The following is a 144,179-nucleotide window of genomic DNA, read 5'->3' as shown; positions in this document are numbered from 1 at the left end:
GAGAGAGAGAGAGAGAGAGAGAGAGAGAGAGAGAGAGAGAGAGAGAGAGCCCGCATCGATTCGATCACATCACTGACGCGCTTACCAGCCCATTCAGGTATATGAATCTCTCCCTCTACTCCCCTAGATAGGATCTAGAAGTGCATGGCCATTGTGCTTGCTTGAATCTTGAGAATCGATCAAATTTGTGTTTGCTCTGTTTGCATGCGCCGCATTCGGCCCGTCCGTGTGGACTTTCCTGGGCCGAGCCCCAGAATCGGCCATCGGTCCCTGTCACTCGGCGCACTCGGCCCAAACCCTAGTCGGCCCTCGGACCCGTCCGAGGCAAACCATCCGAGTCAACCCATTCGGCCGTTTGAGTCAAAATTTTCGGCCATGTGGCACATTCGGCCTCCGTCCGAGTCTCAAATTCGGCCCTTGGCCACTTTCCACATTCGGCCCTCAGCCCATCCGAGTCACCTTGTCCGAATTTGCCATTCGGCCCATTTGAATCAAAACCATCCGAGTCTAAACCCTGAAATTTGGCCCTCGGCTCTGTGCCTCGGCCCGTCCGAGTGACCTACTCGGATCCTGCAATTCGGACCAGTTGGTCCGAGTGCAACTTTTTATCAAAATTTTCAAAAATTTGACCTGACCCGGCAAATACACAGCAGTGCAAACTGTCGAAACCCTTTGGGCGCTCATAACTTGATTCTGGCACACGTAATAGGAAAAAATTGTAGCACGCAGCCGCTTAGCGGCTAGAAGTAGGCAGTTGCGAGACCCAAGGACTTAGACGCGAACCGCTGAGCTGTAAAACCTGATTGACTGAAAAAGAACAAGATGACATATGAGAAAAACCCTAAACCCTGACAAAACGGCTAGAAAATTGATCTACAAGCCTATCAAGCCCGAAACAAGCAAGAGTGCGTAAGACGCTGAGGAATTGCTTGCTGCACTCACATTGAATTTTCGTACTTGAAGTACACTTAAGAAAGCTGAAAGCCTGATTGAGCACAAGTGCACGAGAATCGACACACACACTGAGTGATCATAAACTGAGGTTTGTATTCAATAACTAAAGGAACTCACTCAGATAAACCACTCAAGGAACCCACCAATAGGAGAGGACCCAAGACATTGACAAACCATCAAAGCGCAGATTAGGACCAAGCAAGGAGCGCCAACGACGGGGATTTAACAAGTCTACTGAACCTGATCGACAGCTTGGTGGAGCAAGACAATTCGACAATGGCAGAGGAAAGCTCAGACCGCTGGTCTAATGAGGAACTCGATTTGAACGTCTTCCCAGATGCTATTCAGCCTGGTAAGCAGTTATGATGCACATGCCTGGTATGAGCACCACGATAGGACAACAGATGCTATCATCGCAGATCTAGAAGAGGAGAGAAAGCTAGCCCGCAAAGCATTGCAAGGCATAGCTGAATACAATAGGGATCAACAGGCTAGAAGCCAAAGGCAAAGTACGGAATTGCACGAGGTGCAGTGAGTGTTGAACTTAGCAGGTAGGAACCAAATAGATCACGAGAGAGCCCTAGAGGGGGACTTGACATTGAGCGAGCTTCTTATGACACGGCTAGATAACACGGCTGCAGAACAAAGTGTCGCGGCACTAGCTGCATCACTGCTTGCAGGACTAGGGCGAACCAAGGCTCAAAGAGCCAGTCCCAAATACCTATCGTTGCCAAGAAACTCAACAAGTACCAACCCCATGATGACCCATACAACTTTGTTGAGCAGTTTGAGCAAGTCTGCGAAGCCAACGGCCTCAACGACCTAACTCAATGCTTGCAAGCGTTCGGGCTTTGCCTATGCGGCAAGGGTAGGATGTGGTATACGAGCCTAGATGCTATAGAGCGAGCCAACTTCAATGGCCTCAAGGATCTCTTCATCAGGAGATTCGCCGAGCCCAGATACTCCGATAACCTACTAGTACTCTTGATGAGCGTCAAGCAGAAAGAGAAGGAGGACATCCGCGACTACGTAACCCATGTGAGGAGTCTCTTCAAGAGAATTCCTCTGGGTGAGCGATCGACCGAAAGAGCAGTTTCGATTGTATTCATTAGCGGAATTCGAGATGAGGAGTTATATAAGGCTTTGGCAGGCAATTCAAGCTTGCAGCGAGATGCGGTAACTAGAGTGTTTGAGGAAGCCATCAGAGTCGATGATCAGCTGAAAGAGCGGAGCTCCAGGAGCTCAAACGTAGAGGAGACCAACTCGCGAGGTTCAGAGAGAGCATCAACCTCTAGTGAGTGATCAATCCCATCATCCCAAGATAAGGGGAAGGCCACCAAGATAGACCAAGGCTTGGTTGATGTCAAGATGGAATTAGCCAAGTTGCAAGACATGTTGAAATGACCAACGCACCCGCACGTCCAATGCGTGTACTGTGGCGGAAACCACTTACCGACTGAGTGTCAAGACCCTAGGTCAAGACCTTGTGCTAACTGCGGTAGGTTTGGCCATGACGTCGTGCATTGTAGATTACCAAGAAGATTTCCGTACTCGCAACCCTACGGCCAGCCTTACCTAGCAAATAGGCCGCAGCCATTCTTTGGAAGGGGAGCCCCATTGGCCCTTCCCGTGCCTAACGATATGAAGCCAATTGTTCCTAAGATGGAAATAAATCCTACGGGCATCCCTAGACCTCCTGGTCCTTACATGACCCATCCACCGAGCGATGCTCCAGTCCACTACGTGGAAGAGCCAAGTGAGGAAGAAGCTTATATATACCCTTACGTCTCGCATGACGATGAGGGCAACGATGTCCTCATGGACTATCGACCCGTGCCAGTGATGGCATTAGGAAGAGGATGAGGTAAAGGCCTAGGATGGCAAACGCAGGATCCAATCATCTGTTGGACTTGTGGTCACCCCGGTCATGTCTCATCACGCTGCCCTGAAAGAGAGCAGCAAAACAGAGACAAGGCTGACCAAAGGTGCGCAGAGTGCGGAATCACCCATCTCTTCGTAGACTGCCCAAAGCAAAAGTCATCTTCTAGCTTAGCCAACATACCATCTGTCCCATTGGGGTTGTTTGGTATCGAGAACCTCGATGGGGAGGCCACGCCTATCCCATTGCGGGTCATGACCCGAGCCCAAACGAAGCAGTTCGGCATCTCTCTGCTAGGACCTTGCAATCTTGATGCAGCCTCGATAGGGAAGAAAAGCCGAAGGCGGAAAAAGAAGAGATCGAAAGCTAAAGTAGCACTAAAAATTGAGAGTGCTACGACTCTGCCTGCTGGAAAGAAGGTTTCAGACGCAGAGGCAGAGACTTCAGCCCCTAAGACAGCCGAAAAGGGAAGCGATAAGGTAGGGGAATACCCACATCCAAAGCGACAGTTAGAGGCCATAGAAAAGGTGAAGGAATGGGTGAAGGAGGCTCAGGAGCATCTCAAGGACGCTGAGCCCATCATAGAGGACGAGATCGATGATCTCTCTAGTGTAAGCATGCCAATATCACCGCCTCAACGTAAGTCGGCAGAAGCAACCGCACCACAAGCAGTGCCGCTAAGACCAAGCCATGATGCTACAGAGCCGGAAATCAGTCTCACGACCATTGGCCAGGACAATCTAGGTTAAGGGAGAGACGAGTATCCAACGATCTCCTGACCATGCTAGTGACTACCCCTGTAACACTTAGCCTAGGAGATCTGCTTAGGCAGCATCCTACCCTATGGCAAGATCTTAAGCAGTGGGTCAAAGGGTCACGAGAGCAGGTCATGGCAGATCCTCAAGACCATGACACAGAAATGCAAATACCGAGTTTGACGCTGCACGCTGTGCCTAAATCCTTGCACGTCAATGCCTTCTGGGAAGGTTCTGAGATGCACGCAGTCTTACCGGTCCTAGCCCTAGGCGACACAACAAGAAAGGAAATCGTAGACATGGGACCTAGGGTTAGTGTGCTTAGCCATGTAGTGCTTCAGACTTGGGGAAACCCACCTGTCAAAACTGCTAGGTTTAATGCCACACTAGCAAATGGTATGAGAGTAAAGCCATTCGAGGTACTTAAGAACTGGCCAGTGAAGATTGCAGGCATCCAATTCTCTGTTGACTTTATAGTCATGAAGGGAGTGGACTACGATATCCTATTAGGCCGACCCTGGATGCGCAACGCTAGAGTCATCGAAGACTGGGGTAACGGCTTGATCTTCCTTGGCAATAGAACGGATGCCGTAAGGATAGAGATGGATACTTGGAAGACCTCACCAGTCGACCTAGACGCCATCTCTGCTATGCTCAAGGGTAACACTCAGGTCAAGGAGTCCTACGGGCCCTTGATCAAGTATATCCCATGCCCAGAGGATGAGAGGGATTGGATGCACGTTCTTGCTACAATCGACCTTCCATTCTCAGACCATGAGGCGTATGAACAAACCATGAAAACGATCGGCAAGCCCAGCAACACTCTCTCCATACCAGTCTACATGATGGTAGGAACCCTTCGGGGAAAGCCTAAGCCTGTCAACTTCCAAGTCCCAACGAACAAAAGGGAACTCCAGGAGATGCTAGAATACTTGACAGACAAGCTAGCTGGCAATTCAGCTGCAAACTTCAAACCACTATAGGATATCTTAGGTGAATCCAAGTGGCAATGGACTAGAGTGCATGACTTAAACCTCATGTATAACTGGGCCCTACTCCCTGACCAACGACAAGAGGTGTACCAAGCCCTAGGACATGACAAGCAGTCTGATGAAGGGGATTCTAACGACGAATATGAAGACTGTCAATCCTTCAGTGATGGAACTGAGGGTGAAGTAGATACCGTAGAATATGACACTGAAGGACAAGAAATAGAGAAAATATGAGCAGACTCCAAGCCGAAGAAAAGAAATATCTTTAGGATAGAGCGAGGGGTCATGCACAAGGAATGTGACCGCGCCTGGTTGGAACACGTAGGAGCCATAGACCTTGAACAAGTAGGCTTAGCCCAGCCAGGGACGACACCAGTCCTTAGGACAGAATCACCATCTGAAGTACGTCCACCAAGGGAGACTACCTCTTCTAGCGAAGATGGAAGGTTTGACTCTGAGTTCGAGGTTAGTTTGGACAGTGATCCAGAAATCCCTAGGCCACCCACGATTAGACGCACGAAGGGGGACCTACCCATCCACTTGAGGCGCATACAGATAAGGCAGGAAAAGGTAAAACAACCTAGGGGTACAGAATGAAAGAACAGCGAAAACCATAGGACCTCCCTAAGCGCTTCACAAAATTCAAAAAAGGGGATAGGGTAGTGGTTCTGTTAGGTGCCAAACATCAAGGACAAACCAACGAACCAATCGAGGGACCAGCCAAGGTCAAGGAGGTGAATCTAGCCTAGGAAGGGGAAACACCCCGACTAGTCTTCATTGCCGACGACTTGACTGAGGAAGAAGAAACTAGTCTTGTCGCTCTCTTGCGAGAGTACATAGATGTATTCACCTGGTCCTTGGAAGAGCTTAAGGGGGTAGACCCGAGTGTCGTGACTCACAACATACCCATGATGCCAGACGCGACCCCGGTCAAGCAGCGACCATACCCTATGAATCCAAAACATGCTCATGCTGTCAAAGAGGAAATTGACAAGCTGATGAGAGTGGGATTCATTTACGAAATTGAGCACATAGACTGGGTATCACCCATAGTCATCGTGATGAAAAAGAATGGAAAAATCCGAGTGTGTGTCAATTACAAGAAGGTGAACGCTGCTACAAAGAGGGACAACTATCCATTGCCGTACACCAAGCACATGCTTGAGAGGGTGGCAGGCAAGGAAGCCTACAGTTTTCTGGATGGCTTCTCAAGGTACAACCAGGTGCAAGTGCATCCTACGGATGACTGCCTTCGCCACTGAGTGGGGCGTCTTTGCTTACATAGTCATGCCCTTCGGGTTGACTAACGCCCCTGCCACTTTCCAATGCCTCATGTGCACCATCTTTAAGGACATGCTTCATAAGGAGTTAGAATTCTTTGTCGACGACCTGTGTGTCCATTCGACCTGGATCAAACACTTAGACAAACTTGGCGCAGTCTTTGAACGGTGTCGCTTATATTGTCTCTCCTTGAACCCCTTAAAGTGCCAGTTTTGGGTAAAGCACGGATGCATCTTAGGGCATGTGGTGTCTTAAGAACGGCATTGCCACTGATTTCTCAAAAGTCAGGGTTATTGTTGACCTTCCACCCCCAATTAATTACAAGGGAGTTCAATGCTTCTTAGGCCATACGGGGTACTATCGACGATTTGTATTGAACTATGCGTTGATCGCCAAACCATTGTACAAGCTGCTGATTGTCTTCGAGTGGACCTAGGCATGCCAACGAGCGTATGAAGAGTTAAAAAAGGCTCTAACCACGTCATCTTTTTGAGACCTCAAAATTTTCCTAATGTACATACTAATGTATACTAATATATCAAGGCAAGAATGGTGCAAAATAGCTTACATTGACATTTCTTCTTCTTTTTGTAAGTTCACATACCTAGTATTGCACTTCACAAGCTCAACATTGGGATTGACGGACACACTCCTATTGTTTCAAGAGCTTCAAACTATGAAGTTCTTGAGCTAGGTCTCACCTAGCCACTCACATGATTGATAAACTCAAAGATTCACTTGTAGTGAGATTGCTACTATGTAATGGCCACAAACTCCACAATCCAAGTGTGCACCCCTTTGCTTCTTGTCTCTTCTTGCTCTATATGCATGAGAGAAGGCATATGAGAATATTAGAGAGCTCCAAGAGAAATTGAAGGATCTTCACTTGCCATGGTTCCTCACACACATACTCTCTCTCTCACACACACACACACACACACACACACACACACACACACACACACACACACACACACACACACACACACACACACACACACACACTCTCTCTCTCTCTCTCTCTCTCTCTCTCTCTCTCTCTCTCTCTCTCTCTCTCTCTCTCTCTCTCTCTCTCTCTCTCTCTCTCTCTCTCTCTCTCTCTCTCTCTCTCTCTCTCTCTCTCTTTCAAGATGCAAAAACAAGAGCAAGAAAGCAAGAATAAAAATTTTTCATATACAAGAATAGCTTGTTCTATTCTTTTTCATCCTTTAAATACATTAAATATAGGGTTAGGGTTTTTCCCTCCCCTTTGGGCATCTTGGCCCCTTTATGGTCCTTCTAGTTGGTGATGAATCTTTTTACATGCTTCTAGATCTCATTCCATGATTGAAAACTTGAAAACTTCAAAGTATTAGCTAGTTATTACAAGTAGGAGCTTGGATCTCATAAAAATAATAGCATTAAATGCTCCAAAAGTTGTTCCCTTGTCAAAAATTTACTAGGCTCTCTTCTTCTTGCAATTATCTTTCTCTCCTTCTTGCTGTTAACATTATCCCCCTTTCTAAATGAGTGCTAGTTCCATGGCACTTACACCAAAGGTATGGTGTTTCTACTAGTGAGAGACTCTCGAATGTCTAATGAGGAATCTGGCAGGGAAGGATGGTTTGGTGTTGTAGAAGAGGTAGGTTGGATGTAAGGTAATGGTGCTCAAAAACTCTAAGAAGGTTTGGTTGGCTTGAATAGGAAAGGATTTGTGATGAAAATATTGGAGAGATCATGATGATAGTAGGCCACTCATGTTGATGGGTCTTAACGAGCTCCATTATATGTGTTAAGTCTCTCGTACTCTTCCTAGAAGGTATGTCTATCTTACTTGTGTAGTGGTTTCATGCTTATGTATGCACAACTCAAAGATGGGTCAAATTCCAAGTAAATTTGTAGTCTTATCCCATAATTGAGGACCAGAGTGGTCAGAGATTATGATGTAGTGCTATTCTCAAGGTGACACATCTCTTCGGAGCAAGCCCAAGATGTCATATCCTTGATGTATTGTAAGATTGTGATGGAAAAGGAGCTAGGATATTGCTCTAGGTGTAGTGAATTTGCATGTGCCTTTTCCTTTTCTTATTTTTTTCTTTTATTTTTTTTCTTTTTTTCAAGTAAATGTAATATATGACAAGGTACGTGTGATGAAAGAAATGAAACAATGCACTCATAGAGTGGTTTGAGTGTGCATTGAAGACAATCTTTGTTAAGAATATTTTATTAGACGCGCTCATTCAACTATAGTAAGGCATTCATGTAAAAAGGATATGTAACATAGTAAATTTTCTATCCACCATATCCTCCAGTAATTAGGTATGAAAATTTGGCAATAGTAGGGTGCAGAGATGAAGGCAAATCATCACCAGATCGATTCCAACATTGACAAAAAAAAGAGTAGAGGAAACCCATCTTCATAAGGTATTACTCGTTGTTGGAGGAGCTTGATGAAGCGTCAAAGATACTTGTATATAGTGATGAGGGAAGAGGGCAATTGTGAATTCTCTTACAAAATGGGTAAAGGAAGGGACTAGGTCAATGGGCTGAAATAAGTAGGTTATTGTTGACGTGGATCACTTTGATATTAGAGATCTTTGAGAAGTTGTACCTACATGCTCTTTTTCTTGATACTCCTAACTATGCCTTCTTGGGTAGATAAAAAAGAGTGGATTTGGGTGCTCTTCCTTTGGAGAGTAGAGGAAGGCTTTCCACACCCTCTTGTTTCCTTCTAGAATGGGATAGCACCATTTTGATAGATCTAGACATACATTACTAGGCTCTACTTTTTCAAGTAAATTCCCTTGCTGCCTTGGATTTTACATGACTTTTGATAGGCTTCAGTGGGTCTGACTACTTCATTATAATATTCTCAACTATTTGTGTGAGAAGTCATATTGTGCATAGTGGAATTGTCTTTTTGAATCTACTCTCCTCATTGATTTTGAAATCAAACTTCAGAGAAGGGATCATCTCTTAATTCTCTTGGTATTACTGCATAATTTCCTCTACTAGATTTTCTTCCTCTTCCTATGGTAGGAGCTCATCAAGGGAATGGGGTTCTCTATTACTTTCTATGAATTGAGATTTGAAAGTTTGAATAATAATTGTGTAAGTCTATTTTTGTTCTGAGTTTTCTAATTCTTTGGTTGAGCACTCTTCTAACTCCCCTGTGTCAAATTCTAGTAGCTCTAGTATATCCATAGGGGGTATCATGATTGTGGGTAGCTCCAAGAGGATAGGAGAGGTTGGATGGGGTGTGATGGTGACCCTTTTGGCATCAGACTGATCTCTTGAAAAATTCCCATGCTTTCCAAATAGTAGAGATTAACACTAGCATCTTAAGTTCATCTAGATCTTCAATTTGAGACATATGGGCCAACATTTTAGCTTCCTTGAACAACTCCGATTGCTTAACCATGACAAATTTATAGGCCTCTAATTGAATTATGTGTTCACTTTCACTATATAAGGCTACTAGATAATTAGAGAGCTTCATCAAGATTGTCTCATATAGTCTAGACTATGTTTTATTTTCTACCATCATGCTTGTAGTCCCTATCAAGTTAGTGAATATGGTTTCCTATTGGACTTGCATACGAGGCTTTCCATTGGCCCTATATCTATGGATGCTCTAGGTTCTATCTTTCGTGTAGACTTGTTTTTGCCTTCTCTTGTCCCACTTTGGCTACAATAAGTGTGAGTTGGTGATTGTTTTTGTTAGTTGTGTACTCAATTTGGCAGCTTCTACTCTTTGAGAAGGAACCCTTTCTCCTCAAGTTTATCTTGAAGCTCATTCATTGTGGTCTCTTACTCCTTAATCTAATCTTAGAGCTTCTTACCTAATGATTCATACTTCTTTAATTGAATTTGAAGCTCTTGCATATTCTTTTCTTAAATATCCTTGACTACCATGTCACGCTACTTCTGTTGGTTTTGGAGATCCTTGAGTTCCAAGTTGTGCTCTTTTAGTTTATTCTAGAGCTCATGCACTTGGCTCTTTTGAAGTGTCTTAAGCATCTTTTCATGTTCCTTCAATTAAACTTGCAGCTCCCTATTTACATAAGAAGATCGAGCAAGATAAAGAAAAGCAAGATGTATAAAATTTTGGAATATATCAGTCACCTTTGTGTAAATCTTGGATGAGATCAGTTGTTTTGTAGCACTTTGTGCCATTATTTCATGAGAGTTGGGCTCCCTCATGAAAATCGTACTTGGCAAGCTACCATCCAATTTATTCATTCGACAAGGCAAGAGCATACTTACATGTAATAAAGGTCATGACAGTTGGGAAAGGCCATAAAAAGGGAAAGATTCCCAAGGGGAATGGGAAAATTCTAACCCTAACCTTTGTGTATTCAAAGGTTGAAAATAAATAGAAAATTTCCTTCATATGTGTGCAAAATTATTGTTCGTAGTTTCTTTCTTTTGCCATTGAGAGTGAGGGAGTGAGAGAGAGGTTGAGATTGAGAGCAAGCGAGTGAGAGTGAGAGTATAAGGGACCAAGTGGTGAAGCCTCCTTTCTTATCTCTAGCAGTCACTCTTGCATATGCCCATGCTTTTTTCTTGCATGTGAAAGCCATAGAGGGTTTGAGAACTAAGGGAGTGCATCAAGGATCGTGTGGCTTGCAAAGTGCATCCTTCATGCTTGAGGGAAGGCTATGTATACTCAATACAAATTGATTGTAGCATTTGTGATGTGCGAAAGGCTAGGTGAGAGATAGCCATTGTGCTTAATGGTCAAAGCTACTATTGTTTAACACCGAGTATGTGTTGCCCAACATTTTGGTTCATTGTTGGGATTGGCAAGGCCATCAATTAGAAAGCTTAATTTGCATATTGAAAAAATCCTAGCAAATAAAATAACATTCAAACCCATGAAGACCTATATTACATTATAGACAATTAAATCAACTAAACGTCTTACCATGCAAACTAGAGTAATTAACATACCATTGTCTTTAAATGAACATGTAGTTAAAGTGTTTATCATGTGTGCATTAGGTTAAATCCTTGCAAAGATAAGCCAATAATTAGAGCTTTAACATTTGTCCATAAAATGGGACAACGTATATATATATCACAAAGTCACTTGCATGGTTCTTGTTTTGTAATAGGAAGGATAAACATGTAGCAATTTTGAGTGGATTGTTGTTATGGAGACAAAATAAGGATTAGAGAGATACAAGAGGCACATGCTAACAATTGGGACAATTTCAAGAAGGCGCTCAAGGACAAATACTTTATGTAAGATCTAGAGTAGGTAACCCAGAGGACTTTCTTGGAGTGGGTTGCTAAACCCAATAAAGGGTTATCGCCTACAAAATTGCTACAAGAGTTTGATAATAAATATTCTCAATTATCAAATGGGGAATAATAATCTCTTGAGGTTGAAAAGTCTAAACTTTTCATGTAGGTTGTTGATCCTACACTTCAAAGAAGTCTTGAAGCACTTTTGGAAGATAAGGATAGAATAGGATTCATATGTGATCATGTCAAGATTGACAAGTCGTAGGTGTAAAACGTTCAAGACAATATTTTCTTTTATTTTAGGACATTGAGACTAGAGCATGGACATCATTGAAGCTTGAGTACATGAAAGAACACACACACACACACACACACACACACACACACACACACACACACACACACACACACACACACACACACACACGCACGCACGCACGCACGCACGCACGCACGCACGCACGCACGCACGCACGCACGCACGCACGCACGCACGCACGCACGCACGCATACAATGAGCTATAGCTCGTCTCATGCTTTGCAAGTGTTAGGCAAAATGGATCTCTCAATCCGATCGAGGTTGGAAAGTAAAGGAGAGAATTCGTGAATATGGTTGGGTTGTACAATGCACCTTCATACATGCACGAGGACTTGAGCCATTCCGAGAGTGCTAACGATAGAGAGGTAGCATTTCTATTGATTTTTTAAAATATTAATTTACTTTATTTTATGTATTTGTGAAAAAAGCACATGATGTGATTTTGGTGGGGAGGAACCTTTGGGCTAATTTAGCCCCCCACATCTTTGTAGCCAAATGCCGACTACATCACATTGGCAACCACAAGGAGCTTTTGATGAATGTCTAGATAGGGGAAAAAAGAGATTTCCTACCTAATTTACAAGACAAAAATACACACATCTAGGGATTTTTCAAACTAGGGAAAAGGAAACTTTTCCTATATAAGTTAGATAGGAAATTTTTCATTATATAGGCATTTTTTTATTATGTCCCAAAAAAATTCCTAAATGGGTAATATTTTCCTATACATGCCTTTTTTTCCTATGTCAAGCAAAAGTGCCTACATAGGTAATATTTTCCTATATAGGCTTTTATTTCCTATGTTGAGAAAAAGCTCTTAGATAGATAATGTTATCTTATATAGGGATTTCACCATATAGATATATATCACTATATATATACATATACATATACATACATACACATACATACATACATACATGCATATATATATATATATATATATATATATATAATACTTTTTCTATATAGGCAAAATTTTGCTATATGGAGATCTAACTATGTAGACGTAAATTTTCAATATTTACAAAATCTTACTAGAAAGGTAAATGAGTGTGAATACCTAAAAACACAACCAAATCATGCTATCAACTATTTGGATTATTATAATATTGAAAGAATAAACTTATTAAAAAATCTTACTTTTTGCAAAGGAGTGAGAGTCTTTTCGTCACCTTCATGACATATATCATCAAGAGCCTTTTGAAAAAGTAAAAGTCAATATTTCATGAAGCTATTTATTTTAATTTAAAAATATAATTATTATTTTTTATAAAAAAATCTTCAAAGCATACCTTGAACTTCTTTACTTTTTGATTTGTAGAAGTTGATTGTAATAAACACTACTGCATCTTTATAATAAACACTACTGCATCTTTACAGTCATCTAAAATGTCTTTTGTCTTATTATGCATATCAAATATATTTTACTATTAATATTAAAAATGAGATACTTACTTTGCATGGTTGATTGTTCTTTTTTAGACTCATCATCTATATTGACTCCAATCTTTGAGGTTGCACAAACCTAAGATACAAAATAATATTGTGTATGAAAATTTTTAAATTAAACAAACCTAATTTATTTTTATAGAAATAGGTATAAAATAAAAAATAAACTTACATTTGAACAATGTGTATTTGTCTTATGAAGACAATCCGGATGCACCTTACTATTTTTTCCAACCTCCAAAATATATCAAATCATCATCTTAAGCGTATTAACTATTTTACTTAATAATGACACCTTAAGATGCATGTATCGATATAAACTTGATAAAAAATAGTTATATTCAATTCTATTATGTTATTTTCACTCTTTGATAGGATTTCCCTTACAAAACTTGCATACATTGTATATGCATCATTCTCCTAAAGTTCAGCGGTTGCAACACAAGTAACTCAAGTGCAATGACTATTAGATGCTAAATAAATATGATTATTTCTAGAAAATCCAAATACAAAAAAGAGAGATGAAGCTAACTCTCTACATATAGAATATAAATACCTCATTATTATCATATGAAATTGGTTCATGTATGTAAACCGCTAATTTTGCATCCTAAGAATACAAGAATATATTGTCAATAGTTTTTCAAGATACAACTATTGTAATAGTTATCTTAGAATGATATTTACTTGTATATCATTACACACTTTCATTAGTGATTGAAGAGAAAAAGCATCCACATCACATTCCTATACCAAAACAAAAAAGCAAGTAATTTCTATGAAGGTATGAACAAAAAATAAATCTTTTTAGTCTAAAATATTACCTCATCTTGCTCATGCATATTCCCCTCTTGATGTTGAACCTAATTGGTTATAGAAAAACACAATGATTGTCATCTAAACTGCTTAGTTAAAACTATAATATGAAGTATTAGTTAAAAGAAAAAAAATGATTACCTATTCTTGATAACCTTTTGGGTCTGTATGTTCCTTGCATTGTAAAGAAAAATTAGTTGCAATGTCAATTAGTCTCGAGCAAATAATGTAAAATTTTTAGTACCATTTGACATTAAATAATAAAATTAAGATATAAAGTTAAGATTTACTCCTTACCGTATTTGAGAGACTTGAGGTTGATATGGTACATTTCTCCTTCTTTGCAAGGTGCTTTCTTTTTCCTTGAGCAGACCCCATGTACTCATTATAAATATCATCCTGAGTCCATATCAATGTTATGGCTCCAAAAAAGAGAGGTTTTATCTCATTATACTGCTCATTCATAATTGATCTAACCCTTTCTTGTGCTTCCTTATTGTGTAGTAAGAGTTCTTTCACATTTCTATCCCTAAACCAACTATTAACTGTACAATAGTTGGTATTCAAGACAAGCTTTTGATCTGCAAAGAAACTTTTCAAAAATGACCCACCATACTTTTTATTTTTGTCACATCTAATTAGTGGAGGTGGACAAAAAACTAGATGATATGAAGGAGTCTCTCCAAGTGTTGGCTTTGCTCCTTTAATATGTAGGGCGACGATCACTCGACACTCTTTGTGTTGCAAATCTGCAAGGCTTGGACCCTCCTCTTTAGAGCTTAATATGGATCCTGATGAGAAACCATATTCACAAGATATTATATTGGCATCCTCATTGACAAAATCCTTCACTTTTTTCATTACCTCTAGACCTTTCTTCATCATAACCTCATAAAAACGATATAGTTCATGGAGAATTTGGGGATCCATACTATGCCCAAGGAAAATTTTAAGATCTTGGTAATGATACAAGATCAACTCATTAACAAAAAATTGAGATTCCAAAGACAAAAGATACTATGTAATGGAAAGTAAAAACAAAATCCAAGACATACACTTCTTTTATACTTACTTGCTATAAAAAACTTGGATGACTCAATACTTATGGATGTATAAAGTATTTATGTAGCTTGTCCACTAGTATCATCCAGGACACGTCTTAGCAGTCGATCGGAAAGGATGTCTAGAAAGCTCCGCCCGGCACTCCTATGGAATGTCACGGGGTTTGCGATCTAGGGCTTTCCTCGTCTGCCACGTAGCGGAAGTATTCCGGCCGTTCCCACTTAGGATCGACCTGAATTAGGGTTTTCTTGATTGGACATTTCCTAACAGCAACTAGCGTTGGACCCAAGCGAACTACTTTACGCAGAAACGCCAAGTCCGAAGCGGATTCACGCTGCACTTGGTTTAAGGAGAATGGGAAACAAGAGGGATGCAAAGCTCAACCTCTCTGCCATAAGGCATAGTCCCATTCCGTTCCCCTAAAATAGCCTAAATCGGGTTTAATCATAACTCTAGGTCAACGCTTTTGTTGTTCATGTTCTTTGACGATCCTCCTGCTGTCCATCGTGATTTGAGAAAAGTTCCCGGCCAACCGGGACCACCCATCCATAGGACGGACCTATGGCCCATCCTCTGCACTTTCCTCGGATTGTTTTAGTTATTTAATTACCTAACACATTAGTTGGACATGTATCAACCAGCTTCTTTAATTAACCCGTTAGGCATTGGTTCCTTCACATAATCTTATCACTTGACATAGAAAAACAATGTCAGACAAGTTCCTTATTAACAGGTTATCATATTTATCTTTGAAATACAAAGAGTCTAGCCCATTGTGTATCCGCCGCCCGAAGGCTATCCAGCAATCCACAGGGATCACTAATCCAAGTTTTCGCCCGTAGACTAGTATGCGGGCCTCGAGATCCAATCCTGAGTCACGTTAGCCTCTTGTGCAGGACCCGGAAGGCGAGGGATTTACGGCGAGAGCCCCCCTGGCACCCAAGCATCCTCCTGCTCCAAGTAGCGCTCAACGGAGAGACCTCTCACGGCGGGTTCCGTCCACGTTCACGGTGCGGTCAACAACCCCCTTAGTTAGGGTCAGGCAGGAAGTTGGGGGTAACTAAAGCTGCCTCTCCCTTCAGGCCTTCAACCTGAAGTATAGATATCCATTTATCTTTTAATTCATTGATCAAACAAAGCCAAACAGTGCTCTAAAATCTATAGCAAGCACAAACATTTCCATTGATCGTTTTTGTTGTTGGCAAACTGCTAAGGAATGAATCCTTCCTTTCGAATGCATCCATCACTCGATCCGGGATAACTTGCAACTTGGCAAAATCCCCTATATCCTGGGTTAGGGCGTACCCTATTAACCCGACTTGGTCAAACCCTAAGTTTATCGGTTGGTCTTTAGTTTCCAAACAATCTTCCTTACTCAAGAAGGATACTAAATTAGGATGATTATTCATCCTCTTGCAAGATAACTTGAATAAGGACATGCCAACTTCATTGCAAGAACTTGGCCATTCCCTTGTGATCCAATCACAAGATCATATAACTCCGCACATGTTGCGCAAGTGCTGCATCGAACTATGAGACTATGGAGTCACAAAACAGTCTGTTTGAGGTTCTTTAAGCTGATGTCGTTAGACCTAGGGTTTCCAAGCTTCATCTTTGTAAGATTCTCAGGGACAAACCCTAGTTCCTTTTACGATTACAATTCATTGTCCCTACATTGAGGGAATGAGGGAAAGTATTTAAGGTATAGGCGTTTCTTGGAATTTAACTCATTCCCAACGAGTATTTCGCAGCATAGGTGTTTTAAGTTTATATCAATTTGGTTAACTCTAGAAGATAATTTCGAGATTACTTCCACATGATTCGACAACTAATCTTCCCTTTTCTTTGAGAACAAAATGCATGCTAAATAAGCAACATTTTTCTTGCTAATTTATGCAATTGACAACAATAATTTCATAAAGTTTATGCATCGTAAAAGTCATTTCATGCTCTGCACTTTCCATGATGATTCATTGCGATATGGGTTAATAGTGCGAGATGCAGTTTATACTTCTAGGCTTAACCAAAGTATACTATTTTAATGGATAATAATCTAGCTTATAATTCATTTCGATGCATAAGCTATTCGCTAGAAATGCATTTATACTTTCTTAATTTGCATGTTTCATTTAAAAGTATTGATGTCTAAGTTCCTTTGTCGTGAACAACTAGGACGAAAATATAGCCTATTTCTAATAATTAACCTTGCATGTTTGAATTACAACAATATCAAATAAAAATTAAGAAGGAAAACCTGGGTTTGGGGTGAGATGTCCACATGGATACCGGGAGATGACCCTCCCACAGCTGCGCCTTGGACTTTCTTAGGAGGCATCACAATTGTAGTCTTTCGGACGTGGAAGCAGCTTTACACTCCTCTTTGGAATTCCATCGTTGCTCCCTTGCACCATCCATCAAAGTAATTTTAGAAGGCTCCCTCCTTGAAGTGGGGAATTCGAAAGGGGTGTTTCAAAATCCTTCATGACTAAGACCCATTGAAGCCATGGGGAAGGCTTAATGGCCTTTGAAAACTCTCACAAATCGAGAATGGAAACGAACAAGGTGTGGGGGGGGAGGGGGAGAAGATCCAAGGGGTTATTCTTGCATGGCCAAGGAAAGGGCTAATGTAAAATTCTCTTGGGGAAAATGGGCCCTATAGAATCTTAAGGGAGGATCTCCAAGTGAAAAAGTAGCCTTAAATGCCATTGAAAAAAAAAGGAGGCCTAAGAAGGCCTTAGGAGAAGATATAAGGGCGGTAGTTCCGAAGGTTATAATGAACAAGGGCCCTAAGGAGGAAATAAAAACACGAGGGGGGGTAATAAGACCTTTAAGGTCTTAGTTCTTTTGGGAAGGAAAGGCTTACAAAGCCCAAGGAAAAGGGCCTATAGGGGTTTACACACGGGGGGAAAAAAAGAGTTTCAAAGCCCATAACAAAGGGGCTTAAAGGTCAAATCACAGGGGGGGTAACAAGCCCAAAAGAAAGGGGCTTAAGTGTTAAATACAGGGAAAAAGGGGTTTAAATCACGGGGTTCCAACACCCATGGGAGAGGGGGCTTAAAACACGGGGGGGGGGGGGGGGGGTTTAATAAAAAGGGGCTTCATACGGCACAAGAAGGGGGTGAAAGGCCCTTAAAAGGATTAAAACCGGGGGGGTTAATAAAAAGGTATAGGAAGGGGGGTTAAGGAGGCCCCCCCCTTGGAAGCTTTTGAGCTTCCAGACTTTCCACCGGGGGGGGGGGGGGGGTGAGTAAGGCAGTCAGTCGTCGATGGCGGCTTTAATGGAGGCGGCTCCTCCCTCATTCCCTTCTGTAACAAGACGGCGCAATCAGATGGCAACGGCCGTTAGTCAGACGACTTCCCCCCCCCCCCCCCCCTTGCCTTACGGTAGCACGGCGTCTTGAATCTCTGCTTCCCTCATGGCAGCAGCACGACACGACTTTATGGCGGCAGTTACTCTCCTTTTGTCCCCATGGCAGCAGCCACCCCTTGGTTTAAATAGGGGAGGGGAGGGGGATCCCCCCTCCCTTCGTGTCCTCACGCATGAGCCTATCCCTCTGCGAGCTCCACCGAGGAGCATCCGCCTGGTTTCTATTCCTCCCCCTCCAGTATGACTGTCGGCTGGGGGGAATAAGGAAAAAAAATTTGTATTTATCGTAAAAAAATTAATAAAATTTGCCTTATCATTATCCCCCTTTCCTATAAGGGGTAGTTCACACGAGGAAGGAGATTTAGAACTTTACATTCTCTCCCCCTTAGAGGAATTGAGATGTCCTCATCTCGAGTTGAATTGGGGATATTGATGGTTGAGAGTGCCTTCATCTACCCAAGTGGCATCCTCTTCGGGATAGTCTTTCCACTGGACGAGGCATTCTCTCAAGGTTCTGGATCTTAATTGTCTCTCCCTAACATTTAAGATCCTGTCAGGCCTTAGTTCAAGGACTCCTTGACTAGGCATTACAACTTGTTGATCGTCAAGTACATGATTAGGGTTAGGTATATATTTCTTCAATAGGCTGATATGGAATACATTGTGAACCTTTAGGTTCTCAGGAAGTTGCAATTTATAAGCATTAGGTCCTAGGCATTTGAGGATCTTGTATGGCCCACAATACCTTGGACTTAGCTTCTTGCAATCTCCTAAGGATAGGGAACTCTTTTTAGGGCATACCTGAATGAAGACCATGTCTCCTTCTTTGAAGAATCTATCTTGACGTTTCAAATCTGTGTATGCCTTCTGTCTATCCTTGGGCGCTTGGATGTCCTGTCTTATTGACTTTATTTGGTCATCTATCTCTTCCAACATCTGCCTGTTGAGATGGCAAGCTCAACACATGTGGACATGGATGATGGACCGCCTAGTTAGATGGGTCCACACGTCTACACTTAGCACGTCGATGGTCATTATGACTCTCACATGGCTACTAACTCATTACTTATTATATTCAGGTTGTTACACCTATTTACAGCTGGCATAGTTATAGCGCCAGCCGACTAGTGTAGTCGGTTATGCATTGTTTGACTTAGTAGGCCACTTTTCTTTTATGTTGTATCTTATCTATACTTTGAGTACATTGTAAAGTGTGTGGAAGAAGAAGAAGAAATCAGCAAGAAAACGTTTTGGCCTCCATCTCTCTTCTTGTCTCTTGAGTGAGCTTCTTGTGCATTCTGTGTGTGTTCGGCGCAGCATCTTGAGCAACCCCCTCCACCACGCGATTCTTGACATGGTATCAGAGCCGCGCCACTGAGAGAGGCTGATTTCGAAGGCTGAAGTGAAGGAGAAGAAGCAAGGTTCGAGCAAGCAAGCTACGGGTAAGAATCTCTCCCATTCTTCCACTCCTTCTCTTGGATAGTGCCTGTGGAGGCACCGGAAGCAAGGCAGAGCAAAAATCTCAGATTGCAGTGAGATTTGGTGTGCGCGAAGAGCACTGTATATTCTGCAGATCAGCCCTTTAGGACTGTCCCGCAGTTATTTTGGGCATTTGAGGCCGTTTCAGGGCCCGTTTTAGAGCCGCAAGGTTGCGGACAGCAGTTTCGGGGTACACTGTGACTTCGACTGTATTAACCGAACGTGGGTGTGCAGGTTACAGATTTCAGATCTGTAAGTTCAAAGGTATTTACCAGTGAGTAAACACAAGATTTATCTGCAAACTAGTTGCAGATTGCATGTATTGTTGAGCAGACAGTGAAAAAGGCTGTCTGGTGTATTGCTGTGCACTACAGGTCAAGGGTTGCAGAAGATTTGCTTGCTGTTTGGTATTAGTTTTGTGATAATGGCAGAGAACAGTGGAAGCCCCATCATTGAGAAGCTCGACAAGAACAACTACCCATCATGGAAGTTTCGTGTCACGAACTTCCTTATTGGAAAAGGCCTCTACGAGTTCGTTTCAGGTGAAGAAAAGGAGCCGGAGGTGAGTGATCCTCCAACTGCAGAAGAGACAAAGGCACGAAAGGAATGGAATGCAAAAGACAAAAAGGTCATGTATTGGTTGTCTACAGTAATTGACAATAATATGCTGGGACACATTAGAAATACAGAGAATGCATATGCATCTTGGACCATACTTGAAAGTATGTTTTCTGTAAATACAAAGGCACGAAAGATTCAACTCAAGCAAGAGTTGAATACATTGAAGAAAGGGAAGATGTCTATCAATGAGTATGCACTGAAAGTAAGAAGCATTGCAGATGCATTGGCAGCGATTGATGCAATGCCCGATGATGATGATTTGGTGTCATCTACCTTGGGTGGACTTAACAATGAAAAGGCTTAGAAGTCTTTTGTAACTTCCGTATATGTCAGAAAGCCATTTCCAGATTTTGATGAATTGGTCTCCCTTATGATCACTGAAGAGATCAACATGCAGAGTGAGACATTTGAAAGAAGTGGTGAACAGGTCCAAGCTTTCTACTCCAGTTCTGGAAGGGGACGTGGCAGGTTCTCTTCAAGAGGCCATGGTACAGGACGTGATAGTGACAACCAACAAAACAGATTGAATCAGCAATTTGGCGATATGCAGGTTTCAGGAGGTCGTGGTAACTTTAGAGGCAGGGGGAGCTTTACAGGAAGAGGTGGATGGCAGAACAGAGGTTCTAACAACTTTGGTATTGTGTGCCACTACTGTGGCAAAACAGGTCATATTGCAGCCCAATGTTATGCTAAGAAAGATGATATCCGCAGTGGTAAGTTGCAGCAAGGAAACTATGCATCGTCTTCACGACAGAATGAAGACAAAAATGAACGTTTGTTCGTTATGCAGCATATGCTGAATGCTGTTACAGGAAACGGAACACATGAAGATGTTTGGTATGTTGATTCAGGTGCATCCAATCATATGACCAGCCATGCAGAATGGTTTGGAGAGATGCATGATTTACAGAATGCAGGTTATGTGCAGACGGGTGATGACTCATGCCACCCAATTTCACATATTGGAAAAGTTCCCTTGTCCTTGCATGATGGTAAGACAAAGAGTCTTTCAGATGTATTGCATGTGCCATCTATTACAAAGAACTTGGTGTCAGTCGGTCAAATGGTAGAGCAAGGGCTGCAAGTCAGATTTAATGCAAAGGGCTGCTTTGTAGAAGACTTCAATGACAAGTGCAGGTTGGTAGCAAAGGGAAGTAGAGTTGGACGTATGTTCACTCTAGATGCTGTAATTCCTACTATGAATGCTACTATGTATGCCAAAGGAAAAGGTGTTGTTGCAGACATTGAAATTTGGCACAAAGGCATTGGACATGCAAATGTACAAAGGCTGAAATTAATGCAGTCCAAAGGGTTGGTTACAGGTTTGCCTACATTTAGAGTTGCAGAATTTCAGAAGGTATGTGAAGCATGTCAGTTTGGTAAGCAGGCAAGACAACCCTTTTCACATGATAGAGATGTAAGCAGAAATATCCTTGATGTTGTGCATACAGACATTTGGGGGCCTACACAGAATGTATCTCTTGGAGGCAGTTCATACTTTGTCACATTCATTGATGATTGTTTTGGGAAGCTGTGGGTATATTTCATGAAGGAAAAGAGTGAAGCTTTTGAGCAGTTTAGAACTTTCAAGGCTGTAGTTGAAAGAGAAACATGCTTGAAAGTAAAGTGCTTGAGGTCAGATGGAGGGGGAGAGTACCTCTCCAATGAGTTTAGTGATTTTCTGAGGTCTCATGGGATAAAGAGACAGTTTACATGCAGGTATACCCCACAGCAAAATGGGGTTGCAGAAAGGAAAAACAGGCATATTGCAGAAGTTGCACGCACCTTGATGGCTGAAAAGAATATGCCTAAGAATTTTTGGTCTGAGGCTGTTCATACTGCTATTTATATTATGAACAGAACTCCCACAGCTGTAGTTCATGGTATGACCCCTGAAGAATGTTTTACAGGTAAGAAGCCTGATGTTTCACACTTGAAAGTATTTGGCTGCATTGCGTATGTTCATGTGCCAGATGAGTTGAGGAAGAAACTGGATCCAAAGGCTGAAAAGTGTGTCTTTATTGGATACTCTTTAGAGCAGAAAGGGTATCGCTGTTACAACCCTGTCACATGTAAGTTCAGAGTGAGCAGGGATGTCATCTTTGATGAAATGAGCAGTTGGTATGCATCTAGTGGTGATGCATTGGATGATGATGATGATCATGACACTCATGTGCAGGCTGAAAAGCAAGAATCACGGACTCTTAGTGGACCAGAGACATCATCTGGTAGTCCTTGGTCTGGGAGACTAAGGAGTACCTCTACATCTTCGGGTGCATCTAGTAGCACTACAGGTAAAGACAAAGGAAAGAATAAGGTGTCAGAAGGCATTGATGCAGTTCTTGATGGAGACTCCAGTGGCTCAGAGAGCTTGGATGATGAGCTTGGCATTCCTTCAGTGAGGACTCCAGGTGTGCAGAGAGCACGCGTTAATGCAAAGACTCCATTGAGTGATCCAGTGGTACGCAGGTCTAGCAGGGTGAGATACCCTGTTAAAAGATTTGGTTTTGAAGGTTATGCAACTCACCATTATGCTTATATGGTGAAACTAGTTGAGGATGTTGAGCCCACATGTTTTGAGGAGGCTGTTGGTCATGCTCATTGGGATGCAGCAATGGATGAGGAGATGGCTGCATTAGAGGCCAATAAGACTTGGGATCTAGTATCATTGCCGAAGGGAAAGAAATCTATTGGATGTAAGTGGGTTTATAAGATTAAGCACAATGCAGATGGTTCTATTAGCAGGTACAAAGCTAGGCTGGTTGCAAAAGGCTATGCCCAGACATATGGTATAGATTATGATGAAACCTTCAATCCAGTTGCTAGGATGGCAACTGTCAGATGTGTGATTGCTTTGGCAGCAGCCAAAGGTTGGAGGTTGCAGCAAATGGATGTAAAGAATGCCTTCTTGCATGGTGATTTGCAGGAAGAAGTGTATATGGATCAGCCAGCAGGTTATGAAGATTTAGAGCATCCCACGTATGTGTGCAGGTTGAAGAAGGCACTCTATGGGCTCAAGCAAGCACCTAGAGCATGGTCTGACAAGATCAGAGAGTATCTTGTCAATATTGGCTTTTATGTTTCTGATGCTGATCACTCACTTTATGTGAGAAAGGGAGATGCAGGTTTGGTCATCATAGTCATCTATGTGGATGACTTGATTATTACAGGTGACAGTGATAGTGGGATTGCTGAAGTCAAGGACTTTTTGAAGAAAAAGTTTGAGATGAAGGATTTAGGTGAGCTAAAATACTTCCTTGGCATTGAGGTGATCAGATGTGATGATGGTATATGGCTGTCCCAAAGACAATATGGCTTGGATATGTTGTCCAAGTATGGTATGACAGCATGCAAACCACTTTCAGTCCCGTTGGAGCAAAATGTAAAGTTGAGTGCTGATGTTGGGGATGAGATAGAAGACTCTACTATGTTCAGGAGGATAGTGGGGAGTTTGATCTACATGACTTGAGCTACGTTGTTGGTCTTGTGAGTCAGTTTATGCAAGTACCTAGAAAGCCACACTTGGATGCAGTGAGACGCATATTGAGATATGTGAAGTCCACATTACATTATGGGCTTTTCTATGAGGCAGGTACAGATGTACAGGTGTTTGGACACACAGATGCAGATTGGGCTGGTAGTATGTCTAATAGACGATCTACCAGCGGATACATGTTCTCTCTTGGTAGTCCAGCAGTTGCTTGGAGCAGCAAAAAGCAATCTACAGTTGCTTTGTCGAGTACAGAGGCTGAGTATAGAGGTGCTGCTGTTGCAGCATGTGAGGTAGTATGGCTGCAAAAGTTACTGGCTGATTTGGATGTGCAGGTGGAAGGTCCAGTTGTCATTTATTGTGACAACATGAGCAGTATACAGTTGGCTAGGAACCCTGTGTTCCATGCCAGGACAAAACATATTGAGGTACACTACCACTTTGTGAGAGAGAAGGTACTAGCAGGTGAGATTGACTTGGTGTATGTCAGCACACAGGATCAGATAGCTGATATCTTCACGAAGGCATTGGGTACAGAGAAGCTTCAAAAGTTTCGAAGCTTACTTGGAGTTGCAGAGATGCAGTTGAGCTTGAGGGGGAGTGTTGAGATGGCAAGCTCAACACATGTGGACATGGATGATGGACCGCCTGGTTAGATGGGTCCACACGTCTACACTTAGCATGTCGATGGTCATTATGACTCTCACATGGCCACTGACTCATTACTTATTATATTCAGGTTGTTACACCTATTTACAGCTGGCATAGTTATAGCGCCAGTCGACTAGTGTAGTCGGTTATGCATTGTTTGACTTAGTAGGCCACTTTCCTTTTATGTTGTATCTTATCTATACTTTGAGTACATTGTAAAGTGTGTGGAAGAAGAAGAAGAAATCAGCAAGAAAACGTTTTGGCCTCCATCTCTCTTCTTGTCTCTTGAGTGAGCTTCTCCTTGTGCATTATGTGTGTGTTCGGCGCAACATCTTGAGCAACCCCCTCCACCACGCGATTCTTGACACTGCCTTGAAGCTTCAACCCTTAAGGTTGGATCTGAAAAGTTTAGGGGACTTCGATAGTCATGACCATACAATGCTTGGAAAGGGGTCATCTGAATGCTTTATTGGTAAGAAGCATTGTAGGCAAATTCAACCAAAGGCAAGTATTGAATCCACCTCTTCGGCTCACGACAACAGTATGCCCTTAGCATATCCTCCATGACTTGATTTGCTCGCTTTGTTTGGCCATCCGTGTGGGGATGGTAAGCAGTGCGAAAACAGAGTTGAGTCCCAATAGCTTCAAAGATAGCTCTCCAGAAGTGTGATGTGAAGAGAGAGTCACGATCACTAATGATTCTTCTGGGAAAACCATGTAGCTTGAATATCTCCTTGATAAACAATCTTGCAATGTCTGAGGCTTTATAGTTTGTCTTTACTGGAATAAGGTGTGCAACCTTAGTAAGCATGTCAACCACAACCATGATGGAGTTGTATCCTCCCTGGACTTGGGGTAGGCCTACAACAAAATCCATACTGATGAATTCCCATTTCATTTGGGGAATGTCAAGCGGTTGCAGTTTCCCTGGCATCATGACATGTTCGGCTTTGATACGTTGGCAAGACAAATACTCGGTGATATATTTGAGAATGCCACCTTTGAGCCTCTCCCAATGGTAGCTCTTCCTAACTGCGTTAAGATTCTTGGCATAGCTAGGATGTCCTGCGAAAGGGGAGTCATGAGCTTCCCACAATATCTTCTGCTTAAGTGACTGGCTTGCTGGTATACACAGCCTTGTTCTATAGTAGAGAAATCCACTATTGATAGAAAATTCATGATACTTAGCCTGCAACTTTTGATTCTGATCTTTGATAGAGATCTCCCTTAGCATTGATTGGTAGGCTGGATCATGGCATGCATCCTCTCTAGCTAACTCAAGTATTGGATTGTTTGGCATAGATACTTTTGTAGCTAGAGATCTAGCTGTTGATGGGTTCTCCAAGATTAGGGAATTAAGGAATGCCTTGCGACTAAGTGCATCGGCAACTACATTCTCTTTTCCTGGTCGGTACTTAATTTCAAAGTCATATTTCTCCAACACTTCAATCCACCAACGTTGCCTCATGTTGAGCTCGTTCTAGGTAAAGATCCATTTGAGACTCTTACGGTCAGTTACTAGAGCAAACTTGTTACCCAACAGGTAGTGTCTCCAAAGCTTTAGAGCATGGATGACAGCTAACAATTCCAGATCATGCGTAGCATAATTCTTTTCATGACTCTTCAATTTCCTTGAAGAGTATGCTACTGGATGACCTTCCTGCATGAGTACACATCCCAAGGCAAGTATGCTAGCATCAGTTACTACCTCAAACTCTTTATTGAGGTCTGGAAGTTTTAAAATAGATGCTGATATCAAACTTTGCTTCAATCTGTCGAAGCTATTTTGTTCGGGAGTTGACCATGCAATGGAAGTTTGCCTCTTCAATAAGTCCGTCAGGGGTGCTGCAATCAAAGCATAGTTTTTTATGAAGACCCTATACCATCCTGTCAATCCAATAAAGCTGCGTATCTCTTTGACAGATGTTGGTATTGGCCATTCTAGCACATCTCTGACCTTGGCTAGGTCCACTGAGATTCCTTCCACTAATACTATGAATCCCATATATTCAATCTGGCATTTGAAGAATGCACACTTCTTCATCTTAGCATATAGCTTATGTGACCTCATTGTCTCAAGGACAATCCGAAGTTGGGGTTCATGATCTTCTTCCTATTTAGAATAGACTAGAGTGTCGTCGAAGAAGACGAGCACGAAATCATCAAGATATGGCCTAAAGATATCCTGCATTAACTTGTTGAAGGTGGCAGGTGCATTCGTAAGCCCAAATGACATAACTAGGAACTCAAAGTGCCCATATCTTGTATTGAAGGCTATTTTTGGGATATCTTCTTCCTTGATCCTTATTTGATAATAACCTGACCTGAGATCAATTTTGGAGAAGATCTTTGCACCCTGAAGACGATCAAGAAGCTCATCTATTCTAGGGATAGGGTACTTGTTCTTGACCGTTGATTGATTCAATCCTCGGTAATCAATACATAGTCAAAGTGTCCCATCTTTCTTTTTTTGAAATAGTACTGGAGCTCCCTACGGTGAACTGCTAGGACGGATGTAGCCCTGATCTAGCAGTTGCTTGCATTGTTCTTTCAGCTCAATTGCTTCTGGTATGGACATTCTATAAGGTCTCTTTGCAATTGGTGCAGCTCCTGGTACTAACTTAATCTCATGATCCACTTCTCTTTGAGGCAGGAGTTCTGTCAACTCTTCAGGGAATACGTCCGCGTGTTCCTTTAGCCAAGAAGGTCCTTTATTAGACTCTTGTTTCTGATCTAACTTGTTGAGTTTGATCAAGTAGACAAGTAATTCTTTCTTGACTCCTTTTATGATCCGAGATACTTTGGCCAATTGGATTCTTGGTACTCCAGCCTCACCTTGAGTTGTGACTAATTCCCTTTCAGAGTTTTGAAAGGAAACTTGACCCTTTCCACAATGAATGTGGGCATCATTAGGCTTAAGCCAATCCATTCTGAGTAAACACTCATGGATACCTAAATTCATGACTCTGAATTTGACCGAAGTCTTCTTTCCTCCCAGAAAGAATTCCACCTTAGTAGTTTGCCTGGTACAAGTAACCTCACGACCATTTGCCAATTCCACAAGCAGGGTAGGTGCTTCTACTGTGGCTATTCCTAATCTTTTTGCACATGACGGTGAGATAAAGGAATGTGTACTGCCACAATCAATCAAGGTCTTGAAACTTTTACCTTGATAGTCCCATGGTGTTTGAATCACCGAGAACTGGCAATTCGGGCCTTTCTTGTGTAGAGCGGCATGGACTGTCGCTTTTTCAAACTCTGCTTCCATAGTCGGATCTTCTTCTTCTTCTTCTTCTTCTTCTTCGCACATTTGCCTATTGGAAACGCAGGCGGTTCTTCCTCTACCTCGGGTAGCAGCTCCTTGACCACGGCTTGTTCCTTGGAAAGGCGCTTGGCGATGTCCTCCACCAAGCTCGAGACATTCCCTCTTGAAGTGACCGGGTTCATTGCAGTGGAAACAACGGAGGTTTCGGCCATTACTTTGAGTAGGAACAAAGTTGTTGATGTTATCCGTCCTTGCTTTCTTTCTTTGTTCCTGATTATGACCTTGAACTCTCTTTATCTGAGGTCTGAATGCTCCTTTGTTCGGGTCACTATAAGACCAAGTTTTGTTACCCCTTGGTCTAGCCTGTACCTCCTGAATTATAGGTGCCACTCGAATGAGTGCATCCTAAAGATCTGATGGATGCATAGATTCGAGACGGGTATTGACTGGTGGATTTAAACCCGCACAAAATTTAGACACCTGTTGTGTCATGTCCATCTGCAGTGCATACTTAAGAAGTGAGACAAATTTAGAATAGTATGCATCAAGCGTGAGCCCCAGCTATTTTAGCTCGTAGAACTCATTCATCTTTTGCGTGCGATATGTAGGTGGCAAGTATCTTCCCTGCACGGCTTTCTTCAGCTTCTCCCAGGTAACGGATCCCTCCGCGATCCCTTGATCCCTGCACCATTGCTTCCACCAAAGCCTGGCTTCACCGGTGAGCTTTAGCTTGGTGAGCATAGCCTGATTGGTGGGTGCAGTACCGGCTGCTTCGAAGTAATCCTCCATGGATTCAATCCAAAATTCAGCATCAGCTTGGACGAATCTGCCTCTCCCGTCAAACTCGGGTGGCTTAATCTGCTTGAGAATGAACTTCTTCTCCTGGAATACAGTAGTACTTGATGTAGGAGGCGAATTGGAAACCTGTACCTGGGGTTGTGCCTGGATAAAGGTTTCTTAACGTTATTATACGATAATCATTATTGATTTATATTACATCTTTAATTCAGCTATCACGTAAACAATGTAGCTACTTAACTTTTTATCAACTCTTATGCACAATCAGACATTGATAAAAAGAAGTCTTTATTTGTATTTATATGGCCATAGCCCTTTTGAATACAACATTTCTTGCGATGATAAGCCAACTGTAACATTTAGTTTGGGAAGAACAACGTTGTATTACATTTATCTACAGGAACTGTATAATAGTATGGTTTTGGGTCATGGATCTTCAGGAATCGGTAAGTCATTGGAAGTTCAGGATATCCTTTCCGTTGGAATCCATACTTCTCATGGTGGCCCAACACTTTAATCCTGTCGGCGGGGATTACACGGGTTACTTCCTCATATACATATGAGTTCATCTCAACCCTTCGACCTCAAATATGTAAAGTTGAGTTTACGTGAGCTTCCACAAAAATGAATAGCTTCACGATTTTCAGGTCTTCCAACCACTTGATCCTCTTTAGGTTGGTTTGTAGATAAGCAAACCAGTGGGCAGCTATATAGTAGATTCTTTAAGCACCCGTCCATCTTCGTTCCATGTACAAAGGTGATGGATTATAGATTTGCTCCAGGATGTTCATCATTCCAACCCTTTGTCGGTAATGCAGAGAACGCATTGCAGTCAGAAACATGATTCGAAATACTAAGAACTTGTTCCACACTTCGTAATTCTGCAAGACATCATTGAAGGTAAGGAAATGTTTGGACACCAACGTTTGCTTTACTTCATCTTATTAAGATTTCATAAAAACAATTCTGTTGTTGGTCGGCTTTGATACCAACTGTAACGTGTCCACTAGTATCATCCAAGACACATCTTAGTAGTCCATCGGAAAGGATGTCTAGAAAGCTCCGCCCAACACTCCCATGGAATGTTACGGGGTTTGGGATCTAGGGCTTTCCGCATCTGCCACGTAGCAGAAGTATTCCGGCCGTTCCCACTTAGGATCGACCTGAATACTTCCACTACGTGGCAGACGCGGAAAGCCCTAAATCGCAAACCCCGTAACATTCCATGGAAGTGCCGGGCGGAGCTTTCTAGACATCCTTTCCGATGGACTGCTAAGAGGTGTCCTGGATGATACTAATGGACACATTACAATTTAGCTCGGGGGGTCACTCGTGAATATATGTATATATAACATGAGTTCAAAATAAGGGGTTTTCAAAACACCATTTTTATACATTTTTTACATACAGAAGGGTGTCATATAAAGGGGTTACTTACAGATTGAATAGAAACGGGTTGTATTTTATTTAAGAAAAAATCACAAATTAGGGTATTTATAAATAGGCCATGAACGCACGTTATATAGAAGATATATATATAGTGAACCCCCCAAGAGTATTTAGTCAATCACTTTGCCACACCATTTGTAATAGCTTTGACACACCATTAATGATCACATTTCTTCTCTTTATTACTATCCAAGGTTCTAGATCTTTGAAAAAAGAATCCCAAGGATAAAGACAATTATCCTCATTATCTATCTTTCATTTTTTTTCATGCCCACCATAAGCACATAACCATCCAGCTTGAACACTTTTTTGTTCATGATCTACCTTGCGTACCATAGCATGTGAAAAATTGCTATTTATTGAGTCACTTGAAGTTTGTGGACCTCTTAGTAATATTATATCTGTTGAGATGGCAAGCTCAACACGTGCGGACATTGATGATGGACCGCCTAGCTAGATGGGTCCGCACGTCTACACTTAGGACATTGGTGGTCATTATGATATTCACATGGCCACTGACTTATCACTTATTATATTTACTTTGTTACACCTACCTACAGTTGGCAAAGACATAGCGCCAGTCGATTAGTGTAGTTGCTTATGCATTGTTTGACTTAGTAGGTCACTTTCCTTTATGTTGTATCTGATCTATACTTTGTGTACATTGTATAGTGTGTGAAAGAAGAAGAAGAAACCAGCAAGAAAAATTTTTGGCCTCCATCTCTCTTCTTGTGTTCTTGAGTGAGCTTCCTCTTGTGTATACAATGTCTGTTTGGCGTCGCATCTCAAGCAAGTCCCCCCACCACACGATTCTTGACATGATATCAGAGCCGTGCCACTGAGAGAGGCTGATTTCGAAGGCTGAAGTGAAGGAGAAGAAGCAAGATTTGAGCAAGCAAGCCACGGGTAAGAAGCTCTCCCATTCTTCCACTCTCTCTCTTGGATAGTGCCTGTGGAGGCACGGGAAGCAGGGTCGAGCAAAAATCTCAGATTGCTATGAGATTTGGTGTTCGAGAAGATCACTATATATTCTGCAGATAATCCCTTAAGGGCTTGCCTGCAGTTATTTTGGGTATCTTTCAGGTCCCGTTTTAGAGCCACAAGATTGCGGATAATAGTTTCAGGGTACACTGTGATTTCAGCTGTATTGACTGAAAGTGGGTGCACAGGTTACAGATTGCGAATCTGTAATTTTTGAGGTATTTGCAGGAAGAAAACATAAGGTTTATGTGCAAACAAGTTGCAGATTACATATACTATTGAGCAATCAGTGAAAAAGGTTGCTTGGTATATTACTGTGCACGTGTTGTGGAAGTTTGCAGAAGACTGGCTTGCTGTGTTATATCCTTGTTTGTGATAATGGCAGAGAACAGTGGAAATCCCATTATTGAGAAGCTCGACAAGAACAACTACCCTTCATGGAAGTTCTGTGTGACGAACTTCCTCATTGGAAAGGGCCTTCATGAGTTTGTCTCAGGTGAAGAAAAGGAGCCAGAGCTGGGTATCCCTCCGACTACAGATGAGTTAAAAGCATGGAAAGAGTGGAATGCAAAAGACAAAAAGGTGATGTACTCGCTATCTGCAGTAATTGATAATACTATGTTGGGACATATCAAGAATGCAGAAACTTCACATGCAGCTTGGACAATTTTTGAGAGCATGTTTTAGGCATGAAATATTCAACTCAAGTAAGAGTTGAATGCCTTGAAGAAAGGAAAAATGTATGTCAATGAGTATGTGTTAAAGGTGAGGAGCATTGCAGATACTTTAGCAACGATTGATACAATGCCGGATGATGATGATTTGGTTTCATCCACTCTAACTGGCCTTAACAATGAGAAGGCATGGAAATCATTTGTTACTTTAGTATATGTACGGAAGCCATTTCCAGATTTTGATGAGCTAATCTCTCTCATGATTACTAAAGAGATCAATATGCAGGGTGATTCGTTTGAAAGAAATGGTGAATAGGTCCAAGAATTTTACTCGAGTTCAGGAAGGGGACGTGGTAGATCCTCTTCGAGAGGCCGTGGTATGGGACGTGCTGGCTATAACCAACAAAACATGTTTAATCAACAGTTTGGTGAAATGCAGGTTTCTACAGGCAGAGGAAACTTTAGAGGTAGGGGAAGCTCTAGAGGAAGAGGTGGATGGCAGAATAGAGGTTCTGGAAATTATGCTATTGTTTGCCATTATTGTGACAAAATAGGCAATATTGCAGCCCATTGCTATGCAAAGAAGGATGATATTCACAGTGGCAAATTGCAACAAGGAAACTATGCATCGTCTTCATGATAGAATGAAGACAAAAATGAGCGTTTGTTTGTTATGCAGCATATGATGAATTCAATTACAGGAAAGGGGACACATGTTGATGTATGGTATGTCGATTCAGGTGCATCTAATCATATGACCAGTCATGTTGAATGGTTTGGAGAGATGCAAGACTTACAAAATCCAAGTTATGTGCAGACGGGTGATGATTTATGCCACCCAATTTCACACATTGGAAAGGTTCCCTTGTCCTTGTATGATGGCCAAACAAAGAGTCTGACAAATGTATTACATGTGCCATCAATTACAAAGAATCTAGTATCTGTTGGCCAAATGGTAGAGTAGGGATTGCATGTCTGATTCAATGCAAAAGGTTGTTTTGTAGAAGACTTTAATGATAAGTGCAGGTTGGTCGCAAAAGGAAGTAGAGTTGGCCGAATGTTCACTTTAGATGCTGGAATTCCTACAATGGATGCTGCTATGTATGGTAAAGGAAAAGGAGTAGTTGCAGATATTGAAATATGGCATAAACATATTGGACACGCAAATGTGCAAAGGCTGAAATTAATGCAGTCCAGAGGATTGGTTACAGGGTTGCCTTCATTTAGAGTTGTAGAATTGCATAAAGTTTGTGAAGCATGCTAGTTTGGTAAGCAGGCAAGACAACCCTTCACGCATGACAGAGAAGTGAGTAGAAAAATACTTGATGTAGTGCATACAAATTTTTGGGGGCCTACACAGAATGTATCTCTTGGTGGCAGCAAATACTTTGTCACATTTATTGATGATTGTTCAAGGAAGTTATGGGTATACTTTATGAAGGAAAAAAGTGATGTTTTTGAGCACTTTACATCTTTTAAGGGAGCTGTTGAAATAGAAACAAGCTTAAAAGTAAAGTGCTTGAGATCAGATGGAGGGGGAGAGTACCTCTATAATGAGTTCAGTGGCTTCTTGAGGACTCATGGGATAAAGAGGCAATTTACTTGTAGGTATACCCCACAACAAAATGGTGTTGCAGAAAGAAAAAACATTTTTGGTCTGAGGCTGTCCATACTGCTGTTTACATTATGAACATAACTCCCACAACTATAGTTCATGGGATGACTCTTGAAGAATGCTTTACTAGCAAGAAGCCTGATGTATTACACTTGAAGGTATTTGGCTATGTTGCATACGTTCATGTGCTAGATGAGCTATGGAAGAAGCTTGATCCAAAGGTAGAAAAATATGTTTTTATTGGATACTCTTTAGAGCAAAAAGGGTATCGCTATTATAACCCTGTCACGCAGGTGAGTTCAGAGTGAGCAGAGATGTTATCTTTGATGAGATGGGAAGTTGGTATACACCTGCTGGTGATGTTTTGGATTATGATAATGATCAGGGTAGCTATGTGCAGAAAGATAAACAAGAATCACGGAGTCTTAGTGGACCAGAAACATCATCTGGTACTACACCCACAGTGAGCCCTTGGTCTGGGAGACTAAGGAATAGCCCCACACCTTCAGGTGGGTCTATAGGTGTTGCAGGAAAGGACAAATGAAAGAAGAAAGTGCTGGATGGTAATGATGCATCTACCAATCATTTGGGATTGGATGGAGATTCTAGTGGTTCGGAGAGCTTGGATGATGAGCTTGGTATTCCTTCAGTCACGACACTAGGTGTACAGAGAGGTCATAGTAATGTAAAGGCTCCATTGAGTGATCCGGTGGTATGCAGATCTAGCAGGGTCAGATACCTTGTTAAAAGATTTGGTTTTGAAGGTTATGCAACTCACCATTATGCTTATATGGTGAAACTAGTTGAGGATGTTGAGCCCACTTGTTTTGAGAATGTTGTTGGTCATGCTCATTGGGATGCAGCAATGGATGAGGAGATGGCTGCAACAGAAGCCAATAAGACAATTTGGTACCCTTGCCTAAGGGTAAGAAAGCTATTGGTTGTAAGTGGGTTTACAAAGTCAAACATAATGCAGATGGTTCAGTTAGCAGGTATAAGGCTAGATTGGTTGCAAAAGGCTATGCTCAAACATATGGCATAGATTATGAAGAGACATTCAGTCCAATCGCTAGGATGGCAACTGTTAGGTGTGTGATTGCCTTGGGAACACCCAAAGGTTGAAGTTTGCAAACTCCAACCTTTGGTAGCAGCCAAAGGTTGGAGTTTGCAGCAAATGGATGTTAAGAATGCCTTCTTGCATGGTGAATTGTAAGAAGAAGTGTATATGGAGCAGCTAGTAGGTTATGAGGATTTAGAGCATCCCACATATGTGTGCAAGTTAAAGAAGGCGCTCTATGGGCTCAAGCAAGCACCTAGATCATGGTCTGACAAGATTGGAGAGTATCTTGTCAATATTGGATTTTGTATTTTTGATGCTGACCACTCACTTTATGTGAGAAAGGGAGATGCAAGGTTGGTCATCATAGTCATCTATGTGGATGACTTGATTATTACAGGTGACAGTGACAATGGGATTGCTGAAGTTAAGGACTTCTTGAAGAAGAAGTTTGAGATGAAAGATTTGGGTGAGCTGAGATACTTTCTTGGTATTGAGGTGATTAGATATGATGATGGTATATGGCTATCCCAAAGGCAGTATGGCTTGGATATGTTATCCAAGTATGGTATGATAGCATGTAAGCCTCTTTTAGTACCATTGGAGCAAAATGTGAAGTTAAGTGCTGACGTTGGAGATGAGATAGAAGACCCTACTATGTTCAGGAGGATAGTAGGGAGTTTGATTTACATGACTATCACAAGGCCAGACTTGAGCTATGCTATTGGCCTTGTCAGTCAATTTATGCAGATGCCTAGAAAGCCTCATTTGGATGCAGTTAGACGTATATTGAGGTATGTGAAGTTCACTTTACATTATGGAATTTTTTATGAGGCAAGTAAGGACATACATGTCTTTGGATACACAGATGCAGATTGGGCTGGTAGCATGTCAGATAAAAGATCTACAAGTGGATTCATCTTTTCCCTTAGTAGTACAGCAGTTACAAGGAGTAGCAAAAAGCAACCTACAGTTGCTTTATCGAGTATAGAGGCTGAGTATAGAGGTGTTGCTATGGCAGCATGTGAGGTGGTATGGCTACAAAAGTTATTAGGTGATTTGGATGTGCAGGGAGATGGTCCAGTTGTCATTCATTGTGACAACATGAGCAGTATTCAGCTAGCTAGGAATCCAATGTTTCATGCTAGGACAAAACACATTGAGGTGCACTACCACTTTGTGAGAGAGAAGGTACTTGTAGGATAGACTGACTTGGTATATGTCAGTACACAGGATTAGATAGCTGACATTTTTAAAAAAGGCATTGGGTGTAGAGAAGCTTCGAAAGTTCCGAAGCTTACTTGGAGTTGCAGAGATAGAGTTGAGCTTGAGGGGGAGTGTTGAGATGGCAAGCTCAACACGTGTGGACATTGATGATGGACCGCCTGGCTAGGTGGGACCGCACATCTACACTTAGGACGTTGGTGGTCATTATGATATTCACATGGCCACTGACTTATCACTTATTATATTTAGTTTGTTACACCTACCTACAGCTGGCAAAGACATAGCGCCAGTTGATTAGTGTAGTCAGTTATGCACTGTTTAACTTAGTAGGCCACTTTCTTTTATGTTGTATCTTATCTATACTTTGTGTAGATTATATAGTGTGTGGAAGAAGAAGAAGAAACCAGCAAGAAAACGTTTTGGCCTCCATCTCTCTTCTTGTGTTCTTGAGTGAGCTTCCTCTTGTGTATACAGGGTGTGTTTGGAGCCGCAGCTCAAGCAAGTCCCCCCACCATGCGATTCTTGACAATATCTCCTTCTTTTACCCATGGGGGAATACATCCTATTGAACCAATTGTGATACACCTCTCCCTAGTAAAAGACTTGTTTATATTCTGTCACTTCTAAAGTTCTCAACCAATCATCTGATAACCTAGAGAAGGTTTGAATATATTGAAGCTCCTTTGAATTTACAGCTCTACATACTCTTTTCTTGGGTGTTATTGCTATGCTATTTTCTATTAAAGTGATATAGTAGGGTGCATTATTTTGAAGGTGTATCATACATTGAGTCCATATCTCCTTAGCCTTGATGATAGAAGATACTTCTAAAAGGCCTTGAGCATGCCAATAATCACATTCATATGATGAATGGGTATCAAAAGTGAATCCATGGGGAGGCCTAATAATTTTGTGAAGATCTCTAAGTGCTCTTTGGTGGGGCAAGTCTCCATCACTATCAATGTGCATTGCACGAAACACATCATTGAAAATTTTTCTTCTATAAAAGTGGACATAAGTAACCTCATTCTTCCGATTGTTTGAAGAGATGTTCACATATTGTGATACATATCTTTCAAATTCATAACACCAAAATATGTCACGTGGACCATGTCTAATGACATCATTCAAAATTTCTCCAAATCCTATGATGAAAAAAAGAAGAGCTTACCTAAGTTACAAGTACTTGTTAATAATATTAGTGGAGTAACATAGAAACATATTGTACTTACAATACTAACTTGCCGCATTCTCTAAAGGAGATGAGTTGGGTTCGAGTACATGTGCTTCGGTATATCCTAAGTGACACAAAGTATATATGGGAGACACCATTGTATAAACTTTTGATTCTCTTCGGCTTTGAAGCTATCATGGTACTTACTTGGTGAATGTGGCCAATGCCCATAGCGAATTGAGGGAGGAGCATGTTTGAATATTGACTGACTACAAGAGTCGATTAACTTTTTTATTTCGGAGCTCGCTTCTCTCATTAAGTTGAATATATACTTGCGGAATACATTTATATGCATTGTATAGTATACCAAATCACATGACAAGTTGAAGCAATATAGATCATGAAGTCTCCATAAGATTGACTCCCTTGATAAACTTGATGTCTTCAAAATAGCTTCTTTCTCACCTTGAGTGAAAGCTATTTTTTCTTGTGAGAGAGCTTCTATCATATCTGATATCCTTCTTTTTTGGGGTGGATATTTGGCTTGGTAACTATTATTGTCATATATGTAACGCCCTTGGAATGATGTATTCCTACAATCTAGCGATGCAATAGGTTTATCTTGACGACAAAAAGATTGTCCTCCATCCTTACATTGTGTAGGGTGATCTCCAGTTACCATCATCAACATGACACGAACCTTACAACATGTGGAGAATCCATGGGGATATCAAATATTTCTTGCAAAGGATAGTTAGACACCAAATCAATCCCATCCACAAACAAGTGCTCCAACTCTTGAACTAATGGTTTTAAAAAGGCTCCAAATACATCTCTACAAATTTTTATTATTCTTTTGCAACTCAATGGCATTAACAAAATAGGTATTACTTTTGATGTCAATTTTCATTTAGAGTTAAGAATGAGAATTTCAACAATATCACAATCTTTTTGAGTAGTTCGTGATGCTTGGAATCCATCCCAATGTAGCAACAAGGCAATATTCATTGGATCTCCCTACAAATCCAATATCACATTTGTTATGTAAAAATTTAATATGAGTTGCCATTTTATAAGACATTTGGAGGTTGAGAAGTTTATACCTTGCATCAAACTTTTGTGCGTTTGATTGGTAAGTGATACTCCTTGCATGAAAAGTGATACTCATTTTGTAGCTCATTCCATCTATCTCGCAAAGCATGAGACCTTGCATTCCTTGGAAATTTTGCATATGTTTTTCCAGATTGTGGATTGTTGCATACCACAAGTAACTCATATGAAGTATTTGGGTTCCAAAAATCTTGTACCTCTCGACATTTAGAACCATCCCAAAACTCAAAAATGTATTTTGACTATTTAGTTTCTTCCTTTCCAAGCCATCTATCTTTGTTGCACCACATCTCAAGTAGTTCATGACAAAATGATCTACTTTTAGTGAGTAGCTCAATTTGATTTTCTACTGGTATGTAGTCAAACTCTCGTCTTGGAGTCTCACATTGAGGACACTTCTCACAACAAAATCCACAATCTCATTGAAGAACCTTCTTTGATTGATTGCCCTCGCATACACAATAAACCATACTTCACACATAGTTATCCTCCTTTGATGGACAAAGTAGGTGAGGTTGATGCATATTTTTGGATGTCCCCATACATAACTTGTAACACTCTGCAAAATCCACAATCTCATTGAAGAACCTTCTTTGATTGATTGCCCTCACATACACAATAAACTATACTTCCCACATAGTTATCCTCCCTTGATGGATGAATAATTTAATTGGTCCCAAATTTTTGGGACCTTAATTCCCAAGATATACACATTCCATGTACTAGGGAGCTGTATTAGGAGCTTTTCAAAACAAGTCCTCTTTTCATTACTCTTTCGATCCCCAATACCACCAAAGAGTATTTCTAACATCTTTTCTTGTACCTTTATTGAGACATTGTGTTCATCCCACAGTGCCTATATTTCAATTATAATCTCCATGATTTGTTTGTCTAATGTTTTCTCTGAAGCACTATCAAAAGTATTATTGGGAAAATTTACATATTCATGTAGTTTTGTATTATCCATGAGGACATCATCCATCTCTATACTATTGGCTTCTACACTTTCAACTTGCAAGTGTTCTTCATCTCCATCTATAATATTGAGACCAAGAGAAATAACAATATTCTCAAATTTCTATTTTAACTTTTTATGTTTGTAAAAGGTTCGAGTAGCTACATATCGTTCCCCTTGACAAAAAGATGCACAATCACACCACATTTTATTTTCTTCATGAGGGGTCCTAGTTGGAGGAGGACAAGCATGCGATATTACCATAGGTGCACACCTTGGCACACATCAAGGATGAATCTCATTTCTCAAGTCATGTTGGTAGTGTTCATAGTAAGCACTTTGGCTAACCATCTGCCAACCCTCCAAAGTATGAGAACACCTATAACTGCATGTGCACTTTCTTAAAGTTGATCTTCCTTCCTTGTCCATTTCCTATAAGTTCCATAGTAAAACATATCAGCTAGGATTTCCTAAGTCATCACAGTTCTAAATTTAGTAGAATCTTTTTTATGATTAACTAACTTAGAGATGTATAAATATAATAGCATGTCTCAATACTTAGAGATGCCAAACCAAACATAGATAGGAAGGTCGTGTCCCTGGGACTTAGTAGTCCATCACAACTATTATCCATTCTGAGTGTGGCTTAACATCTCCTCATATGATGCCCTCAGTTTATTTTCTAAGCAGTCAAACATTAATTATGCAACTATTATTACATCTTAAACTTCTTATGTTGGTAAAAGGTTCAAGTAGCATTAATTACACAACCACCATTACATCCTAAACCACAAATTCAATAAAGTGCATTGCAAGTTAACATATAAATACATAGTCATTATTGAAACCATACGGCTTTAAATAATACAACATCTATGGTGTTTATTGTTTATTTTCACACATCCCCTACACTCGCCTATGCCATCTAGTAGCATGATAGAAAATTCCCTAGAAGTGCAAAAGCTCATTTGAAGAGTGTTGCAATCCTCAAATTTTAGGCTTGTAAAAATTTAAAATTTCAAGAGATTGCATTACTAAGAAATAAATATTGCTTTACATATACAACAGGAAGGTGACTAGTCACTCGTCTCTTCTTTCTAAAGTGTGGAATAAGTCTCTTCTTTTTGGATTTGAACGGCCCGGGATAGGGTAGGAAATTCCTATCTATAGCGATTTTTAAGTCATAGAGAGCCGTTCATGTCATCCACCATACACAACTACTTTGTTTAGATACATATATAGACCCAGATATTAAGTGACAAATGCATGTATACATATGCAAGTGCAATGTGATGTATGATTTTACATACTATTAGTGATCTATATGTCCATTTACTACACTTTAAAAAATGTACTCCATTTGGTGTGTTAAATAACCTTCATCCATTGTGACTAGGTCTCCAAAAGGAAGGTAAGAAAATATTTGAATAAAACATAAATCATAATATTCATAGAGGATATTGATCCCCTTGAAGAGGAGATGTCTCTCATCACGGTGATTGCAAAGTCCAAGTGAAAGTGCACCATATCTTCAATCAAGGCTACATGAAAGTGTAAGCATATGGCACTAGGAGTTAAGGTTCCCAGGTTCAAAATTGAGGATTAAAAAACACCCATGAGATAGGTGCTTCTCATGGCCATAGCCTTTCTTCAGGAATGCCGTAGCTAGCGGCTTGAAGAACACGAAAGGTGTAGTTTCTTAAATGGTGATTACCCTAGCTAGCCAAGTTGCAAGTGCCCCAATAAACAAAGAGGACCTTGTGTGGCAACATATTTCTAAGGCCAAAAATCTTCTTGAATTGGGGCATCCCCCTATGTTTATTTATTCTTGTATACCACTATGCCAAAAAAGGGGGCTAGGACGTTAAAGGAGGTGGCTGCCAGTAGATTACCAGGCACTATAAACTTGGAAACCTCTGATTGCAATGGCTAAGTGTGGGTCTTATTATGGGTGTTTTTTTGTTGCTTGATCTCTCATTTATTTTATTTTTTGGTACAAGGGGATGTCATTATTGATATTACAAATCTTGGAGGAGTTGTAGGATGTCTCATAATGGTGAGGATATGTGCAATAAGAAGGGACAAATTGGTGGTTGATAGATGTACTATAGTAAGAAATAGGATCGTGCTTACAAATTTCATTACATGATTGTCATTGCATGTCATAGACTTTTAGGGAGTATGATTGACAAAAGAGTCCATTTGTGGATATTGTTATAGCATACATGGTACTTTGTAGAAAGTCCAATTCCTCTTTCCTCTTATTATGATGGACTTTTAGTGTTCCATTGAGATTTTGCAACAGTTTCTACAATTTTTGAATTATTTCATCTACATTTGAGATTCACGAGAATCTTATGCACTTCCACTGATACTTTTCTAGGAAACTTCAAAACCTAATCAAAGACAATAGAATTGGTTAATTTTTTTTGGGAGTCATGAGAATATCCAATGGACCTTTCTTCATTTTGGAGCACTAGTTCTTTATAAAAGTAATATACTTCCATCCTTGTAGGGTTATTTTAAGCGTAGCCTTCTTGTTATTTTCATCACCTCATAGTGAACATTGAAGTAACTTTCCATCTATCTCCATATAGAGCTAGCTAGAATAGTTCGCAATCCCTAGAATCCTTGGTATATACATTAGTATTTTAAGATGTGAAGTTTACAAGTTTAGTGCTATTTTCAAAGGTGATATGTATATCATCATAAAGGTGGCAATGCCATTTTGTTCTTTTTCTAGCACATCATTTAAGCAATGCAATTTAGATTTTTATCAAAATGGCTATGAGCTTTGCCTTGGTGGTTTTGTTTTGTCCATGTGCTCTTCCATGACCAATATAGTCATGCATTTGATTATGTGCTTTCCTTTCCAATATGGCTATCTACTTTTCATGATGGTAGATATGACTTTGGGGTTTGCTTGGCTTTAATATAGGACATGCACTTTGAATGTTACACTCATTGCTCATTTGTACCATACTAGGGAATGTTGTGTTAGTTACAAGGTTTCTATTTGATCCATTGAGACAATGCGTTTTTTTCTCATCAATATGATCATGAGCTTGGCAAAGATGAAAGACATGGCCATGATCTTTGCTTGGCCAATGTGGCTATGTGCTTTGGAAAACATTGGTAATGTTGATAGTGAATGCCATGACTCTCTATTTGTTGAGGCCACATGCACAATTTGTGTTAGTCATGTGGATGTCTTTCTCTTAATGTTTTTTTGGTCACCACGATTATCTTGCAACTACTAGGTCTTGTTATTGTGTCAAGTAGGTGTGAAAATCTTAGTTGTAAGTAGGTATTATACAAACATCAATTTATAATAAAAGAGTATTTATTTATTAGCTATACCTTGTAAAATCATAAGTTTCCAAGTTAACTTGGAAGATTATCTATAAATTCCTAGTTAGAGGATAGCAGTTGCTAGATATAACTAGTGAAAACTAAAATATTCTAGTTAGGTTGATATTATTACTAGTTTTACAATAAGTTGCTAGATGACTTTGCTAGATATGACTACCATTTTCTAGATACTAACTAGCAAAAGGGCTTTACTAGTTAAAAGAGACTCGTGATGACAAAATTATCTAGTTATAACTAGAAAATTTTACATTCTTCCTAGGCTTCTTGTTATTCTTCCTAGTTATAGTGTAAACCCGGGGAGTCCACCTATAAGAAAGCATCTATATAATGTGCGTTCAAATGATATGAAGAAATACCCTTTCTTTACATGTTATAAGACCTTAAAATGACCCATTTTACTTTACTAAAGTTACTGATTTTTTTCAAATTGTAATTAAAAACCCCTTTTATAAATATAATCCTATAAATTTTACTAAATATAATACTTTTTCTTTTGAACTCATGTGATATCTTACATATTCTATAAGGTGGACTCCTCAGGAGTGTGAACTTTCTATATAGGAAGTGATTCAAAGTTTGTTGTGTCTTAGCAATGTATGAACTATAAATGTGAAGGTGGAGAATTGATGGAGACCCAAAGCTAGGCACATGAGGGAGATTGTCCTGATGTCCCACCTAGCATTTGTCCCTTCTAGTTGTGCTATTGTCAATAGGCTCTAGCATATGAACACTTCTACCTTCTAGCTAGAAATAATCTTTCTCCATTTGACACTAATTTTGATTAGGTCAAGCTAGGGATTGTTATTTCCTCATACCTAGCTACACAGCTAGTTGTATACAACTCCACATATATCGTCCCCACCCCTCGCTACAACTCCACATATCACCCCCTCCCCCAAATTATCCCTCTATTGTACTCCCAATATCCTTTCATGTATACCACTTTAGCCTCCCTTTGGAATGCATATTGCCATTACTCATCACAGTTTACTATATCACACTTTGATGTTGAGTGATGATCATCATTATACATCATGGTTATGGATGGGTTACTAACTACATTGGATATCTTCTACACAATAGTTTCACTTTGAGGATTATAAGCTAGTTTTGAAATTGTAATGCCAATCTATAACTGGTGAGTTTCCTAATTTATTTATGCCACATTTGTCTTGTTATACCATATGTTATTGGTTGGTTGAGGGGAGAGAGTCATACATAAACCAAATATGTAACATTTGCAAGCAATGAAGCATGTATTTCATGTATCATGCATATTTTCATTGATATAGTGACTAGGCAGCAAGATGCTATGACACTAGGCAATGGCAACGATTTTATGCCTAATCGAGTTCAACAAGAAGCATCCCATAGTTGCTCCATGTTGTGAGGCTTGGTACAGCGCAACCTTTATAGCTATTGCAAAGTTGTGGCTACAGTGTCTTTTGGCAAATCTTGGTGTTAGATTATCACCTCTTGTCATTACCTACAACGATAGCCAAATTTTTCTTTCAATTGTATAGAATCCTATATATTATGCACATACTAAGCATATGGAGGTACATATCAAGGAGATGCTACATGCAAGCATGGGAGATTTCCTTCACTTACAAACCTGCAACATATAACAATGAGAAATATCTTTTTATGGAGGTTCTTCCGAGAAAAGTTTGAAGACTTCTACATGTGTTCAAGCTTTATTCTTGTTAGGGGTTGACCTACTACTTCTTGTATTGTTCAAATCTTGTTTAGATCATTCATTTTAGGGGGGTTTGTCACACCTAGACTATGTCCTTTTTAGTCATTTTGATGCAAACATGCTCTAGAAAATGGACACTTCTCACCTTCTAGTTGGAAATGGTTGTGCTTGTGTAATCGCATTGTTCTTCCAATACAAAATGATATCTAGCTAGTACAACAAATCATCTAAAAATTGTCACCCATACTAAGAGAGTTAATTAGACTCTAGGATACATGTTTAAGATATGAGCAAGGTAAATGTAGACATTTAGGATAATTGTACTTCCATGGAGTTTGAGGAAAATAATGAAAAACATGCAACATTGAAGTCATGCTATTTTTCCTCTAATGTATATGAAGGTCCACTTAGAGTACCTTTAGCAACATGTTTGCAAAATGAGACAGTTCAACATAGACCCTACATTAGCATTTGCAAAAGCTAGTTTTAACATAATGCTATATGCTATATTACCAACCAAACCTTTATTATTTCCATGATATCTAAATCAAATCTTCAATTTTCCAAAATTTCCCTACATAGGAAGTTCTTTGAGAATGTAGGTAAGTCTCTACAAATATCCTTGCCAACATTTACATATAGGAAATTACATTTTCTAGGTATAGATAGGGAATTATAGAATCCTTCCCTACATTTGCACATATGAAATTACATTTCCTAGGTATATATATATGTAATTCTATGATTCCATGTCATCACTTACATTTGCAGTAGCTCTTGAGCTCGTGCCTGCACATAGATGGCACATCATGCTGGGCAACGCGTCCGTCTTCTTCAACCTAGAGCCGATTGCCCATGACCATGATAGCTGGCACTCTCCAAGTGAATGGCTACGAGAGAGATTTCTAGCACCCTGATTATATTTCCTATCTAGTTGCGGCAGTGCTAGCAGTGGTATCATTACTAATGCAAATCATGAGAATATTGGCTTGCGATGCACATGAACAAAGAATTGCAATAACAAGTTGCGAGTTCACAATTGCATCGCCCACTCTAGTGTCGAGCATTACAAGATGAGACAGCCTCCTGAACATAGTCAGATGGCCAATGAAAATCTCAATTTTGTAGTTGATGTGCACTACATGATGGATTTTGATATTGCATTTGGTGCTGGAAGATGTGATTGCCTACATATATAATCTCCAATATATTAGATATTTTTTCCAGTTTAATGATTCATAAAACAAACATTGCAATGATTTCCTCTATCGATAGTTTCAAGTATGCTATCAGGATCAAAATGACAGTAAAAAGGTACCACAATGTGTAAATCTCATCAAGTCAGTCATGGTAATTAGATGAAAGTCATGGTAATTCTAATTTATGTGTTATTCAAGTATTGTCTTACCTTCCTTTTGGAGACCTAGTCACAGTGGATGAAGGTTATTTAACACACCAAATGGAGTACATTTTTTAAAGTGTAGTAAGTGGACATATAGATAACTAATAGTATGTAAAATGACACATCACATTGCACTTGCATATGTATACATGCATTTGTCACTTAATATGTGGGTCTATATATGTATGTAAGCAAAGTAGTTGTGTATGGTGGATGACATGAATGGCTCTCTATGACTTAAAAATCGCTATAGATAGGAATTTTCTATCCTATCCTAGGCCATTCAAATCCAAAAAGAAGAGACTTATTCCACACTTTAGAAAGAAGAGACTAGTCATATTGGTTTCCATCTTGGTTGAGTATGCTTTCCCTCTTGCTTGACTAGTCGCCTTCTTGTTGTATATGTAAAGCAATATTTATTTCTTAGTAATGCAATCTCTTGAAATTTTAAATTTTTACAAGCCTAAAATTTGAGGATTGCAACACTCTTCAAATGAGCTTTTGCACTTCTAGGGAATTTTCTATCATGCTGCTAGATGGCATAGGCGAGTACAGGGGATATGTGAAAATAAACAATAAACACCATAGATGTTGTATTATTTAAAGCCGTAATAGTTTCAATAATGACTATGTATTTATATGTTATCTTGCAATGCACTTTATTGAATTTGTGGTTTAGAATGTCATGGTGGCTGTGTAATTAATGCTACTTGAACCTTTTACAAACATAAGAAGTTTAAGATGTAATAATAGTCGCATAATTAATGTTTGAGTGCTTATAAAATAAAGTGAGGGTATCATATGAGGAGATAAGCCACACTCAGAATGGATAATAGTTGTGATGGACTACTAAGTCCTAGGGACATGACCTTCCTATCTGTGTTTGGTTTGGCATCGCTAGGTATTGAGACATGCTATTATATTTCTCAGGGAAGTTGGTATATGTATGCCCTCTACATCACGTGCATTTAAGGCCTATTTATAAATATCCTTATCTATGAATCTTTCTTGAATAAAACATAACCCTTTTTTATTCAATTTGTAAATAACCCCTCTATATTACACCCTTTTGTATCTAGAAAATGGTATTTTAAAAATACCTTGTTTTGAACGCACGTGATGCACACATGTATTCCTGCGTAACTTACCCAAGTTATATTTATAGATCTCTAAGTTAGCTAATCATAAAAAAAGGTTCTACTAAATTTAGAAGTGTGATGTCTTAGGAAATCCTAGCTGATATGTTTTACATTGGAACTTATAGGAAATGGACAAGGAAGGAAGATGAACTTTAAGAAAGTGCACATGCAATTATAGGCATTCTCGTACTTTGGAGGGTTGGCAGATGGTTAGCCAAATTGCTTACTATGAACACTACCAACATGACTTGAGGAATGAGATTCATCCTTCATGTGTGCCAAGGTGTGCACCTATAGTCGTATTGTATGCTTGTCCTCCTCCAACTAGGAGCCCCCGTGAAGAAAATAAAATGTGTTGTGATTGTGCATCTTTTTGTCAAGGGGGATGATGTGTAGCTACCCAAACCTTTTACAAACATAAGAAGTTAAAAGAGAAATTTGAGAATCTTGCTATTTCTCTTGGTCTCAATGTTATAGATGGAGATGAAGAAGACCTACAAGCTAAAAGTGTAGAAGCCAATACATGTTATGTGCATGTAGAACATGGGGATGAAGACATAGGATTCAATGGTATAGAGGTGGATGATGTCCCCATGGATAATGCAAAAGTGCATGAACATGTAAATTTTCCCAATAATACTTTTGATGGAGCTTTAGAGAAAACATTATAAAAACAAACCATGGAGAGTATAATTGAATTACATGCAATATGGGATGAACACAATGTCTCAATAAAGGTACAAGAAAAGATGTTAGAAATACTCTTTGGTGGTATTGGGGATCAAAGTAGTAATGAGAAGAAGACTTGTCTTGCAAAGCTCCTAATACAGCACCCTAGTACATGTAATGGGTATCTCTTGAGAATTAAGGTCCCAAAAAATTGGGACAAATTAAATTCTTTCTTTAACAGTCTTGGCATGGTTCAAGCAGAGTGTTACATGTTATGTATGGGGACATTCACAAATATGCATCCGCCTCACCTACTTTGTCCATTAAAGGAGGATAACTATGTGGAAAGTATGGTTTATTGTGTATGTGAGGGCAATAAATCAAAGAAGGTTCTTCAACGCGATTGTGGATTTTGTTGTGAGAAGTGTCCTCAATGTGAGACTCCAAGGCGAGAGACAATTGTGTACCAGTAGGAAATCAAATTGAGTTACTCACTAAAAGTAGATCATTTTGTCACGAACTATTTGAGATGTGGCGTAACAAAGATAGATGGCTTGGAAAGGAAGCAACTAAACATCCAAAACACATTTTTGAGTTTTGGGATGGTTCTCAGTGTCGAGAGGTACAAGATTTTTGCAACCCAAATACCTATGGTATGCGACAATCCACAATGTGAAAAAACATATGCAACATTTCCAAGCAATGCAAGGTCTCACGCTTTGCAAGATGGATGGAATGAGCTACAAAATGAGTACCACTTTTCATGCAAGGAGTATCGCTTACCAATCAAATGCACAAAAGTTTGGTGCAAGGTATAAACTTCTCAACCTCCAAATGTCTTTTGAAATGGAAACTCATATTAAATTGTTACATAACAAATATGATATTGGATGTGCAAGGAGATCCAAGGAATATTGCCTTGTTGCTACATTGGGATGGATTCCAGGCATCACAAATTACTCAAAAAGATTGTGGTGCTGTTGAAATCCTCATCCTTAACTTTGGACAAAAATTGACATTAAAAGTAATACCTTTTTTTTTGCCATTGAGTTGCAAAAAAATCATCAAAAATTGTAGATATGTATTTGGAGCCTTTTTAAAACCACTAGTTGAAGAGTTGGAGCACTTGTTTGTGGATAGGATTGATTTGGTATCCTTTGCAAGAAATATTTGATAATCCCCATGGATTCTCCACACGTTGCAAGGTTCGTGTCATGTTGATGATGGTGACTGGAGATCACCCTACACAATGTAAAATAGGAATTTTCAAGGATGGAGGATAATCTTTGTCAAGATAGCAACACATCATTCCAAGGGCGTTACATATATGACAATAATGGGTACCAAGCCAGATATCCACCCCAAAAAAGAAGGATGTCAGAGATGATAGAAGCTCTCTCACAAGCAAAAAGAGCTTTCACTCAAGTTGAGAAAGAGGCTATTTTGAAGACATCAGGTTTATCCGGGGAGTCAATCTTATGGAGACCTCATGACCTATATGGCTTCAACTTGTCATTGTTGAGATATTGGCAATCACACCTAGCTTAGCCTCTTTGTATAGAGCAGTGTGGGCTCAAGATGTAGAATCCCATATGTACAGTGGTGGAAAGTGCAACCTAGTCTATTCCTATAAAGCATTGTACTTGCTCTCTTTTTGAATACAATGGCATAGTACTTTTGTACTTTTAGCAAAGTTTCTGTGTCATTGTCAACACACAAGATTGTGTTTATGAGTCCAAGCTTCCATCTTGGAACCTAATTCACTTGTGTGACATTTGGTCTTGATATCTATTACCTCATGAGTTCACTCTTCCTCTTTCAACCTCCAAAGCCATGCTCTAGATTTGACATTTTTACATGGTATCAGAGCCTAGTCCGGCATGGCTCATATCTATAAATCACTCTTTTAGCTCCACTCAACCTTTGATTAGCTCAGCTTGACATAACCCTTCATCTTCCATCTCCATCTTCACTCTATCTCTCTTGGCTGCCATAGACAACACCTACCTACCTCTATTGGAGCAGCCATATCTCTTCAACCAAGCCATATCTCTTCGATCTTTCTTCTCAAGAGTTGTTCCTTAGGTTAAGCACATCTTTCCAGCTCAAAATTACCTGACATTATGCAACATACAACCCGAGATTATTCAAAAACACAGATCTAGTACAAATTTTTCTACTGTAAACTAGACCTCTTCTCTCTCCCTACTATGAGCATTATTCCACAAGTTATCATTATAGGGAATTTTTTGGCCATATAGGTGGCTTACTTTAGCTAAGAGGGCTTGAGAAAATTCCACTCCAACAGAGAGATATTAGAAGATTACTCAGAGGTGGTACTGTAGGAAGCCATTGCTAGCTTGCTGCTATTCAACTGATGGTGCCATCATCACGCCTCACAATGTTAAGGGCTACCATAGGCCTTTTGAAGTTTATCATACGTATTACTCCTAAAAAATTTTCAACTTAAATGGTCCACTAGATGAGCTGCTATAGCCAAAATATCAAGTTGCTGTCCTGAAATCGTAAGTAGTAGCCATAGCCTTCATCTAGCTCATATTTTTACTTTTTCTCTTCACCAAACTGAAATCAAGCAAGGTTTTGACCTTCAGATCCACTAAGTTACTAAACTCTAGTAAGATCTCAGTATCCAACAAGTAAGTCTTGGAAAAATTTTGAAGATTTGAAGCTTTCACTAAAGGACAAGCATCAAGCATAGTGAAATTTTATACTACCACTGCTTGTGTTTTTCAACGCACTGCAAGTCAACTTGGTTATACTGATCAATCTCAAACAAGTGAAGCCATTTTGAAGCTCAGAGGATTGATGAAAATTTGAAGATATTGAGAACTCATAGCTCAAGCAAACAACATTAAGTCTTACTAACATCTCTTGATACTACATAATGTATTTTTCACAAGTCTACTTTCACTTGTGTTTTTTGACATAAATTCTATGCCAACTATGAAGTATCTTGAGTGGTTATTGCTCATGAAAAGAAACATTATTCTTGTTGCTCATTTGCACTACATGGGAGACTTTTTTGACCCACTTATAGGAAGACATGGAGTTGGCTACATCAAAGAACAATCAATGATCTTATTTAAAGACTCCAAACACATTCCTATTGTCTCAAAGATGATGATATATTTTCTTGAGGGGGGCATGAAGACTAATGCAAGCAAAGTCGATAAAGAAGAAGATCATGAAGAAGAGGACCAAAAGATGAAAGCTGCAAGCAAAGTGGAGAAGAAGAAGAAGAATAAGATCAACCATGAGGACCTTAAAGCTACAAGCAAAGTGAAGGACAAGTACAAGATCAAAAAGTTTTTTATCAAAGTGGACTACATGAAGAAGGACAAGAAGATTCATAACGACATATTTAAAAATGCTAAAAACCACAAGGGCCTGTCGGTGGTCCTTAACCCAAAATTTTACTACACTTTTTTATTGTATTGCCTAGCCCTAATGCTTCTAGCATAAGCTTGTAAACTCCTCATGTAACCTTGTACTACAGTCTCTGTACACTTTGTGGGGCCTTGTTATAGCCTCTGAATGTCCACCATGTCTTTGGTACCCACATTAGCCTTTTTTGTGACACCCTCTAGTGTTTACCATGTTTGTGGTGTGCCCACACTTTTTAGGTGGTTGCTCACTAAAGCCTCTACACATTTTGAACTTCTCTAGTTATGATTGAGGAGGGGTGTTGAGATATTGGCAATCACACTTAGCTTAACCTCTTTGTATCGAGCAATGTGGGATGAGGATGCAAAATCCCATATGCACAGTGGTGGAAAGTGCAACCTAGTCTATTCCTATAAAGCATTGTACTTGCTCTCTTTTTGAATACAATGTTAGTACTTTTTTACTTCCAGCAAAGTGTTTATGTCATTGTCAACACATAAGACTAAGTTTATGAGTCCAAGCTTCCATCTGGGAACCTAATTCACTTGTGTGACATTTGGTCTTGATATTTGTTACCTCATGAGCTCACTCTTCCTCTTTCAACCTCCATAGCCATGCTCTAGATCCGACATTTTTACAGTCATGTGATTTGGTATACGATACAATGCATATACTCAGTCTAAATGTATCAAAAATGAAAAAGTTAATTGACTCTTGTAGTCAGTCAATATTCAAACATACTCATCCCTCAATTCACTATGGGCATTAGCCACATTCACCAAGTAAGTACCATGACAGCTTCAAAGCTGAAGAGAATCAAAATTTTATACAATGGTGTCTCCCATATATACTTTCTGTCACTCAAGATATACCAAAGCACATGTATGAATTGCGTTTTCTATTGATTGACATTGCCCACTTTTTTTATAACTTTACACATGACAATGGTTGGTCTAATGAAAATATCAAAGTCGTTAGGAGTTTATTACTCAGTTGGAGAGTTCGCAAAGAGGAGGCATTGGGACTCAACCCATCCCCTTTAGAGCATGTGGCAGGTCAGTATTGTAAGTACAATATGTTTCTATGTTACTCCACTAATATTATTAAAAAGTACTTGTAACTTAAGTAAGCTTTTCTTTTTTTCATCATAGGATTTGGAGAACATTTATACGATGTCATTAGACATGGTCTACACGACATATTTTGGTGTTATAAATTTGAAAGATATGTATCACAAGATGTGAACATCTCTTCGCACAATCGAAACAATGAGGTTACTTATGTCCACTTTTATAGAAGAAAAATGTTCAATGATGTGTTCCATGCAATGCACATTGATAGTGATGGAGACTTGACCTACCAAAGAGCATTTAGAGATCTTCACAAAATTGTTAGGCCTCCCCACGGATTCACTTTTGATACCCATTCATCATATGAATGTGATTATTGGCATGCTCAAGGCCTTTTAGAATATCTTTTATCATCAAGGTTAAGAAGATATGGACTCAATGTATGATACACCTTCAAAATAATGCACCCTGCAATATCACTTTGGCAAAGCAATAACACCCAATAAAAGAGTATGTAGAGCTGTAACTTCAAAGGAGCTTTAATATATTCAAACCTTCTTTTGGCTATTACATGAATGGTTGAGAACTTTAGAAGTGACTGAATATAAACAAGTCTTTGACAAGGGAGAGGTGTATCATAGCAAAGACTATGCAGTAGTCAAAGATGAATGATGAATATAATTATCTTTATCCATGGGATTTTGTCAAGGCTTTTATTAATGAGGATGCTAGTACAATATCTTGTGAAGATGGTTCCTCATCAGGATCAATATTGAGCTCAAAAGAGGAGGGTCCAAGCCTTCTTGAATTTCAGCTCCAGTGATCATGTCTAGCTTGACATTCTGATCAAGAGGTGTATCCAATGGTTTGCATTCAGCCATGCCATACTTCTTCAGCATTTCCATGGCATAGTGCTTCTGCATCAGTCATAAACTATTTTTAGCTGGAACTACCTCAATGCCCAAGAAATACTTCAGTTCTCCTAGGTCCTTCAAATGCTTTCATAATAGTTGATGAGAAATCCATATAAGCCCTCAATTGACAATGAATCCACTTGAAGACTTCAAATGTTTCAAGAATTCCAATCTTGAACCAACATTCTTTATAATGGTTGAAGAGTAATCCCTAAATGGGCCTCTTCTTGACTAGAACTGCTAAAATATCCAAGAACTTGCCATTTATTCTTCAAATATTCTCCATGAACTCTAGAAATAGTAAAAACTAAATGTAGAGAACCTCGACTAATCATAGTTTAAACTGTACCAAGTCTTGTAACCACATCTTGAACTCCAGTTACTTTGTATGGTGCTAGTAACTAGATCTAAGCTTGAAAATAACCTTGCCAAGGATCAAATACAAGACTTTGATACTATTGAAATAAACTTAGCCTAACTTTAATTAAAATGGAAAGAAATTCAAGAAATAAGAATTGAAATAATCAGCATAACCATGCCATAGTTGAACATGTATTAAAACTACAACACAATGAAGCCATAGCTAGATTGAATTAAAGGTACAATGAGAATCATGGTGAGGCCATTGCAAGAAATCCATCTCTTGCAATGGTGGGCATTGAGTATTCACACTCAATATTGGTGGGGAAGGTAGAAACTCTCAAGCTCCAAGAAATGGAAAAATTTAACAAATGAGTAAAAGATGTTTACATTGGTACTCTCTTGCCTTTATACTCTAACCTAAAGAAAGCTAATTTCCCTAAACTAAAGGGTATGAAATTTGTTTTATTACAGAGGGTTGAGAAAGAGAGAAGAATACAAGATAGTTATGTTGGCACAAAATGAATGGTACCCTTATTCTTTGTTATCTTCACTTATATCTAATTGTACAAGGTGTACATATACAAGGGGTATCTATCTAGCTATTAGCCATCGATGCTTCTTGTGAAGGTTTACCACATACCTACTAATAACTCTCACTATGTGGGAAATATCCGTACATATAGTCCATGGCATAAATCAAGCTACCAAATGCATATGCATAAGGAACCTTGGCCATTTTAACATTTTTCTCATTTGACTTGGGGCTATTCTCGTAGTTAACTTTCAAATATGGAGGCAATGGAACACTAGTAACCTTTCCCCTCTCCATATTGAAATGCTCTAATACCTTCCCAATGTATTCCTTATAAGATAAATAGAGTATCTTTTTGTCTTGATCTTGCATAATACGCATAACAATAATTTCACCAGCATTTCCCAAGTCCTCCATATCAAAGGTTTCATGCAGTTTTTTCTTTAAAGTAACCACATCCATGACTAACTTTCCAACAATCAACATGTCATCCACATAAAGAATCAAGATCATAAGCCTCCCATCCCTATCCTTCCTCATGTATAGATAGTAATCGGTATAGCACTTCTATTCTCAGGGAAGTTACTATATGTATATCCTCTACATCACGTGCATTCAAGGATTATTTACAAATATCCTTATTTGTGATTTTTTTCTAAATAAAAAAACCCTTTTCTATTAAATCTGTAAATAACCCTTTTATATTACATCCTTCTATATGTAAAAAATGTATAAAAATAGTATTTTAAAAATACCTTATTTTGAACCCACGTGATGCACACATATATTCATGAGTAACTTACCCGAGCTTCTATTGTACTCCTATAAAACCACATAAAGGCATTTAACTTATGATGCCATTCCCTTGGAGCCTCTTTTAAACCATATGAGCTCATATGTAGCTTACATGCCAATTGTTTATTACCTTTCACAATAAACCCCTCAAGCTACTCCATACAAATATCCTCATGCAAGTCTCCATGCAAGAAATTGGTATTTACATCCATTTGAACTAACTCCATATCCTCTCTAGAAACCAAAGAAAGGACCACCATACGAAGGGTAGTCATTGACAATCTGTGAGAATATCTCATCAGAGTCAATCCCCTTATTTTTCTTGAATATTTTGGCCACCAATCCTGACCTATACTTAGGTAATGCATCAGATGGAGTTACCTTTAACTTGTAGACCTACTTGCATAGTAGCGTGTGTTTTCCCTTAGGAAAGGAGACTAAATCCCATGTCGCATTCCTTTCCAAAGAATCTATCTCTAACTATATAGCTCTCTTCTACTTATGATTGTCATCCCTAGTCATAAGTAACATAACAAGTAGGAACATCGCCATAATCTACGACTTTAGCATCGTCTAGAGACAAAGTATATCTATCTGACAGTCTATAAACCCTCGTAGACCTACTTTAAAATAGCTCAAAAGGAACCTATGGTTGTTTGACTAGAGCCCCAAGAGAGACACCAAGAAAACAAGGTTTTTATTGTTGCAAGAAAATCTATCTTGTACTATCAACAACCATATTTTTCATATTTGATATGATCTCAACAAAAAAAACAACACCACAAACATGAAATCTTCACACAACTTCATAGAAACAATTCTCCCACTGCTTTAACTTTAACAAAATCCATCATACTCTTCATATTATTCATAAAATTCTTTGATAAACCAAAAAGAAAAATATAATACACCACTTTGAATGGAAAGATATCACATATGATTCATCTTCAGAGTTTCCATAGCTTTCTCTCACAATTTCTCATAGGTAGATATATTGTTTGGCATAGAATTGGCTCTCTCTCTCTCTCTCTCTCTCTCTCTCTCTAAATATTACATCATCTCCTCACTACAATACTCAATAATCACTTACAATAATCCTTCTTTGTTTGTGAATACCCCTCCCAAGAGGTGTGTCTGATATGAAAGGTCAGCAGAGCCACTACAGTGACTCTTCACAGCTCACTACTGTCACTTTACTCTAGTTGGTGCGCAGATCGGACGCTGTACACTTGCGTAGTGAATGCCGGAAGGTCCCCAAGAACAATAGAACTCTACTTTTTGCACAAAATTCAAGGTGAAAAGCATAAACGACATAAACAAGAGACCAATTGGGTGCAATCTCCCCCCATGCCTTGTGTGAGCGCTCCACAAAGCATGTATTTTATGTATTAATCATCTTCAAGCTCAAATAATAGCCCAAATTACAAAATAGCAAGCTTTTAGCTTTTGAGTTTGCTTTAGCACAAAATAGGAATAAAGCTAACGGGCGGTGCCCAAAGAGTCTGGCATGCCCAATACAATGTCCAAGTACAAATAACATAATCGTGCGCCCATGCGCATACAAAATAATAATAAATATCCAACGCCTCAATAAATATGCGCGACAAAATATAGGCGCCATGCCTAAGGTATGCGCCCATCAAAATATAAGTAATAAATCGAATACTCGCTATCCTCCAATGCTTTCCTCCGCCACTGCTACTATCTCTACACATCAACTGAAGCATTCACAATCATTAGTAAAATAATACAATTAAATCGAAAAAAGTGAATACCTAGCAGTCTTCAGCTACATAAATAAATCAACTAGTTAGAAATCAATCCTAACCTTAATTTATTACGAGTGCGCACTCTAAACTCATAAACGTTTATTAATTTAATATGCATTTTGCGGAATCACCCGCTATGGAATCACCCATGTACACACTAAATTAATGAAACGCCCGAAAAGGATAGGCGTCCCCATCAACTTCTCGCACAAAGAATCCACTTTGTGTATGAGCCCCGGTCATCAAAGTTTACGGAATCCACCGTAAAACCTCACAGAATCCACCGTGGCACGGAATCCACCGTGAAATATGCCTCCTGGCATCATACCCCCGGGGTGGGATAGCAATTGACCTCAATTGCTATTAACTCAATGTGGAGCTAACAGAGTGGGGAAAGCATTTAAGTCTTTAGCGTGCATCCATTGTGCTTCTTCTACAGGATGGTTCTTAAATTTGACTAAATATCTAGAATATCTTTGGCCAGTTCTAGTGGTCATAAAATCAGTCTCTATGATAGCTTCAGGTTCAAGTATTTCAGTCTCTTCCTCTAAAAAAGGTGGGTTTTCATAAACAGGGTGTACAGGTAATTGGCCTCTAAATGGTTTTAATAAACTAATGTGAAATGTGTTGTGAATTTTCCAGTGAGGTGGTAATTCTAACTTGAATGCATTATCATTAATTTTGTGAATGATCCTAAATGGTCCATAGAATCTAGGGGCTAATTTAACAACTGGGTGTCTATCTACACTTTGTAGTCTACGTTTTTCTATTCTCAACCAAACATAGTCATCAACTTTGAAATTCATTGCTTGTCTTTTCTTCTTGGCTTGTTTGGTATATGATTGCTGGGCTTTGGCAATCATGTTTTTAACCTCATCAAAAATAGTATTATGCATACTAGCAATATCATCAGCACTCTGAATTCTATTTGATAAAGATGCAACAGGTGTAGACAATCTATAACCATAAATCACTTCAAACGGTGCTTTCTTTGTAGATGTGTGTAGTGTATTGTTATATGCAAACTGTAACAAATGTAAATGTGTATCCCATGTCTGAGGTTTAGAAATAGTATAAGCACGTAAAAGATCTAGAATAGTGCTATTAGTGGCTTCTGTTTGTCCATTAGTTTTAGGATGAAATGCAGATGAGAAATCAATTTTTGTGCCAAGGTTATCAAACAGAGTAATCCAGAAGTTGTTACAAAATCTAGAATCACGATCTGAAATAATAACTTTTGGTAATCCATGGTTAGTGAAAATAGTTTTCAAAAACAATTGTGCTGCCTGTGATGCTGTTAAAGTTTTCTTACATGGAATGAAATATGCTTGTTTACTAAACCTATCTACTACTGTCCAAATCATATCATGATTAGATTTAGTATTAGGTAAACCAGTAATAAAATCCATAGAAATTTGTTCCCATGGTCTTGACGGAATAGACAAAGGCATAAGTAATCCATACTGCTTACCATGATGTCTCTTAACTCTTTGACAAATCAAACTTTCGGAAACAAAGTTAGATACATCAGTGTCCATATGCAGCCAATAAAAATCTTCAGTTAATGTACGTAATGTAGATATGATACCTCTATGACCTTGATATGGAGGACAATGAATCTCATTCAAAACAAAAGATCTGAATGGAACTGTAACACATAATCTCTTTTCATAAAACATAAATCCATCATTATAAGATAATGAATCAATAGGAATCAAGTTATTTTGAACTAATTTATTCCAATCAGCATGAAAAGTAATATCCTGATGATAAGTATCTTTCATAGCAATCAAAGAATCAAAAGATATAACAGAAATATTATAAATGGCAGGTCTTCTACTTAATGCATCAGCCACCACTACATTTTCTTTACCGGGTTGATATTGAATGATAGGATGAAAACTCTGAATAAAGGATGCCCATTTGATATGTCGGTCAGATATTTGAGGTTGGCTAAGTAAATGTCTAATACTTTGCTGATCGGTCTTAATCATAAATTCAGAGCCCACTAAGTAGTGTTTCCACTGTCTTAAGGCTTGTACGACAGCTAATAATTCTTTGTCATATGTGGAATATTTCAGTTCAGAGGGTTTCAGCTTACAACTAGAATAGGCTATAGGATGATTGACCTGCATAAGTACGGCTCCTATTCCTGATCCACTAGCATCGGTCACTACTAAAAAGAATGGTCTATTAAAATCAAGAAACTGTAAGATAGGGGCATGGGTTAATGCATGTTTCAATAAGTCAAAGGATTTCTGTTGATTATCGGACCAATGATAGACAATACCTTTCTTTAGAAGTTTGGTTAATGGTAAAGCAAGTAATGAAAAATTACGCACAAACTTCCTATAGAAACTAGCAAGACCTAGGAATGATCGTAACTCATGCACATTTTTAGGTACAGGCCAATTCAATATTGCATCTATTTTCTTAGGGTCAACCTTAATTCCATCAGATGATACAATATGACCTAAATACTCAATTTCTGTTTTAAAGAATTCACTCTTTTCTGGATTTGCATACAGTTGATTATCTTTTAATAACTGAAAAACCAATGACAAATGCTCATAATGTTCTTTCTCATTTTGACTAAACACCAAAATATCATCAAAGAATACAATAACACAATACTGATATTTTAAAAATATACGATTCATCATTCTACTAAATGTAGCAGGTGCATTAGTCAATCCGAAAGGCATCATTAAAAATTCATAATGGCCAAACTATGTCCTAAATGCAGTCTTGAATATGTCTCACTTATCTAATCTCACCTGATGATAACCAGATTTAAGGTCTATTTTACTAAATATAGCAGAACCTTGCAGTTTATCCATAAGGTCATCGACTCTAGGAATTGGATACCTATTCTTTATAGTGATCTTATTTAAAGCTCGATAGTCAATGCACATACGATAGGTATTATTCTTTTTCTTGACTAATAGAACATGTGCACCAAATGGAGAACTACTAGGTCTAATTAATCCTTTATTTAGCAATTCCTCAACTTGACTTTGAATTTCTTTTTGCTCTATCTGGTTATGCCTATATGGTGCTTTACAAGGTGGTTGGGTACCAGGAATCAAATCTATTTTATGGTCTTCTGGACGTGAAGGAGGTAAACCAGGTGGTAGATCTTCGGCAAAACAGTCTTTAAAGTGTGCAAGAAATTCTTTATGCCTAGGGTGCATATGATTTTCTTTAACTTGCAGTTTATTCACCCAAATGAGATAAGATTTACTACTTTTGCGTAATGCACGTTTAGCTTGAGTATGCGAAAGCAGTGAAAAAACATTAGATGCATGCATACCATACAATGTAATATGTTTTCCTTGAAATTTAATATTAATTGAATGTGTGGAATAATCTATATCAGGGTTATGCTTATGATGCCAAGGCATAACTAAAATAATATCACTAGACTGTAGTGGTACAACTAGAAAATTTCTTCTTTCAGTGTATTGACCAATTTGAATTTCTAAGTCATGCACTTCCTGTGTACCATTATACCTAGTGCCTAAGAATACTGCTTTGATGCGATAATGCGTAGGTACAGTCTGTAACTTCAATTCTTTCACTAGCTTTACAGAAATAAAATCATGAGTACTACCATCATCATGCAAAATAATCTTTTCCTTTCCATGCACTAAACATTTCATTGTCAATAAAGAATGTGGAGTTGGCATACCTGGTAAAGTATCCGAAGGAGTAGTAGTGTCGTCCTCATCTTCCGTGAAATCAGGCATATCTTCATGTTCTTCATCTTCCATTGCTCCAAGGTAGTTGATATGGACAGGTGGCTTCTTTGAATGGCAATTTGCTGCTAGATGTCCAGGCTGGTAGCATTTATAACACACTATAGGCTTGGCTTTGGTTACATTGTTTGCAATGGCAGGAAGTCTAGGGACATTAGGATTTGGCTGTGGAATAGGCTTGGGGTTTTGGTTGGTATTGGATGGTAAAGCAGGTGGTTTTGCCCAATTCTTACGGAAAGATGATGAAGGAAAACGACCTTGATTAAATCTTCTAAAATTTGAGCTGAATTGCTTAGATCCATAGTTACCATTGGCTTGGAATTGCTGTGGACGCTTGTCTCTTCCTCGAAGCTTGTCTTCAGTGTCGTGAGCTAATGAAATTGTGTCTTCAAGAGTTGCAGGCTTGAACATATTAACTTCAGCGTAGTAATGCCCAAGTAGTCCAGACATATACTTGCGCTTGTGTGTCGCTTCAGGTACGTCTTCAAGCATGCGTAACTGGAGTAATGCATTCCAAAAGCGCTCGGTGTAGTGAGGAATAGGCTCACGATCTCGTTGCTGAAGAAGGTCCCATTGCTTTATGGCTTTTTCATGGAATTGTGAAGGAAGGAAATTCTGCATAAACTTCTTCTTGAAATTCTCCCAGGTAGTGGGACAATCTATACTTTTGCGAACCACGGTCCACCAAAGAGATGCTCTATCCACTAAATGATTAGTGACACACTTGGTTTTATTTTTTTTTGCATAGGTTTCCTCATGAAAGTAGTTGTCAAACTGACTAATGAATGCAAGAATAGTTTTTCCCTCTCGAGTGCCATTGAAAGTACGGAATTTGAAATTTCTTTTACTTATCTTTGTTTCCTTTCAGATGGATTGAGCTTCGAGAGTTGCGTCGATGGTACGTCGAATAAGGTCTTCAGATTGAGGTTCCTCTTTGTCGGTAGTCGATCTTTGTAAATTAGCTAATTGAACTTGCAATGCTTGCCTAGCTCATCGTTCTTCATCCAATTGCATCATAATTAAATCCAGCTTTTGCTCCATCATAGGTTCAGGTAGGTCGCCTTCACATTAAATCATCCATATGTGGTTCCGTCATCCTGTAAAACTCAAAAGACCTCTTACTCTCAAAATCAAGTTAGCGGGATGAGCGTAGCTCAAGATCAGGAATACAAGGCTTATATATTTTTGTGTGTGACTTTCACAATCTTCGTCTTTGACTATTGCGGGATTTGTAATTTTTGAGAAACCTGTGTTTTATCCTTCTTCATATGCTGAAAATGCTTCAGCAAACCTGCATATGCGAAGAGTACCTTCCAATGAACAACTTTGCAGTTCGGAGTTTCTGCACAGGAACAGCCCTTCTATGAGTTTTGAACAGAAGTCAGTTTTGACTTCAGATGACTTGTCTGACTTGCAGAGTACCAGACTTATGTGACTTGCAGAGTACCAGACTTGCAGAACTTGGTTGCTTTATGTAACTTGCAAAACTTCGACTTGAGAGACTTGCAGAACTTGCTGAATTTGAGAGCTTATGTGATTTTGAGCTTTGGTAAGTAAGCTTTTAAGCTTACTCAGTAAAAACGTGAAATCGTGGGGGGGGCGTTTTTTTCCAGCGCGACGAAATTTTCGGGCCTCCTCTGATATCTTGCGATGCAATTTTGAAGCTTGAAGCTTCTTTAAGATTATAAGCTTTAGTTTTAAGCTTAATACTAATGAAAGCTTTTAAGCTTTTAAGCTATGGAGTCTTATCTCTGTGTATGAAGACGACTTGATGTAGGAGATATCCACATGGTCCTCCACCTCTGCAAGCTGGTCCTTCGCAGTCTGATGATGGAAACAGAGGTTCTTGATCACCAGGAATCCACCCATATCGACCATTCGCGACGAAATTGACCGTAGAGCTCGATCGTTCCAGGAGCTCCGCCTTCGCACAAGATGGGTAGCGATTGGAAGCTCTTGATCTCAGCTTCGCTCTGATACCACTGGTGCACAGATCGGACGCTGTACGCTCGCGTAGTGAATGCCAGAAGGTCCCCAAGAACAATAGAAATCTACTTTTTGCACAAAATTCAAGGTGAAAAGCATGAACGACATAAACAAGAGACCAATTGGGTGCAATCTCCCCCCATGCCTTGTGTGAGCGCTCCACAAAGCATGTATTTTATGTATTAATCATCTTCAAGCTCAAATAATAGCCCAAATTACAAAATAGCAAGCTTTTAGCTTTTGAGTTTGCTTTAGCACAAAATAGGAATAAAGCTAACGGGCGGTGCCCAAAGAGTCTGGCATGCCCAATATAATGTCCAAGTACAAATAACATAATCGTGCACCCATGCGCATACAAAATAATAATAAATATCTAACGCCTCAATAAATATGCGCGACAAAATATAGGTGCCATGCCTAAGGTATGCGCCCATCAAAATATAAGTAATAAATCGAATACTCGCTATCCTCCAATGCTTTCCTCTCCCACTGCTGCTATCTCTACACATCAACTGAAGCATTCACAATCGTTAGTAAAATAATACAATTAAATCGAAAAAAGTGAATACCTAGCAGTCTTCAGCTACATAAATAAATCAACTGGTTAGAAATCAATCCTAACCTTAATTTATTACGAGTGCGCACTCTAAACTCATAAACGTTTATTAATTTAATATGCATTTTGCGGAATCATCCGCTATGGAATCACCCATGTAGACACTAAATTAATGAAACGCTCGAAAAGAATAGGCGTCCCTATCAACTTCTCGCACAAAGAATCCACTTTGTGTATGAGCCCCGGTCATCAAAGTTTACGGAATCCACCGTAAAACCTCACGGAATCCACCGTGGCACGGAATCCACCGTGAAATATGTCTCCTGGCATCACTAGTCTTCTCTTGAGTCTTCAATAGCTACTTCTTCCACTTCCTTGAGCTCTTTGGAACTTGCATTCACCTCTTTCCAAAGCTAGAAAATTTTCCCAAAGTCACATTTATATTCCACAAAACACTTATAGAGGCATATAGAACATGACAAAACAGAAACATAAGATCTACAAAAGCTCAATAGAAGGTTATAGAAGGTCAACAAAAAGTATCCAACTCAACTAAAACCAATCAAATCCATCAAAAACCATTCAATGAGCTTTCAAAAAACCTCAAACTTCATCAATCATTACCCCATCCTTCCACACAGAAGAAAAACAAAACAAAACAAAAGCAAAACATAAGCTATCAGAACCAAATAGAACCTCAATAGAACATCACAAAGCCTCATATCTTTACTGAAAAACATCATGAGCTTATCAAAACCATTCCACCCTATCTAAAAAACTCTCAAACCACTTCCAAACCATTCAATCATCATACAAAATCAACCATTCATCTCACAAAAACAACAAAAATGAACCAAAAAACAGAGGTCATTTTAGCATTCAACATATCCCCACACTTAATAAGGGAGTGTCCTCGTGACAACCTAGGAAACGAGAATACAAGTTTATCAAATAGCTCAACTCGATCTTCTTTAGCATCTTCAAGAACACCATCCAACCACGACCCCAACTTATAACCTGTATCGAAATAAAGGATACAATGAAAGGAAAACCCTTTATCCATTAACACATCTCATGAACAACAGAAAATTATGACAAATGCATAAAGGATATAAGAGGTTGCTTCCATCCATCAATCAGATAGAATCACGAACCATCATCCATCAGTTTCTCAATCAGGTCCATCTTCATCTTCAACTCTATTTAAGAAGGATAATACACCACACATACATCATAGAACATACACAAAACTCATACAGACACAATACAAGGTATTCTAAATGGCACATGCCCCCAAAAAATGGAGAGCAAAGAAAAATTTTTTCATTAAGAAAAGATGATACAACCATGAAAAGACTTCACTTCAAAGTAGGACAAAGGTATTTCTTTTTAAACTGCATGCTAAGCTTGAGACGCTCTAGAGCTTTACTCTCATCTATAAAATATCGAGGTACATTCTGTAAGAACTGCAAACAACACATCCTTTCTAGTAAGATAATGAACCTGGTAGGGAAAGCCTGTGCAAAGTAATACAGGACATCCATTTGAGCAACAATCACGTCCACATTTGGATTTATAATCAACTGGGGGATACTCTTTCAAGTATTCAAATGAGACTGCTGATGCATGAAAGCAAGTTACCAACAAAAGTGAGCAGCAAGGCAGATAGAGGTATATGAACATGCACCCAAGCAAAATGAAGATAAGAAGTCAAACATGTAGCAGATGTCTCCCAGGACCCTAAATTAAGAGGCCACACTGGTAATGTCAAAGAATCATGCAACGTCCATTGCCTTCGATGGATAATGTCACTATCATATCCATATGTATCCAGCATTGATTGGGGAGGAAGGTTAATATAATCGAATGGAGATGGTAATTGAATAACAAGGAAACATTGCAAAGGTGGATAAGAAAAATCATAAAATGAAGGGAAGTGAAGGGATAAGGAAGATGGAAAAGATAGAGAATTCATAAAAAACGTTTAAAGTGATTCCACTAAGAAAACAGAAGGAATAGGAGGAACTATATGAGAAGGTTCAAAAGGGATAGAAGACGTTATGGGATCAGCAATAAAAGGAGACATAGTAAAAATAGGAATATGAGGGGATGCAGAAGGAGTAAATGATAAAAGAGGGATAGTATCAGAGCTAGAAGAAAGAAGAGAAACATATAATGGAAAATGATAGGACATGAGAGACTAGGAAATAAGATCACCAGAATCCAACGGGTAAATAGAACAACAAAAATTAAGGGCTTGGAAAAAGGAATCAATAAACAATGGATGATCACCAATATAGCTCAACAATTGACTTTGAAATTTCTGGATATCAGACTTATGAAAGACACTCTGTAAATGATGAGGTTCTAAAGCATCATCCTCCAAAGGCGGATGCCAAGCATGCCCTCTACACGAGGACACCTGCTGATGATAAGTCTTCAAGATTTTTGCTAACAAGAGTTTCACTAAATGAACATACATGACTTCTTGTAAAATCACATCCCCCGCATAAACATCCAGATCCTCCTCATCAGCAATTTAAAGATGTCATGTGAGATACATAAAAGACAATAACTGGGTTTCATGTGAAACTAGCTCATCCACGAATCTATCAAAGATAGCTCGTAGCAAATCTATAGACCATAGATTTGACCACCCATCTTCTGAAGGTTCCAAATCCACATTGCTTAAGGAAATGCATAAGGCAAACCTCTGCTAATTATACTTGATCCAGAAGGAGAGGGGAGGTGACACCAATTCAACATAGCAAGTAAAGTCATCCTGCACATGGTTCATGTGCTGTTGAAGGCGTTCTACCTTAGCAAAGAACCCATCACATAGCTTAGCCTTCTTTAGGAGATAAGACATAAGAAACTACAAGAGGTAGAGGAGGAATAGAGAGAGTAGAAGTTTTCTGGTTAAGCTCTTCTTTAAGAGTCTTTTGGGAGTCAACAATGTCTTGGGAATGCTGCAATTGACCCTTACAAGTAACCAACTTACTAGGCTGATGCAATCATATCCTCAAGAGCTACATTATTTTCTTTTGTTAAAGATAAATTCCCAGCTTCCAAGGTAGCTACTTTAGTTTCTAACTCTTTGAGGTAGACTTGTTGGGAATCCATGCAATAGCTTTAGTCATCTGTTTATGAATGTCACTGAGGGTAGCTTTTTCAGATGCCAAGACCTCCAAAGCTTTGCTCAATTGACTAGTCAAGGAATCAACCTTGTCTTGCAATGAATTATAAACCTTAGTGTAAATAGAATGAAGAAAGGAAGTAAGGGAAGTTTCCAATGTAGACTAGACACCATAAATCAACTGGGAAAGTAGAGGTCATGTTAGCATCGTCTGTAAAGAAGAGGGAATTTTCTTATCTAGATCTTCATCCCTTTGAGAACCAAATAAGTTAGGACAAGAGAGGAATGAAGGGAGGGAACTGCTAGAAATAGGAGGGGTAGTGTCTTGTATAGGAGGTTCTCAACTAAGACTGAAGTGGGACTAGGCACAGTCTTGTGGTATTTCTATGTTTAGTTTGAAAAAACCGAGGAGGGGACTCATCCTTTGAATCTAAATGTGGTTGTAATGGAGGAGGAGATGGAACATAAGGTGGAGGCTCCTTTGGAAGAGGAGCACGATCAGCCATTGGCACACCACCAAGAGGAGGGGCAAGAGTAATAATTTTTAAAAGAAAGGCACCATAAGAAAATTTACTACCTTGACCCTTTCAGACTCTCTGAAAATGTTGATCCATCTTGACTAGCATGAATGCGGCCCAATCAAAATTGACTCCTGCAAGGATCCAAACAGACACACTGAAAATCTCATTTGATAGACATTTGGAGAAGCAGGCTTTCCAGACATGAATCTATCTTGGAGGAACTGGCATAGTTGCTTCCACACCGGAGAGGAGATATGAGCAACAGAAACACCTGAGCTAGAAATAACTTTACTGGTGGACACCGAAGGGGTAGATGTCTCCTTCTGAAGAAGTGAAAGGATCTCCTTAGCAGTCAATAATTGATTGCCACTAGGTATAAAGGAAGCTAAAAGAGGCATACATAATGCTTCACTGATATTGGTAGTGGATAGGCAGAAGCGTTGACTAGATTGTTTTCTGTATGATGCCAGGAAGAAGTAGTAGAGCTTGTTGTCCAATGGTAGAAACTTAAGCACTACAAATGAACAAAGACCAGCATATGGCGAATACAATCCAAATATGACCAACATCTCGGAGTAAGAAATCCTAATCCTCGTAAACGTTGGGCGTATACCTAAGGTGCAGTGAAGTGAGTGGGTGTTCACTACCAAATTCCTTTTAAACAATGAGAAATTAAGTTGCAATTCATTAGTAATTAAGCCCTTAATGCATGGTGAATCGGAGACACATCAACCCCACTTAGACTGATTTGACTGACTAGACTAAGGAGCTCTAAAAAATGCAGTTCATTGTTAGAAATTACATAATCTTTGGCACAAAGCACATGCATGCGTGACTTTGGGGGATTGATTAATTTAATTACCAAAATTAATTGTGTTTGTAGTGCGTGTGTGCATGCACTATGGATTATTTTTAGAAAATTAGGTGGGTTATTGTGCCAAAGTGCTTGTGGAATGGCATGGGTTCCTTTTACAAATAACAATCAGGTTCATTTTAGTTGCAAAGTTAGGAAAGTGCATTGTGTTAATTTTGTGGGTGCAATGATTGGTTTATTTTTATTTACAATTACATGTATGTTATTGTGCACGTGGGAGAGTGAAAAAAAGAAAGAACCTAGTTGTGTGTGGACACCCGCAAGTCTGAAGCGCATAATCTCTCGGCCAAACAATCCGTAGGAGAGAAAAATCCACAAGTGAAAATAGTAGGGTGACCAGGTAACAATCGGCCTCTTGTTAAGTACGAAAAAACCAAATACTAGCACCATCATACAAAAGAAGAAGATAGGGGACAATACAAAATTCTCAAATGGATATATCATGTGTTAGGTGAGTGTATTATTTGTATTTATTTATTTTTTTGTTCATGTAAGGGTTTAACAACTTTTGTTGTTTATTTGGTTGTTTCGATCTATTTGGTTTGTGGAGTTGTAAATTGACTTTTTTTTTTTGGTTTTTTGGGTTTGGTTTGTGTTTTTTTTTGGATAATTTTTAAGAACCAAATGGTGGCTCATTTTTGTTCACAAAGAATGATGTGCACATCGTTGGTGTAAATTGTTAGGGGATTTGGGCGAGCCAAAATTATGAATGAAGTTTGGTGTGATGTTTTAGGAATTTTTTAGAATTTTTTTTTGTTTGTTTTGTTTTTTTATAAAATAATTTTAAGAACCAAATGGTGGCTCAAATATCAAAAAATAGAAAAAACAAAGTCTTGAATTTTCAATAAATTTAACAACAATTTTTTGCAATTGTTCGCAAATTTGTAAAGTATTTTTTAACTTGAAAAATGATTTTTTTGTTATTTTGTTTTTTCACACAAAGAAATATGTGCACATCAAATTTTTTACTTTTTATAGGTTTGGGGTGGTTCAAAATCATGAAGGAATTTATGTTTGACTTTTTAGGAATGTTCAGGAATTTGTTCTATTTTTTTAATTATTATTTACAAATTTTGAACATATTTTCACTGAATTTTTTAATTTTTACAAATTATTTTTTTAATGATTTGTCTAGGTTTGTATTTTAATTTGTGGGATTAAAATAATCAAGATTAGAGAATATAGAAGGGTACTCGACAGTAATTACGTGTGAATGATAGCTTCGGAGCACGGCCGAAATGAGATGCACATCCTCGCGCGTGAACAGGGCTTGAATGACACACGTAGATGACCACGCATGCTTAACACGTGAATGGCAACAACCAATACACAAAAAATAGCCAAGATGCGATCGGGCACGCGAACAGGCACCAAGACGACCACACGTAGGAGCGGGACATGGACCAGGGCACGCAGGCGGGTGCATGTAGTGCAAGGTAGGAAAAGGGGCCTGTGGGGTGAGGTGTGTGTTAGGGGGTGGGAACGGGGGCTTGAGAAGGAGTGGGGGGGGAGTTTTTGTGGGGGTGGGGGGAATATGGGTTTCGGGGGGCATTGCAGGGTGAGGTGGAGGAGGGGTGGATGGAAGAGGTGGGGGAGGTTGGAGAGGTGGCAGGAGAGGCGGCGGGACGGTGGCCATGATGGCCACATGGGCAGCAACTTAGCACTCTAGGTGCGATGGCAATTCCCAGTGCATCCGGCGCGACGGTGCTACTTAGCGGTCCCAGGCGACGACAAGCACCAGGGGTTTAGGCAGCGGCGAGCAGGGGAGGAGAAGTGGGAGGGAGGAGGAGCATAGGGAAGAGGGAGAAGGAGAAGAAAGGGCGGCCGAGGTAGGGAGGAAGGAGGGGGGCCACATAGGGAGCGAGAGAGGGAGGCAAGGTAGATGGAGATAGGAAGAGGAAGAGGAAACGAGGAGAGAGAAAGAAGGGGGAAGGAAAATGTAATGTGCGGGGATCACGGGAACTTGGCATGGGAACATACCAGTCACACTGATGATATATAAGGTGTAAGAGGGTATTTTGAGGCAGCACAGAATTATCAAGAATCTCTCTATTCACCTTCACAAGCTTTCATGGCTTCTTCTTCTTCTTCTTCCTCCCTTTCCTCTCTATCTCTCTCTTCTCCCTATCTTTCTCTCTCCTCTCCCTCTTCTCCTACAATCCTTCTCTCTCTTCTCTCCCTTAGTTAGGACAGTTAGGTCTCTTTCATTACAAGTGGTATCAGAGCTTTGTCCTTGATTCTTTTCTTTTCCCATAAATTTAGGGTTCTCACAGTTTTCCCATAGTTAGAAAACCTAAGTTACATCTCTCTCATAGGTACACAGGAGTACTTAGGCAGGCTGTCAGCCCTCTTGAAGACTATGGCACCCTTTCTTGGAGCTTTTCCAAGAACCATGGACACATCTGGAGGCGGGCAGACAAATTTGACAAGTTGTTACTAATTTTCATGTAAGTTTCTTGAGGGTTTTGGGCAAAAGGAGTGTAGCAGAGTTAGAGAAGACCAAAAGCACAGTTACTTTTTCAAGAGGACCTTCTCTCTCCTCCTTCCTTCAAGCTACCATGGAACCTTTAGCCCTAAGAACCTCAGAGATCTTGCTCCCTCAGCAGGAATAACTTGTCCCAGAGCTTCCCCCTCACCTTGTCAGCATCTAGAGCAGCCTTAAGGCCGGCTTGTCTTGTCTGGAGCCTCCAGGAAGCAGCCCAAAAAATGTGACGCATTTTGTCTTGAGCTTTCTGGCTCACTCCTCCTGCTCCATCTCAGTCCCTGCCCTCCTTGCTTCATCCCTCAGCCTTGGCACACCCTTGGCCAAGCTTGAGCATGGGTATTGACCCCCCCCCCCCCCCCCATCAGTTCTTGACAATACCTCAAACCCAACTGTGGGCAGCAGCCATGGTAGCCATGAAATCTTCAGCCCAACTCAGGGCACACTAAATCCCCTTCAATTTTCTCACCCTGGGAGCCTTGGGAGCATCCACAAGCTTCAACAAGTGAAGATATATGACATTGAAGGCCCCCATACAACCATGGGCAGCAAGAAGATGGGCAACCACAAAGCTCTTGAAGGAGGTAGCCAATAACTCTTCCCAGGCTTGAACAAGGTATACCAATCAGTTCTTCCTCTCTCTTTTACATCCAATTGTTGAGCTCAACCACTTGATGAGAGAGATGGAAGAAATTCTTGGTTTGAGATTGCCAATGGGATTCCCATCCTCAGCCCACACCCTGGGAATGCATGCATAGCTGGATAATCTTTCAATTTTGTTCCCATTGCTCAAGATTTTACTCTAATCCTTAACCGTACTCTTGTTTGATTCCGGTTGATAAAAATATTTGTAAGAAGGGTAAGTCATGCAATTAGTGAGTCACTGAATTGCAGAGGTAACCCCTTTCCCTATCCCATTTCCTTATTGATCATGCATATCATGAAAGGCCCAATCCTCAATTTGTAAATGCATATCATGCTGGTTGCTTAATAATCAATATTTTCCATGTATATTCCAGGTGAGGAAAAGCTCGATGCTAGGCGAGGTGGCAAGACAAAAGAGGGGTGACCCGCCCTTGCCATCAAAGACCCTAAAGGGGTGCACAACCCGGCCTAGGGGAAACTTTGCCCACCTCCCGGTGATCCGGAGCCCAAAGATTCTTGCAGGTGGTGCAGTACACTTGATGGAATAGCCCGAGCCCTGATCATTTGAGTCTACAGTCCTCTACATGCATTGGTTATGTCATGTATCACTTGGAAATGTATGGTGGATGCATGCAAGAAGGACAGGGTATGCAGTCATGGAAATGGTCTTAGCAATAGAACTATGAATGCAAATGATGTATGGCTCTATGTGGCATTGAGAACCACCATTGAGGTCCTGGATGTCTTGGAATAAGCACCTCACCATTGGGATAAGGTATGGTCCTTGAGGGAGTCTTTGCAGGGTATTGCAAACAGCTAGTCCCACACAGTCAGCCCGTAAAAGTCCATTACAACAAAGCCTTCTTGTGTGATTGAGTGTAGGCCCTATAGCTCAATTTGAAGAGGGCATCCCCCCCTTCAATCTGAACTAAAAATCTCCCCATTCTGCCTTATGGTTTGGGAGATACGCTCAATTTTGTGCTCAGAGGTAATATGGAACAGGCAACAGTCCTACACAGTCAGCCCACAAAAGTCAATTATAGCAAAGCCTTCTTGTGTGACTGAGTGTGGGCCCCATAGCTAGATTCAAAGAGGGCATCCCTCCCTTCGATTTGAACTAAAAATATCCCCATTCTACCCTACGGTTTGGGAGATAAGCTCAATTTTGTGCTCAGAGGTACTGTGGGACAAGCAACAGTCCTACACAGTTAGCCCACAAAAAGTGATTACAGCAAAGGCCTGATCATCTGCTGTTAGAGATATTTTTACATATCCTCGTAGAGGGGATTGAGAGCTTTAATTTGAATCAAAAATTTTGGCGATCGGAGCTTCCTAGCTCAAGATATTGCCATTTCTGTAACAAGGGGTCTAGTGGACTACACTTGGTATGCTAGGCCACAAGGGTAAAGCAAAGGCTCAGGAGGACTTCCAACGTGAAATAAGGGACTCCCGCATCTCAATGAATGATCCTAGCTCAGCCCAAGAGGATTGTGAAGACATGTTTGAAGAGGGTGCCCCTGAGATGGACCGCTTCTCTATGCTCAACCAAACTCTATGCCAACATGAGACCCGTCATGCTAAACGACATTGAGAGATGGAACAACGCCATAGGGAGATGGAAACCCGCCAAGATCACCGTCATTCCGAGATGATGGCCAAGATGGGCTTACTCATAGAGAACATGGGCACCCTCATCCCCGCCATTGCACCCCCCTCGGATCGACCCAAGGAGTATATCCCTCCCTGTGAGACTAACCGCCCTCCCCCCTTGGAGACTGGACGTAGCCCACAAGGTCTTGGTGGTACACATGGCGTTCCCCATAGCACTTATGAGACCGGTGAGCCTTCCACTCGACATGATGAACCCCTCCTTCCCTCCCCCATTACAAATCCTTCAAGCCCATCCTTGGGACCACAACTCCCCTGTAGCGAAGCTATATGCACACTCATGGGAATGGCCAGCAAGGGCCTAATGCAAATCTTGGGCAGCATGGAATGCAAGGGGTACATGGGTAGCATGCACATGGCAATGGGCAACATGCACATAGCAATGGGTAGCATGCATATGGCAATGGGCAGCATGCATATGGCAATTGGCAGGATGCACATGGCAGTTTTGGGTAGCATGGTCATTTTGGACAGCAAGGTCCTAACGTGCAATTTGGTCCTCATGTAATGCATGGGGAGCATGGCCCCCATGGAAATTTTGGTTAGCCAAGGTTTGGACAATAAGGCATGTATGGGTAGCATGTAGCACATGGCATTCATGGACAGCAAGGCCCAAATGAGCTGCGTGACAAAATTGTATTTACTAAGTTTAATGGACAGTCCTCATCCTTGGCCGAATTAGAGGAATGTACCTCTAAATTGGAAGCCTAGGTTCTCATTTACCCCCGTACTGATGAGGCAAATATTATTTTTACCTCCCTTCATCTGGAAGGTTTTGCCCACACATGGTGGAGAAGATTTCAAGATGCATATGATCCATGTTTTTGTCTCCCCAATAGAGAAAGAACGTTTGGCTAGGAAATGGTATCAGTTTGATCAGCAAAATCTCACCGTGAGGGAGTATACCAACCAGTTTATGAACCTATCCATGTATGTTGAGGCAGTCAGTGATGAGGCCAAATTGCATAAATACATTTATGGGCTAGATGCACATCTTTCAGCTGATGTAATGGCTCAAAAGCCAGCCACCTTGTTTGCAGCCATAGAATTGGCTGAACGATATGGTTAGAAATACTATCACAATGAGGGCATTCAGCCCATTGTAGAACATCAAAGGTACCCTATCAGGCAACCCCCATATGCTGGTAATTATCACAGCAACAATGCAGGGAATGGCAGCCCCAAAATTCCCACTTACCCCACTTTTAATGCTGAAAGGAAATATGGCAGTTTTGGGACAGTACCCCCCTCCAAAAGTGACCCAAAGTATGCTGAAAATAAGACATGGAATGGCTTCAGTCCTAACGGTCAAAAATTCATTCCTCTTGAAGTTGTCAAGGATCGCAAGGCTAAAGGATTGTGCTTTAAATGTGGGGATAAGTACACAACTAATCACCAAATGCCCCTTTAAGAATGCCATTGTCAAGTTTAATAACATGTATGTGCTAGAAGATAGTGACAAGTTGGAAGAGGACTTGCATGACAACTCTCCAATGATGACACTTGCTGAAAATGCTCAATATGAAGAGGATCTTGACACCGATCAGTTTTATGACTCACCGGATGCTCGATCTCCATGGATGCATGGACCAGCTCTAGGAGCCCGAACACCCTACGGGTACATGGTAACATTGATGGCAAGAATGTATACATTCTCATAGATAGTGGCAGCACACACAGTTTTGTGAATAAATCGACTCTTGGCCATTTGACATGTGTTCTTACTGAATTATAGCAACCTCTTCAGGTTCAAGTGGCCAATGGAAATGAGGAAGTAAGCTCCCACGTATGCACACAAGTGTCTCTTATGTTGGCCGAAAATTATACAGCAAAGGTGGACTTAATTACCCTTGATATGGACCCCATGGATGCTGTTTTGGGTTGTGATCTCTATGGACTTCTCTTAGCTGTATATGGAGTTTGTAATGCATGAGCAGCTGGTACATTTGGAGGGAATCGAAGAAATTGTAGATTTTTAGCTTATAACAGCAAGACAACTCAAAAAGGAATTCAAGAAACGCTCCCAAATCTTTGTCTTGCATTTACATAAGGATAATGATGACCAACACACCTTGGGGAAGCAAAATGCAGCACTAAAAGCACTCTTGGTTGAATATGAGGACCTATTTCATGCCCCCACCACTCTCCCTCCTCAAAGATCGGTGGATCACCCGATTGACTTGGAGCCCCATGCCAAGTCCCATGCCAAGCCCCATGCTCTCTAAATGTGAGAGAGAGGAAATAGCTAAGCAAGTCAAGGAGCTCACTGAAATGGGATTCATAGAGCCTAGCTCTTCCCCTTATGCCTCCCCGGTTCTATTGGTTAAGAAAAAGGACGGATCCTTCCGGTTGTGCATTGACTACCGTGATCTCAATAAGATCACCATCAAAAATAGATACCCCATCCCTCGAATTGATGACTTGCTTGATGAGCTCAAGGGAGCACGCTACTTCACCAAGATTGATTTACGATCCGGCTACCACCAAATCAGAATGAGAGTGGGTGATGAAGTTAAAATAGCTTTTCGGACTGACCGTGGCTTGTACCATTTCCTTGTCATGCCATTTGGGCTCACTAATGCACCCGCCACGTTTCAGAGCTTAATGAACAAAATATTGCAGCCATGGCTTTTACAATTTGTGTTGGTATTCTTTGATGATATACTCATTTACAGCAAGTCATTGCATGAGCTTTTGAAGCATGTCAGTCAAATTTTTTATAGCATGTTAGTCAAATTTTTGATATACTAAGAGAGCACCGATTATTTGCCAAGGAAAGCAAGTGTGTCTTCATGCAAACAAAGGTTGAGTACTTGGGACAAATTGTTAGTGAAAAAGACATCCAAGCTGATCCTAAGAAAGTGCAGTGTGTCCGGGATTGGCCCACCCCCACTACCACTACCTCCTTGCATGGTTTTCTTGGCCTCTCCTCTTTTTATCGGAGATCTATTTGCCATTATGCCACAATTGCAACACCATTAACCGATAGGCTGAAAAAAGAGGCTTTCCTATGGGATGATTTGGCTGATTGCAGTTTTCAGCAACTGAAAGACTTGCTCACTTCAGCCCCCATCCTCGTATGCCCCAATTTTTCAAAGGATTTTACCATCGAGTGTGATGCTAGTGGGTGGGGTATTGGTGCAGTCTTGCTACAAGAACATGGGGTAATAGCATTTGAGAGCCAAAAATTGGATGATAAAGAGAGAGAGTTGCATGTCTATGATCAGGGGATGTTGACAATCATTCATGCTATTAAAAAGTGGCACCACTACTTATATTGCAATAAATTTAAGGTGAAAAGTGACCACCATGTGCTCAAATACTTCTTGACTCAGCCCAACCTCACTCCCAAACAATGTAGATGGGTAGCTACCCTACAAAACTATGACTTTGAGATTTCCCACACCCGTGGCAAGGACAATGTAGTGGCTGATGCACTCTCTCGCATGTGGGCATGCAAGGTTTCATCTATCACTGAACTCCACCATGATTGGATTGAAGAGCTCCAGGGGGCCTTCTTGCTTGATGCTGAATTCAGCCCTCTTTTTCAGAAATTACAACAAGGTGTTATGGATGACAACTCTCAATATCAGCTCCACAATGGCCTCATTTGGATCCATGGCCGTATTGTGATTCCCTATGCCTCTCCTTATACCCAAAGGATCCTTGAAGAGATGCATTCTTCACCGATTGCTGGCCACTTAGGGGTTTTCAAAAAATATGACCACATCTCTAAAAGCTTCCATTGGAAAGGCCTATGGCGAGATGTTAAAGACTTCGTGTCTAGATGTGTGCCTTGTCAACAAAATAAAGATAGCACTCTTAAGCCGGGTGGATTGTTGTAGCCTTTACCTATCCTTGAAGGAAAATGGACCCACATTACCATGGATTTCATCACTCGTTTACCTACAACCAAGAAGGGTTGGGATAGCATCTATGTGGTAGTTGATCGACTCACTAAAGTAGTCCATTTCATCCCTACAAAATCTCAGTTTATAGCATCTCAAGTTACCACTCTGTTTATGGAGCATGTATTTAAGTTGCATGGCTTACCCCACGTCATAGTACATGATCGGGACACCAAATTTATGAGTCAGTTTTGGCAGACAATTTTCAGCTCCATGGGGACCAAATTGGTTCCGTCTACAGCCTATCATCCCCAAACAGATGGGCAGACCGAGCGAGTCAACAAGTGGCTTGAAACTTATTTGCGACTTTTTTGTCATGATGTGCAGAGTTCTTGGGATGTATGGTTGCAGTTGGCTGAATTTTCTTACAACAACTCCACTCATTCGAGCATTAGAGTCTCCCCCTTCAAAGCATTGTATGGTTATCGGGTGCCCCTTCCCACCGTGATCTTCAATGAAAAGCTCAACCCCCTTGGAAAAGAAGAGTTGGATTGCATACAAGCTTTACTTCAACAATGCAAGGCAAACCTGAAAAGGGCTCAAGAGCACATGAAGCTCCATGCTTATGCAAAAAGAAGACCCCTTGACTTTCAAGAGGGTGAATTGGTACTCCTCAAGGTCCCCAAGTCCCGTTATGCTATAGTAAAGGACGGTTCTTGCAACAAGTTGGCACACCATTACTATGGGACCTACACAATCATTAAGAAGGTCGGGGAATTGGCTTACCATCTCCAACTCCCTCCCACTACTAAGATCCATAATGTCTTCCATGTGAGCCAATTGAAACCTTTCATTGGCACTCCCAAAGATCATGTAGAGGAGCTACCTCCCAAAGATCATGTAGAGGAGCTACCTCCTCCCATAGATGAGGAGGGCCTTATCCAGTATATTCCTGAAGCGATCATTGGGCAACGTGAAAAGCAACTCCGCACCCGTTACATCCATGAATTCCTGATCAAATGGCAAGGCCTACCAATAGAGGAAGCTTCTTGGCACCCAGAATCTATCTTGGATGAATTTCCACACCTAAAGGAGGCCGTATTGGCTGGAACTTAACCATGACACCTGTTTTGGGCTATAGTCTACATTTTGACAGCCAAATGTTTTGCACCAGTTTTGGTCCTGACCCATATTCAGCCCCATTTTCCATACATGGGCTGAAAGTACACCTCGAGGACTCCGCGCCAACACCTCACTTGCCCCGATCGGATTTTCCTAGAGGAAGTTATGGCGGTTTTTCTCCAGCCATATTATCTTGGACAGCACACTAGTAACTCTTAGACAACCCTCTATTTTGCAACAGTTTTTGTCCTGACCTATTTGCAGCGCCCCCCCTCATCCACATGAGCTGAAAGTACATCTCGTGGGCTCCGTAATGACACCTCACTTGTCCCATTCGGAGTTCCTTACACAAAGTTATGGCTGATTTCCTACAGCACACCCTTACGGGACAGGACAACATCCTTTGTTTTTTAGGACAAAAACTTTATGAGACGGGATGGTTTGTAATGAGTGGGGATCACGGGAACTTGGCATGGGAAAATACCAGTCACACTGACAGTATATAAGGTGTAAGAGGGTATTTTGAGGCAACACATAATTATCAAGAATCTCTCTTTTCACATTCACAATTTTCATGGCTTCTTCTTCTTCTTCCTCCCTTTTCTCTCTTTCTCTCTCTTCTCCCCGTATTTCTCTCTCCTCTCCTTCTTCTCCTGCAGTCCTTCTCTCTCTTCTCTCCCTTAGTTAGGACAGTTAGGTCTCTTTCATTACAGAAAAGAAAGAGAGAGAGAAGAAAGAAGAAGAGAGAGGAGACATAGGGGGAGAGTGGGTGGTTACGGGGGGGAGGGGAATGGGGGATTTGTTTTTTTTGTGTGGTTTTTTTTGTTTTTGTTTTGTTTTGTGTTTTTTGTCTAAATTTAATTCGTAAAATGTAGCGCCCCCCATCTCATGCATATGCTGGAGTGAGGGTAAAAACAATTTGCATTGTGGTGCAAGGAAAGACAAGCGGGAGCACGACGGAAGTGACAAATGCAGGGAAAGACAGGTGGGAGCATGACGGAAGTGACAAATGCAGTGATGGGCATCAAAAGACAAAAACGAGGGCGTTCACGTGCAAACCCATGTGACGTCGGAACACAAAATCAGACGAAAATGAATTCCAAAAAATCTTTCTATCGGAACAAAGTGTGAAAAAAAGGAAGAGTGTGCAGGACAATGTGCCAGACATGCCTATCACATCAGAATGCCGTTCCGACAGGGATAGGATGTGTTCACATAGAGAAAACTATAAAAACGTGCCCAAATCTAGAAAGAAAAATGAATAAGAAAAGATACAGCTATCAAAACCCGATGAGGTAAACATAAAAAATGTCCATAGGAAGGGTCGGACAAGATGGGTAAGGTCAAACACGGTTCCGGGGACGGTAGAGCGCATTCACATGGAAAAACGACAAAAATTCCAACAAAAACAGAGTCGAAAATTAATATGAAAAAATCAGTGCATAAGAACAGAGGGCTTGAAAAGGAAAAATGTCAAGGGAAGCTTGTAGGACAAGTTTGTCAGGTCAAAACGTAGTTCCTGTCAAGATTGTGGGAGAGAAGGAAGGAGTCTCGCTTGAAGCTTTCTTGCTTGCACAATGGGGGAAGACACACAAGGGTGGAGGCTGAAAACAGTTTTCCTCTTCTTAGTTGTGTAAGCCAAAAGAACTCAAGTACAAAGAAATAGAAGAACCCTCTATATGGGTCTCAAACCAAACTCAACTAACTAAGGTGGCATACTAACTGAGCCACGAACTAGAATAGATAAGGATAGCTATCATGTAGCTATTATTCATGGGCGGTGTACCAACCGCGTCTGCAACTGACAAGTCGGTGACATAAATATACAACGGTCACCCTGGCGTAACACGAGTGGAGCTCGATATCTCAACACTCCCCCTCGAGCTCAATCCCAATTCCTGCACACCAAGCAGGTCTCTGAACTTGCGCAGCTTCTCTGCGCCCAATGCCTTCGTGAATATGTCAGCTACCTGATCTTCTGTGCTGACATAAACTAGATCAATAAGACCTAGTAAAACCCTCTCTCGCACATAGTGATAATGCACCTCAATGTGCTTTGTTCTAGCATGATAGACTGGGTTATTTGCCAAGTGTATACTACTCATGTTGTCACAATAAATGACAACTGGCCCATCTGTAGACTGATGCATATCATAAAGTAGCTTATGCAACCAAGCTACCTCACATGCAGCCATTGCTGCACCCCTGTACTCAGCCTCTGTGCTTGACAAGGCAACTGTAGGCTGTTTCTTGCTGCTCCAAGTGACTGCAGCACTCCCAAAAGAGAATACATATCCACTGGTAGATCGTCTATCAGAAATACTACCAGCCCAATCAGCATCAGTGTATCCATGCAACTGTATCTGAACCCCAGTCTCATAAAATAGTCCATACTGCAATGTGGACTTCACATACCTAAGTATGCGTCTAGCCGCATCCAAATGCGGTTTCCTTGGAGCCTGCATAAACTGACTTACCAATCCAACAGCATAGCTCAAATCTGGCCTGGTAATAGTCATATAAATCAAACTTCCTACTATGCGTCTGTACATAGTAGGGTCTTCTAGAAGCTCACCTGCATCTGTGCTCAGCTTCACATTTTGCTCCAAAGGAACTGAAATAGGCTTACAGCCTGTCATCCCATATTTGGATAGCATGTCCAATCCATACTGCCTCTGCAAGAGCTGTATCCCACTTGGTGATCTAATCACCTCAATGCCCAAGAAATAACGCAGCTCTCCCAAATCCTTCATCTCAAACTTCTGCTTCAATAGCATTTTCACATGAAGGATATCTTCATCACTGTCACCTGTCATAATCAAATCATCAACATAAATGACAAGCAGCATAATACCTTTCTCTGTTTTTCTCACATAAAGTGAGAAATCTGCCTTGGAAATCTGAAAGCCAATAGTGACAAGATACTGTCCTATCTTGTCAGACCATGCTCTAGGTGCTTGCTTCAAGCCATACAAGGCTTTCTTCAACCTGCAAACAAACTCAGGATGAAGAGCATGCACATAACCTGGTGGCTGCTCCATATAGACCTCTTCTTGCAAATCACCATGCAAGAAAGCATTCTTTACATCCATCTGATGTAAAGACCATCCCTTTGATGCAGCCATAGCAATGACTGCTCTTACGGTTGCCATCCTTGCAACCGGACTGAATGTTTCTTCATAGTCAATGCCATATGTTTGTGCATACCCCTTGACTACTAATCTTGCCTTGTATCTGTTCACAGAACCATCAGCATTGTGCTTCACCTTATAAACCCACTTACAGCCAATTGCATTCTTACCTTTAGGCAAAGGTACCAATTCCCATGTAGCGTTTGCTTCCAAGGCATCCATTTCTTCATCCATGGCTTTCTCCCATTTTTCTTTTCCCATGGCTTGCTCAAAAGAAGTGGGTTCTGGTTCCTGTATCACCTTGACCATATATGCATAGTGAATGGCTGTAAATCCATCATATTTCAGCCTATCCACAGGATATCTAACTCTGGTAGACCTGCGCAAAGTGGGTTCACTCCCAGGTGCTCTCAAAACATCCCTGGTCTTCCTTACTCCAGGTGTAACAATAGAAGGAATACCCAACTCATCATCAATGCTCTGTTCTGAGCCACTGGATTCACCATCCACATAAGAGTGACCTGCATTCACATCAAACATGGGCTGATCAACCTTCTCTTTTCCTTTTCGTGATACCTGCATACCACTATCTGCATTGCTTTGAGAAGATTCTCCTGATCTCAATCTGCCTGTCCATGGCGAAGAATGTGAACCACTGCTAGAGGACGCTCCAGGTCCACTAATATTTTGTGACCGCTGCTGTGAATTCTGTGTAGCATTACCATTTTGTGCATCTTCATCATCAATCACATTTACTGGTTTATACCAGCTACTCATCTCATCAAAAACAACATCTCTGCTCACTGTAAACTTACGAGTAGAAGGGTTATAGCATCTATACCCTTTTTGCTGCAGAGAGTAACCAATAAAGATGCACTTCTCAGCTTTTGGATCCAACTTGGATCTCAGCTCATCTGGCACATGTACATACGCAATGCAACCAAAAATTTTCAAATGAGAAATATCTGGTTTCCTACCAGTATACCTCTCTTCTGGAGTCATTCCATGTATTGCTGCAGTGGGAGTCCTGTTCATTATGTAGACTGTTGTAGCAACTGCTTCAGCCCAATAAAAATCTGGCAAGTCTTTTTCATTGAGCATGGCACGAGATACCTCTCCAATATGCCTGTTTTTCCTTTCTGCAATTCCATTTTGTTGTGGGGTATAACTGCATGAATATTGCTGCTTTATGCCATGCTCCTGCAAGAACTTTGCAAACTCATTTGAGAGGTACTCTCCCCCTCCATCTGACCTTAGGCATTTTATCTGCAAGCCTGTTTCTTTTTCAACCATAGCTTTAAGAGTTTTGAAATGCCCAAAAACTTCACTTTTCTTTTTCATAAAATACACCCAAACTTTTCTGCTATAGTCATCAATAAAACTGACAAAATAATGACAGCCTCCAAGAGATGCAGCTTTAGTTGTCCACACATCAGAGTGAATTAATTCCAATGGCTTCTCACTCTCTTGAACATGTCTAGGAAATGGTTTCCTTGCCTGTTTTCCAAACTGACAGGCTTCACATACCTTATGCATTTCTGCAACCTTGAATTTGGGCAATCCTGCAACAATATTTTGGGCCTGCATTGATTTAAGTCACTGTACATTAACATGACCAATGCGTTTATGCCAGATATCAATATCTGCAACTACACCAGTCCCATGTGCAAACATTGCTGCACTCAATTCAGACATGTCTGCATCCAATGTAAACATTCTGCCCTTCTTCTTTCCTTTTGCTATCAAGCGACCTTTATTTTTCATATCCTCAACAAAGCATCCATGAGGATTAAATCTGACCTGCAAGCCCTGTTCAACCATTTGACCAACTGAAACCAGATTCTTGGTGATATTCGGGACATGAAATACATCGGACAGGTATTTCTTTTTCCCACCCTGCATAGACAAGGGAATTTTTCCAATCTGCACAATAGGATGTGCAGTATCATCACCAGTCTCCACAAATCCTGGTTTTTCCATTTTCCTTGCATCCTCCATCCATTCTGCATGACCTGTCATGTGGTTTGATGCACCTGAGTCAACATACCATACATCATTGCTTTCTTCTGCACTTGTCATAGAATTGTTCATGTGCTGCACCATGAACAAATGCTCATTTCTGTCATCACCCTGTCTACTAGAAGATGCATAATTCCCTTGTTGCAGTTTTCCATTCATGATGTCATTCTGCTTTTTATAGCAGTCTTTAGCCATATGACCCATTTTACCACAGTAGTAGCATTCAACATTACTGTTTGCATTTTGGCCTCTTTGCCATCCACCACGACCTCTTTGGCTCCCCCTGCCTCTAGAGTTACCACGTCCTCCTCCATAGGACTGGTTTTCTTGAGTTTGCTGCATATTCTGATTTCTGCCACGGCCTCCAAATCGGCCTCCTCTACCTCTGCCTCTACCTCTTCCAGCATTTAAGTAGAAGACAGCTTCTTTTGAAGTTCCTCCTGAAGAAGATGCACCACCATTTCTCTGTTCCTCAGAAATTAGAAGAGCAATCAACTCCTCAAAATCAGGAAATCTTTCACGAACTGAAATGGATGTCCGAAACTGTGCATAATCCTTTCCTAGACCATTCAAGGTCACGGAAACTAAATCATCATCTTCCACTGGCGACCCAATGGAAGCAAGTGCATCTGCAATCTTCTTCACCTTCATGTGGTAGTCGTTGATGCTCATACTTTCTCTTTGCACATTATGCAACTCTTGCTTGAGCTGCATTTTCCTGGCTTGCGTATTTGTGCTATACATTTTTGACAAAGTATCCCATGCCTCCTTTGGCGTACTTGCATCCTGAATATGCACAATCATAGAGTCTGAAATACTGATAGACAGCCAATACATAACTTTCCTGGCTCTCTCATGCCATGTTTTAAATGCCTGCATTTGTTGTTGATTGGGAACATCAGGAAGAACTGGTTCTTCTTCATTTCCTGCAACAAATTCCCAATATCCTTTTCCCATAAGGAAATTCGTCATTCTAAACTTCCATGCCTGGAAGTTGTTCTTGTCAAGCTTTTCAGTGACAATCTGTGAAAGAGAATCAGACGCCATTACAGAATACTGCAAGAAATTCTGTCACTGCAAAAAACACAGCTTCACCCTCACAAGGGCAAATCTGCAAAACTGGCGAAAGTGGTATTTGACCACACAGTCACTTCCTAGTGACGATTTTGCATAAACAGGAACCAAGGATGATTCTGAAACTCCCAATGTCTCTACGCACAAGCATACGATGCAATTTCTACAGTAACTTTTCACCGACCTGTAGAACAGTGGTCGCACAGCATAAAACTGAGCCTTTTCTTGAGTGCGTGCAGAAAACTTCCGTCTGCAAAACAGGCCCCGAAATGGCCTCAAATCAAAAAAACAAGGTCGCCGAGGGCTAAAGCCCTCGCCCGCAGCATATACTGCCCTCTTGCTTCACCGCGAAGGGCGTCTCAACCTGAGACAATGCACTCCTGCAATTTCCGGCTGTGCTACCTGCAGAGATCTGCTCCCAAAACAGGAAATGAAAGCAACACTGCTCCTCTTACCAGACCACCGCGAGCTTGGCTTGCTTTCTTGAGCTCCTTACCACAAACAAGGCTCTGATACCATGTCAAGATTGTGGGAGAGAAGGAAGGAGTCTCGCTTGAAGCTTTCTTGCTTGCACAATGGGGGAAGACACACAAGGGTGGAGGCTGAAAACAGTTTTCCTCTTCTTAGTTGTGTAAGCCAAAAGAACTCAAGTACAAAGAAATAGAAGAACCCTCTATATGGGTCTCAAACCAAACTCAACTAACTAAGGTGGCATACTAACTGAGCCACGAACTAGAATAGATAAGGATAGCTATCATGTAGCTATTATTCATGGGCGGTGTACCAACCGCGTCTGCAACTGACAAGTCGGTGACATAAATATACAACGGTCACCCTGGCGTAACACGAGTGGAGCTCGATATCTCAACAGTTCCGAGGGTGTTAGGGGGCGTTCACATGGAAAAAATAGGAAAAACAAAAATGCACAAAAAATTTTAAAAAAATCAGTAGGCTAGATCAAAATTGAACTCTGAGGTGGTTAAGGTAGGTTCACATGGAAAAATGGTCCAAAACACATGAAAATTCTCAAAAAGACAAAAAAATGAAAAACAAACAAATGGTACATCGGAATGATGGGCAGTAAAAAGGAAAAATGTCCAAAGAAAGATATAGGTCAAGGCTGTCACATCAGATTGTTGTTCCAAAGCAAGAAAGGCACATTTTCACAGAAACACATTAAATGAGTGGAAAATTCTTCAAAAATTAATAACTCATGATCCGTGGCTCAGAACAGGGAGTTGTAACAGAAAAAAGTAGCCAGTTAGAAGAGACAAACAAGGTTGTAAGGACATATTTTCAGTTTGATGAATGTAGGGTGTGTTCACAGGGAAAAGTGGCAAAATAAAGAAAAAAGGCAAACAAATAAGGAACAATCCCAAGACGGGTTGAAAAGAGGATGGGTGGGTGGGAAAGGGACCCCATTAGGGCAGGACCAGGACATGGTATGCTCAAATCATTCAAGAGGGATGTTTCTATGAGAGTATGCACAACAAACGTGTAGGGATGCGTCCCCATACTTAAGACCTTAGTAAATCAGATTAATGACATGATAGGGTCCTATCACAGGACTATAACTCCTACACATATGTCCCCACACTTAAAACATGACTGACTCTTGAAATCAATAGGGGTAGGGTTTGAAAAATTAATGATAGGGTCTTGAAATTAATGACATGATAGGGTCCTATCACAAGACTATAACTCCTACACATATGTCCCCACACTTAAAACATGACCGACTCTTGAAATCAATAGGGGTAGGGTTCGAAAAAGTTGATCCGATTTGCAGATGACCGAGAGAAACTGTTGCTCTCACATGAAGGATCTTAGTTGATAGGAGGTACTAGGGCTTGCCATGTTGCACTCGTCCATCATGGAAGGGACCATGTAGCAGCACCCACGGAGGTAGCTTTATTGTTAAAATACTGCACTCATCCATCATGGTAGGGCTTGCCATGTTGCACTCGTCCATCATGGTAGGGACCACGTAGCAGCACCCACGGAGGTAGCTTTGTTGTTAAAATGCTGGTGGGGTTGTCGATGGCGAGGTATACAACTCTCAATCTCGACAGTCACTCATGTTGAAATGATAGATCAGTCGCTCACCCCATGGCTCACGTCACTCAAAGAATAATGATTAAAACCCATCGCTCACATCCAGTTTAGAAATTGATAAAGAAAATGGTTCATAGGGAGTATGCCAATGTGCACAGTTGATGGTACAGTAGTGCGTCCCAACCCATTTGGCATAGGTGCAAGAAGGAAGGCTAGAGAGCCTGATAATGCAACAGTGCACCAAAGAGAATGAGGTAAAGAGTGATGGCAGAGGAGGTGTGTCCCATGTGTGCATAGGAAAATGAGAACGTACATGTCTCTAAGTGTCAAAACATCCCTAAATCTTCACTCTTAGTTTATGAAAGGGAAATTAATCATGCTCGGTCCCCCCTCTATCTCACACTCTATTGATGATAACAAGAGGGCAACTGCTTTTCTCACATCCCATTAATTGAATCCTCACTGCCTTGTGCAAGGGTTGTATGCATTGTGTACAATTGATGGTGCAACAACACAACCCACCCTGTGTCGACATACGGTGCAAGAAGGAAGGCCAATGAGCCTTATAGTGTCATGGATAGGAACAATTTTGTGCTTTGTGCATTGAGAGGCCCATCCCACGTGTGCAACTCTCCATTCACACATCTCACCTCTCTATTGGATATAAAGGCAAAGACTAGTCACTCACCCCACCCTCTATCTCACACTTTGTTGATGAATATAGAAGGAAGCCCATACTCACATCCCCATTCGGTTAGGATGAAATCTCACATCGCTCGAGGGTTGTTGATGAGGATCGACTTCAGCAGGTTGATGATGTTAATGTGAATTGGTTGATGAAGAGGCATACCCAAGGAAGCATCCAAGAAGTCTAGTGCTTGGATTGCATAGGAGAAACCTTGTCTGTTGGAGGAGTCAAAAGCCCTTGATGAGGTTACATGATTCAATTCACTAAGGGAGGTGGCTTTGAAACTTCTTCTGCAAGTGTTATGTTAGAGATTCAGCTATCTTAGACTGCAAGGTGTTACCACTTTTTTCCACAGCTAGCTTCCCATCCAAGGGTATGTGCCACCTTTTCTTGGAATGAGGCATGTTATGACAGGGAATTTCATCCTTTTCTCCCATAATAGTTTTGTTTTTATATTTTTGTTTTAAAAAAATCTTATCTTTTCTTTTCTTTTGCCCTACTCCGGAGGGTGTTTCCACATGTTCTTGAAAAATAGGTTGGCATGACATGGACCAAAGTCCTTTTCTCCCATGATTAATATATGTTTTTTTTTCTTGTTTTCTTATTCCTTTTGAAAGAGGAGAATGGCAAGAATGCCATGTATCAGAACCATCTGCACCATCTCTGATGCATTAGAGGAAAAGGAAGCCAATGAGAGGTAGAAGGTGGTTGTCAGGGGCTAACAGAACAAAGCCATATCATCAGGATTAGCAAGAGGGTTATCAAGAGCATTAGGTAAAGACGTATCGACCATTGTGCAAGGAATGAGGAAGCTATCGACGGTGATTGTCAGAATCCCCAAGGAGGTTAATACATCTTGAGGTGATAGCCATTAATCAGGAAGGGATCATCCGAAGCATCGACCGTCTCGACTTAGAGCCATTAGGGTTGACGGCAAGTACCTTATAGGGGCCCATCCATTGCTATTGAAGCTTGCTTGGAAAATCGAGAATCATAGGCCAAGATTAAGTCACCTTCCTTGAACTCCTTCTGCTTGATGAAGCTATCATGATAGGCCTTGCTACGAGTTTGTGTGGCTTCCATACACTATAAGGCCATCTTGCGAGTCTCATCTAGACATTCTCGGTGCAAGAGATGGTGTTTCAGGGACTCATTATCTCCCAAGTTCTCTTTGATAGCCACGCGCAAAGAGGGTAGCTCGAGTTCAACAAGAAAGACAGCTTCTGTTTCTTCATACACCAACTAGAAAGGGGTATGTCTTGTAGCAGCCTTATAGGATGTTCTGTACGTCCAGAGGGCCTCTGTAAGTCAATTGTCCCAATCATGACAATGTGCAGCAATCAATCTTGTCAGGATCAAGTAGAAGATGTGGTTGGTAACTTCAACTTGGCCATTGTCTTTGGGGTAATAGGGTGTGGACCTAGGATGACAGATCTTGTACAACTCTATCAATTCTTTCATAATCTTGTTGAGAAAGTGAGTACATCAGTCACTTACAAGCTCTAGGGGACTACCAAAATGGGTGATGATATTCTAATATAGGAATATGGCCAAATTGTTGCTATCATCCCGCTTTAGAGCCTTAGCTTCAAACCACTTTGTCACATATTTTTCCCACTCTTTGACAGACATCACAACGTTTGCAATAGTCATAGGTATCCTTGTGGAGGGTCAACCACCAATATCCTATAAGCAAGGCCTTTCTAGTTGTGGCTTCTCCTGCAAAGTGTTTGCCACAGGGCTCGCCATGGCATGCTTTCAACATGACTCCAATATCTTCTCCTGCAACACAACTTCACAAGACTTCATCTATGCCTTTCTTGTATAGAGCACCACGTGACAAGGTGTAGGGGGTTGATTCCAACAGAAGCTTCTTCTTCTCACGGCTCGAGATACCAAGGGGGTACTGTTGGGTTGCCAAGAGGTTGGCTTTATTTGCATATCATGGGGTAACAATTTTGACTAGAAACAAGGAAGCATCATGAAGGTTTGGATCATTGACGTGCTCATCATCATAACCCTAAGGGATCCGTGAAAGATGATTAGCCAAGACATGGGAGAGACCAGGTTTGGTGACCACTTCAAAATCGATCTCCTGAAACAGCAGAAGCCATCTCATCATTCTTCCCTTCACATTGGCCTTATTCATTAGGGAAGGACAACTCATGGTCCATGTAAAATTTGAAGTGCATCGATAGTAGGTAGTGTTAGAACTTCTCCAAGGTAAACACCATTGCTAGCCACTCAAGCTCTGTCAATGTGTAGTTTCATTTCCGATCGGTTACTTTTCGACTGGTATAATAGATAGGTTGATCCAACTTTGAGGGGCCCTTTTGTCATAAGACTACACATGGGCCTTTGACTGATGCAACAGTGTGCACATGGAACTCCTTCATCCAATCAAGAGGTTGTAGGATGGGTGCCTCAATCAAGCACTGTTTAAGGGTGTTGAATGCCTTGTCACAGTCAGTGGTCCACGTGAACTCTGCATCTTTTCTCAAGAGCTTATGCAAAGGGGCTTCCTTTGTTGCAAAGTGTATAATAAATCTTCTGTAATATCCTACATGGCCAAGGAATCCCCTCAATTGTCTGAGGTTGGTTGGTATTATCAAAGTTGTAATCTTCTCAATCTTTGCAGGATCTGTTAATGTTATCCGTTGTGCAAAGGCAATGTGGCCTAGAAGAACTTCGACTCTAAAGACATATTTGTTGGGGTTGAGAGAAATCCCATTAGAAGAAATATGGACTCTCTTTTTTGCCCCTTAAGGGGTTTCTCTCACCTCTCTCTCTCTCTAAAAAGAGATTCCAAAACAATATTAGAATAAGAGATCTTCTACAATCAAGCAAATCTCGTATTTGTATTTTCAATAGATTTCACCTATTATTTTATTCTCAAACTGTACGATAAGGTCACTTTTTCTCAAAAGCCTCATAACTTAAAAAATACAACTCTATTTTTTTGTAAAAACGGAGGCAATCATTAATATACGACTCTTTAGTGCCCTTATGACTTTTCAACATGAAAATATATTAGAATCATTCCCATTCTTGCTTCTTAAAAGGGCGGAAGTTAAAAAAGATATAAAATGACGTACACATCATATTTTAAGATTATTTTTTACCCAGAGACACCTTTTTGACTTGAGAGGTTTCTTTTAAATTTTTATCATTTTTGGACAAGTATATGCCTATTTCTAGGCATTTCTTGATTCCCTCTCAAAGCTCTAGTTTTGTCCGAAATTTTGTGTACTCTTCTCATTCCCTCTAGAATATGTTTTCTTACATACAAATTCTTCTGAAGCAGTACTCTGTACTATCTACAACACTCTCTACCCTGCTACTAGCAATCTCAGGAGTGAAAGTGATGATGGAGGTATCGTTATTTTTTAAATCTCTGTGATGCTATTATTCTTCATAGTTGTTGCTTAATCCTTAAGTGTCAATTCATATATATATATATATATATATATATATATATATATATATATATATATATATATATATATATATATATATATATATATATATATATATATAGAGTGAGAGAGAGAGAGGGAAAGAGGGAAAGAGGGAGAAGGGAGGGGGGATGAGAGAGGACTATGTGAGATAAACTAAGAAAACAAGTAATAGAGTGATAGAGAGTAAAATAGGGTAGAAGCTAAGATGATGTTATTGTTCTCCACTAGCCAAGCTTATGTATAAATGTGTTTAAATATCTTTGATAGATTCTTCTTGAGGGAGAGAGAGAGAGAGAGAATATTTTGGATAGAATAGAAGATAATATTGGATGCTGATTAGAGGTAGACTAAAAGCTAAGATTACAGGTAGATTAGGGGTTGATTAGGGTCTATCATGACTGAAATCAAGAGAAAGAGACAAGATCCTATTGGGTAAAAAAGAACACAGATATAGTGAATCAAAGGGGTGTAATTGTGTGATTTGAGCCCATCTAGATTTAGTTGCATGCTCCTAGATTGATGCTGACCTACAGCTCCCAAATATTTAGACATTCTTGCTATTGATAAAAAAATTGGCATCAACTCCTTAGCTTACTATTAATCAAAGGGGTGTAATTGTGTAATGTTAAAATTGGCATAAATTTTTCTTTACAGGATGCAAGTGCAGGACATACCAAGAGAAAGAGAGATATTCACTTTCAATCGGAGGATGAATATGCACCAATGTTCAAAAGAACTATAGAAAGGGATGATGCAATAAGATATAGGATGCAACAAGAAAGAAATGCAGGGAAAAAAACGTGGACCTTTGGGTTGATGGGTGCATTTATCCACCCGATCCAGTCACTCAAAGGCCACCACAATTTGAAGGGCTTACATCATTTGTAAATTTTGTTTGTAAAGGAAATGAAGGATCGTATGGATACACATGCAAACTTTTCACACAAGGGTTAGTAGAGGTTCATCAAGCCTTGACAAATATGCAGACAAGATTACAAGGGAATATGCAATCTTTGATGGAAAATGATAGATTATTAGCTAAGAAGGATAGGGAGAACTAGAGCCTACAACAAGCAATATCTATCATTGAAGATGTTATGCAGGCTCCACACGTGCAAAATATGGAGTTGCACTCTAAAGTTATGAACTTGAAGAAGGAGAATCGAAACATAAAGAGGAAGCTCACAAAAAATTTGGAGATTGGGCCCACTTTAAAAACCAAAGCAGCATGTTGACGCATCCGATTAGTTAAACCAATTCACCAATTAACCAAAGAAAGTGGACAATATCATAGATGGAATTTGCTACAATGAGAAATTGGTTCACTCATACAGACAATGATACTATTACAAAAGTCCTAAGAATGGATATGGTAAAAAAATGCATTGGAATATCGTAAATTCAAGGACATTGTAGATGGTGTCACAAGTGAATATCTTAGGGATGTGAGCAACTTGTTTACTGCTACATGAGAGAGGAGTTTTGAGCTTGATATGTGCTCAAAATTTGCCAAAAAATCCAGAATTTAGGGGAAAAATATTCAACATCGAAGGCGGCAGCTCCAACTAGGACGATTTTAAGCACCAAGTGAAAGACAACTTTTAAAAGGCACCCGAGCGACACTTGCAGATTTTTGATAATTTTTCAAATTGCCGTGCGGGTTGTCAGGAGTTGCTAGTCAATGCGGGATGTTAAGCCGGACACCCAAGATTTTTCAGAGCTCGAATTGGATGCCGGATGGGGAAATGGCCACAAAATGGGTAAGATATGAACAGGTGGACATTTGAGAGGACCAAAAGGGGTGCCCTTTGGAGCCTTGGAACCCCCCCCTAAAAATTTTAACCAAGAATGAAGCAAAAAACGTGGAGAGAGAATGTGGGAGCATGGCGTGATCAACAACGGCCGAAAAATGCGCCTCCGTGGATGGATCTTGGATTGGCAGGTTATAAACACCCTATGCAACCGATCATGGCCCCGATCTTCTCCCTCTTTGCTGATCTTATCGCCTATCTTTGCCTATGACTGTGGGAATGAAGAGATGGAAATCTAGTCTTTCTCTCTCCTCCCTGTCTCTCCCCTAAGGGGCTGCTCTTGTGTGCAAGAGAAAAATGAAGAATGGTGAAGGAAAGCTTGTCCGGTTGGGATCGGATTGCTTCCGGGTCGATGTAGACATGAAGATTGCTGATTGTGAAGATGCTGGACATTGAATGAGGGTTGACCCGCAGTCCCGTAGCAAAATCAAGATCCCAAGACACGGAGCCTAAGCGATAATTCAATTTTTATGAAGAAAAAATGAGTTTTTATGCTATTTGGTTGATAAAACATTGTTCCCATGGACTGATTATGCATTATGATGTTGTTTGCTATGAGTTTCAACAATTTATAATTTGAAAATCAAAAAATCATAAGTGATATGGCTGAAATTAATGTCATAAAACCCGTAAAACACGCGTTTAAGGGGTAAAAAGGGGGTTTTGCAAAATAAATAGGAAATATGAGACATAATGCCTACAAAAAACCTGAAATTTTGCTGTCAAGGAACCTAAGGGCCACAACCCACAATCAATCTTAATTTCTAGTCATTTTTTATTGAAGAAGATGGAGGAAAAATACCAAAAAATGGTGAAAAATGGGTTTTAAATGGGAGAAAATTGGGAAACGGTAAAAGGGAAATTCCAGAAAATTACATGTGTGTTTGTGCAGCGTATAATGAAGGTAAAGCACGAGGTTGGCCTCGGTTTACCCTTGTTTCTATGTTTTTGTTCGTGTTCATCACTTTCTTTGTAAGGAAATACACATAAAATGACTCTTTCACCTATCAACGAATGCAAAACATTAAATGGTAGGGTGAGAGGGGAGGTTGAGCGTCAAAACATAAACTAAAATCTGATTTATGTGTTGCATTATGCCTATAGGACGTTGTTTTAAAATAAAGGGAAAGGCAGCATGAGCGTAAGGCTCGATGTCTTTTCTCTTTGCAGTACATAAACGCTAGCATGGAAATCATGAAAAGATTGGTTTCGCACAATGTACAATGCTGATTTCCTTCTGTTTGTGCACTAAACCGTTCACATTATGCACTATGCATAGTTCATGGTATCAACAGAAAAGCTCCTGGACTGGATGGCAATTGTTTTCTTAGGAATTTGACCCATGATTGAGAGTGTAAGGTTATCCCTTATCGTAGGATAGAGGGGCGGTTTCCTAAGGGATTGTTAAGTAAGGAGACATGGTATATCTCCTAGATTCAAAATATAAAAGAGAGGAGTTTGTGTCCGTTTTCGTTATATGTTGAGCAGTGCATCAAGGGGCCAATCCCTACGATGTAGGAGAGCTGCAGTGGGGCCGCGATGTTTCTACCGAGAGGTTGCCTCCATGTATGTGATCGTGGTATTTATTGCCAATGTGTATGGTTTCTCCCTCTGTGGAGTTTATAGAAAGGGAAATGTTGGACTACAAAACTATGAAACTATAAACGCATAGATTAGGCTTTAGGGCAGTTTGTCCTTTAGCAACAGATTGACGCTCCTGGTCCGCGAGGCCGTGAGGGTGTGTTTGTTTGTTATGAGTATGAGGTCCGACTAGTGCCATAGCCAGTGCCGGCCCATTTCAGGTCCCATCAGTGGTGCGTTTTTCGGGAGTTGCCTATAAGTGGCGGTTTTCGAATCTAGGGTTTCAAGGGACCCTAAATTATCCATAAAATGGGGTTTGTTCAAGGATGGAAAAACTTGACTTTCCCCATACAAAACTTACTAATGGACTTAGTTAGTTATGTAGAGCATGAGTCCTCTGCACAATATAATTTATGTGCTGACAAGAGTAGCCAATTAGTGGTTACCCCATCCTCTAATACGATGGCATGGGCCGAGGTTTGCCTTGGTGTGGTTTCTACCCAAGAGAAATCATGTTTAACCATCCATCAACCTAGAGGGCAGGAAACAAGCATGTTGGAAACTAGGGTAGTTATGGCATCAGCAGGTCATCATGCTAAAGCCATAATGCCATGGGAAAGTGTTGATATACGATGGAATATGCTTGTGGTTGAAACATCCCATGTAATGGGCCACAATGATGACATAGTAGGCATCACAAGGATGTTAGAAGCCCTAGCCGTCAAGGGAAAACCGTTGCTTAAAAGGCACGGTTCCCAAGTTTTAAGAAGTGGTAATGATAAATCTGCTTTAGATAAGGACCAAAAGCTCTTATATAAACCGGTTATGGACTTTCCTTTTAAAGGGAAAGGTATGGAAGACCCTCTAAGAGGGGATCAAAATGACATGTTGAAATTTATAGGACTTCCTAGACCACTCAGTGAGTTGGCAGAAAGGGATGTCAACGAGGATATTAACCTCCCTACACCGAAAAGGGTGGGGATGGAAGAGGTTAAATATCCTAAGAGGCTGGACCCAGATCATGATGAATATGAAGATTTTAATGACCGAGTGTTGATCCTGAAAGGGAGGACTAAATGTCCTCCTCTTTATAGGGATCTCCCAGTGTTCTATGGGTTGCCAAATGAGGATCTGATGATTCATTTAAGAGAACATGGCCTAACTTGCATTGCAAGTGGGTTCGACGATATACATCGAATGCTCGTATTCCCAAGTACCCTAAAGGGAGAGGCAAGGAAATGGTACTGGAGCCTCCCAAGAGGGTCAATCAAATCATTTGAGGAGTCTTGTGATAGATTTCTAGATGAGTATGAAAAGAAGTTCCCTATGATTCAAGTCTTAGGACAGCTTATGCAGTTTTGACAGGAATCTTATCTTTCTGTTAAAGAGTATGCTAGAGCCTTTGATAGTACTCTTAGGCTTTGACCAAGAAGAGGCAGTGCATTACCAGATGATGTGCTATGTGAGCTCTTTCTGAATGTCTTAGAGATTAATACGCAAATCCAAGTGGGACTGCGGAATCCTAAGTCGTCAAGGGAAGCAAAAATGCATGCCATTGATTATGAGGGTCATATTCAGAGATGTTGGGAAAACTTTTGGAGTTTTCTTTTGGAGTTTTCCCCACTCAGTACAAGTGTATTCTAGCTTCCAACCATTTCTGCAAGAAGACAGCTCACTTGTTGATACCAAGGCAGCCTATGAGGGGAACTTTGGTGGCCAAAATCTCAAAGCAGAAAATGGCCATCCTATGAGTAGTAATAACATGCCTCTCAGTGAAAAGGTCCCAAGCCATGTAAGTCCCATTAGGGCTTGCAACACTTCCACGAGAGGTAGTTGTGATAGCAACATGGATAGAACCAATGGGCCTATGAGTGTTGATAAGCATTCTGTGTGTGGTTCTAATTTTGTTGCTAGTAAGGCTCTTGAGAGACCTTTGGTGTCGGAATCATGTTTCCGGGTGGATGTTCTTCCCTTCAGTGAAAGCATGGTTCTTATGGAAAAAAATCTGCAGTCTAGACGTAAACAAGCAAAGACATCTGTTGTAAAGAGGATGCAAAATGCTAAAAGTCCACCTGTGCTTCACAAAGGTCATAAGGATGTGAGGCCATTTGGCCATAGAGATAAGTTTGCATTGAGTTTGTTAGACCAGTGCAGAAAATTGAGGGAATGCAAGAATATTAAGGGAAATGTGAGATGGGTTTGGAGACCCAAAACCTCCAAAAGTATGGCAGGAGCGTCGAATGCAAGACCAAGGATCCCACCTAGATATATTTTGTCGAACCCCCAAGAGGATAAGACTGGATATACATTTGATAATATACACTGCCTTGGGATACACCTATGTGATATGCCTAGGCTTGAAACTCTACCTAGTTTGGGTCGCAGCACTGATTTATGTGAAAACCCAAATAGGGGAGGTTCGAATGAGTACAAAGCTATGGTTCTTTCTCCCAAAGGAGCCACTCAGCCCCTTGAACGACTAGTTTACTCGGATGACAATAAATGTGGGACATGCGAGCCCACTACGGCCGTGCATTCAACTCATAGTGCCCAAGAAGGGATCGGCCTTATTGATGAGTTATTTGTGGAAAGGCTTGGACTTGTAGCTCTACAAAAAACAAAAACCTAATATATATATATATATATATAAAAGATCAAGCTTTTAGCTAACTTGCATGAGTAGCATGGGGTTAGTCGACCTATGATGTGCTATCCTTGGCACTCTGGGTAGTCTGATAGGGTGTGATGTATATGCCAAGGACATCAGTATTACGTGGACTAAAATGACCTATCTAGTTTTAAGCTAGGAAGGCTAACTGCTTTGGATATTACGTCTAGATTTCGTCAGGCCAAGAGGGCCGATCAATTTTTTCGTGAAACGCTTTATTTCGTTAGGCCAAGAGGGCCAGTTGTCTGTTTAGTACAGGTGCAGTTAATGGTTTTTGTTTTAGTCTTGTGCTAGACAAGTTCGAAGAAGAGCTTGGAAGGAGCCTTTTGTTGCGTGGGAGCTTCTTGTGGCCCTATCTAGGTGATATCTCCCCTTTATGAGTACCGTGTTTTTATGATATATGTGTCTTTGTACTTGTAGGGGATTTTCTTTTCTTGTTGGGGACCGGCTTCCACGGCATGAAGTCCCGAGTTTAGGTTAGGTATGTTTGATGGGGGTCTGAGTAGTCGTTGCTTCCTGTAAAGACATTGCCAGGCATTAAAAGACCTGTTTTAGAAGGCAGTCCTAGTGACCATGTTCTGCTAGCTTGCTAGGCAGTCGTTCTAGGAGTTCTTATTAGTTGTGAGGCAGTTAGAGAAGCCTGCTGCAAGGAAAAGATGATGATAGAGAGGAACAAAAAAAATCATGAATATCTTAAAGACAATAAATATATATGAAGGTGTGTAAAAAGGGGTTCTAACCCCTATAAAAACAGAAAAGAAAAGAAATGAAAATTTATAAGCAGTTGATCATCGCCTTGCGAAGGCCTGGTAGGTTCTTAGGGACGAGTTAGACCCGGGGCCGATGCCTTGTCTTCCTAGGGGTGGCGTCTTGCTGGAAAAGATGAAAGTAAGGATGGTTGGAGTGAAAATAAAAGTGAGCATCAGAAAAGGATTAAGCATCGCCTTGCGAGGGCTTTGTAGGTTCTTGGGTACCGAGACAGGTCCTGAGGCTGTTGCCCTGTTCTCCTTGGGTCACTATGCTCAGCTCCCTCCTTTTTACATGCTCGAGTATGGAAAAATAAAAACTTAAAAGAAGAAATGTGCTAAAAGTAAATACTTCTTGATCAGGCTATAGGAGTCCTCGCCTAGTAGGAGCTCCTAGTTGTGTTGTCCTTAGTTAGGTAGGTAGTTCAAACCACCACTTAGGGTAACCTCTTTGATAGTTCTTTTTAGCTTGACCGTGTTGGAGCAGTTGGTTAGTGACTAGCTTTGACCCTTCTATCAGATTATGCTAGGCCTACTCCTTGTGGATGTCATGCCTTGGTTTTTTCAGGGGGTAGGGTGAGCATTGTGCTGTGTTTTAGTATGTATCTATTTTGTATCAGCTTGATGCTTCCTTTGTGCAGATCTGTTGTGGGATTCGACAGGCTAAGTCGCCCTATCCCGTGGTTGCCAATGAGAGAGGAGTTTTGAGCCTTGGATGTGCCTAAAATTTGCCAAAAAATTTGGAATTTAGGGGAAAAATATTCAACATCAAAGATGGCAGCTTCAGTTAGGATGATTTTAAGCACCAAGTGAAAGACGGCTTTTAAAAGGCGCCCGAGCGACACTTGTGGATTTTTGATACTTTTTCAGACTGCCGTGCGGGTTGTCAGGAGTTGCTAGTCAATGCGGGATGTCAAGCCGGACGCCCAAGATTTTTCAGAGCTCGAATTGGATGCCAGACAGGGAAATGGCCACAAAATGGGTAAGATATGAAGAGGTGGACATTTGAGAGGAACAAAAGGGGTGCCCTTTGGAGCCTTGGAACCCCCCCCCCCCCCCCCCCCCCCCCCCCCCCCTCCCCCCCCTAAAAATTTTAACCAAGAATGAAGCAAAAAACGTGGAGAGAGAATGTGGGAGCATGGCGTGATCAACAACGGCCGAAAAATGCGCCTCCGTTGGATGGATCTTGGATTGGCAGGTTACAAACACCCTATGCAACCGATCATGGCCCGGATCTTCTCCCTCTTTGCCAGTCTTATTGCCTATCTTTGCCCTTGAAATGGCTGTGGGAATGAAGAGATGGAAATCTAGTCTTTCTCTCTCCACCCTCTCTCTTCCCTAAGGGGTTGTTCTTGTGTGCAAGAGGAAAATGAAGAATGGTGAAGGAAAGCTTGTTCGGCTGGGATCGGATTGCTTCCGGATCGATGTAGACATGAAGATTGCTGATTGTGAAAGTGCTGGACATTGAATGAGGGCTGACCCGTAGTCCCGCAGCAAAACTGAGATCCCAAGTCACGAAGCCTAAGCGGTAATTCAATTTTTATGAAGAAAAAATGAGTTTTTATGCTATTTGGTTGATAAAACATTGTTCCCATGGGCTGATTATGCATTATGATGTTGTTTGCTATGAGTTGCAATACAATAGTTTATAATCTAAAAATCAGAAAATCATAAGTGATATGGCTGAAATTAATGTCATAAAACCCGTAAAACATGCGTTTAAGGGGTAAAAATGGGGTTTTTGCAAAATAAATGAAAAATATGAGACATAATGCCTACAAAAACCTGAAATTTTGCTGTCAAGGAACCTAAGGGCCACAGCCCACAATCAATCTTAATTTCTATTCATTTTTTATTGAAGAAGATAGAGGAAAAATACCAAAAAATGGTAAAAAATAGGTTTTAAATGGGAGAAAATTAGGAAACGGTAAAAGGGAAATTCTAGAAAATTACATGTGTATTTGTGCAGCGTATAATGAAGGTAAAGCATGAGGTTGGCCTCGGTTTACCCTCGTTTTGATGTTTTCGTTTGTTTTCATCGCTTTCTTTGTAAGGAAATACACATAAAACGACTCTTTCACCTATCAACGAATGCAAAACATTAAATGGTAGGGTGAGAGGGGAGGTTGAGCATCAAAACATAAACTAAAATCTGATTTATGTATTGCATTATGCCTATAGGATGTTGTTTTAAAATAAAGGGAAAGACAGCATGAGCGTAAGGCTCGGTGTCTTTTCTCTTTGCAGTACATAAATGCTAGCATAGAAATCATGAAAAGATTGGTTTCGCACAATGTACAATGCTGATTTCCTTCTGTTTGTGCACTAAACCGTTCACATTATGCACTATGCATAGTTCATGGTATCAACAAAAAAGCTCCTGGACTGCATAGCAATTGTTTTCTTAGGAATTTGACCCACGATTGAGAGTGTAAGGTTATCCCTTGCCGTAGGATAGAGGGGCGATTTCCTAAGGGATTGTTAAGTAAGGAGACATGGTATATCTCTTGGATTCGAAATATAAAAGATAGGAGTTTGTGTCCGTTTTCGTTATATGTTGAGCAGTGCATCAAGGGGCCAATCCCTGCGATGTAGGAGAGCTGCAGTGGGGCCGCAGTGTTTCTATAGAGAGGTTTCCTCCATGTATGTGATCATGGTATTTATTGCCAATGTGTATGGATTCTCCCTCTGTGGAGTTTATAGAAAGGGAAACGTTGGACTACAAAACTATGAAACTATAAACGCATAGATTAGGCTTTAGGGCAATTTGTCCTTTAGCAACAGATTGATGCTCCTGGTCCGCGAGACCGTGAGGGTGTGTTTGTCTGTTATGAGTATGAGGTCCAACTAGTGCCATAGCCAGTGCCGGCCCATTTGAGGTCCCATCACTACAAATGCTCATGGATTATGTGACAAGGTGGGAATGAGTTCTGAGTCACATAGTATGCTCTATCAACAATTGGATACATGATTTAAGCAAGTCTTCAAAACTAAGCGAGTAATGTCTCTGCCAAAACCATGTCACATGAAGAAGGCTCGAAAACAACTAAATGAGAAAGTTTTAGAACTAATTGGTGAGCCAACGCATCAGGAAAATATACACATATTGAAGTATGGTTCCAAAGAAGTTGCATTTGTATTGAATGCATCCAACATGTAGGTCAAGTTCTACAATATGTCTATGGAAGAATGTAGAGGCAAGCTTAAGTTGTCCTCAAACTTGATGAGAGTGATATTATTAAGGGGAAAAAACTTGAATGTGTGAGTATAACACTTATGAATCGAGCATTGGATCCCAACATCGATGAAAACCATTCTTTATACTTTAGTGTATAGTCAGAGAATGAAATATGGTGGTTTGCAGCATTTGAAGTACCAAAGGAGGACCATGAAGTACTTAAAAGTTTTTTTAAACCTCACTAATATATGCAATGTTATTCAATAGCAAAATAATGGAGCAATTTTACACATCGAGGGGTTTGGGGACTATCAAGTTGAATGGCATCTTGCAGGTGATTTAAAAACATTGAAGTGTATGTTTGGTTTATCAAATGCCATGAATGCAAAATTTCCGTGCATATACTGCATGCAAACTAGGAAGAAAGGGAAAGATGGAAAGAAAGAATGGCTTGCCAAGGTAGGACAACAAGGCGCTCCAATACGTGATCGAAAAGTCATGAGAAATGGAATGCTAGTTCTAGTGGATCCAAATTAGCGCCCTATTTTGGAAATACCACTAACAAGGGTTCACTTTTGCACATTGCATTGTTTCGTTAGAATAATTGAGAAGCTAGTACATGAATATATATGCTTTGCATATAAGATGCAGCCTGTGTCAGAAGCTGATGCTACATGCAAGAAGGTAGAACGAGTCCTCTCTGAAGTTGGATTGCACGGGAGCCAAGTAGAAATAAAAAAGGACGATAAAAAATCGGGAAAGAGTGGAAATATCTGTGGTAAACCATGCTTTGGTGGACCCAAGGCTAGGAAGTTTATATCTTTACCTCGAGATGAGGAAGACAATATACTTGTAAAACAACCAGAGAAGTATGAAGCATGGAAAAATTTGCACCTTGCTATTCTGGATTGGAGCAATGGGGGACAAATGAGGATTGCAAAGGCAAAAGTGTGGATACAACTAGATAGATTAGCAGCTCTCTTACAAAAGTTGAGGTTTAGGAATGGTGATGCCAATACATTTAAAGAGACAGTTGCTAAAATTCATAAGTCCATGGTGGAGGCATGGACTATAAACAATATAACACACTACATGGTCAATATTGTCACCATTACAAAAAATTATCATAATTTTGAATTAGTTTGTATTTCTAATCTCTCTTCTTGTGCAGCATATACTTGAAGCGCATGGTCCATACTTTGCAGATCAAGGAAGTTTGGTAGTATGGTCAACTCAAGGCATGGACCGATCTCATTGGCAAGCTCGCTGTGCTTTTCAAAAGGCAAATGATCATGGAGGTGGCATCAATGATTCCAATTCTATGAGGCAATTATTACAATGGTGGTATAGGAGATTAGAGATACGATACGAGGAAAAAGAAAATAATTCCAAAACCTCTCAAGCAAAATTTATAAGCAGGGCAATATATGAAGTGAGAAAATCAAGATATGAAAACAACACAGCTAGACAATCCCACACAGAATGGTTAGCAACCCAAGAGAGAGATGGCAAGAAATGGACCTAGATAAAGATAATACTTTTGATGCATTTAGAGTCCATGAGATAGCATAGGTACCCAAGATATGACATGTCACTACTCCTATCTTTAACATAAGATGTCTTGCAAATTTTGTTTAAAATTTTGAAGGTTTGTCACTATGTTTTTCAAAGTCGATTTTGAACTATGTTTTTAAAATTTAAAGTTCATTTACACCATAGTAAGTTTAAAAGTTTCATACTTAAGTCAACTCTCTCCTTTCATTTTTTCCCATTACTCTTCACTCTACCCTCCACCTTTCTAGCCTTCATTATCACAATCATGGCACACTCGAAGCTTCCTATCAAGAAGACACCTGCAAGAGCAAGAGCTCAACCCTCTTTCGAATCTAGTGAGCGTACTGTGAGTGACAAAGAACCCTTGGTGGGCCAATAAAGGTGGCCCTACTGCAGCTAATAATGGTGGTGCTACTATGTCCAACAATGATGGCCCTAGTGTGGTCAATAATGATGGTTTGCCATTGTCCAAAAATGGTGGTCCACGTGCTCTAGTTGCTCCACCTCCCACTACTGCTCCATCTAGTAATACACGTCCTCCAACACATAAGAAGCAAAGATGGAGACCAGACACAACTGCACTACGTAAGATAAGGAAATTCTAGAAGAGTGCCAACTTGATTATTCCTAAGATACCATTCTCTAGGTCAGTGCGAGAATACTGCAAGATTTGTAGTTAGAGCATCATCACAAGTTCTTTTCAAGGAACCATGCAAGGAATTTAGGGCAATGGTCAAGCCAAGCCTTGCTTGCTCTCCAAGAAGAAGTTGAAAATTACTTGATTGATCTAATGGGTGATTCTCAAGTTTTAGCCATTCATGCCCAACGTATCACTATTAAGCCCATAGATATGGTTCTTGTTTGTAGGATCCGCAACAACAAGGATGCATTTAGTCTATGTCAACAATATGCTTTGAGAAGCTACCTTGTAATTGGATCTATGTTTTTAGCTTAGGTTTGGTTGTAGATTGTAAGGAGCTTAGTTTTGGTTTATCGTTCCAGTAGACCTTCAAGTATTTGATAGCAGTGGTCTACAAAATGGAGCTAAATTTTGTCTAGCTCTAGTTGTACTTGGTGCAATGCACTATCTACCATGTATTTCATGGCTTCTAATGCCAAATCTGATATTTGATATTTTATTTTTCATTTTTAATTCACTTGTTATTTGTTTTATTTATGTCTTTGAGTTATCGTTACATGCGTTCAAACGAATACATGTTGCGCACGAACTCGATAAAGCACTACGTATTAAATTTAGGGTATGAATTGTGTTGCGTATAAATTCAATAAGTAAACATAATATTCAAGTAAGAATAATAATAAACAACACGTATGACAAACTACATTGCACGCAAATCCAACAAATATCAGTTTCATTACTTTAAGAGAAGATTACACATTAAATTACATGGTGATGAGATATGATTTGATCATAGGCAACAACACATTTCACCCTAGTAGATCCTACCTAATGACATTGGGGTCTTCAACACCAACAACCATGCCATGGGCCACCATGGAAAAAAGTGGCACAGACCTAGTACTAGAGAATAAGTAGAGGAGATTCGAATGTCGAAGCAACACTACTTTCTCCAAGGCTAGAGTTCGTTGGGATGGACTTGAAGGGCCGAAACTCATTAGTGTCATCAACTTCAAGAAGTTCTCATAAAAAGTTGGAGAGAATGTCTTATGGAATACAAAAATGTCGCTCACAAGGTGACTGATGTACTTCTTCAATGTCGAGTCTTGCACCCTTCCTTGGCTATCAGATCGGCCACCTTGTTTAGATGAAAATTCATCTATATAGACAATGTCTTGCATCACACAAGTTCAATGTCAGACTCACTATGTCAAACTCACTATGCATGGAGCGTGGTAAAGATATATACATCAGATTCGCGTCAAATTTTACCAGTAGGGTGAGGGTAGCTCTGGGGACCCGATCTCGACAAAATTTGATGTGCATACTTTCAATGCCCTAGAGGCCTTACTGGTAAATTTTGAAGGCAAATCCGATAACATTAATCTAATAACATTATCTTCTCTACATCATCTATCTATTGTTGTAATGGAGCATCCGAGTCTGCTCCTGCAAGTGGGCCACCCTCGTCTCTCTCTTGGGAAGGTATTGCATAGTTGGATCGAGGTCCAAACATGCTTTCTTGCAATTACTCGAACTCCTCATCTGAGATCTCATATTGTGGCACCACATTCTCAATCTGCACAATGGTAGAGATGTCATCGACACTCGTGCCATCATATCAAACCACCTCATCAACATGTGCTGGTGCATCTTGTATATCAACATCTATAAAATCATCATGTGCATCACACACCATGATACAATATAGCTCTTCTTCCCTTAGCTCCAAAATTTCTAGTACATCTTGCATAAGTAAATATTCCACCCCCTCGATGATGATAGCATGGAGAGAAGCGAGGGGTGGCTCATCGCTTGTCAACATCTTAATAGGGCAAGGAGGTGGGTGCACAATGGCTAAGCTTTGTGCTGACTCTACTCTTGGATCGAGTGTGATCTCTTCAGACTCTCTCAAAATACTCTTGCTATGGCCGAGAGGGTGTGTCGATGTCTTCCTCACTGTCCTCTTGCGCCTCAGTAGTGCACAAAACATATATGGCGAATGCTGCATCGCGCTCGATGAGATCCATCGTGGCATGGTCCAAGGATGAGGTGGGCACGGAGATGTTGCCCCACATGCACGAGAGCTCAATTTATTACCTTTTCATGGCTTGATCCAACACGTAAACTATATAGGAAATCTATGGGGATCCATTTGAGAGCAGAGTCCGTAGGTGAGAGGGTTTGCTGTATCACAAAACGATGCCAGTATACTAGAGCTAGGGTCTATAGTGGAAAGTGAGCTCTCTAGACTCAAGGTCGTGGAAAACCTAGAGTATATCTAGTCTCCTATGTGTGCATAGCATGTGGAGCTAATCCATGAGGCAAAGGCGGGAGTGGTAGGCCATGACACACAAAGAGAGAAGGGAGGAGAGCACAAGTGTAGGGAAGTAGAGAATGAAAGTGAAAATGAGTTTGGAATTATAGCTTTTATGTATCTAGGGTTTTAAATAAAGGTTTTTTTAAACCTAAAGTTTAGAAATAAAACTGTTACCTTAGTTTTTTTATTTCAATACTTTAAAGTAACTGTTAAAATTACTCATACAAAATCTAAATTGAAAGTACTCATAAGTTTTAAAAAAGTTTATATTCATTCTTTATTAAAATATTTTTTACAAGGATTCCACTATCTCAAGGATATGTGGAGAAGCATATTGTTTACATGTCATGGATTGCTTACTACGAATCCTAAATTTTCTATCATCTAACTTGAAATAGAAGTTGTAGAGGGGCTCATTGGACATTAATTGGATTTCTTGTCTCAGAAAAGAAATGGGCCAATGGCTCTCTGCGTGCCTGACCACAAAAGGATTATGACCATTCCACAAGATAACCACATCTATGAGAGCTGTATGTGTCTCATCTCGGGTATCTTGATCCAAGCTGATTCACTCCCCTCGCAAAAGTCACTATCTTCTATATCAAAAGCGAATGCACAGAGTTTGTCTAACGATGAAATACCTGTAATAAAAACAAAAATAATGGTAAGTAAATGCGAATAACACAACAATTCATCTAAGCAAGACCTATGTCAATTAAATCAAGGCATTCAAAGTAGTAAAAATTATTTAGTTGAACGTGAGATCTGATTGGTTGACCCTACATTCAATTGTCTCATCAAAATGTGTTCTTTTGACTTGCCAAGACTCACCCAATAGCTGACTCATCCATTCCTTAGATGGACACTTGCATTGATAAGCAATCTTTTCTTTCTTCAAAACATCACATGAACCAAACAAATGTGCAAACAATGGGAATGGAATAAATCAAATAAGATGCACATCTTTGGAGCATGTATTGGATTTCATAGCACTGTTGATGTCAGATTTTATCTTGGACGTACATGCTCCTGGCAACTCCAAGCTACCAATCAACCATTCACCACTAGATAGTGGCGGCAATGGGACATGCTGCAATCTCTGGCTTTCTACTACATATAATGAAAAAAGATATTTTGAGTTGCAAGTTGACTTGTAGAGTTATTAGCATAGATCAAAGAACCTATGTCTTCATGCCAAACATGTATCTTGCCGCTTAAGCATTCCACATTCTACCATTCATGCAAAGTTGATGGATATAGAGCTGTCAGTAAAACAAGATTGAATTAGAACACTGCAAAGATTTTTAAAAACAAATCTAATGCAAAATAATAAACAATGATAAAATTTTAAAACTAACTATTTTGTTTATAATTTGCAATGTAGTTCTTGTCGTGTACAGAGATTTGTTTGTGCATATAAACATGTTGGATCAACACTTCTATTACTATAATTGTTCCATTGAACACTTTTCTGAACTCTAAAATTCTATATTTCCAATGTTTGCTAGGGTTTGTAACATCCTTACGCTTGACCTTGAAACTGCCTCGAGTACTTAGGTGCATCAAAATCCAATCCAACTTATAGTACTTATCACAAATCCAATTACCACCACTATCTTTCCTATTAAAGACCTCAACTCCAAGTATGTTACTGATGTTTTTCCTCCGTGAAGACATCTATGATAACCAAATAGAAAAGTTACCTATCAGCATGTGTATAATTTACAAATGTTCTCTCCAAATGAAATGAAATTTAAATGGAGCAATTTAAAAAAAACATTGTACCTGCAATTCTTTTCACAAAGAAGCCTAGAGATGTTAAACAAGAAGTTGACTTATAACAAGACCATTGTTCCTTCACTAACAAATTCCTAGAGTACAAAAAAAAAAGAAATATCGAGTCAAAGCATACATATAACTAACATAGGCTTTGTCCAAATGAGTTGAAACTTTACCATGGAGCAATAGAAAAAAGTGGCAATATACCTGTGGCTCTCTTTGCAAAGAAGCCCAAAGATGTTGAAGAAGTTTTTTTTAAAAAAAATTGTTGTTCTCCAAAACTCTGGGAGTAAAAAAACAAAGAAAAAATCAGTATGCATATAGCTTGCATACATTTTGTCCAAACGAGATAAAATTTAACCATGGAGCAGCAAAAAAACAAGACAACATACCTGTAACTTTGTAAAGAAATTGTAAGATTTTGAAGAAGAAGTTGAGTGCTCAAAAGATTATTGTTCTTGACTATAAGAGATTCCTAGAGTACCAAAACAAAAGAAATTACATGTCAGAGAATGCACATAGCTTGCACAAGTTTTGTCCAAATGAGATAAAACTTTACCATAGAACATCCATGGAAGAAAACAATATAGTTGTAAAGTTTTGTGACGAAAGTTTTAGGGCTTTGGTAGAATAAGCTCTGCTCTCATAAAACATGTGAAACTCACTCTGTGTTTGTGTAGAGGAAATGAAATTTCATAGGGTTAGAGATAGGGCAAGCAACAATGAGGCTGTAAGATTTCGTTAGGAAAGAAGAAGCAAGGAAAGAGATATGATAAATTTGAGTTCCACCTAAGGAAGACGGGGAAATTGAAAAGGGGAGAAATGAAAAGTCAAACATAAAAAAATAAGAAAATGAAAATTTGAGTCACAAACTTCCAGGAAGTGTCAATATTTTATTCTCCAAATTTCCCCTTATTTTATTGCTGAGGGAAGATTTGGGGCAAGATATGGGTAGAAGATTCATGTTACATGATTCTGGAATCTCAGCTCTCTCATTGGTTAGGCCTATATTTCTTTATTCACTCCTTAAGGGGAAAAAAACAGAGTCCATATTTCTCCTAATGCATACTCTCGACATCTATGAAAGCACTGCTCTAAGTGTACCCAATGCTCACGGATTAGGTTATAGACACAAAAGTCATCTAGGTGCACCTCAATGAAATCATGCAGATGGTTTTGGAATACAGCCATCATCACTCATTGGAATGTAGTAGGGGCATTACTATAGAGCCCAAATGGCATCACTCTATAAGAATAGGTTCCCCATTTTGTTGTGAAGGTTGTTTTGGATCGATCTTATTTTGCGATTTGTACTTGGTTATATCCGTTGAATCCATCCAAGAGGAAATAAAGCTCATGGCTTGCCACTATGTCCAACAGTTGGTATGTGAAAGGGATAGGGAAATGATCCTTCTTCGTCTTGAAATTAAACTTTTGAAAGTCCACACATATTCATAGCTTTCCATTCTTCTTGGGTATTACCACAATGGGCAAAACCCATTCACTATTAGCCACTGGGTGGATAAACTCAGCTTCAAGAAGCTTTAGTAATTTGGCCTTCACTAGGGTATAGTAATTTGGATTCATGCACGTCTGTCTTTGTCTCACTGGCTTGGCATGTGGCTCTAGGTTGATGTGATGTTGACATACTATGGGATCAATCCCCTTAAGACCTTTGTACGACCATGGAAACATGTCCAAGTTCTCCTTCAGTAGATCATGCAGGATGGATAGTTCTTCGTCCGAAAGATTTATACCCGCCTTCACATGACGTTCAATACCCTCATCATCCATGAACGTTAATTTCTTTTCTCCTTCCACTTCATGGATGAATGTCCCATGGACTACTTCTAGGTATAGATCCGAATCCTTCAAGGGAGTAATCTCCTCTTTTGATGATTCACTGGAACTGATTTCCTCTTTTGGTAGAGACTTAGTGCGCTCCTTGGGAAGCTTCAGGTTTGGTTTGGGAATGAGTTACTTCTTGGCTCAAGGACTCGTCTTCTAAGGATGCATCCAAGAATGCCACATAACATGAATCTTCTGCATTTTGTTTGAGTTGTCGAATTGGGGGTTGTTTGCAAGGTGCATCATCATCATCTTCTCATAAGAGGGGTGGATTAGGGTGGCAAGAACCACTATTGAACGAGGACTTATTCTTCTTAATCCATTGCTTATAGAGGTTTCACATATAACATGACTCATTAATCAGTCCAAAGGGTACCATAGTCATTCTATCAAACATCATTGGATCTTTGATATTTGAGGCTTCGGGAACTTCTGGAACTTCTTTCTCATCTCTGCCTTCTGCGAGGAGGGTAGCCTCTTCTAGGTCACTTTCATACTCTTCTTCTACACCATTATTTTTGTCCTCTTCATATTCTATTTCTGCCTCTGTGGGGGCTCTATCAAAGGAGAATAGACTCTCTGTTATGTCCTTTTCTTTTGCTTCTGTCTCTATCTTTGTCTCTCCTACAGCCATGTAATAGGGAGAATAGTACACCCATTCTTCTATCTTGCTATTAGAGATAACTTCAAAATTCAATTCAGGTTTAGGTACAAGGTATTTACCCATTGACAAAGACTTTGCTTTCTTTGACAGTTGGCTTACAGTGCCCATTGTCAGGGACTGTGCCTCTGTTTTCTTGGGAAAGATCTGTTTGACAACTTCTTCATCTCCTGATGTACCATCTGTTACTTCGTTGGAGGAGTCTGTTAACACTTTGATGGAGGTGGATCTATTGCCTTTTTATGATCCATACAACTTCAACACCACCTTGTTGGGTCCTCTACCTAGGGTTAGGGTTCCTTTGAACCAATCAACCCTTGCTCTTACTTCAAAGATCCAAGGTCTTCCCAACAATAGAGGGTATGAGGTCCCATAGAAATTTGGTTTGACCACCAAATATTTCAACCAATAATCTCTTCCTGCGAGGGTTGTTTTCACGTATGGGAGAATACCCAAAGACTTGATTCTTCTTTGGTCTGCTAGTCTGATAAGCCACTGCATAGGTTGCATTCCTTGCAAGCATAGATCCTTCATTATCACATCGGTCATTATGTTTATTGATGAGTCTCCATCAATCAATGCATCTATAATAAAGCATCCTTCAATCCATATGCCAATCTCTGGGGTTCCCGGATCTAGGAAGGTGTTAGCTACATCCACTTCCTTCACAAGATTTGGGGCTTTGTTGTACTTGGTTCTTGCAGAGAGAGAAACCCATAAGCCTCATCTTCTTATTAGTATGCTTTTGAATATCTTTTGACAACTAGGAGACAACATTAGCAACTGTCGAAATGTTAGGTTTGGTTAAAAAGTGTCTAGGTCTTTGACCAAGTCATATTCTTTGATAGGATCCATAAGCTTCTCTAATTGGCTAGGGAATGTGACCACACCCAGTTTTATCTTCCATTTTTCTTCTAGGAGTAGCAACATCTATGCTTCTTCTCCTTGAGGAGGTACTTTGGCATCCTCTATCTCCTGAACCTCTGGTCCTATCTCTGTAACTGTCTCTGTGACTCTCTATGGCTCTGTAGTGCTCTGTACTACATTGTTCTGTGCTACACCATTCTATTTCTCCTTAGGAAGATTGAACTTCACAGTCTTGGTAGAGGAAACATTCTCTTTTGAAACTACAAGTTCTCCTTTCTTTGTACACGTTATTGCAAAAACTTCCAACTCCACCAAATTAGAAGCAGGTTCTTAGGTCTTCTATTGGGTATCAAGAGTAGCTTTCACAAGAGTTGGACTCGGATAGTCTTTTGTAGCGTGGTCTTCTCCTTTGCATTGATTGCATAAGGGCTTGTAGTCCATGGACCTTCTAGGGTTTGGACAATTCGATGAGATATGACCCTTTTCTCCACATCTGTAACACTCCACCTCTGATCTTTGGCCACCACGAGACTGTCATCCTTTGTCTCTAAGAGGGAAACCTCCTTCGGCCAAAATTAGGACCAAACTCCCTAAGCTTTGGTTTGATATCTAGGGTGGTCATCTTGGATTCCAACAAGTTGAATCTTGCTTCTTCATCTTTCTTTCTTCCATCGTGCATCTCCTTCAGAGAGCAGATATCCTCTGTATGGTTCTTCCTCAAATAGTACAAATAGAAGGCTCCAAGAATGGTTGGTTTTCATGTACATTCAGTGGATAAATTTCCCACTTGATGGAACTTTCCACACCATGTATTAGAACACATCACATCTCTCCCACCTCTCACGTAGGAGTAGATATATTCGCAGTATTCATCTTCAGCTTTTGTAACTATTATATAATCACATCCATAAGCTCTTTCTTGATACTTGCAACTGATTTGGATAGGTAGTCCTTCAAATTTTCACCTTCTAGAGTACTTGCAGTGACAAAACCGAAGTGGAGAGAGTTCGTGAGGCCAATCAGATGGGAAGTCAGGAGTTCAATGTCTTCTTCTCCTCCATTATTCTTCTCTATTTCTCACAGTCCACACCCACAAAAATGGTATCCTCAAAAGATAGATACCCCAAACTTAAAGACACTTTACATATGGTTGTACTTTAGATACATACAACCATAGGATATGACATATTTATCAACATGCAGTAGGGTTTTGGGACACTTCTGTGATCACTGCAATACTGGTTCTGATTCAGAGCTCCTGGTGAGACAAGGGATTGTTGATTCTAGTTGGTAGGATTCTACTGTTGTTGAGTTGCCATTGGGGAAACTGTCTAAGGCCACTGTTGTTGTGGTTGAACCACTATTTGAGGCATTGTTGTCTGTGGCCCACTGTGAATTTAGTGCATTGTACTGTGGCACTGTTTGCATCTTAGGGTAGGGGTAGGGAATAGTCCTTGGGACTACATTTGGCAGGTATGCCATTCCTGGCATGGGAGGAGGTAGGACTCCTCTTCCTGAGGTCATTGATAGCCTTGCTTTAACTTCATCATACAGTCTTGCACCTTTCACTGCAACTGGGAGGTTGCTTGGTCTTCTCAATTCCACAAACTTGTGAACTTTTTCTTGTAGGCCTCTAAGAAAAAACTCCCTTCTAGATGCCTTCATCCAAACGATGGTTGGTTCATCTTTTCAGTATGGATTCCATTCTAGAGGCATAAGCTTCCACCCGTTGACTTGGATTCATGACCTCCTTTTACATCTACTCTTCAAAGACTTCATGCCTAAATTTAGTGAGAAAGTCCAACTTCAGGTCATCCCAAGTGCCAAAAGTTCCTGATGCTTGTCTCTCATACCACTAAAATGCCATGCCTTTGAAAGTGGTGGGGAATATTGCTAACCAATGCTCAGGGTTTCTGGCATTATTAGCCACACACGCTACCATAATCTCTGCTACATGAAGGTCAAGGTCTTCATTGTACTCTCCCTTAAAGATGGGCAATGGGACTACATTCGCTAGCTTGTCATCAATATGTCTATGATGGATCTAACTAGGAAGGGGACCTTGAGTTGCCATGGAGACTTCTGTAAAGAGTGATGCTAGGACATCAAAGGAGGCTTTTGCTCCTAGTTCATTCTCGGTTTTGATTTTTGTCTTCTCTCTTCTCATGTACCTCTAGACTCGTTCTAGTACTTGCCTTTTTATTGCATCATTCATAAGAAAATTAGCTCCACTCAGTTGTTCGGTACTCAATTAGAATAGAATTAGAGGGGGCTTCAGCCCTCTGGAGGGCTCTCTGGCAAATATTTCTTTTACTTTCTTCTTTTCAATGTCTCTGAATTCAGCTTTCAATCCATTACAGAGGGGAAGATATTCCGTTCTGAAAGTGTCCAAACTCATTCTTTTGAGCATCCTTGTAGTGCCATCATCATAGTAATGCAAGCTTCTGATGTTTTCAATAGTGTATGTTGTAAAGAATACTCTCTCTACTAGCTTTCAGTGGGTTGCTAATTGGACAAATAGGAGATTGTTAGTGCACCATGCGTCCCACATATCCTGCTGTTGAGCATCCATGAACAAATTCTAGCTCTTTTGTTTCTTATTTTTGTGAACCTCCACTAACCATTCAGGAGGATACATGGAAGATTTCCATAGAGAGAATGACCATTCAGAGTCTTCATAGCTTTCTCTCACAATCTCTCATAGCTAGATACATTGTTTGGCATAGAATTGACTCTCTCTCTCAATAGTACATCATCTCCTCACCAAAACACTCAATAATCACTCACAATACTCCTTCTTTGGTCGTGAATACCCCTCCCAAGAGGTGTGTCTAATATGAAAGGTCACCAGAGCCACTTTGGTGACTCTTCACAGCTCAATACTATCACTTTACTCCAGTCTTCTCTTAAGTCTTTAATAGCTACTTATTTCACTTCCTTGAGCTCTTTTGAACTTTCATTCACCTCTTTCCAAGGCTAGAAAACTTTCCCAAAGTCACACATACATTCCATAGAACACTTATAGAGGCATATAGAATACAATAGAATAGAAACATAGGATCTATAGAAGCTCAACAGAAAGTATCCAGCTCAACTAAAACCAATTAAAACCATTCAATGAGGAAAAAATCTCAAACTTCATCAATCATTACCCCATCCTTCCATACAGAAGAAAAATAGAACAAAACAGAAGCTATTAGAAGCAAATAGAACCTAACAGGACATCACAAAGCCTCATATATTTATTGAAAAACACCATGAGCTTATCAAAACCATTCCACCCTATCTAAAGCAATCTCAAACCACTTCCAAACCATTCATCCCATAAAAACAACAAAAATTAACCAAAAAAAAGTTCATTTCAGCATTCAACATCCATCTATCTATCATTTAAGACATGAGGTTGTCCACCATCTTGTAGCACTCTCATCTTCATAGTAGTAGGATATCCAACTACTGCATCATGTGGAATAGGCCATACAATTTGCTCGTGTACTAGTGCTTTCTCTTCCTCCTAAAATACTATCCTAGAGGTCTCAACCATTTTGATAGACTGCTTATGCATCTTATCCATTAAAAATTGCATCATGGCTCTACTATCCTTCTAGATTTAGGATCCCACAAGTAATAGCCCATTTCACTTGATTCTTTGTAGCCAAGTAAAATGCATTTCTTGGACTTAGGATCAAGCTTACTTTGCTTATTCCTACATATATACATAAATGCCTCATAACCAAAAATACACAAGTGATCATAACAAGGTCTCTTGCCAGATCATAACTCCTCTAGTATCTTGCCATCCAATGGCTTGTTAGAAGACCTATTGATCAAATGTACCATTGTCTTTATAACTTCAACTTAAAATCTATTAGTGAGAGAGCTACTACAAACCCTTTTCTAAATGGCCATGTTTATCTTTCCACCCACATCATTTTGAGTAGGATTCTTAAGACTTGTCAAGTCTCCTTGATACCACGACTTGCGTAAAAGTTCATAAAGACATGTGAGGTGTACTCTTCACCATTATCAATCCTCACATGCTTAAGATTCTTGCTTAACTCATTCTCTACATGTCCTAAGAACTTTTGAAATACATCCAATACATCACTTTTCTTGTGAAGAGGATAATACCAAACCTTCATTGTTGAATCATCTATAAAAGTGAAAAAATACAATGCTCTACCCAAAAAAATCATGGATACTGGCCCACACAAATCACTATGAACCAAATCAAGGCATTTTGATTTTCTACTTTCACTACCTTGCTTATGTGACATTTTTGTTTACTTTTTAAAGAGACAATGCTCACAACCAAGCTTAGAAAAAAATGAAAAAATGAAGATAGTTCAAATGGCATAAAGCTTTCATTCTAGTGACTAACATATGCCCTAAATGAAGATGCCATAAGGAAACAAACGGTTACTCAGTGATAGGTACAACATAATCTTTAACACCAAAAACATGCAAAGGATACAAAGTACAAATTTTGGCCCTTTGGCCACAAGAAGAGATTCCTTGTAAATCTTCCATACATAATCACAATGATTACTCTATAATCACAATCATCAAGCTATTCTATATTGATTCAAATTTTTGTCAAGTTTAGAACAGGCTATACATTGTGTGAGACAAAACAAGAACCATTTGGTAGTGACAATAACTTTATATCCCCAATGACAATAATGCAAAATGTAAACAGAGTGCTCACGAAGCCAAGAAATGGCTATGCAAATATTAAACTAGCATAAAACTGGTGCAAAAATGATATTTTAGCACTCCCAAAGGCGTATGAATTTTCTCCATGATGTCCCTAATATTTCACTATCTCTTTTGAGTATAAAACTACCATCATAAATCAATTTCAACTCAAATAATCACTCCAAAGTGAGTATAAACCAATGTGGAAGATCATTTAAGATGACAAATCCATCAAAATATGTATGCAATTTGAAGCAAAGAGTAATCTATGAGCCTTCGAGTGCAAAACAATCAATATCAACTCATGTTTGAATCTTACAAAAAGAATTTTTTGATAAAACAATGCCTCCAAAAAATTAAAAAAGGGAAAAAAATGGTACAAAAATATTGAATGAGAAAAATACATTGACATAGGTTATTTTTTGCATAAATAGCCTCTTCGTGCATCTCGGTTAACAACATAGTCCATACACATCGTGATCTCCACAAATCATCAAATCTTTCTCTCTTTCTTTGCTGTGTTATACAGACACAAGCATGCTTAAGGCTCTAGCTTGACACCTCTACTTAAACCCTTTGCTTGCAAATAAGTAGATCCCTTACTTCTAAGAGTCAAGTTGCTCCCTTGCTTAACCAAGCCCTATGCTTACAAACATCAAAATCATGTACCAAGATCTCTTCTTGAGCATCCCCAAAGCCAAGCCATTTTATTCAATCTCAACCACTAATGGTTGTCCAAATCAATGCCAAAATGAGTTATTTCCATCCCAAATCAAGCCTTAATGGCTCAAACACACAAGCTTCACTTAGATCTAGATCACGATGATGAGAATAGTACCTCTATCAATGTGCAAGCAATAAGTATCAATATCAAAGAAAAATCTTGAATCCTCAACCTTCACAACAAAGCTTCACTCCTTTCACTTCTCACTTCAAGAATGAGCTCCCATGAATACCAAAAACCACTTGGATACAAGTTGAGAGGGAGCAATGATGGGATGAGCAATAGAAGCTATGGAGTGCAAGAGGATTGATAGAGAGAGAATAATACAAGACAATTATGTAGGTACAAAATGAATGGTACCCTTATTCTTTATTATCTTCACTTATAGATGACTAAACAGTATGTACATGTACAAGGATTCTATTACGTGGCTATTTTCCATTGGTCTTTACCCCAACACCTATCCCTTCTTCCAATTTCATTACACTTGCTCAACAAGGCCCATTGAGGGCATGGGCACAACATACCTAGAGCTCAGCTAGCCCATGGTTAGATATGTCTCCCTAAGTCACTTCACTTTTTCCTTTTCTTATTCACCTCAATACCATCACATTCACAATGAAAGCAAGGTAGAAGTGTAATGTGCCCATTTGTCCAAACACATCTTAGCAACCCATCGAGAGGAGGATCTAGAAGGCTCCGCCTAGCACTCGCAGGGAATGACACAAGGTTTGCAATCTAGGTCTTCCCGAGTCTGCCCCGAGCAAAAGAGTCCAGCCATTCCCACTTGGGATTGACCTGAGGTCAGGTTCCTTTCCTACCGGCAAGACTCTAGGTCCACATTGACTTATCATCTCATCATTTGAGAAAAGTTCCCAACTAACCGGGACCACCCTTTCGTAGGACGGACCTGAGTCACATCCACCGCACTTTCCTCAGTTTTCTTTAGTTATCTAATTACCTAACACATTACGTTTTGACATGCAAAATCAGCTCCCTTAATTAAACAAATTAATCACGAGTTCCTTCACGTAACTTAGGCACTGACACAAAAAAAATGTCAAGCAAGTTCCTTCTTCTCAAGCATCTATTCTTTATTTATCAAAATTCCGGGTTACATTCAACATCATGCCGAAGGCCATTCCAACAATCTATAAGATTGTTGTTCCAAGTTCCGCTCGTAGACTAGCACATGGGCCTCGAGATCCCATATCGAGTCATGTTAGTCTCTTGTACAAGATCCAGAGGCAAGGGATTTACAGCCATAGCCTCCCTTAGCACCCAAGCGTCCTCCCATTCCAAGCAGTACCCATGGAGAGACCTCTCGCGGCGGGTTAGGTCCATATACCTGGCAGGCTATCAACCCCCTTGGATAGGGCCAGGCAGACAGTCGGAGGTAACTGTTCTTGCCTCTCCCTCTAGGATTTCAACCTAAAGCATTTAAGTGTTTTTCCTAAATTAGTTCCTTTGAGCAAAGAAATCAAATACTATGTCTAAGTACAAGCATGAACATTTTGGAGATCGTTTGTGCGACCCACTGCTAAGGTGTGACTCCTTTTTCTTGGATGCCTAGCAACCGAACTTGCGTCTTTCCGCGACTTGGTGATATCCCAATAATTTCAACAAGGGAAAATGGTATTGGTAAGTTGTCTTATACTTCCTTAGGGTATCCTAGTCCCTAACTCAAGCACTAGTTGGTCTGTTGAGGCAATGGATATGCCTTATTCGCAACCCAACCAAGGGTCTTATAATCTCTAAATCCAGCCAAGCTCAGTTAACACACATGGCAACACATGAATCCTCATTTAAACTTTCAATTTAGATGCATGCGATCCTTCCAATTCCCCGAGTGCGGTTCTATGCAGGAGTTTCCAACCATCATGCACGTTGTGCGTTTTAGTATAGTTGCCCCCTAAACAGCTTTTATCACCCTTTAATCCTAGCAATGAGTAATTATTTCTAATGCACCGGATCACATGTGACTTGCATCTATGGATGTCTAGGGTTTTTTTTTCCAATTATGCGAGTGTAACTTATAAACAGAAGTTAACATTTCATGTGTTTCTTTTAACCCTGACTGCGAAACGTGAATTCCAAATGACTATTCATGCACTGAACTGGTTAAAAAGCTATCATTTTATGTGAAATAAGGCGATAGCCCTATCATTTTATGTGTGTAGAAGTTATCACTTCAGGTGAGGTAAGGTGATAACCTTATCGTCTTAGACGAGTAAAACTTATACGAATTCAACCCTACAGTTGCATACAACAGAGTATAACAAAATCTTATGCACGACATTATCCCATCCACAAGAAGTAAGTCCTAAATGAATTTTTTTAATGATTGAACCTGGGCTTGATTCGTGTGCATTACATTGGTTGTTCTGCTCGTCCCTCCAGAATTTCTGGTGGCTTGAGTGCCTATGCTTCCCGCGACTTTCTTTTTGGGAGCCATTTCCTTGCAGAGATTGGGCAGTCTGGACCCTAACGGCTTCGGTTAGACATGATTGATTTGGAAGACCGCCAACTGTGGTTCGTTGCCAGGAGAGTGGTTTGGGTGACTCCTTCCTCTTTATCCTTTCCCTACCACTTCTCCCTCTTCCCTCTACCTCTCTCCTTTCCCTTCTTCTTCTCCTCTCCTCCTTCTCTCCTTTTTCTTGCTCTTCCTCTACCTTCTTTTCCTCCCTCCTTCTCCTTCACTCCTCCTTCTCTTCTCTCTCTCCCTCCTTCTTACTCTTCTACCTCCTTCTTCTTCTCTCCCTCTTCCCTTCTCTCTCTCAGCTTCTTTATCTTCTCTCTCTCCCTTCTATTCTCTTACTCCTTCTTTTCACCTCCTCCTTCTTCTCTCCCTCTTTCCTTCTTTCTCTTCTCTCTCTCTCCTCCCTTCTTATCTCTCTCCTTCCTTCTCTTACTCTTCTTTTCACTTCCTCCTTCTTCTCTCCCTCTTCCCTTCTCTCTTTCACCTCTCTTCTTTCTCTCCCTCCTTATCCTCTCCTTCTCCTTCTCTCTCTCTCCTCCTCCCTTCCCCTTCCCCTTCCCCTCTCCCTCTCAATCCTCCTTATTCTTATCCTCTCCTTCTCCTTCTTCCTCTCTCCTCCTCCCTTCCCTTCTCTCTCCCAATCCTCCTCTTCTCTCTCTCCCTCCTTCTTTCTCTTCTCTCTCTCTTTCCCTTCTCTTCTTATCCCCTCTCTCCACTATTTACCTTCATGGTCCAACAAGGTGTTCATTTAATTTTTTAAATTTTTTTTTGAAGGGCCGGAGAAAAGGACTCGTGATGCTAGTTGGCTAGGGGGTTTGACTAGGACCAAAGGCCTCTGAATGGCCTGCGCAGAGTTGATGGCGGGGGGGGGGGGGGGGGGAGAAAATGTCACCTGGGGTTTGACCAAGACCAAAGGCCTCTGAATGGCCTGCGCGGAGTTGACCGGGGGGGGAGGGGGGGGGAGAAAATGTCATGTGGGGGGAGAACTGGGCGGCGGCGCAGCGCGCAGAACTACCATTGCACTCTGACTCAGGGGGGGAAAGGGCACGTGGACTGGGTGGCAGAGCATCCCGGCAAAGCTATCGTTGATGCAGATAGTCACACTAGGGGGGGAACCCATTCAAAGGCTGCAGGGAGGTGGCGATGCCTGGAGTTCTTGCGAGGGGGGGAATGGCGTGCGGATGAGGCCCAGGGTGGCATTGTGCAGCAGGAAGGCGATGGCGTAGCCCTATCTGGGGAGGGGAGGAGCCCTCCCCTTATATAGGGGAGGGGAGGGATTAGCTAGCACGGCCACCCTCCACCTGGAGGGTGCATGCTTTCCCTACCACTCCCACTCCCTCTCTCCTTCCTTGACTGCAGTTGGTGGGGAGAGAGGAGGAATAAAAAAAAATTTGAGTTGAAAGAAGAAAAATAAAATCCCTTTTACTTTTATATTAATGGGGAGGTTCCTATGCCCCTTACATTCTCTCCCCCTTAGAGGAATCAAGATGTCCTCATCTCGAGAGAACCTAGGGGTAGTGTTGGTTGAGAGTATCTTCGTCCATCCAGGTGGCATCCTCTTTGGGATAATCTTTCCACTGGGGACGAGGTATTCTCTCAAGGTCCTTGACCTCAAATGCCTTTCCCTGGCATCTAGGACTCTATCAGGCCGTAGCTCAAGGACTCCTTGGCTAGGCATTACAACTTGTTGATCATCAAGTACATTATTTGGATTAGGTAGATACTTTTTCAATAGGCTAATGTGGAATACATTATGAACTTTTAGGGTTGTGGGCAACTATAGTCTGTAAGCATTGGGTCCTAGGCACTTAGTGATCTTATAAGGTCCGCAATACCTTGGACTTAGCTTCTTGTATTCTCCCAAGGACAGTGAACTCTTTTTAGGGCGTACGCGGATGAAGAACATATCACCTTCAACGAAGGTTTTGTCTTGCCTTTTCAAGTCCCCGTAAGCCTTCTGTCTGTCCTTAGCGGCTTGGATGTCTTGTCTTATTGATTTGATTTGGTCATCCATGTCTTCTAGCATCTACTTTGAAGCTTCGACCCTCAAGGTTGGATCTGAGAAGCTCAAAGGAGTATGACAATCGTGCCCATACAATGCTTGGAAAGGGGTCATCTGAATGCTTTGTTGGTAAGAAGCATTGTAGGCAAACTCAACCAGTGGCAAATATTGAATCCACTTTTTGGGTTCACGACAGCAATGTGCCCTAAGCATATCTTCAATGACTTGGTTGACTCGTTCCATTTGACCATCGGTTTGCGGATGGTAAGTTGTGCTGAAATAGAGTTGAGTCCCAATGGCCTCGAAGATAGCCCTCTAGAAGTGTGATGTGAAGAGAGAGTAACAATTGCTAATGATTCTTCTGGGTAACCCATGCAGTTTGAATATCTCCTTGATGAATAATCTTGCAATGTCTGAGGCTTTATAGTTTGTCTTGACAGGGATAAGATATGCAACCTTGGTGAGCATATCTACTAGAACCATAATAGAGTTGTATCCTCCCTAAACTTGGGGTAGGCCAACAACAAAGTCTATGCTAATAAATTCCCATTTCATTTGGGGAATCTCAAGTGGTTGCAATTTCCCTCGCGTTTTGACATGTTCTGCCTTAATGCATTGGCAAGACAAACATTCCGTGACATATTTGAGAACGTCATCTTTGAGCCTATCCCAATAATAGCTCTTCCTGGCCACATTAAGGGTCTTGGCATAGCTAGGCTATCCTGAGAAAGGGGAGTCATGGGCTTCCCAAAGTATCTTCTACTTGAGAGATTAGCTTGTAGGGATACATAACCTTGTCCTAAAGTAGACAAGACCACTATTGACAGAGAATTCATGATACTTCATTTTTAGCTTCAGTTCTTGATCTTTGATGGGGATCTCCCTTAGCAATTTCTGATAAACTAGGTCATGACATGCCTCTTCTCTAGCTAGCTCAAGAATTGGGTTGTTTGGCATTGATACCTTTGTGGCTAGAGATCTTGCTGTTGATGGGTCTTGCAAAATCAGAGAATTCAGAAATGCCTTGCGATGACTGAGTGCATCGGCAACTACATTCTCCTTTCCAAGCCGGTATTTGATTTCAAAATCATATTCTTCCAGCACTTCAATCCATTGACGTTGCCTCATATTGAGCTCATTCTGGGTGAAGATCCATTTAAGACTCTTGTGGTCCATCTCACTAAGGCAAATTTGTTACCCAGAAAGTAGTGTCTCCAAAGTTTGAGATCATGGATGACAGCCAACAAGTCCAGATCGTGGGTAGCATAATTCCTTTCATGGCTCTTTAGTTTCCTTGAAGAGTATGCTACAGGGTGACCTTCTTGTATAAGCACACATCCTAAGGCAAGTGCGCTTGCATCAGTTACCACTTCAAACTCCTTACTAAGATCAAGAAGTTTCAGGATGGGTACCGATAGCAAGCTTTGCTTTAGTTTGTCAAAGCTGGCCTATTTAGTAGGTGACCATACAATTGCTACTTGCTTCTTTAATAGATCAGTCAGAGGCACTGCAATCCAAAGCATAGTTTTTGATAAAGATCCTATGCCATCCCGTCAATCCAAGAAAACTACGTATTTCTTTGACAAAAGTTGGTGTTGGCCATTCCAGAACGTCTCTGACCTTGGCCGGATCCACTGAAATTCCTTGCGCTGATACAATGAATCCCAGATATTCAATCTGTCGTTTGAAAAATGCACACTTCTTCTTCTTGGCATAAAGCTTGTGTGCTCTCATTATTTCAAGAACAATACAAAGCTGGGGTTCATGATCTTTTTCCTGCTTAGAGTAGACTAGGGTATCGTCAAAGAAGACAAGTACGAAGTCATCAAGATAAGGCCTAAAGATATCTTGCATTAACCTATTGAAGGTAGCAGGAGCATTTGTCAGTCCGAATGACATGACTAGGAATTCAAAGTGTCCATACCTTGTGCTGAATGCAGTCTTCGGAATATCTTCTTCCTTGATCCTTATCTGATAATATCCAGACCTGAGATCTATCTTAGAGAAGATCTTCGCACCTTGAAGATGGTCAAGAAGTTCATCTATTCTTGGAATGGGATATTTGTTTTTAATGGTTGATTGATTCAACCCTCTATAGTCAATGCATAGCCGAAGCATTCCATATTTCTTCTTTTGGAATAGCACTGGAGCTCCCCATGGCAAACTGCTAGGACGGATGTAGCCTTGGTCTAACAGTTGCTTGAGTTGCTCCTTCAGTTCAATTGCTTCCGGGATGGACATCCTATATGGTCTCTTTGTGATTGGTGCTGCTCCTGGCGCCAGCTTGATTTCATGATTGACTTCCCTTTGAGGAGGAAGTTCTGTCAGCTCCTTAGGAAATACATCTGCGTATTCCTTTAACCAGGAGGGTTGTTCCCTAGATTCTAGATAGACAGGTAGACCCTTTCTAATTCCTTTTATTATCCGTGTTGCTTTTGCTAGCTGAATTTTGGCTTACCAGCCTCTCCTTGAGTTGTAACTAGATCCCCTTCAGAATTTTGGAAGGAGACTTGGCCCTTTCCACAGTGGACGTGGGCATCATTGGGTATTAGCCAATCCATCCCGAGCAAACATTTGTGGACACCTAGGTTCATTACCCTAAATCTCACCAAAGTCGACTTTCCACCCAGTAGGAATTTCACCTTAGCAGTTTGCCTGGTACAAGAGACCTCACGACCATTTGCCAATTCCACAAGTAAAGTAGGTGCATCTATTGTGGCTATCCCTAGTCTTTCTGCACAGATCGGTGAAATGAAGGAATGTGTACTTCCTTAATTGATTAGGGTTTTGAAGCTTTTACCTTCATAATCTGATGGAGTTTGGATCATCGAGAATTGGCGATTCGGACCCTTCTTATGAAGAGTGGCATGAATCGTTTCCCTTTCAATGTCAGCATCCATGGATGGATCTTCTTCATCACCCAAACCCTTATTGGCAACACTGGAGGTTCTCCCTCTGGCCATGACAGTGGCTCCTTGTCCATGGGCGGCTCCTTGGAATGGCCCTTGGCGTTGTCCTCTATTAAGATTTGGGCACTGCCTCTTGAAGTGTCCAGGCTCATTGCAATGGAAGCAATGGAGATTGCGGCCATTACCTTGTGTAGGAACAAAGTTGTTGACAACATTGGTCCTAGCTTTCTTCATTTGTCCCTGATTTTGGCCTTGCGCTCTCTTAGCCTAAGGCCTATACATTCCCTTGTTCTAATCCCTATAAGACCAAGTCATGTTGTTCCTTGGTTTGGTCCGCACCTCCTGTATTATTGGTGCAGCTCGAATGAGTGCATCTTGTAGGTCCGTTGGGCGCATTGATTCCAAGAGGGTGTTTATGGCTGGATTTAACCCAGCACAAAACTTTGACACCTGTTGTGTCATATCCATTTGTGGCACGTACTTTAAGAGAGAGATGAACTTTGAATAATATGCATCAAGGGATAGTCCAAGCTGCTTCAATTCATAGAATTTGTTCATCTTCTGTGTGCGGTAGGAAGGTGGCAGATACCTCCCTCGCACAGCTTCTTTAAGCTTCTCCCAAGTGACTGTCCCTTCCAAGATCCCTTGGTCTCTGCACCACTGTTTCCACCAAAGTCTTGCTTTGCCTGCAAGCTTAAGTTTGGCAAGCATAGCTTGGTTAGCAGGTGCAGTTCCTGTTGCCTCAAAATAGTCCTCCATGGACTCGATCCAGACCTCGGTGTCAGTTTGAACAGTTCTTCCCTTACCATCGAATTCAGGTGGCTTGATTTGTTTGAGAAGGAACTTCTTCTCTTGAATCACAGCCGTACTTAGTGCAGGGATCGAACTTGGAATCTACACTTGGGATTGCGCCTGGGTAATAAGATTCTTTACGTTAAAAAAAACTTACCAAAAGTTTCTCACATTACATTAATATGACTAGCACAGCTTTTAGCCAAGTGACCTAATCACTTAACTCCTTTGCCAACATTTACAGCCATGACAGATAGTAAAAAATCATATTCATTCATGAGGCCATAGCCCTTTTGGGTACATTTATTTTGGGAAAGTAGAAGAAGTTGATTGGCACATCAGTTTAGGAAAAATAGGATTGTGTTACATTCGACTACGGGGATTGAGTAATAATATGGAGAGGGGTTATGGATTTTCAGGAATTGATAAGTCATAGGAAGCTTGGGATATCCCTTCCTTTGATACCCGTTTTTCTCATAACATCCCAACACCTTGATTCTGTCGGCAGGGATCACCTGAGTCACTTCTTCATACATATATTTGTTCTTCTTGACTTGCCGACCGCCAACATGCACGGATGCGTTTGCGTGAGCTTCGACAAAGATGAACAGCTTCACGATCTTTAAATCCTCCATTCACTTGATTCTCTTCAAGTTGGTTTGAAGATATGCAAGTCGGTGGGCTGCTATGTAATATATTCCTGATTCTCCCATCCATCTCTATTCCACGTACCGGGGTGAAGGATTGTAGATGCAGTCTAGAATATTCATCATGCCTAGCCTCTGTCGATAATCGGAAGCATGCATTGCAGTCATAAACATAACCTGGAGCACCAAGAATTTGTTCCGCGACTTTGCAGCCAAGCACCCATAAGTAAGGAAATATTCTCAACAGCAAACATTGCTCTATTTTCCTTCCTCCATTAAGTTCCTTTGTAAATATTATATTCTGTTGGTTTGCTCTGATACCAACTATAACATGCCCATTTGTCCAAACACGTCTTAGCATCCCATCGGGAGGAGGGTCTAGAAGGCTCCGCCTGGCACCCGCAAGGAATGACACAGGGTTTGTGATCTAGGTCTTCCCAAGTCTGCCCCGAGTGGAAGAGTCCAGCCATTCCCACTTGGGATCGACCTGAGGTCAGGGTTCCTTTCCTACTGGCAAGACTCTCAGTCCTCATTGACTTATTATCTCATCATTTAAGAAAAGTTCCCAACTAACTGGGACACCCTTCCGTAGGACGAACCTGAGTCACGTCCACCGCACTTTTCTCAGTTTGCTTTAGTTATCTAATTACCTAACACATTATGTTTTGACATGCAAAATTAGCTCCCTTAATTAAACAAATTAATCACGAGTTCCTTCACATAACTTAGGCACTGACACAAAAACAATGTCAAGCAAGTTCCTTCTCCTCAAGCATCTGTTCTTTATTTATCAAAATTTCGGGTTACATTCAACATCATGCTGAAGGCCATTCCAGCAATCTATAAGATCGATGTTCCAAGTTCCGTCCGTAGACTAGTAGACGGGCCTCGAGATCCCATCTTCAGTCATGTGGGCCTCTTATACGAGATCCGGAGGCAAGGGATTTACAGCCAGAGCCTCCCCCAGCACCCAAGCATCCTCCCGCTCCAAGCAGTACCCACGGAGAGACCTCTTGCAGTGGGTTAGGTCCATATACCCGACGCGGCTATCAACCCCCTTGGATAGGGCCAGGCAGACAGTCGGAGGTAACTGTTCCTACCTCTCCCTCTAGGCTTTCAACCTAAAGCATTTAAGTGTTTTCCTTGAATTAGTTCCTTTGAGCAAAGAAATCAAATACTGTGTCTAAGTACAATGAACATTTTGGAGGTCGTTTGTGTGACCCACTGCTAAGGTGTGACTCCTTTTTCTCGAATGCCTAGCAACCGAACTTGGGTCTTTCCGCGACTTGGTGAAATCCAAATAATTTCAACAAGGGAAAATGGTCTTGGTAAGTTATCTTATATTTCCTTAGGATATGCTAGTCCCTAACTCAAGCACTAGTTGGTCTGTCAAGGCAATGGATATGCCTTATTCGCAACCCAACCAAGGGTCTTATAATCTCTAAATCCAGCCAAGCTCAGTTAACACACATGGCAACACATGAATCCTCTTTTAAGCTTTCAAGATGCGGTTTAGATGCATGCGATCCTTCCAATTCCCCTAGTGCGGTTCTATGCAGGAGTTTCCAACCATCATGCATGTTGTGCGTTTTAGTATAGTTGTCCCCTAAACAACTTTTATCACCCTTTAATCCTGGAAATGAGTAATTATTTCTAATGCACCGGATCACATGTGGCTTGCGTCGATGGAAGTATAGGGTTTTATTTTCCAATGATGCGAGTGTAACTTATGAACAGAAGTTAACATTTCATGTGTTTCTTTTAACCCTGACTGCGAAACGTGAATTTCAAATGACTATTCATGCACTAAACTGGTTAAAAAGCTATCATTTTATGTGAAATAAGGCGATAGCCCTATCATTTTATGTGTGTAGAAGTTATCACTTCAGGTGAGGTAAGGTGATAACCTTATCATCTTAGACGAGTAAAACTTATACGAATTCAACCCTACCGTTGCATACAACTTAGTATAACAAAACCTTATATAGTTACAGAGCAAAGACAAAGTAGAGACAAAGCAGAGACAGAGACTCTACAGAAGGTTGACTGAGGTTTACAGAAGGTCATAAAAACCTCATAACTCATACTAAAACCATTTCCAAACTATCAAAAACTATTCAATAGGCTTCCAAAAGATCTCAATCTTCATCAATCATCAATCCATGCTTCATACAGAAGAAAATCAGAGTAGAACAGAAGTTATATAGAAGGTATACAAAAGATCTCAATCTTCATCAATCATCAATCCATGCTTCATACAGACAAAAATCAGAACAAAATAGAAGCTATATAGAAGGTATACAGAACCAATCAAAACCTCAATAGAGCCTATCAAAACATCACAGAGCTTCATATCTCTACTAAGAATCATCATGAACTTCCAAAACATAATCAATATAATCCAAAACACTCTCAAATACTTCCTTTATCAACCATAAATCACTCTAAATCCATCAAAAATCAATCATTCATACCTCAAAAACAACAAAAATCAGTCAAACATTCAATCCTTTTTCACTCTCAACAGATACTTTCCATGATAATATGTATCTAACCTCACAATTTGTTTGGTTCATAAATAGCTACCCCCAATAATAAGTAAGCTTATTATGTATGATGTGAATTGAATGCTTCATGTAGGTGGTTGAAATAAAAAGAGCCATTGCTAGTCCCATCTTTGAAACTAGGCAAATAGTGGCTCATCATATGATTGTTTCTTCAATATCTTCATTATTTTTTCAATATTATTATCTAGAGATTAGCTAAGGACAAAAACTCAAGGAAGCGACTTCGGCTTCTAGAGAGTGAGTGTAGAAAATGTCATTACCCAGGCACTAGTGTTATTCTTTGAATGCACCATAAGAAAACCCTTCGCTTGGCTTTAGACCCAAAATAGACTAAAATATTAGGAAATAAAGCTATTATAAAAATAGAAGGCCTATCTAAGATAGGCCTTTTCAAGTTTTTCAAAACTCTCATCCCTTAAGTTGCCCAGTTTCCAAGACATCCTTTGGAGGATTCATTTGCAACTTGAATCTTCATTATTTTTAGAGGTTTGAAACTTTAGGCAGCTTGGTGCATGTTTAGTGGGAGAGTGATAGAGATGTCATGCTGACTTTGGGAGAGAGAGAGAGAGAGAGAGAGAGAGAGAGAGAGAGAGAGAGAGTGTGTGTGTGTGTGTGTGTGTGTGTGTGTACACATGCACACACTCGTGTTTGAGAGAGAGAGAGGAGCATGAAAATATGTGTGTTTCAATCTCATTTTAGGGTATTAGGGCCAAGACGCATGTAGGTCAATTGACCTATGCAAGTTGCAAAAGTGGCCATTGACATGCATGTGTCCAAACTTTAACCCCACAAAATAACCTCAGCTAGTGGGTTTACCCTATTGACTCTCCAAACATTGAAGTTTGTAGAGCATTGAATTGTCTCTCTCTCCTTTGATTGTGGTTTCTCTCTCATCAGTCTAGCACATCAAGCTCTGCATCCACTATCAACTCTACCTACACATGGTTGTCACCTCGCTATTGTCCTCCACGTTCAATCGCATTCTCAGCTGAATTAATGGACTTACAGGTGGTGCAACTCTTAGGAATCATCTCATACACATGTCAAATCAACATTGGAGATGTTGAAGAGCATGTGGTCTCATGTGGTTACCATTTGGCTACACATCTACAATACTCATGCCATTGAACATGTCCATACCTAAGGCTTTTAGATACCTCGCTTATGCAACCTCCACAAACATTCCAAGAGCTTCAATGGTCCCTACCTATAACTCTTGGCTCCCATGACATCTAAGTAGTTCTATTGTCTACAAATGACAACTCCATCACCACGTAAGTGGAAGGCATTATTCGAGACCCCTTTTTGGTAAGAAAATCCTGACTAGTTTTATGAATTAATAATACCCTTATGTAATAAATACAGATATGGAATATATATACTCCTTTTATGAATAAAATTATGCATTTTAATTTTTTTCATTCTGTGAATGTATATCTATAAGACTATCTTTTTAATATTCCCTTCTTTTGAGCTCACGTGATGCACATTTTTATACATAGTAACTTACCCGAGTGTCTACTTGTGATGACAGCTTGCTTCGATTTTCATCAAGAATGAGAGAATAGCATGTGGCTCCAAAAATTTAGAGGTGGGAGACGTTTGGTTTGACATGAAACCACCATTCATAAGGTGTGGCATTGGGCAATGCCTTGTTAGGTAGCGTGTGCAGATAGCAAGTTGTTTGAAGTGCTTCTTCCCAAAATGTCTGAGGTAGCCCTAAAGTTTGAAGGAGTGCCTTGCCACAATTGAGTTGTGTGAAATTCTTGTGCTCAACCATACCATTTTGTTGAGGGGTGTAGGGTATTTTATACTTATGTAAGATGCCATGCTACCTACAAAATTCAACAAATTCATTGGAGACGTATTCACCACCATTGTCAGTCTGAATTATTTTGAGCTGGAGACTTGTTTGGCATTCCACCAAAGAAACAAATTGCTTGAAATATTTGAATACATCTGATGAGTTCTTCAAAAAATAAAGAAATGTTGGACAAGATCAAGTGGTTGTGTGGACTTCATGGTCGACTTGGGAAAGTGGGAACACATCATTTTGCCAAAGATACATGCCTCGCATAATGAAATTGGAATAATTTGATCCTAGAATCTTGTGACCATTTGATACTTTTGAAGGGTGTGCATGGCTTGGACATGTGGATGGCCAAGATGGTAATGCCATCAAAGAGTTGATGTAGATTATTTAAACTAGTTGCTCACTGCTCTATGAGCCTCCATCATGGAAGGGGGAATGACAACTAATACTCCCAAGGGATAGAGAAACGACCTTGTTGTGGGCATATTTCTTTAATTGAAGGCCCATTGATATTGGCTAGCTTGATTAAATAATACCAATGATGAAATTCGATGGAAATGCCATTATATGTGATCTCACTGATGATTGAAAGTAAATTCTTCATTAAACCAGGAACATAGTGGACATCTTGGATGCATGTGATGGGTAACTGGAGAGTTACTTCACCAATTCCATGAGCTGCTACCACACCATCATCACCTAATTTCACTTCCATAGTGTGTGCCACAAGGCGATAGTGAGAAAGCCAATATAAATTTCTCGTTAGATTATGGGTGGCCCCAATATCTAGGAACCAAGTGGATTGGTCTATTGTGGTATAAGTGGCTGATGCAATAAAGAGCTATATGGTGGCAACATCCTCAATGAGAGAAGGATTAGTACTATGAGAAAATTTTGCTTGTTGATGGTGTCAATAAGTAGAGTTGAGCAAACACTTCTTGGTTCAGCAAATCAGTCTCTAAATGGCCCCAATGGTTGCAAAAATTGCATGTTATGTGAGAGGTATTGGCTGATTTGAAATTCTGACCAAAGCCAGGTTGATTGGAAAAGAAATTTGCACGTGGGCAAGAATCCATGTTTGAACTACCACCATAGGATCTTGAAGTGGGTTGTTGACTTTGAGTAAAGTTATTTTTATTGAAAAAAGATGCCCTCAGCCATGAAAGGGACCTCTGGGATTGCCAACAACAATAGAAGTTGTTGATGTGGCTATGGAGATCTTTGAATCTACCGAAGGAATTACAGTTTTCATCTTGAGTTGATCTTCCTGACTAATAAGAGCAAAGAGATCAGTAACCTTTGAATTTAGATTTTTGGAATGGGTACTAATAAAGGATTGCTATATTGAAGGAAGTGCGGCTAAGAGAGTTGTTACTTGAATCTCATTAATAAGACGAGTCCTGAAATGGTAAGATTATCCAAAGCACTTTGTCATGCATCTAAGAAAAGATAAGTAGTTGTGTAATTTTTCAGTTGAACTTCATTTAATTGACAATACAATTACAAAACACGAGAAACCATATTTGTTTTACTAGTACTAAGTCTTGAGTAGGTCACACAGTGCTTTGGCGGCCTTCTATTCATGGACCAATTGCAGCTATCAATCACCAAGATGGAGATGATCTTTGTGCGAGCTTCGAAATTTTTTTTTTTCATTCCACTTTCTCTGCATCCATGGGAGGAGTGTGGCCAGCTGCAATCGTGATGGTGGCTAGATCCACTTCAAATCTATCAATGACACCAACTAGTGCTATCGCTGGTGAAATTCTTTTTTTCTTAGCTATGAGCACGTGCAGGCCGAGAGCATCTCTCTCTCTCTCTCTCTCTCTCTCTCTCTCTCTCTCTCTCTCTCTCTCTCTCTCTCTCTCTCTCTCTCTCTCTCTCTCTCTCTCTCTCTCTCTCTCTCTCTCTCTCTCTCTGGCTTTCAACTCTCCACAACCTAATTTTTGGGTAGTGAACACTGAACAGGAGTCATGATGTCTCGATTGACACTTTATTTTCTTGTTGACTCTTGGATCTTGGACTCGATCATGGGGCATGCACAAGGAGCTTTTGACCAATGTTTAGATAGGAAGAAAAAGAGATTTCCTACCTAATTTACTAGACAAAAATACACATATCTAAGGATTTTCTAGACTAGGGAAAGTAAACTTTTCCTATATAAATTAGATAGGAATTTTTCCACTACATAGGCATTTTTTTTTGTCCAAAAAAAAATCCTAGATAGGTAATATTTTTTTACATTGGTTTTTTTTCTTATGTCGAGTAAAAGTGCTTACATAGGTAATATTTTCCTATATAGGATTTTATTTCCTATGTCAAAAAAAGATCTTAGATATAGATAATGTTTTCTTATATAGGGATTTTACCATATAAATATTTATCACTATATAGATAGTATACTTTTTCTATATAAGAAATTTTTTTCTATATGGAGATCTCACTATATAGATGTAAATTTTCAATATTGAAAAAATCTTACTAGAAAGGTAAATGAGTGTGCATTATAGTAAATCTTGGTCTTGCTTTATGAAGCACCTAACTATCAATAAATATATAACATATAATAAAGTTATCATAAGCTCAAAGTCATGTCAAGTTTGATAAAGAGTACAAATTAATTTTTTATTTAGAACTCAAAAATATAAAAAATTCAAGAGTAAATGAATATAAAATTGAGATAAAAATGATCAATTAGCATAAATTATCATATGTTGTAATTGTAACAAATCTATCAAGTATATTGACATCATGAAGTGTGAGAGATAAGCTTCCACTTTTTCTCACACATACTTTATTTCTATCTAGCAAAAAATCAACGAAGTCCTCTCTAAATGTATTCATGTTAGTTTTAGTGCCTTTTTGACAAAAATCATCTATCTCCTTCCTCAAACCAACATATTGCAACTTCCACTGTTTGTACATCTCTGATACTGTATGGACTTTGAAGAATTTCATACAAATGGTTTCTTGATCTTGTTCATTGAACACCTAAAAACACAATCAAATCATTCTATAAACTATTTGGATTATTAGAATATTGAAAGAATAAACTTGGAGAAAAAATCTTACTTTTTGCATAGAAGTAAGAGTCCTTTTGTCACCTTCATGACATATATTATCAAGAGCCTTTAAAAAAAGTAAAAGTCAATATATTCATGAAGTCATTTATTTTTATTAAAAAATGTCATTATAATTATTACTTTTAACAAAAAAAAATTTAAAGCATACATTGAACTTCTTTACTTTCTGATTTGTAGAAGTTGATTGTAACAAACACTGCTACATCTTTACATTCATCTAAAACTTCTTTTTATCTTATTATGCATATCAAATATATTTTACTATAAATATTGAAAATGAGATACTTACTTTGCGTGGTCGCTTGTCTTTTTTAGACTCATCATCTATATTGACTCCAATCTTTGAGTTGCACAAACCTAAGATACAAAATAATGTTATGTATGATTTTTTAAATTTAAAAAAACTAATGTATTACTATAAGAAATAGGCATAAAATAAAAAATAAACTTACATTTGAACAATATGCATTTGTCTTATGAAGACAATTCGGATGCACTTTACTATTTTTTCCAACCTTCAAAATATACCAAATCATCATCTTAAGCGTATTAACTATTTTACTTGATAATGTCAACTTAATATGCATGTATTGATATAAACTTGATAAAAAATACTTATGTTCAATTCTATTATGTTATTTTAACTCTTTGATAGACTTTCCCTTACAAATTTTGCATAGATTGTGTATGCATCATTCTCCTAAAGTTAAGCGGTTGCAACACAAGTAAGTCAAGTGCAATGAATATTAGATGCTAAATAAATATAATTATTTTTAGTAAATTCAAATACAAAAAAGAGATATGAATCTAACTCTCTATATATAGAATATAAATACCTTATAATTATCATATGAAATTGGTTCAGGTATATAAACCCCTAATTTTGCATCCTAAGAATACAAGAATATATTGTCAATAGTTTTTCAAGCTACAACTATTGTAATATTTATCTTAGAATGATATTTACATGTATATCATTATACCCTTTCTCATTGGCGATTGAAGAGAAAAAGCATTCACATTGCATTCCTATACCAAAACAAAAAAGCAAGTCATTTCTACGACAGTATAAACAAAAAATAAACCTTTTTTAGTCTAGAATATTACCTCATCTTGCGTGTACATATTCCCCTCTCAATGTTGAACCTAATTGGTTATAGAAAAACACAATGATTGTCATCTAAACTCCTTAATTAAAACTATAATATAAAGTATTAGTTAAAAGAAAAACAATGGTTCACATGTTCTTTGTTTTTCTCTTTTCTTTCCTTCTCTCTTTCTTTTTGTTGATGAAGAGTGTATAGAGAGAAGAAGTGAGAGAGATCAACGTGCGCAAGGGAGAGAGAGAGAGAGAGAGAGAGAGAGAGAGAGAGAGAGAGAGAGAGAGAGAGAGGTCACTGCCACCGCCAATCCACCACAAAAAGAGAGGGGACAAGTGCAAAGAAGAAGGAGGGAACCTATGAAGGAGAAGAAGAAGGAGAGAAGCGCGAAAGGATTCTTCTTCAAGCTTTGAGGTAAGTGTATTATCTCTTCTCTCTTTGTTTTTCTCTTTTCTTTACTTCTCTCTTTCTTTTTGTTGATGAAGAGTGTACAGAGAGAAGAAGTGAGAGAGATCAATGTGCACAAGGGAGAGAGAGAGAGAGAGAGAGAGAAAGCTGCCACCGCCAATCCACCACAAAAAGAGAGGGGACAACTGCAAAGAAGAAGGAGGGAACACGTGAAGGAGAAGAAGAAGAAGGAGAGAAGCACGAAAGGATTCTTCTTCAAGCTTTGAGGTAAATGCATTATCTCTTCTCTCTTTGTTTTTCTCTTTTCTTTACTTCTCTCTTTCTTTTTGTTGATGAAGAGATGTATAGAGAGAAGAAGGGAGAGAGAACAACACAAGGGAGATTGAGAGAGAGAGAGAGAGAGAGAGAGAGAGGCTGCCACTACCACTGACATTGCCACTGCATCCACTAAAAGAGAGGGGACAACTACAAAGGAGAAGGAGGGAACCCCCAACCTTTGTGTCTTCTCCATCTTTCCCTCCTCGAGCTTGCATAGCAGACACCAAGCAAGCATGTCTCCATTTCTCGGCCATGGGAAGGCCTCATGCCAAAGCCCACTACTTGGAGCACAAGGTGGAGCCTCCTCTAGTGCAGCAGGTGCTCCCCATAGAGCACAACGACCACCAGAGAAGAAGAGGAGATGGAAATCGGGCACTATCGCCCTTCGGGAGATAAGGAGAATGCAGTGCGGATACGAGCTTCTGATCCCGAAAAGATCTTTTCATACGGACATTGTTCGAGAAGTCATGTAAGACTTGGAGCTGAAAGGGATGGAAAGATTTTGGGCACGAGTGCGAGACGGCCTACCAGTAGGAAGGTAGACTACTGCAGCTATGATGACAGAAAGAAGAGCCTATATGATGTACTACATGTACCTTCTATTACCAAGAATCTATCATCGATTGGACAGATGGCAAAACAAAATTTGCAAGAATCTACTGTTGGTTGGATAGATGATTTCAACTGATACACATGGCTATACATTCGGAAGTACAAGGTGAGGTATTTGATGTCTTTAAGCAAATGGGTTTATAAAGAGAAATGCAAGTCAAATGGTTCGTTGGAAAGGTATAAAGCCTGGCTCCTTGCAAAGGGATATGCATAGCAATACGACCTAGATTATGAGGAGACTTTCAGCTCGATTGCCAAGAACACAATATTAGTGAGTTTGGGAATTCTCCCAATTCCCATTTTTTGAATACCAAAAAGGTGGAACCTGGATAACATGCACATAAGTTTCTCAAAACCATATGATGTGACCTATCATTGGAAAGCACTTGAAAAATGGAATCTATTGAGCTATAGAGCGCTCGATTTGGAGTTATAGTGTTCAAGTTATGACAAATCCAAAGATTTGACCACGTGTCCCAAACTTATGGGAAATTCCCATATTCCCCAATATGGTGTTCAAGATGGAAATGGTGAGAATAGTCATTCCATTAGCGGTTTCTAAGGGATGAAATTTATGAAAAATGGATGTCAAAAATGCATTCTTGAATGGTGACTTGCTTGAAGAGGTATACATGAAGTAGCGTGAGGGTTATGTACACAACCTGAGGTGTATATGGATGCTAGCTAGCAACCCCTTCTATCATGCTAGATCCAAACACATAGAGATTCATTACAATTTCGTCGGAGAAATGGTAATTGCAGGATAGATTGATCTACTTCATGTGAAGAAAAAAGACCAGATAGCCGATATCTTTACCAAATCACTTGGTAAAGAGAAATTCATTCGTTTCAGGGATTTACTTGGAGTACAACAACTAGTCTAAGCTCAAGAAATGGAGTTTGAGAAGGGGGAGGATGAGCATGATTCTTTTTATCTTAAAACACCTCCATCCATTGATATTGAGGGTAAAGACAAGAAAGAAGAGATAGAAGATGACTTACACATAGGTAAAAACAAGAAGGAAGAAGTAGAGCTTAGAGACACTACCACTCCCTATGTAAGTGTTTCTGGCTCCAACACCATGGTATAACTCTAAGAGATGTCCAAATGCTCCCCCAAAAAGACTTGAAAAAGTTTTGAATAAGCTGGAGTGAGCAGAAGATCAATGGGACTTATTCATACCTCAGGGTCCTGACTATAATGAAAGCTTGAAGTGAAGCTCTTCTTCTTGGGCCTAACAAGTGATAAAAAAGCTCCTTGAGTAATACCCTTTCGAATTGATTATATCTAGCTTTTGCAATCACAAGCTCTTTTTCTTCTCGGGCCTAAGCAAGTGATGAAAAAGCTCCTTGCGAAATACCTTTTCGAATTGATTATATCTAGCTTTTGCAATCAAAGGATTCGGTTTTTTTTTTTTTTTTTGCAAATCTAATACACAATTTTTAGACATTAGGTGTAGGTGACATTGGCAAATGAATTATGCAAGAATATTTAGTGCATATAGCTAGGCCCTGCCACCTATGTTTTTCTCCTCTGTAACCGTCGCTATTTGTATCGAAAATTTACTCTACAATCGTCACTATTAGTGTCACTATTTGCATCGCTAACCCAATTAGCAACGCTTATAGCGATGCTAATAGTAACGAATTGATCGCGTCGCTAATAGTGATGCGAATAGCGATGATGGGGGTAATTTTTTCCATCAATAATTCCATCGCTTTAAACGTCGCTATTGGGTCTATATGTTGTAGTGTTTGTTCCTTGCATTGTAAAGAAAATTAGTTGTAATGTCAATTAGTCTCAAGAAAATAATATAAAATTTCTAGTACCATTTGATATTAAATGATGAAATTAAAATATAAAATTAAGATTTACTCCTTTCCGTATTTGAGAGACTTGAGGTTGATATGGTACCTTTCTCCTTCTTTGCAAGGTGCTTTCTTTTTCCTTGAGCAGACCCCAAGTACCCATTATAAATATCATCCTAAGTCCACACCAATGTTATGGCTCCAAAAAAAAGAGGCCTTATCTCATTATACCACTCACTGATAATTGATGTAACCCTTTCGTGTGCTTCCTTATTGTGTAGTAATTGTTCTTTCACATTTCTATCCTTAAACCAACTATTAATTGTACGATAGTTGGTATTCAAGACAAGCTTTTGATCTGGAAAGAAACTTTTCAAAATGCCCCACCATACTTATTTTTTTCACGTCTACTTAGTGGAGATGAATAAAAAATTAGATCATATGAAGGAGTATCTCCAAGTGTTGACTTTGCTCCTCTACTTTGTGGCGCGGTAATCACTCGACACTCTTTGTTTTGCAAAATTTAGATGCAAGAGGTCTCTCCATAGAGATGACATTAGGCTATGAGGTAGCATGGGTGCTAGGGGGCTCTGGTCGTAAATCCCTTGGGTCTATCAAGGATTTAGCCTAATCTCTAAGAGCCTAGGATGGACTTCTTGGAAGGTCTTGATGCTAGATAAGGGCGAATTGGTGGATTGTGTGCTATAAGATTTGGACACAAGTCTCAGATTAAGGGACAGATTGCCAGATTACTACTGCATCCTCAAGAAGGTGCATGATAAATATATTATTTTGCCACTATTATCAAAGTACTGTTTGATATTGTCTTTATATTTGTGACAACAAATTCCATGACGGAACTAGTGTTTAATGGTTATTTATAAGAAAACTGCATTTTCATGTCAAACATAAATGTGTTAGGATAATTAGATAACTAAAGCACACCCTTGAGGAAAGTGGGGGGTGAGATTCTCAACATGTTTGTCCCATGGATGGAGGGTCTCCGTTGAGTCAATAATTTTCCTTCAAGGTGCTAGAAATCGGAAGTGACCCAATGCATGATTGCCTAGTGTGTTGTCTTAGACCCGGATCAATGTTTTTTTAGGGGACTAGATTCGAGACTATATCCTACAAGTAGAGGGATCAACACACATAGCTCTCCCTTCTTTCTCACTCATATGAACCAAGTGTGCCATTGATCTACTTCGGTTCAAGTGGACTTGCAAATGTAGTAGCTCAAAGGTTGATGCTAGATTAGCTATTAGGTGGCCTTTACTCTAGGAACCTAGATTCAAGTTGGTCCTTGTGGGTTATGGTCAAAATCTTCCATTGTGAAGTGGACTTGAGAGAGTCTAGAACACTATATTAGGAAATTTAAGAATTTCCATGTACTTTGGGAATCCCCAATATCTTTATTATTTGACCACATGGTCGAATCTTGTTGTCTTACTTAATGGTGGAGTCTACCCTAAATGCTGTATAGGCTACCTTCCCAAATCCCACTTTCAAATATGGATCAAGATTTAACCACGTGGTCAAATATTTATCACTTATTTGAAATTGGAACTTAGAAAATTCCCAAATTCTCTAATATGATGTTCTAGGAAAAAAACCCTATGTTATTCTAAGGAATATCAAGTGCCTTGGTTAGAAATATGCCTCTTGATGGGCCACTAAATCATACTGATGAGGGATCCTCAGTTGGGCAAATTACACATGGTATCAGAGAGAAAAAATGAAGAACTTAGAAATAAAGTATACATGTGTTGCCTTAACATTTTTACTTATAAGTAATGAGCAAAAATAGTTGCATCTATCTCAAAGAAACAACCTAAATGATCTCATCTTGACTATCAGGTACCTTCCAACAACATGGATGTTGATCTCCAAAAAAGGAAGTTCCTCTTGAAGCAAGTTAAGTTTCTTGAGCTCACAGGAAAAGGATCCAATATTGAGGCTCATGTTGGAGTTTGGATTGAAACCTTAGAAGATTATTTTGATACAACATGATTAACTGCTACTAATAAGGCTATGATTGCCAAACTAAAGCTGATAGGTAAGGTGCACTTTTCATGGAAGTAGTGGTGCTACGACAATGCTACCACTGAAACCCTTATAAATTAGAAAGATATGGAGAAGACCATAAGATAGAGATACTTTCTCTTCACATGCTTTCTTGTAAGAGCTCTTGACCAAGAACATGAAGGGAAAGATTCATCAACAAAAGTGAAAGAGAGAGAATTCTAGTATGTCTGAGAACTCTAGTATGTCTAACTCTGATACCATATTAAGATTCTGAGAGAGAGAAGTGGACCAAGACACAAGCTCAAGCTCAAAGGGTAGCATACATGCTCCCTTCGGTTCATTCTCCATCATCAACACACACAGTCTCCAAAGTCAACTGTGTACCATACACACTAAGGATCAAAATGACCTAGATCTAACCATGGTTAAGTCAGTATGACTTAGCCTTATTCACTAAGGTAAACAACTGACAAAAGACTAATGAGCTTGAATCTCAACATACAATGCTCTATAGGGATAGATTGGGCTGTACTTTCCACCACCGTGCATATGGGATTCTGCATCCTGAGCCCACACTGCTCCATACAAACAGGCTAAGCTGGGTGTGATAGCCAACAAAGTCTTCATCAGATACTTCTTTTATTTCTTCAAGCGATTTCAATCTTTTATTCTTCCTCTTTCAAGATTGAAAAACATTCCCCAAGCTAAACATCCATCCATCAAAACAAATACAAAAGCAAACATAGGCTTACAAAATATATACCAAAGCTCTATAGAACACTACTACACAAAGGGTCTACAAAAGACATAAAAACCATATAGCTCAAACCAAAACCACTTTAAACCATAAAAAACCTTCTAACACACCCTCAATAACTCCTCAAAAGACTCATTCAATCCCAACCTCAAAAAGAAAGAAATTAGACCAAAACAGAGGCAAAACAAACCCTATTAGAACCAAATAGACTCATTATAGAACCTACAAAAATATCGTATCTTGACCAAAAACCACCATGAGCTTCTCAAACATACTCAACACATCCCAACACATTCTAAAACACTTCCAACACATCCAAAATCAATCAATAAACCCTCAAAATCAACCATTCAACTCACAAAAACAACAAAAATCTGCCCCAAAAAACAAGTCAATTCAATCCTCAACAATCATTATCCTAGGCCTCTATGTTGATGACATTTCTATCCTAACTAACTCTCATTATGCAATGTCCAAGGAAAAATCCATAATATCCTCCCAATTTGCCATAATAGCTTATGGTCCTATGCATTACTATATTGGCATTGAAATTGAACAATCACCCACATCCATCAAAATGCATCAACACACCTACATCATGTCTATTTTCTCTTGCTATTCTATGCAACATTATAATCCCATGATCACTCCTCTTCTTAAAATCTCTAGCTCAATCCATCTTCATCTCATTCTCTCTTTAACGAGCAAGCCCATGAAATGGACACTATTCTCTATACGGAAGCACTTGGATATCTCAAGTATTTGATTACTTGTACCTGTCTAGACTTGTCTTATGTAGGACATATTCAAGATCATGTGTCAATCCATGTATGAGCATTGTAAGTAGCTAAAAAAAGTCTTGAGATACCTCAAGGCCACATCTCATGTGGGGCAATGTTTTTCAAAAGAAAACAATGACTTTCTTTTAAACGCCTCTTTTGATGCAAATTGGGATGGAGACCTTGCTACCAGAAGATCTTTCACTAAATAGCAACACTGAATAGCACTTTCTACTACAAAAATCGAATATGTGGCATCCAACATGGCATCCCAAGAAGCTATCTACATTAAGAAACTCTTGACTATGTGGGTTTCACCTCGAGATTGCGTGTAGTAACTTTTAATTCAATGGATTAGTCAAACACGATAATTAAAGAAGACAGTGCACTTAGATCCCCAAATTGATTGGAAATAATCTCAATTAGGGAATTTCTAGCTATGTTCTTGGCAACGCTCTTAGAGGGAAGCTGTCAATCCTTTGATGTTTTCTTGAATGTCCCTTGGGGATCCTTTTTCTTTGATTGAGCAACTTCACTAATTTTTTGCTACTAGATTTTCTCTTTAGGTTTATCAGTTGGGAGAATGAACTAGCAATAATGGTGGGCTATTGTTTTGTCAACACTTGAGGGCTCTATCTTCTCCTTCTTTGAACCTTAGGTTTTAGCATGAGTAACATCACTAAGAAGTGGCTAGTTAGTCTCCTCCTCTTAACTCATTGATTTCTCAGACACCATGGGTTTCTCTTTTGAATTATAACTACCTCAAGTGGTTGCCCTTTTGGAATTATGAGCTCTAGTCTCACAAGAACTAACTTTTCAATTATTGGCTTATCCATTTTTGTCACCTCAAGATCTACATTTAGGTTTTTTTCTCTTTCATTTTGATTTTGTTAGGACTTGGGGTGTGGTTAATGGAGGTGGCTATGCAGGTGGTTTTGGCAACCATATCCAACAAATTTTCACATAAATATGTAGTAATATTCTGGGAACCTATCACGACTTTATTCTAGCTCTCCATTGACACTTTTTTTGATTGTATTCCCTAGGTCTTCTTTTCCTTCTGGATGAAATTATCTTTCCAAGAGTAGCTAGAAAATTTGGTGTATTGGTCCTAGCAGCTTTGGTCTTTCCCTTGGTTCCAAGAGAATTCTTACTTAATGGCTCTCTCTTGTCATAGTGTGCCTTGTGAGCAATTCATTTAGAATCACTAGTTGTCCTCACTAGGGTTTTGGTTGACCGTAAGGCATGCTTCTTACCCTTCTCAGAAGAAGAGATAAGATTACCTTTACTAAAACTACTGACTATCTCAACATGTGATCATCTTGATTATATTTTTTGTGCTTTGTAGTCCACATCACATTTGGTTGCACTCTTGAAAGTTATTCTAAGTAGGATTTCCTTGCCTATATCTTCTCGGTTTGGAAGCACATAGAAAATGATGGGTAGGCTCTCAGTCTCCACACTCAAAATAATATTGCATCATCCTATAGGAGGGGACACGGTGATCCTCTAAAAGTTCTGGTGATTGCATTTTTCAGGACTTCCTTAGGTTGACCAATCTCAATCCATACATGATAAGTCAAGATGTTATAATGAGAACCTTTGCCAATGAGAGCGTCAATGATGAGCTATCACTTGGTAGTTAGGTTGACCTTAAGATATGGAGGAGGTATTAGCTATGCATATTCTTGGTGAGGGTTGGTGGCTTTGAACTTTTGGATGTTAGGCTCCGTAGACCTAGTTAGGGAGCTACAAGATGCATTGTGTGTTGGACAATCATGATACATATGAATGATGCCATATTCAATGCATCTAAGGTCAACCTTTGGGAAGTTAACTATAGCCATCCAGTTTGCTAGCTGTGGCCTTGGATCTTGAGTGGCTAGCTTAGTCATCTTATCCATGGACGATTGGATAGGGATGTATGCTCTTTGTTGATTCCTAGGGATTCAAGACTCGTAGACTTCATAGTCTTGTTTGCTATTAAGCATGCCAACTAAGTGTATGACTCTTAATAGCTAGATTGTAAACTCTTTGACTCTTCTTGCTAAGTTAAGGTCTTGTGCAGCCTTGTGTGTGCTTTTACTCTTTTGAATCTCTGGAATTGTCAACTCTTCTTGGATCTTTCAACTCTTTTCCTTGAAGTTTCTATCCTTCAAATTTGTCTCTCTTTGGTCAATCTTCCTTGTGATCATGCACTAAGTGCAAATATTGAAATTTTGGACTTAGTGGGTGGCTTCTCCTCTCAATTGCTTTATACTTAATGCACTTTGAGACTTAAAATGATTCAAATTTGGCTTTGCTTTAGACTCATTGTAGCTTGGTAAATAGTCTCTTACTTGTCAATCCAATACAATGTTTGGATGGTAGCTTGGTTTGATGAGCCCCCCCCCCCCCCCCCCAATTTGTAGTGTGTCATATTTCTAGATGTAAAAAACATTGTTGTGGTTGTGCACTATGATCTTAAATGTATCTATATGATGTTAGCCTAATGTGTATTGCCTAGGTATTGTGTGTGCTAAGTCCTTTTGATGTGACAGAGTATTTCCTAAGCCTCTGATCCTTGCTTTGTAAAAGCTTCTTAGGGAATTTTCAAGGTACTTTAATGCTTCTTCCAACAATTAATTCTTAAACATATAGTCTTTAGACACTTGAAACATTTTTAATATACAAGAGTAACATGTGCAAAATCATGATTTCTTTCATTCAAAAATTAGGATGCACTTGTGTAAGCAATACCACATGCATCATAACACCAATATAATAATGTGTCAAGATAAGTTGTGCACAATGCAAGAAATAGTCTCCTGAAAGGTGAGCAGAAGGTGGAAGCATGAGCGGAAGTAAGAAGGGAGCAAGTGTTGAGACAACAAGCTCAACACATGCAAACATTGATGGTGGACAACCTAGTTACCTGGATTCACATGTCTACACTTAGCATGTTGATGGTCATTACGACTCTTACATGGCCACTAACTTATCACTTATTATATTTTTTTTGTTACACCTATTTACAGTTGGTATAGTTACGATTAGTATAGTCTGTTATGCACTCTTTGACCTAGTAGACCCCTTTCATTTATGTTGTGCCTTATCTATACTTTGTGTACATTGAAAAGTGTATGAAAGAAGAAGAAGAGACCAGTAAGAAAATGTTTTGGCCGTAATCTCTATTCTTGTGTTCTTAAGTGAGCTTCCTCTTGTGTGCCTGGTGTGTGTTTGGCATAACAACTCAAGCAAGTCCCCCTACCACGTGATTCATGATATGATATCAAAGCTACACCACTAAGTAATAGAGGATGATTTTGGAGGCTAAAGTGAAGGAGATGAAGCAAGGATTCAAGTAAGAAAGTAATGGGTAAGAACCTCTCCCACTCTTTCTCATAGATAGTACCTATGGAGGCACATAAAGTAGGCCAAAGCAAAAATATCATATTGCTATGAGATTTGATATGTGAGGAGAGTATTGTATATTTTGTAGAGATACCCTTTAGGTCTTACCTACTACTTTTTTGGCCATCTAAGGCTATTTCACGCCCCGTTTAAGACCCGCAAGTTTGTAGGTAGCAAATTTAGGGTATACTGCAATTTCAATTGTGTCAATTGAAAGTGAGTGCATAGGTTATAGATTTCAAACCCTATTCCAAGATGGTGTGAGAACACTATTTTGTATTCCCTCTTAACCATTTCTATTAAGGCTCATGTTTGCCAAAGCAGCCTAAATCTACACTTATCTTGAGTTGTAACCTATCTTCACTAGCATGTCATAGTTTTACCCCTATCTTAAACTCTAACTTATGTTGAGTTTGGCCTTCTATCTTAGGCTATCTTTGCTTGGTACATGTTGCATATTATATGTATTGTTGAGCAATCATCAATGAAAAAGGCTGCTTGGTGTGTTGCTATACACTTGTTGTGAAAGGATGCAAAAGACTTCCTTGTTGTTTTGTATAATTTTGTGATAATAGCAGAGAACAATGGAAACCACATCATTAATAATCTTTACAAGAAAAACTACATGTCATGGAAGTTTCGTGTGATAAACTTTCGTATTGGAAAAAACCTCTTCGAGTTTGTTTTAGGGGAAGAAAAGGAGCTAGAGTTGAGTGATCTTGTAATTGTAGATAAATTAAAGATGTGGCAAGAATGGAATACAAAAGACAGAAAGGTGTGATGTATTGGATATATGTAGTTATTGATAATACTATGTTTCTGGGGCATATAAAAAATGCAAAAAGTTCACATACAACATGGACTATGTTTGAAAATATGTCTTCTATGAATATAAAGGCACGACAAATTTAGCTCAAGCAAGAGATAAACACTATGAAGAAAGAAGAAATGTATTTCAATGAGTATGTTTTGAAGATGAGGATCTGATTCTTTGGCAGCAATGATTGATGATGATGTTTTGATATTATCTACTTTGGATTATCTTAATAATTAAAAGGCTTAGAAATCGTTTGTTACTTCTATGTATGCATAGAAGTAATTTTCAAATTTTAATGAGTTGGTCTCTCTCATGATCACTGAAGAGATCGACATATAAGGTGAATCATTAGAAAAATGTTGTGTAGGTTCAAACATTCTACTCTAGTTCAAGAAGAGAAGGTGGCAGGGTCTCTTCAAGAGGTCATGGTATGGGACATGCTAGTGATAACTAGCAAAACATGTTAAATCAACAATTTGGTGATATGTAGGTTTTAGGAGGCCATGGAAAATTTAGAGAAAAGGGGAACTCTAGAGGAAGAGTGGATGGTAGAATAAAATTCTAGCAATTCTTGTATTATTTGTCATTATTGTGGAGAAATAGGTCTTATTGCATCGCAGTGTTATGCTAAGAAGGATGATATCCAAAACGGTAAATTGCAGCAAGAAAACTATGCATTGTCTTCACAATAGAATAAAGACAAAAATGAGCATATATTTTTTATATAGTATATATGATGAATGTTATTATAGAAAAGGAGACACATGTTGATATATGGGATATTGATCCATGTGCATATAATCATATGACTATCCATGCTGTGAATGGTTTGAGAGATGTAGGAATTTTAAAATCTAGGCTATATATAGACAAGTGATAATTCATGCCACCCAAATTCATACGTTGGAAAATTTTCCTTGTCCTTGTATGATGGTCAGAGACAAAGAGTCTGTTAGATGTATTACATATGCAATTGGTCACAAAGAATTTAGTATATGTTGGTTAGATGTGGTAGAGCAGGGGTTGCAGATTTGATTTAATGCAAAATCTTGTTTGTGGAAGATTTTAATGATAAGCATAGATTGGTTAAAAAGGAAGTAGAGTTGGCTGCATGTTTACTTTTGATGCTAGAATTATTATTATGTATGATAAAGGCAAAGGGGTGATTGCAGACATTACAATATGGTACAAATGTATTTGACATGCAAATGTACAAAGACTAAAATTAATGTATGCTGGTTGCAAAAGACTATGCTCAAACATATGGCATAGATTATGAAGAAACATTCAATCCAGTCGCTAGGATGGCAACTATTAGATGTATCATTGATTTGGCAATAGCCAAAGGTTGGAGTTTGTAGCAAATTGATGTAAAGAATGCCTTCTTGCATGGTGAATTGTAATAAGAGATGCATATGGAACAATCGGTAGGTTACAAGGATTTAAAGTATCCCACATATGTATGTACATTAAAGAAGATGCTCTATGGGCTGAAGGAAGCACCTAGCGCATGGCTTGACAAGATTGGAGAGTATCTTATCAGCATTGGCTTTTATGTTCTTGATGCTAATCACTCACTTTATGTGAGAAAGGGAGATGCAAGTTTGGTCATCGTAGTCATCTATGTGGATGACTTGATTATTATAGGTGACATTGACAATGGGTTTATTGAAGTCAAAAACCTTTTGAATAAGAAGTTAGAGATGAAGAATTTGGGTGACTTGAGGTACTTTCTTGGTATTGAGGTGATCAAATGTGATGATGGTATATGGTTGTCCCAAAGGCAATATGGCTTAGATATGTTGTCCAAGTGTGATATGATAGCGTATAAGCCTCTTTCAATGTTGTTGGAGAAAAATGTGAAGTTGAGTGCTGATGTTAGGGATTAGATAAAAGACCCTACTATGTTTAGGAGGATAGTAGGGAGTTTGACTTACATGACTATCATAAGGCTAGACTTGTGCTATGATGTTGGCCCTATCACTCAGTTTA

This window comes from Lygodium microphyllum, chromosome 1, assembly GCF_053477565.2.
Source record: "Lygodium microphyllum isolate KBCC chromosome 1, Lygodium_microphyllum_v1.1.10, whole genome shotgun sequence".
NCBI classification, from domain to species: domain Eukaryota; kingdom Viridiplantae; phylum Streptophyta; class Polypodiopsida; order Schizaeales; family Lygodiaceae; genus Lygodium; species Lygodium microphyllum.
Note: the sequence above shows the minus strand (reverse complement) of the source record.